At 41.3% G+C, this 134421-nt stretch overlaps 1 protein-coding gene across 3 annotated transcripts; it reads right to left on the bottom strand.

The window, feature by feature from the left end:
- Positions 1-38052: 38052 nt before the first annotated feature.
- On the bottom strand, positions 38053-127529 carry CPPED1 (calcineurin like phosphoesterase domain containing 1). 3 transcript variants are annotated; one of them, XM_054042718.1, is made up of 4 exons: positions 127352-127529; positions 109365-109583; positions 72796-73218; positions 38053-39898 (listed from the first exon to the last, which is right to left on the bottom strand). In XM_054042718.1, the coding sequence occupies exons 1-4, from the start codon at positions 127413-127415 to the stop codon at positions 39669-39671; spliced, it is 936 nt and encodes a 311-aa protein (XP_053898693.1). In that variant the 5' UTR covers positions 127416-127529; the 3' UTR covers positions 38053-39668. The 3 variants fall into 3 exon arrangements, with proteins under 3 accessions (XP_053898693.1, XP_053898695.1, XP_053898696.1); XM_054042720.1 differs by lacking the exon at positions 127352-127529 and adding an exon at positions 127157-127241; XM_054042721.1 differs by lacking the exon at positions 72796-73218.
- Between the last annotated feature and the right edge of the window lie 6892 nt (positions 127530-134421).

The raw sequence follows: 134421 nt of genomic DNA, 5'->3' as shown, positions 1-134421 counted from the left end.
TCCAGGCTTTCAAACATTTATGAGCTTTGAGACAATTCACATTCTCTTAAGGGCTTTTTTAAGATGAGGTAACAAAGTTTTTTTGCTTGGGAATTTCCTTAAGTTTAAAAAAAAAATTTATAATTATTTTTGGACAGAATCCCTGTAGAGGTTGCAGCAATCCCAACAGATCCACAAATCCCACAGGGACCCAAGCTGTGTATGCTCTTTGGATCTTGCAAGCTGTGCAGAGTCTCTAGTGGACCTTGCGAATTGTTCAACAGATAACATTTCTAAGGTAAAATGTATTTGAAAAATCTTGCTTTAAAAGAGATTTATTTTAGAAGCCCTCCATATTTGTGAGTACCTTAAACACATTTGATTGTAGCAGAATTGAATAGCTACACCAAAATAATTCTCTAGTGACCCTTTTTCTTTTTTAAAGTAAATTGTTTGTATAATCTGGCCTGGGATATTGAAGTCCTCTATTTACAGACAGCACACGCTTCCCCACAATGCCCTGTCTCAATATCGAGGAGGAGGGACTGCCTGAGGATGGTCATTGCATTCCAGTCCTTTATCTGTCTGTGGAGGCTTCACACTAACACCTGTTTACTATGGATTGGACAGAGACGATCAGCGAGGGTGACATGATGATAACATTTTTTGATCACTGCAGACAAGGTGAAAGGTTCCGTGTCCCATTACCAGTCTTCTGAGCCATCTAGTTCCCCACGTGATTAGCATTCAGACAGTCACTTTTGCTGAAGGTATTGTAACAAGTGACCCGGAGCCTCTCTGTTGTTGTTATTCCTCTTTGTAATCTAACAGGCAGAAACAATTGCTTTGATCAGTCATTCTTTCATTTCCCTCCTCCCCCCAAGGTGAGGCCTTTATCTTTTCCCAGAGATCCTGCATGCACACAACATAAACAGGTAGTAAAGTCTGGGTGCATTCCAGAAGAGAAGTCAGAGATTTTGGTTTTTGCAACTATTTCTGCTCTTAAATGTCTCTCTTAAAATTCTCTTATATCTATATGGCACCATTTATAGGGGGGAAATGAATTAGCAGATTAAGCAGGTCAGGGGAAATATAATATCTGGAGTCCTCTGATGAGTATTCTGATCTTGCTAAACAATTGCAGTCTGCTACCATCACTAATACATATCAGGAGACAAATATATAGATCTTCATGTTCAGAACCTATCAAGGGAATTCAGGAAGGCAGTAGGCAGTATATTACTATTGATTGTGTTGAAAATATCCTGACTCTTATCTCTGGTTTTCAACAGAGGACAGGGCATGAAATTTTGATAGGGAAGCACTGAGAAATAGCTTAATAATTTTCACATCATAATCAGATACATCTTTGGAAGTATGTTTTTCTGCTCCTGGGGTATCACTGGGATTGCCATTTTATTATGGTTTTTACATCAAGTGTCCAGGGTAAATATAAATTCTTCTTCAAGTGATTGCTCATCTGTATTCCACAATAGGTGTGCATGCTCGCCACATGCACAGATGCCAGAAGTTTTTCCCCTAGCAATACCCGTAGGGGAGCACCCCAGCGATCCTTGGAGTGGCGCCTTCATGGCGTGGTATAAGGGGCGCTGCATGCTCCCCCACCCTCAGTTCCTTCTTGTCGCCAGTGAAGGTGCTTCAGAACTGCTTTGCACCAGCTTTGCTGTAGCTTGTCCCCAAAACTGCTTGTTCGTTCAGTGTATGGTACCTGTAGTTAGTTAGTTGTTTAGTTAGTTTAGTTTTGTTAGAGCGCCGGGCCAGGGCATGCCCCGTGCCCCGGGTTTTACATTGTGCGACACTTGTAGGCGATCTATGTCACTGAGTGATCCGCATGCGGACTGTCTGCGCTGTTTGGGGGAAACCCATCTCAGCGATTGCTGTAAGATTTGCAAGTTGTTTAAGCCTCAGACCAAGAGAGAAAGGAACATTAGGCTCTGGGCTATTCTGATGGAGTCGGTGCTGACCCCAGCTCCGGTGCGCCGCTCCGAGTCGGCACCGGGCACCACGGTGCACGGCGACCCTTCGGCACCATCAACTAGTCAGCACCGCTCCCCGTCCATGGGGCATTCCAAGAATGCTAGAAAGAGGCCTTCTTTGCTGCGGCACCGGAGTAAACCCGGGACAGAGGCTAGACCCATGTTGGGAAGTCTTCGATCCCCACTGGCCACTAGGCCTCCGACTCAAGTTGAGCGGAGTAGCCCGGCCCATTCGGAGCAGGTCTCCCTGGATGTCCGGATGCCCTGCAGGTGACCCGGGATATTATGTCCATGCCGGTACCAGGAGCACTGCCCATGTTGGCCCCATGCTCCAGAGGCAAGCCGCCGCTGGGATCTCTGCAGTCGCCCCCAGCTCGGTACCAGTCTCAGTCAAGGGAATGTTCCCGACGCCATTCGCCACCCAGCGTCCGTTCAGGGCAAAGTCCACGTGGATCGCCCTTGACGCCCACCAGGCTGTCTGGTTGGGTTCCGTCTGACTGAGACTCTTGGCACCGCTCTGCCTTGAGGAGCGAACACTGACGGGACCGAGGCAGACGTTGCCAAAGGTTCTCGTCTCAGAGGGGTTATTGTAGCCAGTCACGGCACGGACGTTGACGTCATTCCCGTTCGGCATCCCGCTCCAGGACCCTGCCACGGCATCGCCTCTACAGCCCCGGGCGTCGATCGCTGGCGTCTCGCCATCGTGGGTCTGCTCCAGTTTACTGGAAATTGGTAGTGTTCCTGCCCCACCATGAAACGGAGGAAGCGTCTCCGCCCCTCGAATATATGAATGTTGAAGTACGCATCCTGCAGATAGAGGGCAGCGTACCAGTCCCCGGGATCCAGGGAGGGAATGATGGAGGCCAGGGAAACCATGTGGAACTTGAACATCATCATGTACTGGTTCAGGCCTCACGGGTCCAAGATGGACCTGAGCCCCCCTTTGGACTTTGGGATAAGGAAATAGCGGGAGTAGTACTCCTTGCCTTTGAACTCCCCGGGTACTGCTTCCACCGCTCCTAGGCCCAGGAGCCGCCCCACCTCCTGCTCGAGCAGAGCCTCGTGCGAGGGGTCCCCCAGAAGGGATGGGGCAGGCCGTAGTTGGGGGGGGGAAGTAAACTGGAGGGTGTAGCCCTGGGAGATGGTGTTAAGGACCCATCGGTCCGAGGTCAGCCGCGACCACTCTGGGAGGAAAGCACACAACCGATTGGAGAAAGGAAGCTTTATTGAGGGTGGATCCCTGATGAGAACTGTCTGGGCACCCCTGGGAAGTGGTTTTGATGGATGCCTCGTCAGCCAGAGCCTCCCTGCCACCGGACAGGTTCGAGACCCTGAAGGGGCTCATCGACACGGTCACAAGGTTTCCGGTGACAACAACCAGAGCGTGCCCCCAGCTCTTGGGTCATATGTCGGCGTGCACATATGTGGTCCATCATGCCAGACTCAGGATGAGGCCCCTCCAGCTCTGGTTGGCCTTGGAATTCTCCCAAGCCAGGGACAAAGTCCTCACGGTACCCGAATCAGTGATCACCTCCCTACGGTGGTGGTCCTCCCCAAGAAACATGCTCCAAGGGGTCCCGTTCAGAGGCAGAGCCCCATTGCTGGAGCAGGTGTCTGACGCGTCGGACCTGGGATGGGGGGCCCATGTGGGAAACGTTCAGACCCGAGGTCAGGGGTTGGCTCGGGATCTGACCCTACACATAAACGTCAAGGAGTTCAGGGCAGTACGGCTGACATGCATGGCCTTCCGCTTGCACCTGGAGGGCCGGGTGGTCAGGGTCTTCATGGACAACATGGCCTTCATGTGCTACATCAACAGGCAAGGTGGGGCCTGATCCTCTGCTGCGAAGCCCTCAGGCTGTGGGACTTTTGTATAGCCCACGACATCTGCCTCAGGCCTTCCATCTACCAGGCGCCCGGAACGCGTGGGCAGATCACTTGAGCAGGGACTTCTCCTCTCAGCATGAGTGGTCTCTCCACCCAGAGAGTGTGGGGAACTCCCCAGGTGGACCTGTTTGCGACTCGGCAGAACCGTCACTGTCCCCGGTCTGCTCCCGGGCTGGGACGAGGCGCTATCTCCGATGCCTTCCTCCTGTCCTGGTCACACCAGTTTCTCTATGCCTTTCCCCCATTCCTGCTGGTCGGCAAGGTCCTGGGAAAGAGAAAGATGGAGAAGGCCTGGGTCCTTCTGATTGCCCCGTCATGGTCCAGACAGCATTGGTACGGGACTCTCATGGGCCTGGCGGTTGCCCCGCCATGGCCGTTGCCGTCCTGCTCAACCTGCTCTCCCAGGACCAGGGCCACCTCCTCCATCCCAACCTAGCGGCGTGGCTGCTCAATGGTTAGGGAGGGAGGAAAGGACGTGCTCGGAAGGGGTTCAATGCATCCTCCTAGAAAGCAGGTGGCCCTCCATGCGCCGAGCCTACTTGGCAAAGTGGTCTCAGTTTTCCAGATGGGCGGACAAACGGGGCATTTCCCCGGTGGCCACCCCAATCCAGCTTATCCTGGACTACCTCCTTCACCTTAGCGCCCAGGGCCTGGCGCCCTCGTCAGTCAAGGTGCACCTGGCAGCCATATTGGCCTTCCATCCGCCGGTGCAGGGCCACACGGTATTCTTCCATGTGATGACTGGCCGATTCCTTAAGGGTTTGGATTGTCTCTTCCCGTATGTTAGGCCCCCAGTCCCGCAGTGGGACCTAAACTTGGTGTTGGCCCATCTCACGGGGCCTCCGTTTGAGCCGCTAGCCATGTTTTCCTGGTCTCTCGTGGAAAGTAGCCTTCCTGGTTGTGATCACATCGGCTAGGCGGGTCTCAGAGCTCAGGGCCCTGACCTCCGAGCCCCCGTACACGGTGTTTCATCAGGATAAGGTCCAGCTCCGCCCACACCCCTCGTTCCTCCCGAAGGTCGTCTCTGCCTGTCACGTGGGTCAGGACATTTTTCTGCCAGTCCACTGCCCCAAGCCCTATGCGTCCAGTGAGGAGCACCGCCTACACATGCTGGATGTGAGATGGGCTCAGGCTTTTTACCTGGAGCAGAGTAAGCCATTCAGAAACTGTTCGTTGCCTCGGCCAAGCGCATGAAAAGTCAGCCGATCCCCACTCAGCCGCTCTCCAACTGGATCACCTCGTGCATCCGTACCTGTTATGACCTGGCGGGAATCCCTTTGCCACCAATTATGAAGGCGCACTCGACTCAGGTGCAGGCCTCGTTGGCTGCCTTTTTGGCCCACGTCCCCATTCAGGACATTTGTAGGGCTGCCACATGGTCTTCAGTTCACATGTTCACCTCTCACTATGCGATCGTCTCCCAGACCAGGGATGACGCCAGGTTCGGCAGAGCTGTGCACCGTCTTGAGAATTTGTGAACTCACAGATATAGCTTGTAATCACCTATTGTGGAACATACATGAGCAATCACTCGAAGAAGAAAAGACAGTTACCTTTTCGTAACTGGTGTTCTTCGAGATGTGTTGCTCATGTCTATTCCACATCCCGCCCTCCTGCCCCTCTGTCAGAGTTGTCTGGCAAGAAGGAACTGAGGGTGGAGGGAGCATGCAGCACTCCTTATACAGCGCCATGGAGGCGCCACTCCAGGGGTTGCTGGGGCGCTCCCCTACGGGTATTGCTAGGGGAAAAACTTCTGGCACCGGTGCACATGGTGAGCAGACACACCTATTGTGGAATAGACATGAGCAACACATCTCGAAGAACACCAGTTACAGAAAAGGTAACTGTCTTTTCTGGTGTCCTGCACATTTTATAGCTGAAAGTACTGCACTATCTTTCCCATTGTATTTTAACAAAACAGCAGGTAACTACTGTAAGTGCTGGTGTCTGTTTAAACAAATCTGCCAATTAAAAACGGTTCTAATGAGGATGAGTACAGTCCTGCAAGCAAACTAACTTTAAAGCTGGTAAGGGATGTTTTCTTGCTGATGCACCACTTGCGATGTTATTGCTATATGCAATTTTTTTTTGAGACCCACCCAAACACTGGAAATTCAAATGGCTTCTTTCAGGGAAATATCCTTAGTGAGTGAATTTCCCCCATGGCCTGCATGCTCTTTCAACATCACAGAGTGCTGAGCACAGACATGAGCAAAGATCAGCTACCTTTCCCCATGAGTACAAGAGGCGTAATAATTGCAGTAGCTTATTCAAATTCAGTGTGAGTTGGTGAAATGTGGGAATATGTAGTTTAGTGTGCATAAAATAGATATTTTAATGAACAATGGCAGGAAAACCATGCTACAAACTTACAAGTAGTGCTGCACTTGTATTCTTCAGCTAATTACTCCTTTTATTAGAAGATTTTGTATTGACAATGATTTCCTTATTTACCCACCTAGCTTCCATTTTTAAACAACCGAGTTATCTCCCATATCAAGCAAAGGGAATGGTAGACAGTTTATACAGAAACCATATTACTGGAATTAAAAACAAAAGCAGGCGTATCACCAATTCTGTATGTTCATCGGAGTGCTGTGTGTGATAAAATGTTACTCCCCATGCAGGGACTGCTTTTCCTTGTGTGAAGAAGTTTGCAGAATCAGGGCCTTAAAGATCCTTTCTCTTTCTGTCTTGTGGTTTTGCCCTACTGCTAGTTGGCAGAAGCAGTTGGTCTGTTACAGGCAAGTGCTATGGCATTCAGAGACATAGCTTAGGGTGGGGGGAAATAAAAGACAGATATGAAAACATTATAACCAATACATCTTAACTGAGACTTGGATTTGCAAGAAAAAACAGCTTATGTCAGGAAGAGCAGTTTATTTCGGGTGCAGGTGTCACAAAGATGAGTTGGTTCTAATATTTTCCTTATTATAAATTATTCTGGAAATAGATTGGTCTCAGGCTGTCAAAGGGTATGGATGCTCTGTGGTTACTGCTCTGTGGTCACCATTGTACAGATAGTTTTCAGTTACTACAGTATGCAAATAACAGCACTTTGCTTTCAGAACTTCCCATCCACATGTCCCCAAGAAACATGTTCACTTAAACTTGTCATGTCATCCAGATCTCGTGAAACAAACCAAAAAACCCTCCAATCTATTTAAATCAGTTGCTTGTCAGAAATATTGTTCATTAGATATTTCAGTAATAACTGTATCCCAGGCTAATGTATCTCCATTTTGGACTTTATTTAGCCCATGATACCATTGTTACCTCAGTAACAGGAATCACTCAAGTTATTGTCTAAATACTTTTGCAGGTAGATATTGGAGGTCTGTAAATGCCTCTGAGACAAATAAGCCAGTTTTCTGCTGTGTACAAATCTGCTGGAACGCCATCCTGCTTTCTGACTCGCTTTAGCCCCACCAGAAATCAGTGGAAATGTTCCCAAATGCACAAACGATTTCATGGCTTGGTATCTGTGTGCAGTTCCCAGGCAACGAAGCATTTGTTTATATTGAAAAGTGCCACAAAATAATGTAATGTAACAATATCTCATTTACTAATTGAGAAACAAACTGTACGATAGTATAGAAAATAAAAAAAGCCTTTAACTGGAGAAAGGCAGACCATGCAGTTAGTAATGTTCTACTAATTAAAACTGTGAAGAGCCATTTTATTTTTTCTCCTCTAATAAGATGAAACTTGGGAAATGTAGTGTGTGTGTGTGTGTGTGTGTGAGAGAGAGAGAGAGAGAGAGAGAGAGAATAAAAAGTGCACTTCAGGCATGTAGAATCTGCAGCATTCACTGTCACTAATAAGTAGAGCTCTATGTTTGTCATGAAGGTCACAGAATCCGTGACTTTCCATGATTTCTGCAGGTGTGGCTGGGGCAGGAGCCACTTGCTGGGGAACTCTCAACCCCCAGTTCCCCAGCAGCAGGAGTTTGGGTGTGGGGAGCTCAGGGCTGGGGGTTGGTGTGCAGGGCAGTGCTTACCTCGGGGGAGCTCCCCGGAAGTGCGATAGGAATTCCCCTTCCTCAGCTCCTAGCTCCAGGTGCTTCCTCTGCCCGCAGCACCGCCCCCGCAACTCCCATTGGCTGTGGTTCCCAGGCAATGGGAGCTGCAGAACAAGGGCTTCAGGTGGAGCGGAGGCAGCATATGGAGCTAGGAGCTGGGGTCACAGTTTCCCAGGAACTGGGTAAGGAGCCTTCCCCAATCCGCCCTCCCCCCCCCCGAGCACCCGCAGTGCTTCCCCAGGCACCCACGGTGCCCCCCCCAGCATCCATGCACACCTGCAGCACCCCCAGGGCCGCCCACCCCAAGTTTTAGTCAGGGGTATATAATAAAAGTCATGGACAGGTCACAGGCCATGAATTTTGTTTACTGCCCGTGACCTGGCCATGACTGTTACTAAAAATACCTGTGACTAAAATGTAGCCTTAATAATAAGTATAAGCAGACAAATGTAGATTTTAACGTATAGAAGATGGGCCCAGTCCTTAGATAATGTAAAATAAAGTCAGTTGAACTACACAGATTTACACCAGCTGGGAATGTGGTTTGATATTGTAAGAGCATGCAGGTAGCACTATGAACATTACTATTGATTATGTTGAAAATATCACAACTCATCTCTCTTTATTTTCATCATAGGATAGGGCAAGAAATGTAGCTGAGAGAGCACTAAGAAGTATATTACTTTCTAACAATATGTAATTTATTATTACAAGGCAAAATTTAATGGGGGATGGTGGGAGGGCAGTAGCATGACTATATATAGAGATTATGCCTAAGCTTCCTAGTTTTAATTTTCCACAGTCTTGGCAGCAAGGAGAAATACATCTGAATAATATAGACAACCTGAATTTTAAAGTAATCTCTTATTGAAACAGAGAAGAAAATATGATGGATAAAAATGGGAAAAGATCAGAATTCTTTGATGCTAGCAGAGATAATCTAACCATTTTTAATGGCTACATATATATGTTGGTAATGAACTGATCAACAAACCCACTTATCATTTTTGAAAAATTTATATTATACCATCATGTGATCACATCTGACTTCAGTGGGGTAGAGCCTGCTTGTGTGGAGATATTAAACATACAGGATGTGCATTGCAGCTGAGTTGATACTGCTGCTGGAACCTTAACTTTTGCATTTCTTGACTCTGTGTGTATTTTTGTTGAGCAGGCCCTCACGGGATTTTTGCATTTTTTTTCTACCTTAGCTTTGTTAATAACTGGTTCCCAAGCACAGTGTTTTTGAGAAGGAACACAGAACTAGTGCTATATTGGAAACTGGATGATTTAGAGAGGACTTACAGGGCCAAGAGCAATTTTTCACCCCTGTACACTATAGCATAATCTGAATGATGTGAACCAATATTCCTCAGCTTCTAAGATTTGATATTTTTGAGAGGTCATCCATCCCCATTAACTCTGTCCTACAATATCCATCTGTTGTGCTGTCCAAAGAAAACCTGTCAATACAGTGATGACATCTTTCTTGTATTTATAATTTGGTAAGCTAGATACATTCGGTATACCGCCCATATCACACGTCAGAAATGACAAGTGAAAGGCAAATAGGAGAAGTAAAGAAATGCAGTTACTGTAAGCAATATCCAAACAAATTAAGCATGTCATATGTCTTGAGAGCCAATAAACCAGCAATGTCTGGCAAAAAGAGGTATTCAGAAAGATCCTCATTGCTTCAGCCAAGTCCAAGGCAGGGCCCTGTTTTAAACGGAGTATTCAGCATTTCCAACCCTAAATGTTCAGAAAAGGAGTCAGGCCCTGCAAAATCATGAGATTGACTTAAAAATAATGAGATTTTCAAAATATATTTTTTCCATTATTTTTCTTTGCATTTTGGTTTATGGGCCTTTAGGATGCATTTGGATTGCTTTCAAGTTGTCTCAGCAACCATAAGCACTTACCTTTTCTTTAAATGAAAGCTGAATTTTTTACCTAATTATTTGTCTTCAGGAACTGATACTTTCAGAAAAACACCAAATATCACAAGAGTTGGCAACACCAACTATTTCAGCAAACTGGTGCTTCTTTTCCATTTTCTCTTGTAAATATTGTGAGTTAGCTTATGGAAATACGTCCTCTTTTGGCAGGAATAATTTAATAATGCTGTAGTAAATATATTGAATTAAGTAACCATGACAGCATCCCAGCACCACAGTCGTCTGTGGGGATTGAACCTGCATCAAAAGCACAGGCCCGTCCCAGTTGAACTAAAGGAGCAACTACATTAAGAATTCCTAAGTAGCAGCACTAGAATTAATGCAGGTATTTCCAAAGACTCTGTTGTCCATTTTACCTTTATATTTTTCATTCCTCAAACTGATAGTAACAATAAAGTGCACTCATCTGTCCCCTTCTTTACTTCCAAAACACTGTCTAGAGCTCATAAGGAATATAGGGTATATACTGTATACAGGAGGACTCTGAGCATTGATACTTAGTTTTACAGCAGTAAGCTTGTGATATATCAGATTTGTGTAACTTGCTAGAAGATGTGGTTGGCAATCTCCTGGTAAAGGAGAGAGCTAATCTGCTATGGCTGACGTTTGTGCTTCCGCTTTCTTCTCATTTCATATGCAATACGTACCTGAGTATATTTGTTTAAAAAAAACCCTAAATAACAATTTAAAAAATTGATGGGAGCAGAGGACAATTCAGCATTTCCTAAGAGATACTCAGCGTTCTTCAGGATCTGGCCCACAGCTATAATTCTACATACCATCTTGGCAAAAATCTTGCTGAGCCATGAAAGTTGTCTAGACGAAGAGACCCATCTCTGTAAATGATTTAGCATCAGGAATGCCATGTGTCAGCAATATTAGGCTCAAGTACTATGAAGCAATAAAAAAGCACTTTCCCCTTTTTTTTAATGCCTAGATTTGTATTCCATATGAAATGAGAGAAAAATAGATACACAAAAGCTAGCTACAGTCATCAAGTGCTCAGACTGGCACTTTCCCCCAGGAAATAAAAATTACAAGTTTTCACAATATGGATTTAAAAAAAAATCAACGTACATTCAATGTATTCATGCAAAATAATCTTGTCCCATTGCTCCATTGCTACAAAGGAGTTATGGTTTTCTTTATCATGTAATGGGATTATATTGTGCTATAAGTATCATAGACACTTCACGTCATTGTAAACACCAAGGCCTGGTCTACACTGCGGGAGGGTGGTGGTGGGAAATTGATCTAAGTTACACAACTTCAGCTACGTGAATAACATAGCTGAAGTCGATGTACTTAGATCTACTCACCGCGGTGTCTTCTGCCTGTGCTTCTCGCAGCGGTGGAATACAGGAGTCGACGGGAGAGCGCTCGGGGATCGATTTATCGCGTCTAGACTAGACGCGATAAATTGACCCCCACTGGATTGATCGCTGCCCGCCGATCCGGTGGGTAGTGTAAACATACCCCAAGACTTCATGCACTTTGATTTCCAATTTGCTGACAGAAGAGAATGAGAGAGAGAAAAACAACAACCCTGAATACAAAGCCAATCAGAGTTGTTTTTTGAGTCCTTCAGTAACACTGCATTTTCTATCACATAATAAAATTGTGGGACATGGCAGAACTGTGAACATGTGACATCAAGATCTTTGTGCATATTTCATAAATATTTTGTGCTGAATGCCAAATGAGATTATAAAACTATTTCATCTTGGGTGCTCTTTTGACCTGTTAAGTTTTAAAACTTGCACGAAATGGAAAATAATACTGTTTCCTTAGCACACAACCTTGTACAAAAGGGCAAAGAATGAGCCTTTAGCAATGTAATAGTAGGGGAGTAGGGTGATGTTACAATTACCTTCAGAATATCACTACACATTCTTTATTAGCATTACACAACTCTTGTGTGCAGAGCTCCAACAGAGTGCACATAAAGGCCACTCTAAATGTTTGGTAATCATTTCCAAGGATTGTATTTGATCATGATGGCTCCGATTCAGTTACTTGGTTCACCTCTTTCTGTGTCTTTCTAGTCTGCAAAGAATATTACTGACATTTATTAATTTCAATATCAGTTATTCCCAGACCACTGGAAGGCCCAGACCTCTGCACTACTGCCTGTCACGCAGAAAGGCTTGATTAAAGTCTTATCCTGCTAGTTGGTAATATAGCCACTTGCTTACCTGAGACCTTACCACTGGTCATGTCAGAGACTATGAGTCTTCTGTGTTGTATTTCTAACTTTTATCATTATTTATCTTTGACTTCCAATTATGAACTAAATCCAGTGTCCCGATTCCTTTCTGCCTTTTGAGTTCTTTGGCATTAGCAAACCCTAACAATGGGAGTGCTAATGTAACCCACACACCTTCTGGATGTGGTGTTCCAGCCCATTTAGTAGCATTGAGGCCACTTAGAGAGAGATTAATGAGTCTGCTCTACAGCATTAACTAATAGTCAGTTGGTTTTTAGCTTATGAGGTAGAGACTCATGCATTAAGCTCCAGAGGTCCCCGGTTTGATTCTGCCCGCCGACAACCGGGGTCTGTCAGCGTTATACTGACATCAGTGTCTGGCCAAATTCATAGATTTTAAGTCCAGAAGGATATCTGTGGACATCTAGTCTGACCTAAATGTATTTAGTATTATTACTGTTTCATGTCCAATAGGGATGGTTGAACTAGAGCATATCTTTTAGAAAAACATCAAATCTTGATTTAAAATTTTTGAGTGATAGAGAATCCACCACAGACTTTGGTAAGTTGATCCAGTGGTTAGTTACTCTCATTGATAAAAATTTCCACCTTATTTCTAGTCTGAATATGGCTGGATTCAACTTCCAGTCATTGGGATCTTAGTATATCTTTACTAGATTGAAGAGCCCTGTTTTATTAAATTTCTGTTCCCCATGTAGGTAGTTATAGACTATGATTAAATCAAACCTTAATCTTCTCTTTGATAAGCTGAATAGATTGACTTTCTTGAGTCTTTCGCTATAAGGCATGTTTTCCAATCTTTAATCATTCTTGTGGCACTTCTCTAAACCCTCTACAATTTTTCAACACTTTTTCTTCTTGAAAATGTCAGAACTGGATTCCAGTAACTATTCCAGTAGCAACTGCACCAGTGCCAAATACAGAGGTAATATAACCTTCCTATTTGATAGTCCTCTGTTTATATATCCCAGGATCACATTAGCCCTTTTTGCCACTGCGTTGCACTGGGAGTCCATGCGGAGTCACTGCTTTCCTGGATAGAATACCCCATCTTGTAAGTGTGTCCTAAATTCTTTTTACCGAGATGTATGAACTTACTTTTGGCTGTATTGAACACATGGTTTGCTTGTGCCCAGCTTACCAAGAGATCCAGATTGCTCTATATTAGTGACGTATCCTCTTTATTATTTACCTTTTCCCCAATCTTTGTCATTTGCAGACTTTATCAGTAATGATTTTGTGTTTTCCGAAACACACATGTCATAATATCGCACCCTCCGGTGCCTCGGGCACTCCCCTGAGAATGACACTCCCATGTTCCCATGATCTACAACCCATCCTGGACAATGATCCCTCGCTTTCACAGACCTTGGGAGGCAGGCCAGTCCTCGTCCACAGACAACCCGCCAACCTTAAGCATATTCTCACCAGCAACCACACACCGCACCATAACAACTCTAACTCAGGAACCAATCCATGCAACAAACCTTGATGCCAACTCTGCCCACATATCTACACCAACAACACCATCACAGGACCTAGCCAGATCAGCTACAACATCACCGGCTCATTCACCTGCACCTCCACCAATGTTATATATGCCATCATATGCCAGCAATGCCCCTCTGCTATGTACATTGGCCAAACTGGACAGTCACTACGCAAGAGGATAAATGGACACAAGTCAGATATCAGGAATGGCAATACACAAAAACCTGTAGGAGAACACTTCAACCTCCCTGGCCACACAATAGCAGATGTAAAAGTAGCCATCTTACAGCAAAAAAACTTCAGGACCAGATTCCAAAGAGAAACTGCTGAGCTCCAGTTCATTTGCAAATTTGACACCATCAGATCAGGATTAAACAAAGACTGTGAATGGCTATCCAACTACAGAAACAGTTTCTCCTCCCTTGGTGTTCACACCTCAGCTGCTAGCAGAGCACCTCACCCTCACTGATTGAACTAACCTCGTTATGTCCATACTGATTTATACCTGCCTCTGGAAATTTCTATTACTTGCGTCTGATGAAGTGGGCATTCACCCACGAAAGCTTATGCTCCAATACTTCTGTTAATCTTAAAGGTGCCACAGGACCCTCTGTTGCTTTTTATAAATTGATTGATTAATAATTTGTGCCAGAATTTTTCCAAGTATAGAAGTTAGGCTGACTGGTCTATAATTCTCCTTTTTGTTTCCCTTTTTAAAGATAGTTACTGTGTTTGCCCCTTTCCAATTCTTTTGGACCTGACCTGTCCTCCACGAATTCTTGAAGATAATTGCTAACAGTTCTGAGATTGCTTCAGTTTGATCCCTAAGTACCCTCGGGGTACTTCATCAGGTCCTGCCACATCTAACTTACCTAAATACTTTTTAACCTGTTCTTTCCCTATTCTGATTTGCATTTCTCCCCCCTTGTTAATATTAATTGTGTTGAGTATCTGATCACTGTTAATCTTTTTAGTGAAAACTGAAGCAAAGTAGGGATTAGACACCTCACCTTTCTTGATGTCATCAGTTATCTCTTTTTCCCATCTTTCTCTTGCTCCTAATGTATTTATAGAACCTCTTTTCATTCCTTTTTATGTCTCCTGCTAGGTGTAATTCATTCCGTGCCTTTGCCTTTCCGATTTTGTCCCTACATGCTTGAGCTTTTTTGTACTCCTCCTTAGCAATTTGTCCATGTTCCGCTTTTTGTAAGTTTCCTTTTTTTAAAAAATTTGAGGTCATTAAAGAGCTCCTGATGGAGACAGTTTGGCCTCTTACTATTGTTGCTTTTTAGCCTTTGCAACCTAGGTGGTGGTGGTTTCAGAATAGATACAAAGAACTGAATAGAGAGACCAATCCTGTTGGCCCCAGCGACAGTACCTCCAACTTGGCGTTAGATTCTTTTGTTATTAATTCATATTTATAGAAGAGGTTTTTGAATTAATATAACAGTGCTGCAGCTTAGCTGTGCCAGTCTTCTGGATAGCAAATAGTTAGATTTAAGAGTTGTCAATGTGGTACCTTTCTGGAGCAATACATTAATGTATACAAACATTAACAGCAGCCAAAATCCCCTTTGTTGCTGGCGCTGCAAGGTGGGGATACTACCTCAACGCCATTATTCACTGCACCTGATTCTCCTCTCATTTACACTGGTGTCATTCTGTTGGTTTCAGTGCAATTGCTCCTTATTTTACCCTGCTGTAGGTAAAAGGAGAATCAGCCTCCCTATCCTGACTCAGCATGTGTAACTCACCATGCAGTCTACAGCTTGCTGGTGAGCAGGGTACTACTACTACTACTGAACTACCAAGGATGATTGAAACCACTGCCCCCTATGGCTGTGTATAATAAGTTGCTATCACAATTTGCACCTTTGCCGACAGCCTTAGAGAGAGGCCGTAAAGGTTGAAGTAACTGCTCACTCCTTGGTGATACTTTCATCGGGTTGAGGGATAAAGGGGAGCCTGCACTTCTGCTGCCTGTGCTGTTCCTACCATGTGGACAGACAAAATTTCAGCCTCTGGAGAGCTCAGTTTGGAACTTTGCATATGTGCAAAAATTTCACTTTAGGGAAAAGAGATGTCTTAAATAACCAGACAGAATACCTCTGTATATGTGGTAGGGAGGGAGGAGGGTGGGAATTGGAGGCTGTTTAAGATTTCTTTTAAAAGATTATGTGGTGGGAGATGTCCAAGGCCTTGCAGTTTGGCTTCCCACTGGAGGAGAAATCGGTGACACTGAGTACAGGGATATTCTAGAGTGCATGGGTGGTGGGTGAAGCTTTCCCCTTGGAGAGGCTAGCCCGCTACCCTTCCTCTTCCAGCCAAGGCCCCGCCCCTGCTTGTTGCTCTCAGCCCCTTTTTCCCGTGGCCCCAGCTGGGGTAGGGGAGGGGAGGCAGGCTGAGACCTCAGCCCCTCTCTCCTGTGGCCCCACCTGGGGCAGGGGAGGAGAGGCAGGCTGAGAGCTTGGCCCCAGCTGGGGCTGGAGGGGCGCAGGCTGAGAGCTCGGCCTCTCTCTCTCTCGTGACCCCAGCTGGGGCGGGGGAAGGGGTAGGCTGAGAGCTCTCTGCCCTGGCTGGAGCTCTGAGCCCAGAGCCCCTCCCATGTTCTGCTCCTCTCCCCTGTGCCCCCACCCTATTCCATCCCTTTCCCTGTGGCCCCGCCCTATTCCACACACGGCCCTGTCCCTGTTCTGCCCCTTCCCTCATGGCCCCACCCCTGTTCCGCCCCCCACTTCAAATTGTCTCCCCTGAGGCTCCGCCCCCCACTTGCTCCCTTCCCCAGCTGTGTTCCTGAGATCAGAAAAGGCTCTAGGACCACGTCAGGGAGCAAGAGTTCTTCCAGCCCTGGGGCCATGGCAGGGGGATATTTCAGGGACTCCCAAATCTGCCACAGACCTCACCCAATGGCATGAGGTTTGGGGAGGCTTAGCCTCCCCTAGCCTCCATTACACGCCACCCATGTCTAAGTGGAACTTATTTTAATTACATACATACATAAGTTCTGAAATGAGATGGTCAAACAGCATGCAGGACAGTTTTTCCTTTCAGCCTGACACCAAATGCCCAGTTCCCAGGTACTTCAAGAATTGACTCCAATCAGAGACCAAGGTAGAGAGCAAACTCTCTTGCTGCTTGCCCACCTCCCTCTGCTCAGAACCTTGCAGAACAAAAACTGCCATCACCACAAGATTTCTTCCCACATCTGAACATGGTGACCTGGTGACATGTTGCCAATAACAATATATTATTTTGTAAAAAGAGCAATTTTGAGTTTTTGACCAGGCCTGGGTGAATAATTGCTTAATTTTTTTTTGAATAAGCTATTAAATGTTATTTCAAAACTCACTGAATAAATGCTTGAAAACTATATTGTGTCATGCTAAAACTGCATGAATAATACAAAAATTATTGAATAATTTATTGAAAATATATTATGAAATTAATTGAATGAATTATTCAGCAAATATGTTTGACCGACCCTAGCTCTGACTAATAATATGGAATAATAAATTATAAGTAGGGCAAAGCAGCAACACCACTTCCATTGATTTTTTGGTTGCTGCTAGATACTATGTACTAAAATGTCCCAGTATCTTTGGTAGTTTTCCACTATGATTAGTAAATTCTGATATCCAGGAACAAAATACTTATGACACATTAGCATTGCTGAATATAGCCATTCCAGAACAGTTTAATACCAGGGTCAAGTCATCAAATCAGGATATTTTGGAGGATTATTAAGATTTTAATTTTTCTCCTTTGATGTTTCTCATAAAGTGGCAAACAATTCCAGCATATCAAATGTTTTTGAACCATGTTTCTGAAGCCTTTTAAAATCTTAATTTGAGTGAAACTCAGTTCTGCTTTGCAAAAACTGTAAGACTATACGAACTCTTTTTTTATTAAACTGATTTTTTTTATTAAAATGCTCTGTCTGATAAATGTTTTTTTACCAAGACTTCTTAGTGCATTAAAATGCATTAGTCACATGTCTTATTTGGTGCCCATCACTGTAACAATGGGTGCTCAGGCTGAGGTGATAAAAAGGCACAATGCATTTGAACAGTCAGTGATGCATTACTTGCAGTTATGGTGCAAGTTAGCAAGGAAAGTTCAACTGAACAAGAAAAACTACCCGTCTTTTGACTTCCTCTTTTCCCTTTTCTCCTTCTCCATTAAACATGCTGAAAATATAGAGCTAAATGAACAATTCCATTAGTCGGTTCTTGCCACAAATACAAATTTAAAACCATTTTGTCAAATTTAAGTTGACACAACTCTGTCTGATTTATCAAAATGAGAACCCACAGGAGTCTCATTGTATCTTTTTAACACATTCTGTCTCACTATAAAGAAGTGTGTGCACGGTTGGAGACAGCTTTTAAGTACCTCTTGTGGAAACACTGGGAACAAGACAATTCAATGAGAGAATTAAAGTAATGAGTGTGGAATCAATGTCAGAGTCAGAGAAGAGGTCCTCTAACTTCCCCTACTGAGAAACAAATGATAGCACAGGATGCACTTGACACCATTTTAGGCTCTTTATTACAGAAATAGTAAGGGGAAAAACACATTTGAGACTTGCTGCTGTACATCAGATGTCTTCACTGAGACTTCACAATGAGGTTGATTTTAAAATGTTACTTAGTTTTTTCTACCTCCGGCACATTGTGAAAGGAAATGGCTATGAGACTGAGGTACTTAGATACTTGCTCTCATAGGCCTGATCTACATCAGGAAATTAGGTTGGTATAACTACATTGCTCAGAGTGTGAAAAATCCACACCCTTGAATGATGCAGTTAAATGACCCAACCCCCAGTGTAGACAGCGGCAGGTTAATGGGAGAATTCTCCCGTCAATCTAGCTTCTGCCTCTCGGGGAAGTGGATTACTACACCAATGGCAGAAGCCCTCATGTCGGCATAGGTAGTGTCTTTACTGAGGTGCTACAGCAGTGCAGCTGCAGCAGTACATGTGCACTGCTGCAGCGTTTTAAGTGTAGACAAGTCCTTAGTATTCAAACACTTCTATAACTTTACATTGACTTCCATGGGCTTTGGATCGGGCCTTTATTATTTAACTATCACATTTTAAATCAAAAGTGACCCTTAAAGGAATATTATGTGTGTGTGTCTCTCTCGCATTTAATCTGTGAAAACATATTGGGTTTTATAAAACACGTTATTTTGCACAATATTAATTTAGGGCCCAACCTACTTGAAAGTGGGTAAAACTTTCAAAAGCACCTAAATCATGTTGTAACCTACATTCCATTGATTTTCTCTGGGCCTTAGGTGCCTATGTCACATTGGCACTTTTGTGGCTCTTATGTTTTGGGCACAATAATGAGTGAAAATAGTATTTTGTAATATTTTCACCTAAACAATATTGATGAATTGCAACTTCTTCCTAGGGATTCTGACTTCAATGGAGGCTGCTTATGTGCTTAAAATTAAGCTAAGTGCTTTGCTAGGTCGGGGCCAGAACATGCAGCACTTTACAGGCTCCAGCTCTGAACCAACATTTTACCTGGTTTAAAAACAAAGATGAAAGTTGTCAGATTGGCAGTGTAAACTTCCTCTAATCTTTCCTTTTCAACTTGGCCTTGGAGGAATTAGGACTAATGAACATACTGTAGTGAACCTGTTGGGTTGTTACTGGGTGCCATGTTAACCTCCAATAATCAAGAAATCCTCCTATCTTATTTGAAATGTGCAAGTGTTCTTGGGAGCACACCAAAAGCTTAAAGCCTACAGTTTGGAGTGCCTACAATGGTTGTCTCTCTGAGGTTGTGGTACAACCAGCATGCTACCACGTTTGGGGAACTGGTCTATCACAACATTTGGAGTGACACACCCTGCCATGGAGTCAGTTACGCTTTGTTAATTTAGTCTCCATTTCTGTTCTTGATCTCTCTGCAACTGATAATGAAGGTGCCAAACGGCGTGGTGGTGATATGTGATATGAATACTTCTCTATTAGAAATTGGTCTGAGACAATCCCAGGGGTGAAAGTAACTTAAAGGATTTACCAGTATGCCAGAGTCCTGAGCGGGGCGGGGCCTCAACCGGAAGAGGTGTGGCCTCAACCAGAAGAGGTGTGGCCTTTCAATATTCAAAGGCCCTGGGGCTATGGCTGTGGCTGGGAGCCCCAGGTCCTTTAAATCATCCTGGAGCTACCAGCTGCAGAGGTGGTAGCTGGGAGCCCCAGGGCCAGGGTGAAAGTGAGCTGGTATGGGCCGGTATTCCATACCAGTAAGAACCCAAACCCGGCCCATACCCAGCCCACATTAAAGCGCTCTGTGGCAGTGTTTTAATGTCCCTGCCCCTTTTGCCTCCCTGGTTGGCAGCCCTGCCGGTAGGGTCCATACTGGCAGGGCTGCCAATGGGGGGAGGGGGGATGGGCAGGGACGTTAAAGTGCTGCCACGGCAGTGCTTTAAGGACAGTCCTTTGCTACGGAGCCGCTTTAAGGATCCTCAAAGCACTGCCGTGGCAAAGGACCATCCTTAAACCGCTGCCGTGGCAAACGGCCCTGCAGTGCTTTAATGTCCCTGCCCCATTGCTCCCCCCTCCCCCGCAGCCTCCGACGGGTGGGGCAAAGGGAGCAGTTGCCCTGGAGCCGGCGATTTAAAAGGCCTCGGGGCACTGGATGCTGCTGCCACTAGCGCGGCAGCAGCGTCCGGCGCCTCGGGCCCTTTAAATCAACACGGGAGCCCCGGGCGGCGTGGGCCAGGTGGCCTGAAAGGGCTGGTTGGGGGATGCTGACCCCCAGCCCTGCCCCTTCTGTCAGAGGCCCCACCCCTTCCGGGGGCCGGAGCCCCCCCGCCCCTACCGGTAAGTGGCCCAGGGCTCAGGGGCAAATTAAAGGGCTTGGGGCTCCGGCCACCACGGAGCTCCAGGCCCTTTAAATCACCGCAGGAGCCCTGCCGCCACTGGGGTAGTGGCGGCAGGGCTCCGGCGGGGATTTAAAGAGCCCGGTGCTCCTGCCACTGCAGGGAGCCCTGGGCCCTTTAAGGTGCCGTTGGAGTCCTGCCGCCATTACCCCGGAGCAGTGGCGGCAGAGCTCTGGTGGTGATTTAAAGGGTCAGGGGCTCCGGCCACTGCAGGGAGCCCCGAGCTCCGGTGGCGCTTTAAAGTACCGGCTTACTTTTCACCTCTGGACAATCCACTTACTTTATTTAGGTTAGAAATCAACCCTGGTATTATGTTCTGTCACTACTAATGATAGATTTAAGAAAGTGACTTAGAGCTGAAGGCCAGTACCATTCATGTTGCGTCATGATTCCGTTGCACTGCAGCAAAGAATGATGTGTAGAATGGTGCTGCATTACAAGAGATTGTATTTATAGAGAAATGTTAATCTGCTTAGCTGTCATACAGAGTCATTTCTTTCCTTCCTTCCTTCCATTTGGAAGATTCCTTTGGAAATATAATGGGCAAGACTGAACTGCTCTAGAATTGCTATGTAGAGAAGACTGTTCTTATGTAAAGAAATAACTGGACTGATCAGTCAATGCAAACCGACAAGAATGCAGTAAGCTCCACAGAATGCACAATTTAATAAACTCTGTTTACTTTATCTATCTATCTATCCTTAACCATTTTATCGTGCTTTCCACAAATACATATGCTCTGTGCCAGTATGGACACTTTTTGCGATGGAATTTATTTATTTACAGCCAGCCATTAATCTTGAAATGAGGAGGGAAAAGATATAATCCTCTTTAGAAAAAACTATCAAATAGTGCACTGAGACAGCCTAGAAACAAAGTTATGTCAGATCAAAGTAAATTGCAACAATTCATCTTGTACTCTTTAAACCATCATGCTGAGTCTCAAAAGAAAAACTCAATCCTTTTCCGCTCAGCCCACCAGACTGCATGTGCAAAAGGTAAGCAGCTGTTCTCATTATGAATCAACTGTTAATTATATTTCAAAAATAAGGTGCTTAATAACATCGGCTGAATTTTTTAAAAAAATGTTATTCTCCTGATTGGGACTTGCTCATATATTTTTTCCAGGGTACATAATTTATTATCTGCATATTATAATAGATCATATGGAACATGAGACCTTGATCATTAAAATGAAATTTAGCCAAGTTTACCAACTTCTTCCTTTTAAATATGCAGCACAGTGTCTTTCATTAATGTCGCTTTAAATCCAAGGTTATTACAAAATTTTACTTAACCATCAGGCAATAAAAAAATAATATTCACAACCTAGTCCAGGAGTCGGCAACCTTTGGCACGCGGCTTGCCAGGGTAAGCACCTTGGCGGACCGGGCTGGTTTGTTTACCTGCTGCGTCCGCAGGTTTGGCTGATCACAGCTCCCACTGGCTAGGGTTTGCCGCGCCAGGCCAATGGGGGTGGCAGGAAGCAGCATGGGCCAAAGGATGTACTGGCTACTGCTTCCCGCAGCCCACATTGGCCTGAGACGGCAAACCGCGGCCAGTGGGAGCCGCGATTGGCCAAACCTGCGGATGCGGCAGGTAAACAAACTTTGATTTGATTGGATGCAGATGTGTATGCAAGGCAGAAAGCAAGAGATGCAGTTTTGAGCGCGACCCAAGAGGGAGCAGAGGCGCAGTACTCGCTGGAAGGGCAGGCTTGGATTTCTTAGCATGGAAACTGCCTGCCTCCTGTCTGTTTCTACTGTAAAAAGGGAAATAGGACTTAGGTGCAATCCTGTTTATATGCAAAGAAGGTATACAAGGAAATACCTGAGTCTTGTCTTATCAATTTCTTTCCCCAGTGGAAATATCCTGGAAATGCCCCAAATAGTGGCTAGCCACTTAGACCAAAAAAGGGGCAATTTATATATGTGCTGTGTACTGCACAATCCTGGCTTTATTGTGTCTTTCTGATAAATCCCTAATGGCACCATGTGCTATTGTGTTGATTATGCTCCCGGTCCCCTAATTATGGGGCATAGCCTCTGCTGGCTGACCAAAATATCTTCAATGTCTAGGGGTCTTCAAAACACCACCTCTATTCCAGAGCTGCTTAGTGTCGGAAAAGGTTTTCACCTCACTCGAGCCCCCAAAATGCAGTGTCTGAAGTAGGTACAACTAGCACTGGGAAAGTTAATCAGCTTGTCTTCATTAAGCTGTGGGTTCCCTCCACCCCAGATTGCAGTGTCTGCACCAAAGCTAGATAGCTCACCTAGCTCTAAGATTATGGGAGCCTTTGAAGTGTATACTCAAACCTGGTACGCTCGCTTTCGTTATTGTTGACATTCCCTATAGACTCAGGTTACTCCTGAAATCTCTGAATAACTTGGAGGGGGAGAGAGAGAGAGAGAGAGAGAGAGAGTGTGTGTGTGTGTGTGTGTGTGCTCTACATGAAAACTGTCCTTTCTTCTTTTGAAAAAAAGTAGACATGGAGTTTGATCCTGCATGGCCCTTCTCATCACCATTTAAACTTGCGCTCACCCATGTAGAACTCCACAGAGATGGAGTGAGCGCAAGTTTAAATGGTGATGAGAAGGGCCATGAATTTAGCAAGGTACTTTTAAGCATTTTTGCTGATATGCTTAAATATTTTGCTGAATAAGAGCCTCGGATTTGGAGCTCAGAGGAACGTAATCCTGCTCTGAGTGAGCTATATATTAGGCTGGGAAGGTTGGATTTGGCAAATCTACATTTTCAAGTAATTTTTTTCTTCTAGCTCCTAATATTGACCTAAATGTTGAGTTTATTGATGCTAATCTTGATCAGTTTGGGAATTAATACTTGAGGTTATTCTACCCCAGATGACCTTCTTTGCTGCTAATACAAAAAACATGGAGAAATAAAATATAATGAGCAGTAAATTGTAATGTATTTAATTGCCTTAAGTTATGATGCTTTTTAGGAGCCTAGAAACTTCATGGTTATACTTATCGTCAATACTAAGTTAATACAAGCACCAGTTGAATGTTCTCTACTTAAATGGGATTTCTAGGAACCCAAAGGCAAGGGCACATAATTAAAATGCTGAAGACTTAAAAATAAACTTGAGAGGATTTGAATGAAATACCATTGATCAGTCAAAGCCCTGGTCTACACTACAGGGTTAGGTCAGATTTAGCCGCGTTAGGTCGATTTTATAATGAATGCATCTACACAAGCAACCCCGTTCCGTTGACCTAAAGGGCTCTTAAAATCAATTTCTGTACTCCACCCCGGCAAGGGGAGTAGCGCTAAAATCAACCTTCCTGGGTCGAATTTGGGGTAGTGCGGACGCAAATCAATGTAATTGGCCTCTGGAAGCTATCCCAGAGTGCTCCATTGTGACCGCTCTGGACAGCACTTTCAACTCCGATGCACTAGCCAGATACACAGAAAAGCCCCGGGAACTTTTGAATTTTATTTCCTGTTTGGTCAGCGTGGTGAACTCAGCAGCACCGGTGACCATGCAGTCCCAGAATTGCAAACGAGCTCCAGCATGGACCGAACGGGAGACACTGGATCTGATTGCTGTATGGGGAGAAGAATCTGTGCAGGCAGAACTCCGATCAAAACAAAGAAATGCTGATATATATGCCAAAATCGCACAGGGCATGATGGACAGAGGCTACAACAGGGACACACAGCAGTGCTCCATGAAAGTCAAGGAGCTCAAGCAAGCCTACCAAAAGACAAAGGAGGCAAACGGTCGCTCCAGGTCAGAGTCTCAGACATGCTGCTTCTATGATCAGCTGCATGGCATTCTAGGGGGGGACCCTACCACTACTCCACCACTGTCCGTGGACACCTGCAAGGGGGGAGTCTCATGCAACACCGAGGAGGATTTTGTGGATGATGATGAAAATGTGTAGCAGGCAAGCGGTGAATCCATTCTCCCCAGCAGCCAGGACCTTTTCATCACCCTGGAGCCACTACCCTCCCAAGACGGGATCCCCGACCCTGAAGGCGGAGAAGGCCCCTCTGGGAGTGCACATTTGTAACTACAGTACAGGGTTTAAAAGCAATAGTGTTTAATGTTTGATTTGCCCTAAAGACTTGGCATGCATTTGAGGCCAGTACAGCTACTGGAAAAATCTGTTAACGTGTCTGGGGATGGAGCGGGAATCCTCCAGGGACATCTCCATGAAGTTTTTCTGGAGGTACTCTGACAGCCTTTGCAGAAGGTTTCTGGGGAGGGCTGTCTTATTTCGACCTCCATGGTAAGACGCTTTACCATGCCAAGCCAGTAGCAAGTAGTCTGGAATCATTGCAGCATAAAGCATGGCAGCGAATGGTCCTGGGTTTTGGTCGCATTCAAGCAACATTTGGTCTTTATCTTTCTGTATTAGCCTCAGGAGAGTGATATCATTCATGGTCACCTGGTTGAAGTAGGGGAATTTTTGTAAGGGAACAGTAAAAGGACCCCGTTCATGCTGGGCTGTTTGCGCTTGGCTAAAAGGGATCATCCCTGAGAATAGCCATGGGGTGGGGGGTGGGAGTGGTGAAGGGATCATCCCAAATAGCCACGTGGAGGGGTAGGGAGAGGTGTGTGCTGCACATCCACCTGAAAACTGCAGCCCCTCCTTTTAAATGGCAAACCCAACCGGCATAGCTCGCTATGGGAAAGGAGGGCGCTGCAGTTTGAAAACATTCCGACATGTTATCAAGGTGTTAGAAGCCAAACCCATGTACCCTTCGGCTTACCATGGCTGCCTGGAAACTGAATTCTGTTGCCCAGCCGTGTGTGATGTGTCACCATACCGGCAGGCGCTCAATATAAAAGGCAAAATGTGACCTTGTACCTAAAGCACATGTTCTGGATGCTGTGAATTGCTTGATTCACTGTGAAAGAGTCTCCCTTTTGTTCTCAGAAATATATCATCTTCAATTTTACTCTCCCTTTTTATCCGCCCCAGGTGCAAATGTTTCTATGCTCCCCCTATCATCTCCATCCCTGAGGTTAGTGCAGATTAGAAGGCAAAAAAACCCACACTCGCAATGGCATGTTTTCCGAGCTCCTGCAGTCCTCCCACACTGATAGGGCACAGCTTAATGCATGGAGGCATTCAGTGGCGGAGTCCAGGAAAGCATTAAGTGAGCGCGATGAGAAGAGGCAGGATGTAATGCTGAGGCTAATGGGGGAGCAAACGGACATGCTCAGGCATCTGGTGAGCTGCAGGAAAACCAACAAGAGCACAGACCGCCGCTGCATCCACTGTACAACTGCCTGCCCTCCTCCCCAAGTTCCATATCCTCCTCACCCAGATGCCCAAGAACATGGAGTGGAGGCTCCGGGCACCCAGCCATTGCACTCCAGAGAATGGCCCAAGCAACAGAAGGCTGTCATTCAAACAGTTTTGATTTGTAGTGTGGCTACAATAAGCAATGTGGCCTTGTCCTTCCCTCCTCTCCTCCCCCATCCCTCCCTCCCCCACCCGGAATACCTTATCAGTTATCTCCCTTTTTTTTTTAATTAATAAAGAATGAATGTATGGTTTCAAAACAATAGTGACTTTATTTCCTTTGCCAGCTGTGATTGAAAGAAGAGTGGGGTGGTTGGCTTACAGGGAGTTAAAATCAACAAAGAGGGCGGGTTTGCATCAAGGAGAAACACACACAACTGTCACACCATAGCCTGGCCAGTCATGAAACTGGTTTTCAAAGCCTCTCTGATGTGCAGCGCACCTACCTGTGCTCTTCTAATTACCCTGGTGTCTGGCTGTTCAAAATTGGCAGCCAGGCAATTTGCCTCAACCTCCCACCCCACCATAAATGTCTCCCTCTTACTCTCACAGATATTATGGCGCACAGAGCAAACAGTAATAACAATGGGAATATTGATTGCGCTGAGGTCTAACCTAGTCAGCAAACAGTGCCAGCGAGCTTTTAAACGTTCAAAGGCACATTCTACCACCATTCTGCACTTGCTCAGCCTATAGTTGAACTGCTCCTTACTACTGTCCAGGCTGCCTGTGTATGGCTTCATAAGCCATGGGAGCAAGGGGTAGGCTGGGTCTCCAAGGATAACTATTGGCATTTCAACATCCCCAACAGTCATTTTCTGGTCTGGGAAGTAAGTTCCTTCTTTCAGCTGCTCAAACAGCCCAGAGTTCCTAAAGATGCGAGCGCCATGCACCTTTCCCGGCCATCCTACATTGATGTTGGTGAAATATCCCTTGTGATCCACCAGTGCTTGCAGCACCATTGAGAAGTACTCCTTGCAGTTTACGTACTGGTTGGCAAGGTGGTCTGGTGCCAAGATAGGAATAATCGCCCAACCACAGTTAGTGAACCCATTGTAGCAAAGCCATCCACTATGACCTGCACATTTCCCAGAGTCACTACCCTTGATAGCAGAACGTCAGTGATTGCATTGGCTACTTGAATCACAGCAGTCCCCACAGTAGATTTGCCCACTTCAAATTGATTTCCGACTGACCAGTAGCAGTCAGGCATTGTAAGCTTCCACAGTGCTATTGCCACTCGCTTCTCAACAGTCAGGGCAGCTCTCATCTTGGTATGCCTGTGCTTCAGGGCGGGAGAAAGCAACTCACAGAGTTCCAGGAAAGTGGCCTTATGCATCCGAAAGTTTCACAGCCACACGGAATCATCCCATACCCGCAACACTATGCGGGCCCACCAGTCTGTGCTTGTTTGCCAGGCCCAGAATTGGTGTTCCACAGTATCAACCAGCCCCACTGCCACCATGATGGCCCAATTGCCACAGCCCGTGCTTTCAGGAATGCTGTGTCCATGTCCTCAGCACAGTTGTCCTCGTGCTGCTGTCTCTTAGCCAGGTTCTGCACATACTGCAGTACAATGCGCGAGGTGTTTACAATGCTCACAAGAGCAGTGGTGAGCTGAGCGGGCTCCAGGCTTGCCGTGCTATGGCGTCTGCATGGGTAACCCAGGCAAAAAGGTGGGAAATGATTGTCTGCCATTGCTTTCACGGAGGTAGGGAGGGGAGAGTGATGACGTAACCAAAACCATCTGCGAAAATGTTTTTGCCCCATCAGGCATTGGTTGCTTAACCCATAATTCCTATGGGCAGCGGAGTCTGTGGGAACTGTGGGATAGCTTCCCACAGTGCACTGCTCTGTGAGTCGAAGCTAGCCATGGTAGTGAGGATGCACTCCGCTGACTTAATGCGGACATACAATTGACTGTATAAAATTGATTTCTAAAAAACTGACTTCTATAAAATCGACTTAATTTCGTAGTGTAGACCTACCCAAAGATACAGCACGTCTCTGATGAGGAAACAAAATAACAATTTATATTGCTATTTCTTAGAGGCCAATGGGGAGAGGCATTAGGTATATGTATTGATTAAAAAAGAGGCATTAGATTTATTTTAAGATTATCATCAACAAACTGCTGCCCCAATTTTGGTTAAATAACAGCATTAAAATAAATACTTTGGTAAATACCAATTAGAGCCCTGACAAAAGGATCTATTACCAGGTAAAGTCTTACAGTAGTTGCTTTAGTGTAGTCCCTTCTCTCTTCCAATCCATGTGGCTCCCTCCACTCCATATGTATTACTATGCTTGTTTTGCTATTTTCTCAAATCTTACAGATACATTGATATTCTGATTTTTACTGCAGACTAATTCTACTAATGAATTTGGGCTGCAAAACTAATTCTAAATTTTAAACCAGTTGCACTGAAAATATTACTTGTATGGATTTTATTAAAATAAGGTTAGTTTGCCAAATATGTCCCAACAATTCCCTTATAATGGCAGACTTCCAAGATAAGAGGGAAGAAAAAGCATTCTTTGGGCAGAGAGTCTGGAGAAATTGACTTCTGATTATGCATTTAGCTCCTGGGCTAAACTGCTACATAGCAATAGCGGATACTGTTTTCTAAACTCTAATCAGTCTATTTCTTCTCTGTTCACATTAGGTCATGGTAACGGAGCCAGTTCTACTTTCTCCAGTGATTGAAACTCTGATCGTTATTGGGATGAGATAGACTGTTCATATAAAAAGCATATTACAGATCCTAGTCCCTGTCTCATTCTTTGGTGGAATCAGTAATCTTACTGATAATGTTTGAACATATTACAGCTAATGAAAACTTTTCTGCATTGGATTGTAGTATAAATGGAAATCAATCAGAATTATTAAACTAAATGCATCCACTAGCAAAGATTAAAAAAAAAAAAAACCCTATGCACACCCTATAAAGCCAATGTGCTGTATTAATGGTCACTATTAAATCCTGAGTATTTAAGTAAATTTTGATACACTTCTGTATATGGACATGTCCTCTTTTCATCCAAATATAAGTCACTGGTTTGGTAGTTGACATTTTGCATGGTGACAAGTAGTTAAATAATCTCTGTTGTCTAATCACTTCCTTTATAATACAGAAGTTGCCAGCTGCATGACTTTAAATGTCCCTTGCACAGTAGGAGAGTACAGAGCCGTCTTCCTCCTCTTCTATGCAGAAATTGTGGAGGAAGACCAATTCTTGTATGAAGGACTATGATTGGACTCTTATGCAGTGTTGGAAGGTCAAACTACTGGAGTTATCAGCTTGTTAGAAATTTCAGCCTCTTTTTGCAACCTTTGAGCCAAAGTCTTTCTTTGGTTTTACAATAAGCTTAGAGAAATATAAGGAGGAGACATTTAAAGCACTGAGCAATATTTATGTTCTGTCAGTTACTAGTCACCCGAAGTTTAGATAATAGCACTCTGTTTTTTAAATGGGAAGCATTTTCACAGGTCTTTTAGAGGTAAAAAGGTGTCCTTAGTCAGTCAACCTCCTGCAAGTGATAAAAGTTCTAATGGATAGAGTTACTTCTAGAAAACAGATGAAAATGTCATTTTAAAAAAAAAACCTGTCACCTTTTGCTCCCTCCTGTGAATGGAAGCATGGCTTTATTTTTCACCCGGGTGATTAAAGAGAGTGGTTTATCTCAGTCACTTTAAGCTTGCTTATTTTTCTTTGGTATTGGAGTTGGATTTTCTTTAGACAGGAGTTTAATCTAATGGTTATCGTGATCGTTGCCACACTGGTCTCGCTATACTAACCATCGATGGTGTTTGTACAATATCTTTTTAATGAAAATGTGTCCCAATAGCAGCATCTAACAGCTTTGACTTTCCTGACCTGAGGATGATTAATAAAATTGCTTTGTGGAGGGTTACGGGAGCTAACATGGAAGAAAACTGCTGCTAGTGTTCCAAAGGAACAATTTTTATTTAAAAAAATATTAACAAAAAAATGTACAAACCTGTAATTACCAGGCCACGTATATCCCTCGTATTATTCCATCGCTACCCATGGAGTTACAAGAGGTGTGCATCTGACCCAAATCTGTTGATACCAGAGGACTGCAGGGATGAATTCAACCTAATTGACAAAGTTTCTCTCTTTGTGTTCTTCATGTGCCCAGTAACCCTGCCAGGCTGACAGCAGAAGCCTGCCTTGCCTGTCCCAGGCCAATATAAACTGGCTTTGTACAGGAGCGGTAAGGTGTGAGAGATGGGAAAGGAATCCTTCCTCACAGCAGCTTGGCACTGAGCAGCCCTGTGGCTGTTACTGCTGTAGAGCAGGCGTTGTAATACAGTTGAGGGGTAGTTTGCAACGCTGTTATAGCTGGGTCTGTACAGTGACAGACTTTTGGGCCACTGACTGTCGCCTACATCACTTGCTCCTCTCTTGAGGTAGCACAGAGTAAGGTAACTGCATTCCCTCTTTGTGGATTCAGAACTACGCTGGGTTAGCCACATTCTGGGAGCGAAGGTTGCAGCATTTAGAAGCTATTTGTTTCTACAGTTTCTTAGCGGACTTCTTTCATCTGCTAGGGATAGCTGTCACTCCATAGGATTTCATTTGTCTGCTCTGCCTATGCCATCTTGGGGAAATATCCCTGTCAAAACATCAAGAGTTGTCTTTTTTTTTTTAAATAATGAGCCTCTGCTCATGAGAGCCCAGTACTGTTTGATGTTGTGACTTCTTAGGGCTCAGAACTGAGTTGGCAGAAAGATGTACCCTTGCAATGTTGAGATAACAGTTATGGTAGAATATTGATGTGGCATTGCCCTCATATCACTATGTCATTGTACAAGCTGGAATTCTGTGGCCGATGTGTGCATATCACAGTGCTAGGGAGCGTCTGCCAGAGTTCTGTGTGGCAGGGATTCTTGACAATAATTATCATACCTACAAGTGTCTCTTTCAAAGGACATTAGCGTATTAGTATTCAAACTGCAGTTGCAAAGGCGGCTTAGTGAGAACATTAACAAAAGAGGCTTATTGACAGCGTTAATATTAGTGGAAACAATACTGCGTTTGCCTTCAGTGGCTCGCACAAGGAAATACATGGATTGAGGGAGCATGGGTCTTTTAAGCACTGAAATGTTTTAATATGGTGAATATTTGCTTATTTGCTCATCCATAATTATTTTCCTAAGGCTCTAAAACCACCAACATGATAACAACCTCTTGAAATCAGCACCACTGAGCATTATATTTTTCGTTGTGATGTTGGTGTACAAAAGCAGGCAGAAGGAGCCCAATCTTGCCAGGGACAGAGTACCTCCTGCAAGGGGATCTGTGCCCTCAACTAGCACCATAGTGTGTGTTAAGTACTTGTCAGCCAACTGAGATAGAGAAAGAAACTCTGACTGTTGATGGCTTTATGGCATAAAGTTAGTTTGTGAATGTGTTTGGTAAAACCCACCCTATGGCAAAAACTGGATTTCTCTGTATTGAGGTGCTCTTTCTACACCATTGGTTGTATTTCCTCTATCTCAGGCCGTGTCTTCCACTAGGAAAAAGCAGTTTAGCTAAGGCCTCTGTTTCTATGCAGTGTGCCTGTTCCCTCTTGTGTCTAGACTTCCAGATCAAATTTCCTTAATTTGGTCCAAGAAAATATATTGTTTCTCATTGCTAGCTCTGAAATTGACACTGTGATCTAAAAATCCAGTTGGAGTTCTTCCTTTTGGGGGGCAAAATTCTGCCCTTCTTGATGGCTGTGCAATCCCAGTGCCTTCTTTTGGGTTGCAGAGGATTCCCTGAAGGTAGAAATGTGTCTTACCTGAGAAACTTAGTTAGTAATTCTGTTGATGCACAAGGAGCAGGATAACTCAGTTCATTCTCTCACGGTTGTGCTGGCTCTGCAAGTTTAGGAGTGGAAAATTTATTTGTTTTTCCTTTTTAAAGTAGAGCAGGTCTGTTGGCTTAGAAAGTGCCATTTTTTTCATTAGTAGTCACTTCCAGTTTAGAATCCCCCTCTGCCTGAGTCTTCTCCTCCCATACCTCCCTTTGTGCACTTTTAAATGGTACAGCCTTTCTGTACCCCGATCACCTTCCGTCTCTCCCTTCTTCAAAATCCACTTCTCGCGATTAGCTTTTCTTTTGGCATTCTCAGCTCTGTGCTCCTTCCCCTCATGCTCGGATTGTATTAAAACTGAAACACCTAAAAGTAATTAAGAACCACCACAAAACTATGTAATTAAATAACGAGAACAACCCCCCCAAAAACAAGTGACATCTTGCATAACTAACACCCTATCATCAGTTACAAAAAAACATGAGATCAGACGGTGTTGGACCAAGAAGGGTAAAAGGGGAGGAGGGAAGAGTCACTGCATTCAAACAACAAATACACAGTTTCAAGGGGTAAACTTTGGGGCGGGGGGGTTTCAGGGATAAAGAAAGGCGTTTACTTCTGAAACTAAAATGAAAAACAAATTGGCAGTTCTGTTTTGCCAAAGCTATTCTGAATGTCCTGTGAGCACCCTGATCACAGGTTTCTCCTTCAGATTGAATTTAATTATGAAGAATTAGATATCTTTCACAGATTGTTCTGGTGTTTTTAACCTGACATTTCTACACATGATTAAATTCTTCAGCGAGAACCTTAGACTTTTAGCTGCTTTCAGGAAACTAAGATGAATTGTGGTCATTTGATTATACATTTTTCCACCTAGAGTGAGTCCAGGGGCCATAGAAATGCACGAGAACTCAATTATTCTTTGTTTCATCAGCAGTTTGAGGTTTTCATGGCATCCCACTCTGAAGCCACTCATACACTGACAGGAGTTACAATTATCAGCCCTGTTGGAGAGAGAGAAATATCTCCACAACATCAAAAGCTTGTTTTCTTGAATGATAATTAGAGTGTCTCCATGGGTGGACTCTTTCATAAATTACCGCAGTATGAATTATTTTTCTGTACATAAACAAGATGAGACACTGTGACCATAAGGACCTTTGCCATTTCTAATTAGTTAAGACATCAGTATAAATACTAAATTAGCTAATTATGCCTGGCAAAGTAAATGAATCCAACAAACTTGTCATTTTTTGCTGGTAGAAATTGATTTTTTTAAAAACACTGGTGGTATTTGCCAAGCAATTCCATTGTGGTAAAGCACTTGGATTGAAAATTAGGTCACATTCTGCTCTCACTTGCACTGATACAAGTCCATTTAGGCCAATGGACCTGAAGCAGAAGTTGGCTCCTCGTTGTTTTAGGGGTATTGACTAGAGCTGGATGAACTTGTTTTTCAGCAAATAGTAAATGCACTGCAAGATATATTTTACAGGGCACTGAAACCTTTACACTAATTCTTGTCAAATCTGGCAAATAGTTTTGCCAAAAAGTGGAATTTTAAGTCAAAACAGTTCATTTTGAAATGACAGTGTTGCTGTGAAATATTGATAAAATGGACTTAAATATAAGTGCCAATTACACTATTACAGAAGTACTTTCAAATATGTTGTAGAAATAGTACTATGTATTTATAAGCATAAGTGCAAATACTTCTAGCTCCCCTATTCCCTGCAATTGTCTAGTCAATATACGGACAACTACCTAAATAATATAAGCACATCCTGGAAGAGAGAAGCGCAACAATGAAATTTTATTCATAGACACAAGCATGGAATAACCATGAAAAAATTTCTTAAATGTAAATTTATAAATTTACTTCCATTTTATTTATATATATGTATAAAATATGTACAGACAGCATCAATTCCATGAAATGGGCATTTCTCTTCAATAATCTCCAACACACCATCCTGAAGATGGTTCCTTCTTGGCAGTCTCCCATTCCCCACTGCTGTTGGGCTGGGGAGTGAGTCTTCCAACCGCCTGTTTGAATGACCAATCAGACAACACCAGGATCAACAGAAAGAAGCCTGAAAGCTGGAGCTCATGGTCTGAAGCGCCCAAGCTGGGATAGTGGGGTCTGGGGGCTTCCAGAATCTGGGACAGTTGGAAGTGATGTGATTGTTTCAAAAATGTATTTTGAAAAAGTACATGCAAATTAAAAAGAAGCTATATAAAATAACTTTAAAATGTACTTAAATACAGGTACTAAGTACAACATAATAAGTAGAGTGCTTCAAAGTACTTATGTATTTAAGTACATGGGAACACTGGAAATGAAACACCAAAAAACATAATGAAAACCTAGAAAAAATTGTTTTGAGTCAAACAAAACATTTAGTTCAAACTGAAGCAAAGCTTGTTGTTTGCTAGGTTAAAAAGGACAGTTTTCGTTTGACTGAACCATTTTTTATTTTTCTGGGTTTTTTTGTTTTTGTTTGGAAGCCAAATTAATAAGTCAATTATTTGCTCAGTTCTAGTGTTGATTACCTTCTGTTCAAAATGGGTCATTAAAGTTTCCTCCCTCCCCAACAAAAAGTCAATAAATTCAGCTTTAAAACCTCCCACAAAGTTTAAAAACTCTTACAGAAAAGAGGGTTTTCATTTTTTGTCAACACCTTATATGGGGTTTATGTTAAATATGCCTAGACACGCACTAACAAGAATCAGAGGGGTAGCCATGTTAGTCTGTATCAGCAACGAGGAGTCCTTGTGGCACCTTAGTAACTTTAGTCTTTAAGGTGCCACAAGGACTCCTCGTTGTTTTTACTAAGAATGTTGCCTCTGAGCACTTCTGAACGTAGCTAGTGTTGCTCTACTTATAACCTAGAAGATGAACCAAGTTTGAACGGATGGCAAATTATGTATCAGCTTGATCACCTCTAACATCTTGGCATTTCATTTAAAACTCCTGAAAAATTAGAATAAGTATGTTCGGTTTGAAAAATATTAGACCTTGCTTGTGTATCTAATTTCCCCCCCACTATTAGAGATAAGACTATACACGAGTCACTTCTGTAATCAGATCCTCACCAAGATCTGTATGTATATATTCCTGCTTTACTTTCATATTCAGGAGAAACTAATGGAAAGTAGATGGCTTAGTAATGTATATCAGTGTCCCCATTCTAGCAATGTGGTTCATCCAGGTTGATTAGGCTTGAATCAAACAATATTGAAGGGGCACTATCAACTTTTAAGTCACACGTCTGTCTGACATTTCTCTTACTTGCTGTTGTTACAAGCAGCAACTATAAAGACTAAGCGACTAGATTTCTTCTTCCAGTTTGCTTGCTTAGTGCATCTGACAGTATTTTGTCGTAGTCAGTTTCATTAACTATATGGGGGAAATGGTCTCCAATATAACAGGAGAGAGAGAGAGAAACATCTTAAAGGAAAATATGATTGTAAAAGAAAATTCAGAATGGGGCCTTGGGCATATGAAATAGCTTTTAACTTATTTTTTCCAAAGTGACTAGAGTAAATATAATTACTACAGATCCAAGCCTGCAGTCATTAGCTGGGTAGAACTTCCATTAATTCGATTTCCACCACCCTTTCCTGCCCCCTCTTTGCCCATTCTCCCCAAGATCTTCAGAATTGGGCCTTATTTTTAAAAAACCAGAAATATGTATTAATCATTGCTTTAATAAATGTGAATTGATCTAGAATTGAAAACTCATCTGATCAGTAAATGAGACACTGATAAGACTCCCCAAAAGATCTGCTGTCCAGGTTTGTAGCAACTTGTATTCTTTACCTTGCATCACGACTCCTCAACCTACCTTTTCTGTTGATTATCCACGATAAAGTTCCAGGTTACAAACATTTTTTTTATAATGTATTTTAATATGTGAGATACCCTTGCTTCAAATCTCTTAACCTTCAGGTTAAGAAATGTTTTAGACATTTGCTTGTATATTCTTGCAATAGCCAGCTGGGACACTACTGTACTTTGCTAAGCAATAAAAAAGGTGTCACATGACTAAAATCAGGAAAGTGACACCTGTTTTGTAATAAAGTATGGACACATGTTGCATCCTTCCTCTGGAAAAACAGGCGCACACAGCGAGTTCACACATGTCACTAGCACTAGCAGCTGCTGAATGGTATTGTTCCTGTCACCGTAACCAAGGTTCTAATTCCCAATTAAAATGTATTGGTCTTCTAATTATACAGACAATAAGGGGCTGACCCTGCAAGCCAGCAGGAAGCGTGTGCACATACACACTGCAGAGATTGTGCAAACGCTGTGCTGTGTGAAGTGGAGGATGAGTGGGGATGCCAGGGTAAACCTCCTGTTGCCCATAATGTCTGCCAAACTTGAGCACACATCAGACATTTGGGGATTTTTTTTTTTTAAAGTAGCGATAAATTCTCCTTAGCTGGAGGGCTAACTGGAGATTTGCTGCTGAGCCTGCTGCTGGTAAGCAGGATAGGCAGCCATCCGCTGTAGATGTCCTGCAGTCAGAGTATCCCCCACTTTTAGGTGATCAAAGTTTTATCCCTAAACGTCATTAAATGTGGGGGGTGATACTAAGCTCATCATGTTAGTTACATTTTTAAAAAATATACAGCTGCCTCGCAGCTTATATTCTTATAGGTCGAAGTGTGGGTCTTTAAGGAGGGATCTGAAGGAGCACAGGGTAGTCTGCTGGGTTTCAGCCTCAGGAGGACTTCTCAAGGATAGGAAGTGGCCTAGGAAAAAAGCAAACCCATGATAGAAGTGGGCCTATGGCAACAAGGCTGGCACCACTGGCTCAGTGAACCTTGTATTTATTTTATTCCAGCATAGCGTCATGAATGGATCTAAAAGATTTGTTATTAATAAGACTTGAAAGCCCTGATTTATACAATATATTTATTTCTCATGGTAGACTGTATGATTCATGTATAATTCCTGAAGCTTCTTATACTTCACTCAATCATGAAAATTAATATATATAAAATTAAACCAAAACTTCTGGAACATTAGTTCCATTCAAATAAAGTATAAGATTCAGTAAATCTAATATTTGAATTCAACAATGTGACACCAGAAGCTTCTGTATTTTATAAAGCTAGTATCTTTTTGTTTTTACAAAGGTTTGTAACAGTTAAAATAGTCTTAGAAATCACAAGGTACACAATATTTGGAATATAAATTTTTTTTAATTGGATTTAAAAAGATTTTACAGAGTAGTAACGCTCTTTAGTGAGAAGACAATGAAGAATTTATGGTAAAAAATCTCTTATAAAAAGCAAACTTGGAGCTATTTATACAATATGAATTAATGTTGAAATTTGAGTTATCAGTTTGTATAGTTCAAATGGTTCTGCATAAACACGTTCATGCTTTATCATTCCACTTGTGTATATATCATTTATAAAATCATAAATTCTAAAATTTTTAGAACCACTCATTCATACCCATTCTATTAATTTCTCATGTTTACAGAAAAATGTTCTTTTCAAATCTCTCTTGGCTCTTCCAAATATCACCCTCACAATTAAATGAACCACCTAATTTTTTTTTCCGCTCACTAATATATGGGGCAAAACCAACAGAACCATCCAGTGCTTATCATACTCTCCGCTCTTTCCGCTGAGCTACCATAACCTGAACTGACATACTTAAATGATATAAGTAACATTGGAATACCCTTCCTTCTGCAACAAACTGTAAGGGGAGCACCACTCTAAAGCATTAACTAGCAGTAAGGACAAAGAAATCTCAACACATTTGGGGCCAGATTTTTAAGTGTCTAAAGCTACATATAGGTACTTTTGAAAATTCTACTAGGTGCCTAACTACTATTGAAATCAATGGAAGTTAGGCACCTAGATGCTTTTGAAACTCAAGCCTAAATATCTTTATAAATCTGGTCCTTAGCCTTAGTGAAGGACATTAGCTGCCAAATCTGAGGTGGCGTTTTGAAAACCAGACTATTAAAACAATATCCAATTATGTAAGGCCACTTGGAGGCTCTATATCAGGGGTGGGCACACTTTTTGGCCCGAGGGTCACATCGGGGTTGCAAAACTGTATGGAGGGCCGGGTAAGGAAGGCTGTACCTCCCCAAACAGCCTGGCCCCCTTGATGCCCCCCCCTCAAACCCCTGACCTATCCAACGCCCCCCGCTCCTTGTCCCCTCCCAGACCCCACCCCCTATCCAACCCCTCCTGCTCCCCGTCCTGACTGCCCCGACTCTTATCCACCCCACCACCCCCGACAGGACCCCCAGGACTCCCACGCCAAGCCCCTGTTCCCCATCCCCTGACCCACCCCCGAACCTCCGCCCCATCCAACTGCCCCCTGTTCCCAGCCCCTGATTGCCCCAACCTCTATTCACACCCCCATCCCTAAACACTCTCCGGGACCCTGTCCCCTATCCAACCCCCTCTGCCCCCTGACTGCCCCCTGGTATCCCCTGCCCCTTATCCAACCTCCCCCCCCCACCCCCTTACCACGCTGCTCAGAGTAGCAGGAGATTGCAGCCCCGCTCCCCGGCTGGAGCCAGCCACACCGCCCGGTAGGAGTGGCACACTGAGGCTGCATGGGAGGGGCCGGGGGTAGCCTCCCCAGCCGGGAGCTCAGGGGCCAGGCAGGACAGGCCTGCAGGCCATAGTTTGCCCACCTCTGCTCTAAACCTTTCTTAAACCATGAAAGCTATATAATGGGTTGTTTGGATAAACTGATTCCTGCTGAGGCATCTATGGCTGTGTAAGAGGCAGCCTATACCTTGGTTTTCCTGTCTGCCTATTTATAAAAATATTTCCTTGTATTAAGCACAACTTAAAAATTTCACCCTAATTAATTATTCAATCTGTGTTGTCAGTAGCCAGAATAGTCCTGACAAATGTCAGAATCTCCTCAGCCTCCCTAACATGTAGTGTGGAGCATCTCCATGGAAAAGATGACAGTTAAAATTAAGTAATGAACTACCTGACAGGCTTTCGGAGACTTCACCGAAACTAACTCGGGGTACAGAGGGGCACGTCTCTCACATATCTAAATCTCTCTACTATCCTCTTATAGAAATGACATTTCTATATGTACAAGAGAGATGATGTATTCTGTCTCTACAATATTGTAAGTGTTTTTTATGGACATCCATAAATCTCCATTTGTCTAGGAGTCGGCTGTTTTCTAAAGAGGATATGCTCTTACAGGGAACTCTCAATAGCAAATTTAATTGTGATTAAATGCCAAAAGCAACGGTAAAATGATTCTTCTATATTTAGTTTCTCTTTATGACTTTCCTATTATATTTTCTTAGTTTACAGGCTTTTCTAACCTCCACTCCTGCAGACCCAAATTGTGAGTCTTGTCTCTCTTACAGCACCCACAATGGTGGTTTGCTAGGCAGAGAAGAATCCAGCTTGCTCTGATTGCTGGAGTGGTTCTGAAGATATTACAGAAGTAAAGGCTAGGGATGGGAGATGACATCAACTGGAAGGAAGCAGAAATAGGGTGAGATCCAAAACTCACTGAAGTCAATGAAAGTCTTCTCTCTGACTTCAAAGGGCTTTGGATTAGCCCATACTGAATACGAACATGCCACATTTACTTTGTCACTTTCTGGAGGATTATCAAGAACTTAATAGAGAACATTAAGTATAATGGTTTTGAGATGCATCTTGCTGGCCAAGCTAGAACAGAAGGGTGGACTAGAGTTGAGTTTGTCATCCAGAAGCCAGTGCTTCTACTCATGGATATGCTTACTTAACTATAAAAGTCTGATCCAGGAATAGAGCAGCTAATCCCCAGAATAGCTCTTTCCCATTACAAAATCAATAGTGATAGCATTACTTCTATTATTTTTCATATTATAATTGGTTTCATTTCCCCTCAAAGGTATAAATATTTCTGCATACCTTTCTGCTTTGTTATTTAGGATGGTAATGAGTTAAGACAACTATTTTAGTACATAATACACAACTGGGAATCATCTTCAGCCCGTGGTAGGCTTTTTTGTTTTTGCTGAGTTGGTGTTCCTATCTGTGAAATAAAACATGTGAATTAAAAAAACTGGAGACTTGTCAGTTAGAAAATGGCTAATTTTGCTTAATCAAATCCATCAGCTCTTTCTCTATTCCTTGGCTACTCAGATCATTTAAACTGCAGTATCTGTGAACAATCTTCTCAGCTGTGACAATGACCACTCTAAGCCCATGGGTATCTTCTCCCAGTTGACATCCAATTGCTGATGAAACCACCATCTCTAGATCCTTGTAGAACCCTCCAGCATTCCTATGGTAGTGTCCAGAAAATACAGCTTTAATGCCTGTTTAAAAATAATATAGATTATTATATTTATGATATATATTTAGTTAACACTTAACAGCCTACGAAGAAAATGAGCTTAAAAACAGTCTGATCTCCTTTTTAGGCTTATGCAGCCACTATAATTGAAGAGATGTTTATGACTAAGAACAGCTACAACTTGCTGTGCTTACCCTTATTTTCTTAATTGACATTTTTTATCTAATGGATTCAGAAATTGTGAAATTAGTAGGGAATCAGTTACATGATATTACATTTAAGAAGAAAATAAATATTAGCAACATATTGATATTCAGACCAACTAACCTCCCAATCCCTTTAAAAATATTGGAGCCCCATATCTTTAAACTCAGATTCAAGCCAGCTATTTTCCCAATACTCCTTTGATCAGAAACAGTAAAAATGTGAAAGCATGGTGTTGTTGAAAGTCCTTTTGTAATTCTAAATCAAGCAATTAACCAGAGGATGGTGCATGTAGATAGGAGCGGAAAGTCAATTGTTGGATCCACACATTACCTTCCAATTAACATTTGGAGAACTAAAGGTAACAGGACCCTCAAACCTGTTTACTCAAAGGGATAATGATTATAAGAGTGAATGACTTTAAAACATAGGTCAGACAGGATGAGAAGGAAGACAAAGTGGGGAAGGTAATAGCTTTTATTGGGCCAACCTCTGTTGGTGAAAGACAAAAGTTTTTGAGCCTTCACAGAGTTCTTCAGATCTGGAAAATGTCTCAGCTAAATACAAGGTGGAACAGAGTTGTATAGTACACTAGTTACTACATATTTCAAGGGACTATTCAAGTGAAAGTGGCCCACTAACACCTCTCCAGTAATGGGGTGGGGTGTGGCGTATTTAAGAGGGTTCTAAATTGGATTTATGGCTTAGCACAACAGTGTCGCTATTCAGTCCATTATTTTTAATGTCTAGCAAAGTTACGACTTTAAGCTCTTGTCTTTTTGAAGGTGTCATGCATGTTTTCTTTGAGGATGAGGACTGAGGTCATCTAAGAATGATCAGTTTGTGACAAGTATTCATCCACAAGTGATATGTTTTTTTCTGTGTGAATTCATTCAACAGTGTAGTGATTGCTGGGTTTAATCCACATTGTTGTTGTGGCCCTTAATGCATTCGATGGGGTGTACCACATGTTGTGATGGGCATGTGCAGTACCCCTGGATATTGGGAAGTGTGTTATGTGGGGTATTGCAAATCATAGCATTGGAGAGATGTCTACAGGTTTTTGCATCTGTTGTTCTGACAGGGTCTGGTGCTGCTTTGAGTCCTTGCTGATGATGAGGCTGGGGAGTTGTTTAAAAGCCAGAAAGGGGAGGGGGATTCAGGAAAGATTTCTTTTAGGCTGTGGCCCCATTGAATATGGGTTATCATGGTTTGTTACCCCATATGGTTGGTAGGTGACAACTTAGGGGTGTGCAGGCAAAAGGGGTTTCATTTTTTTATCAAAGCAGGTTCTCCTGGCAGTATTTGGGTGGCCTGCTCTATGATGCAATCTACTTCTCTGGTGGAGTGCCCTTGTTTGGTGAAGGCAGTTTTAAGTGTGTTAAGATGTATATCCCAGACGCTCTCCTCGGAGCATATTCTGTGGAATCTGAGTGCCTGGCTGTAGATAAGATTTCTTGGTGTGTTTGGGGTGGTTACTGGATCTGTGAAGGTAGGTGTGGCGATCCGTGGGTTTGTTGTCTGTCAGGTTCTATTGTTGAACCTGATCATGGTGTCCTGGAAGTTGATGCTAGTGTGAGAGTGTTCTAGCGAGAGTTTAATGGAGGGCTGGTAATTGAAATTGTGGTGAAAATCTTTGAGAGTCTGTAGGTTAGCTGCCAAAGGATAAAAATATCATCAATGTAGCTCAGGTATATGACTAGTTTCAGGGTGCATTTATCCAGAAATTCTTCCTCAAAGTGGTCCATGAAGAGGTTGGTATACTGGGGAGACATCCTAGTAGCCATGGCTGTTCCTATGCTGTGTATGTTTAATGTAAAATAGTTAGGGGTGAGGATGAAATGGACAAGTTTTGGGGTGGATATCTGAGTGTTGTACATTATCTTGTAAATGTTTGAGGCAGGCAGCCATCATTGTGCGGGATGTTGATGTATAGGCAGCTGACATCCATGGTAGCAAGGATGGTGTTTTGAGGGAACCTGATAATTTTGTGGAGTTTCTGGAGGAAGCTGGCCCTTTGTGTGGTGAATGGTTTGAGGATGATTTTTCTGAGTCCCAATATTCCTTCAGTAACACTGCTGTGGTCAGATATGATGGGTCTGCCTAGGTGGCTCCCTTATTTGTGTATTACAGGATGAGAAGACAGACCTCCTGTCCAGAGGTATTGGGAGATATCCTTCATAAAGGGCTGTGTCTGGAATATAAATAAGCAAGGCACATCAAAGAAACCTGAAACGTGTAAGAGGCCTCTAAGTTAGATGAGAGGGGAAGGAAGATGAAAACTACCTGGAGCGGAGAGGCTGACAAGCTGCAAAGAGAAAGAGGTACTATAATAAGATGAATTAACTCTTGCAGAGTATGTTACACAATGATTTTGTTTGTAATCTAATTTTTTTCTGTATACTTAATCTTGTTTTTAAATTACGCCATTTGTATTTTAAACCATATTGAGGTAACATCACTATGGCCTTGAAAAGAAGAAATACATTTGACTCAATCTCTTGCTAGAGACAACTGGGGAGAAAATTGTGCCTTATCCTCAAGAACTCTGTTCAGGTAATCCCCTAATGCAGGGATTGGCAACCCGTGGCCCGCCAGGGTAATCCCCCTGGCGGGCTGGTTTGTTTACCTGCAGCGTCCGCAGGTTCGGCCAATTGTGACTCCCACTGGCCGCGGTTCGCCGCTCCAGGCCAATGGGGCGGCGGGAAGCGGCGGCCAGCACATCCCTCGGCCCGTGCCACTTCCCACAGCCCCCATTGGCCTGGAGCGGCGAACCGCGGCCAGTGGGAGTCACGATTGGCCGAACCTGTGGATGCGGCAGGTAAACAAACCGGCCCGCCAGGGGGATTACCTTGGTGGGCCGCATGCCAAAAGTTGCCGATCCCTGCCCTAAAGTGTGACTCAAATACTAGCTCTAAGCAGCAGGGATTTGGGGAAAGCTCACGGACATAAATGGTGGCAGGAAGAGGAAGCAAACAAATATTTTATACTTCATAAAAATTACATGCTTTGAGATCTTGGGATGAAAAATGCTTTAACAGATTGTAGAGCTGATCAGAAAAATTCTAATAAGCAATTAAAAAAATTAATAGTGATTAACTGCACGGTTAAATAATAGAATGCAACTTATTTAAATATTTTTGGATGTTTTCTACATTTTCAAATATATTGATTTAAATTACAACACAGAATACAGTGTAGTGCACTTACTTTATATTTATTTTTATTACAAATATTTGCATTGTAAAAAGCAAAAGAAACAGTATATTTCAATTCACCTAATATAAGTACTGTAGTGCAATCTCTTTATCATGAAAGTTGAACTTACAAATGTAGAGTTATGTACAAAAAATAATTGCATTCAAAAATAAAACAATGTAAAACTTTAGAGTCTACAAGTCCACTCAGCCAATCGCTCAGACAATTAAGTTTATTTCCTGCAAATGTAATCAAGGCTGCCCGATTCTTGTTTATGTCATCTGAAAGTGAGAACAGGTGTTCGCATGGCACTGTTGTAACCAGCGTCACAAGATATTTACGTGGCAGATGCGCTAAAGATTCATATGTCCCTTCATGCTTCAATCACCATTCCAGAGGACATGCATCCATGCTGATTACGGGTTCTGCTCTATAACGATCCAAAGCAGAGCAGACTGACATGTTCATTTTCATCATCTGAGTCAGATGCCACCAGCAGAAGATTGATTTTCTTCTTTGGTGGTTCAGGTTCTGTAGTTTCTGCAGCGAAATGATGCTCTTTTAAGACCTCTGAAAGCATGCTCCACACTTCGTCCCTCTCAGATTTTGGAAGGCATTTCAGATTCTTAAACCTTGGGTCGAGTGCGGTAGCTATTTTTAGAAATCTCACATTGGTACCTTCTTTGCGTTTTGTCAAATCTGCAGTGCCAGTATTTGTATATCAAACAACATGGGCTGGGTCATCATCCGAGACTGCTATAACATGAAATATATGGCAGAATGCGGGTAAAACAGAACAGGAGATATACAATTCTCCCCCAAAGAGTTCAGTCACAAATTTAATTAACGCACTATTTTTTTAAATGATCATCATCAGCATGGAAGCATGTCCTCCGGAATGGTGGCTGATGCATGAAGGGGCATACGAATGTTTAGCATATCTGGCATGTAAATACTTTGCAATGCAGGCTACAAAAGTGCCATGTGAATGCCTGTTTGCACTTTCAGGTGACATAAGAAGCAGGCAGCATTATCTCCCGTAACTGTAAACAAACTTATTTGTCTTAGTGATTGGCTTACCAAGAAGTAGGACTGAATGGACTTGTAGACTCTAAAGCAGGGGTAGGCAACCTATGGCACGCATGCCAAAGGCAGCATGTGAGCTGATATTCAGTGGCACTCACACTGCCTGGGTCCTGGCCACTGGTCTGGGGGGCTCTGCTTTTAATTTAATTTTAAATGAAGCTTCTTAAACATTTTAAAAACCTTATTTACTTTACATACAATAATAGTTTAGTTATATATTATAGACTTATAGAAAGAGACCTAAAAACGTTAAATTGTAGTACTGGCACGCAAAACCTTAAATTAGAGTGAATAAAGAGACTCGGCACACCACTTCTGAAAAGTTGCCAACCCCTGCTCTAAAGTTTTACACTGTTTTGTATTTGAGTCCATGAAACAAAAAACAAACAAAAAAAAATAAATCTACATTTGTAAGTTACACTTTCACAATAGAGATTGTACTACAGTACTTGTATGAGGTGAATTGAAAAATACTATTTCTTTATCATTTTTACAGTGCAAATAAAAACTAATATAAAGTGCGTACTGTACACTCTGTTTTCTGTGTTAAAATAGAAATCAATATTTGAAAATGTAGAAAAACATCCAAAAATATTTAATACATTTCAACTGATATTCTATTGTTTAACAGTGAGATTAAACCAGATTAATTTTTTTAATTGCCGTTAACTCAGGCAATTTAACTCAAAAAAATTAACTGCGATTAATCGACAGCCCTAGTTTTCAAACTTTGCCGCTTCATCAGAATCAAACTGCTTCATGTAGACAGTCCAATTTTGAAGCAGTTCTGATAGAAGCTAGCCTGATTTCCTGACAGCCCATCCACCTGGTTCTAGAGCCAAGGACCCCAGGGGCTGTTGGACAGTCCACCACGCATGCTGCCTGAAGCAGGAACTCCATGCCATTTCTGGTACTTTAAAAAAATACTGCAAGAATAAAAATGGTCTCATAATTCCATCTGCAGGGACTAATTAAAGGAGCATGGTAATTCAAATATGAAATACTGACCATCATACATACCTAAATTGGCATTTTCATCTCTTTTTTTTCCGGTGAATGCCAATAGATGTAGCATGTAATTTAAACATAAATGTATTCTTACAGCTATTTATTGCTAATGTGCATTGCTTTCACACTTAATGCAAATCACTTCAGATACAATACAACTTAGAAATATGAATTAAGCATAAATAGCAAATTTCACAAACAGATTTAGAACCTCCAAAATGAACAAACAAGACCACGAAACCAGCAAAATTCTTTGCATGTCAGGCCATTACAAACTCCCTAAGGCCGCATCTAATCCTATTCCATCCCATTCTGCTTGAAAACACTACCGGACCAGATGGCTGAAAAATCTGAAAATTGTTTCATAATTTATTATCACATACAATGCATATGATTTAATTGTATATTTTAGGTTAGTATCACTATAGAAGGACTTTTATACCTGATGTTAGTTAAGAATACTATTCATGGTAATTTAAAAAGTGAATGGAAAGAAAGATTTCTCAAAAGCACCTAAGTTACTTAGAAGCATACCTTCCATTGAAAGTCAATAGAACTTGTGCTACTAAATCGCTTGGGGCCAAATTTACTAAGGTATGTAAGCACTCTTTAGGCATGTAAATGCAACATTTAGGTGCATGTAGCTCACTACACAGGTTGAGATACAGTTGTGCTATATTAAAAACTTTGCATACTACTTACCTATGGTAGCAAGACATGCAACCTATAATTCCCAGACTAGCCATTTTCTAATAAATTAACATTGTGTTTAAATAGGCCAAAATATAAAACAAAACAAGCTCTAAATCAAGCATCTTAAAGCTAAGAAATGTTAGCACAGAAATTCACTGTAAGGCGGAATGTAAGTTGTTTAATGTGTAGGCAAAGTGACTTTTTCCCGCCCCTCCATGAGGAATAACGCAGTATTTAAGTTTATTCATTTCTATGAGGTATTGGGAATAAGAAAGCAACCTAGTTTGGTTCCTTTTTTAAAAGATATAGATACAGATTTAAAAATAAATGGTTAGCTGCTTTCAGTGTCAGTGACACCACCAACAAAGTTGTTTGATCAGATACAGCAGTGTATCATCAAAGCCACAGTTTGAGTGGAATACTGAAATAGCCATCTCTGTGTGCATTACAGCTAAACCACAGTTTAAATAGCCTAAACAAAACAGTACTGACAGAGCTACTTTCATGCTAAGAGTATTTCCAGAATCAGCAACCAGATTCATCTTCAGCACTATGGAGGGAGTTCAGAGGCCCCCTTTAATTCAAGGCAAATTATTGTCCCAGGAAGCTCGGCAGAACAACTTGCTAGAGTCACCATCATTTCAAAAGGGTAGTGTTTCCTCTGTTCTTAGGATTTCCTTTGGATTTGTTGATCATTCATGTGACAAGCAACAATAGGACCTGCATGACTTACTGGTACTTTCAGGAGTGGAACAAGAAAGTACAAATTAAATTCTGAATGAAGCAAGGGAAGTTCTCTTGCTCCAAGAGCAGGAATTTTTTTGTTAAACTAGTGCCCACTGTGTGCTCGCCAAGCAGTTCACAACATAAGGCATCTAATGATTAAAACCAGGACAGGTAAAAACAGAATTTTTTAAAAAATTCAAATAAAATACAAGTTTATTTAAAAAAATAGAGCCTCTGTAATAATTTCAAATTTAATTAAGGCCTAAATTTAGAATAGTATATTACAATATTTAAGCAGTACAAGTTTGACAAAGTTTTAAAGTCTAATCACTAATCTGATGGAAGTCACTCTAACCATCTGTAACCACTGTTTGTGAAAATATTAAAACACCTTTTGACAGCAGCAGTGAGGACAGAGAGAATATTTTTTTTCATTTCAATTTATTTGGCAGCTCAGTTTAAAGTTTGAAAAAGAAGAAAAACTTGTTGTCCTCCAATCTGAATAAAAAATAAGGTGCGAGAGGGTAAGATCTACTACATCTGAAATCTTAAAGGAAGTAGTAGCCTGAAATAATCAGTCCATTTCACTAACTATAGATAATACTTCCTCTGTTTAATAAATCAGTTTTTAATACAAAATGTGTTTTGCATTAAAAACTAAAACTTGTGTATCTGCAATTTAAGGTAGTTTTCTTTAATTAAAACAATTTAAAATGCTAGTTTTTGTGCATTTTTAATTGAATTCCAATTTCCATCCAAATTCAGCTTGATACAAATTACAAGTAAAAAGTCAATCTAGTAAATAGAAAAGAGTGAATGATGCATTTTAACTAATAAATTAAGAAGCTGAAAGTGTTTTATATTCTTTAATAAATAGGTATAATGTATTCTCCTGGTTAGCAAACAGTACCAAATTTAGTGTAAAGGCTCTATTTAGGGCTCGTCTATACAAGAACTAACAGCATGCTGGGGTGTAAATATACAGCATTCCAGCAGAGTGCACACGCACTGGCTGTGGGGACCCTACTGCTGTGCACTGAAAACTCTCTAGTGAGTACTGTCTTACCCAATGTGCACTGGGGAACTTTCTGTCCACAGGCAGAGTGACTGTGTGGCACACTGACCCACTGCAGATTTACACCTCAGCTTGCTCCGCACTAATGGGTCATACATGCCCTGAGCTGCAAATCAACAGAGTTTAATGGTTACCAGCCACTGAGAATCAAGCTTTCTTTAAGAAAATAACTAAAAAGTACAAATGCAAAAGATTAAAACTGGTTTACAGTAAGCCACTCTGGTTAAAATCTGAACAAAAGAGCAGCCAGCTTAAGGGTCATCTGCCTAAGCAGATGGCAATTCACACATCATGTCAACTGAGATATTGAATCTTCAAGAAGTTAGCAGAAGGGTTGGCCCAGCCACCCATCATCTCTGATTCCTATAGATATCACTTCAGCATCTTTGAGCCTCCTAACTCCTGGATTTACAGTACCTGAAGCTGTGGGCTTGAAACATGATATTTTGCCTTCTAAAGCCTGAATATCAAAGGGCGTTCATGAACTTCCCGCTCAAATGCTTCACAAATCTACGTGTTTCAGGGAATTCTGAGAACGTGATCCTCATGGTGCTCTTGAATGGACAAGAAATCCAGTTTGTCTCCCAACCAGGGATACGCTGGAGTTCCTTCTAGATGAGCTCTTGATTGGGCCTGGGGATATGTCTCCACTTCAACTAGACGTCCGCAGCTGGCCTGTGTCAAGTTTAATTGTGGTGTAGATGTTTGGGCTTCGGCTGCAGCCTGAGCTCTCAGACTTTGCCAACTTGCAGGGTCCGTGGGAGGGCATGAACAGCCTCTAAATGCCTTGAAAGAGGATATAAAGTAGGCCAACAGTCTTCACTTGCTTGTGGGAAAAAATCAACTAGGCTTTCAAAGCCATTTGAACTTCTCTAAACAGAAAAGTATTCTGCTGCTGTGCACCCAATAGAACATACGTAATGACTAGTGAAATATCAGTTTGATTATCAGCTGTGGAGTCCTCCTCACTCACTTATAAAAAAAGTAGTCCAATTTCAGTTTTTGATCAAAATGAATATTCCAGTGCAACACACCAAATTTGAATCCGCCTAGGATAAAAGTGATATCTATAATTCACCATAATAAACGTAAAAAGACTACTTCCTTGACTTAGCTGTATGAATCTAACAAACTAGTTTTTTAAAAAAAACCCAGAAGATTTAGCAGATCTTTAAAAGGTTCTATGGAAAATGGGCTGGAGCCATCATGCTTTTAAAGACTTTTTTTTTTTTTTTTTAAACATAAGAATAGCAATACTGGGTCAGACCAGTATTCTGTCTTCTGATAGTGACCAATGCCGAGTGCCCCAGAGGGAATGAACAGAACAGGTAATCATCAAGTGATCCATCCCGTTGCCCATTCCCAGCTTCTGGCAAAGAGGCTAGGGACACCATCCCTGCCCATCCTGGCTAACAGCCAGTGATGGACCTATCCTCCATGAATTTATCTAGTTCTTTTTTTAACCCTGTTATAGTCTTGGCCATCACAACATCCTCAGGCAAGGAGTTACACAGCTTGACTGGGCGTTGTGTGAAAAAATACTACCTTTTGTTTTAAACCTGCTGTCTATTAATTTCATTTGGTGACCCCGAGTTCTTGTGTTATGAGGAGTAAATAACACTTCCTTATTTACTTTCTCCACACCAGTCATGATTTTACAGACCTCTATCATATCCCCCCTTCGTTGTCTCTTTTCCAAGCTGAAAACTCCCAGTATTCAAGATGTGGGTGTACCAAGGATTAAATAGCAGCAATATAATATTTTCTGTCTTGTTATCTATCCCTTTCTTAATGAGTCCCAACACTGTTCGCTTTTTTGACTGCCGCTGCACACTGAGTGGATGTTTTCAGAGCCACAATAATTCTAAGATCCTTTTCTTGAGTGGTGACAGTTAATTTAGACCCCCATCATTTTAAATATATAGTTGGGATTACATTTTCTAATGTGCATTACTTTGCATTTATCAACAGTGAATTTCATCTGCCATTTTGTCACCCAGTTTTATTTTATAAATGCCCACCCTAGTCTCAAGAGAGGGAGGAGTTCATCCTCCAGTCCCTAGTCAGGCAAGATTCTCACTGAAGTCAGTCAATGCCCCATGTGATAATCCTTGGAAGCTAGACAGCTTTTCTAAGGGAGATGAGGATAATAGCACTGCAGTGTACCAAAACTGGGCAGGGCTTGGGTGGAATATACAATCTCAGAGTGCAAGACTTGAAAAATAACCTTAACAGATTTTTGTTTGTTTTTGTTTCGGAGGTGTTATCAATCACTTTCTCCAAACCATGCGCATGCAAATTAAAGGAAAATAACCCTGTTCTGTACTGGAGCCCCTATGGTCCTGCTGCTGGCTTCATTCTACTCTTCTGCACTGAGTATGTGGTAATCCCTGTTTGTTCTCTCTGCTTTTACCCTCTTATCAGCCCCATCCCATATGTTTAAAAAAATTCTCTCTTTAGAGTCCTCCTCTCTAAACCTTACCAACATGAGCCTATTCAGTTATCCAGATGCTTACATTCACATAGCCAGAGTATCAATCATAGGTCAATTCACTACAGCAGGATTGAGTGATTAGTTTTAATGAATACCAGAGTTAAAAAAAAAAAAAAAAAAAAAAAAACTTTACTCAAGATTTCCTCATCATGCAGAGGTTAAGGAACTTCATAAACAAGATGAAACAAAAAAACTGCTTCTCCCTGAACTTTTATATTTATTAATCACATTATATGCAGGAGCAGTATTGTTTTTACTTTAAACAAGTGTCTCAATATTTATATGTAAAAGATGATTTCTGGAGTTTCCTGTTCCTTTATCCAGCTGCAGTGAAAAGCACTGCATTGTGAAGGCTATATGGTCATGATACTAGTGGAGGAATTTTTTTTATAAAAGGGAATATGGTTCTAAAAAAAGATATAAAATATGCTTCTGTAAAAAGTATAACATGCACCTGTTTCTCCTTTCATGTCTCCCCACTCTTTATACAACTTAATGTTCACTATATCAAATCCAGACTCATTTTTCTTCCATGCGCTGCTCGTATTTCCCTTTATTATTGCTAGGGCCTTTAGTGTACGATCAACGCTCGAGCTCCCATTGCACTAGGTGCTGCATAAACATGCAATAAGACGACAGCCCATGCCCCAAAAGCTTACAATCTGTTTACGAAAGACACAGCAGTTGTATGAAACAAACTAATGGATGGGGATAACAAGGTAACAGAAACCCAAGCATATTTTTGTACAATTTATTCCTTTCACATTACCTCCATCCTTCTTGCCTTCCTGATCACTTGATTGGCCTTTCCCCCACTATGATTCACCACTTACAGCAGTCATTCATGTAGCATGGATATATAATTGTTCCAGGTCTAGAGAGAGAATGCTCCAGGTCTAGAGAGAGAATGCTGCAGCTCCCCACCTCTCGTCCACCAACCTCACCCTCTCTCTTCCTTTAAATCCTTTCCTACCTACTTCTTCCAACCTACTCCACCCCAATAAACCCACCAACCTCCTGTATCTTGTTCCCCTCTGTTCTGACACTAATCTGCTTGTAGAGTACTATGTTGTAAGACTTTCTCCTATAGTAGAATGAAAGGCCTGCTCAGCTCCATCAAAACATTGCAATATAGTCATTCAGAAATACAATATGGCTACCTCTGGGTTAAAGCTGCAAGAATAAATTTATGTCCCATACCTTTCATTAAACCTTTAGTATTAGTGGCTATGTAAAACAACTTTCTAGGTGAAATGGGAACAGAGTTAGTGCTGTCAGTGTGAGGGGAAATTTTAAGTTTTTTCAAGAAAATATTGTCACTTTTACAGATGAAGAAAAACTGCTTAGAATTTAAGTTCCACTGCAACCTATTTTCCCCCCTTCTCCTGTTACTGTCACTTTTCTTGGCTCTTCTCTACAATTCCACAGAAGGCAGAAAATGTCATTTGAGAACTCAATTTCATCTCCTGGTCTTTTATGAAAAAGTTACAGTGATATAGCTGTAAGGAGACGTTAACCTGTGTGACTATTTTCCTTTCTAAGTTTAAAAAAAAAAATTCTCTCTCTTCAGCTGGAAGTTGTTTGGTGTGTTCCTAAAGTGACATGCTATTGCCTTCCCCAGAATCCTACTGGTCTGAAAGAAAACGGGCAGCAGTGACAAGCTGCCTCCCCCCAAACCAAACCCCTTACTGTTGTATTTTCTTTATAATTGGAAAAGCAGTAAGAGAGGATATAAAAGCACCATAAGTAGCACAGCAAGATGCAGTCTGATAGGTAACTTTAGTCTTGCCCTGATCTTAGTGCTGTACCTCCTTCTCGGACAACTCAAAACTTGTTTGCAATGCTGTAGTAGCCATGTTGGTCTCAGGGCTACGAGGGACAATGTTGGTAAGGTAATTGGACCAACTTCTGTTGGTGAAAGAGAGATAATACAGAAAAAGAACCCCCGCACTGACGGGGGAAGTAGGTGACATCTATGAGTGTGAAGAGTTGGAAACCATATGGGGTATTAACTACGTCTCTTCTGGCCTTCATACAACACTCCCTCTCTCTCCCCTCCCTGCAACCTCAACATCAGAAGCAAGTTTCCCACAGACCAGGACCCACCAATTCAAAGCTGCACCAGGCCCTGGCCTAACAACAGATGCAAAACTTTCAGATGTCCCGCCACTATTACAATGATAAATACCCACAACACAGTTTTTGAGAGCCATGGGTCCTACATATGCCTAGCACAACATGTGTTGTAACTCACCTAGTACACTAAATGCCCCAACAACTATGTGGGTGACACCAGATGATACTACACTCAACTCGCACAGAAAAACGATGAGAGACAAAAACACCCTATCACTTAACAGAATGAGTGCTTTGTGAAAAGCGTTCACCTTCATGTGACCTCTCACTCTTCATTGTCTGGCTATGCCAAAAGGAGGACGGGAGACAGTTGACATGGGTTTAATCAGGCCGCAACTTTATTATTAGATGTCTGGGACTACCTGGCAGATAACAGTGTGCAGTTTATTCCATAATTACCTGGGGGGCTTTTACCAGCTCCCCCCCTTTTTCCATCCAGGACACTCCATCAAATCCATTGCCAGGACCTTACCTGACCAGGGGTGAAAGGTTCCCACCAGCTCCCCCTCTTTTTCCCTCCCAGTCCCTCCAGCAAATCCATTGCCGGGACCTTACCATCCACCCCCCACCACTCATAGGAGGGTTAAGATGGGTTATAAGAATGGGGGGTTGGCTCCCTGCCGTACCAATCATAGGAGTCCCCAACCACCCCAGTTTATTCCTTTAATGAACACCTTTTTTAAGTCCTTTTCTAAGCCATTTATCTGGTCACTTTCCTATGGGGTTCCTGCACTGGACATCTGCCACCAGGAAGCATATTAGCTTGGCTGCCTCCTCCCCAAACCCAGTTGGGTTCCCAGACATCTCCTAATGCCATCTTTTATATCAGTTAAAACATGACAGTACTTAAGTTGGACAGGTGAACCCCATCCTCCCAAAACAACTCTGATGCCCCATATAGTAGGCCAGGTTGTGAAATTACTGTCCCTCCTGTGGTCCCAAGGAATTTGGCCACCTCCCTGTTCACATACCTCCTTGCCTTGTCCACCCTGCGGGGGCTCACGGCTCCCTGCCAGACCCCGCGCTGAAGCATGTCTGACCAAATAATGCTAACTCCTGGAAAAAGTTCAAAGATCAGCCCCAAGTCCCTCCTTGTTCTGAGCATTAATTCCACTCCTTCAAGCATTCCCAAATCATTTTCCCCAAGATGCACCACAATTATATCTGGGGGCCACTGATGGGACCGCACAGCATATAGCATCAGTATTAGTTGATCCCATAACATGCCCCTCCTTCCATGCCAACTATCACATCACTTCACCACTGAAGCCCAGCTGCAAATCCTTGGGCAACCTGGATGAGCACCTATGAGCCTAAAAGACAATACTGTGCCCGCAGAGCAACACCAACGTCTGCATGGCTGGTCATCCAATATAATGCTGAATTGCCATCTGAGGTCTTACATATGTTTGGTACGCATCCGAATGCCAAAGCCCGATAGCTAGGTATGGAAGCAGAGGCAGTGCTGCTGCTGTTGGCACCCCGATTCTGAATGAGTGGGAACCAAATTCATGGGCTGACAGCCCCAACCTCATCAGCCCCCATCTCAACATGGTAACAAGTTATTATGCTGTGAGGGGATTCCCATCACCATACATAAAAAGGAGCCCTTTCCTCTTTAGCTGTACAACTCTATAGACCTTTAAAGCCCGAACTGGGCAGACTCCAGACTCACCACCCGGAGGATAACAGATTCACCCCGGCCAACCTGACCCATCGTTGACTGTCATAAGTTTAACAATGACATACATCGCCAAGGATCTGCACGAGATCCCCGAGTATCTAAACCGTGATGGGACGACGGGAATCCACCCTGGGGCCACCGGAACGTGACCACCCAGCCAAAAACCTAAAACTAGAACTAAAAAAAACTACTGCAAGGATCAGGATAACCATTTAGCCTACTAACAAATGTAACAGCAGAAAGGCGATTCGAGATTGTGGAGGATGCCAGTTGACGGGTTGCCAACGACAGCATGTACCTCAGTACCTGTTCCTCTATAATGGGCCATATTACTGACTGGCTTTCCTGATCCTGAAATTGCATAAAATCATTAAAAACTTCTCTCGTAGCTCTGCCACATGCGTGGAGCAACTAATCTCCGCACCACACTGACAACCATTCTGCGCCAAGGTTCCATAGCACTAGTGGCATCTGTCTGGGTTCCCAGCTGGCTCCAGAAGTGCCAACTCCAGAAATCAGTGGACCTGAAAATGAGACAAGGCGTGTGCTATGCCATTGTTAACCCCAGAGAGGTTATGAAGCAATGTAATTCCCTGGAGCCTTTCCGGGAGCCAAGCCTCGAGGCAAAGCCCAAAAGTTGTACACAGGCAATTGGTTGGATGGCCCTGCCACTGTACCCTCAAATTCATACTTGTGGAATTATTGTCTTAACAACATGACCAAACCTCACCTGCCTTTCATTATCATTATTGTACATAAAGGGGATAAGAACCCCCATTAAACCCAGCCCACAAAATTTGATGCAACAACCTTGCTGGGGTAGTCCCACAGGAGGCCATAGCCCATTCCGTTGCTTCTTGAAGCTGGCCTTGGGGAAAACCCACAAGTTGTCTACCGGCAATTGGTTGGATGGACCTGCCACTATGGCTCAGAATTCATTCTTGTGGAATTATTGCCTTCACAACATGGCCAAACCCCACGCCTGACTTTCATTATTATTTTGCATAGAGGGGATAAGAACCCCCATTAAAAACCCAGCCCACAACTGTGACCCATTGGCTTTGCTGGGTTGTCCCACAGGAGGCCTTAGCACATTCCACTGCTTGAAGCTGGCCCCTTGCACCAACCTGCATTCTGTCACTCACACCCTGTTCAAACAGAGCTTATCTGCAGGTGGCATTTGTTCTACCCTGTGAAAAGGAAGGCTCCAGGCACCATGCTGCTCCTTTTCAAACCCTGCATTCCCAAGGGAGGAGTCAGCGACCACTCTCCCCCTTTTGCAGCAGTTTTCATCTCCCTCTCTTCCCCTCAGCCATAAAGCACTGTTTCTTTTACTCAGCCAGACCAACCAAATCGCCCTGCAAGCAGGGATGTCATTGTCAAGGAAACCCACACACCTTCAAAAGATGAGCATTGTAACTTAACGTCATAATGCTGCTAGACACTAAAATCATGGTAAGACACTGGTGTTTTATTGCTCATTACAACACTCTGTAACCTAGTAAGGCTTCTTTGTCCTATGACTGCAGGGTTGTTCAGTGCCCACTTCCTTTTAAGTGGTTTCTTGCAACACGTGTTAAACCCTTATGCGTAACAAGCTGTGCCACCTGGTATTTAGCTAGGACACGCTGGTTACCTTTTCCAGACCTGAGCCAGAGCTCCATGAAGCACAAAAGCTTGTCTCTTCCACCTAGGGTGACCAGATAGCAAGTGTCAAAAATCAGGTCAGGAGGTGTGTGGGCGCGTGTGTGTGGAAGGGGTGGGGAAGAGAGAATAGAAATCTATATAAGAAAAAGCCCCAAATACCAGGTCTGTCCCTATAAAATCGGGACATCTGGTCACCCTACTTCCACCAACCAAAGTTGGTCCAATAAAAAAAAAATATTATATTATATATATATATATATATAATATATAAAAATAACCCCACCCACCTTGTCAATCTCAAAACTTGTTTAGGGGGCCTGTTACCATACTACAACAAGTTCATACACCTTATGGGAAATTAAAATGTGGTTAGTTACATAAGGAGAAAAGGTATCACATGAAGCACTTTCAGCTTTGCAATTTAATGGGTCTGTTCCCCCTCCCCAGCATATTTAATGTTTATTGATGCTAATCTGATTTAGCTACACTTATCAAGGCAATCCCTTAATACAGCACTGAAATAGCATCAATGCCACTACCACTAGACCCACCCCTTTATAGCCAATGGCCCAGATGCCAAGACACGCTCCTTGAAGGTGGGAGACCTGTTTTCAAATCCCTATTCTGCCTCATCTGGAGCAGGGGCTTGAACCCAGGGTTCCCACCTTCCAAAAGGGGGTGGGTCTCAAACTGTCCCATTGAAGCAGTTTCACTTTGTATAAATCATTTAAATATTCACAAGACAGACTGACACTATAGCCAATGGCTATGGATGTACACAAGTCTTCTGCAAGTCCCGGCTCCGAGAAATAATTAATTATTTATACGAAGTAGAACAGCTTCAACGGGAGACACTGAGAAAGCCCCACCCCATAAAACCCAATAGCCTGGTTACTTGGGCTCTCTCCTGGAGTGTGCGACCTAGGTTCAGTCCCAGCTCCAATTCAGGCAGAGTCGAGATTCAAACCTGACTCTTCCACATCCCAGCTAAGTGCTCTAACAACTGGATGCATACAGTAAGTGCCAAAAAATCCCACCCTGCTTACCTTCAGCTGTCTTCTATGGCTCAGAGAAAGACTGGGCCCCACCCGCAAGACTGGCAGTGGAACAATTTGCTTGAGAATCCCAGAGATTAGTTATTAGCTAGGGTACTGAACAGCTTGGCAGTGGCAGGAGATAGGAAGTTTTGCACATGCCCACTGGAGGAAACTTAAGTGCCTGGGATTTAGGGGTTAGGTGGCAGCTCAGTGGGCATTTTCAGAATCTCAGGGCGGGCCCACATGTTGGACTTAGGTGCCTAAAGCTCTTTTATGGATCTGGTCCTTGGTGTCTAACTACAGGCACGTTCAGTTGAAAATGTTGGCCAAAAATGCATGTAACATCTTGAACAAAGAAACAGAAACAGGTCTCTGCTGTATTTTAACAGAAGTCTATTTGATGAAACCTCTTTCTTCACTAATGCACAGTTTGGGTTTTTATTTTTATTCACTCAACTACACTCAACTTATCACCATAAGAAGCCAGGGTGAACCACTCAATGCAATAATACTAAGATGACAAGCAGGCAATTTACTTTTCTCTTACTTTTGATCTTGAACATAAAAAGAATCTTATAAAATGTGTAATGCACTAAAATTTAATTTATTCACTTAGAATGTTTTGCTCAAGTAGTACTGTCAAATTATTATTTCAGAAATACATTCTATTAGAAAGAATGCTACATTTTGTCCAGGCAGGCATCATTTCATGTCCTGCTTCAGAATATGTTTGGATAAGTTAAATACAATTCTGTATAACTTGCTATGTTCAAAGAGCATGCTGCTGCCCGCTACGTTAGAGAAAGTATTGTGATTAAAGCAGTGGATGGCTGCTAATTCTTCATGTTGCAGGCATGATGTTGATTTCTGAACTAGCTGTTAGTAAAACCTCTGGTACCAAGAGAGGAAGTACAAAGCCATTATAAACCATTGTGCTAAGAAATGTCTAAGCATTAGCACCTTCACAAGCATACATTAGATCAGTTTTATGAAATATACTTTAAACCAAAATTATGCAACACAATGTTTTACAGAACCTGTTCACAAAACTAGGACCTGTTGCATCAATTACTATTCATACATAATAGACTACTCATTTAAAAAAAAAAGTACATAAAGTGCTCAGGAAAGCAAGAAATTAAATGCACTGGACAGAGCCAGGAACAGTGCAGGTAGGTACTCTATAAAATTTTAATACACTTATTTCTGCTGATGCTCCCCTAGTCCTGACCTGCAAAACTACTGTATCTAGATTTTATATTATATTACACCTATCATTATGATACCAGAATGTCTTACAAAATTTAAATAAACTGTGAGTGATCTACAAAGACACCCATTTACGATACTCTTTCACTCCAGAGGTAGGTAGAGAAGTTCTAACAAAAAACAAACTTGTCATTCCCATGTTCTTCTTTCCCCACTGTGAGAAGAAACAGAATTAGGAGGTTTTACTGTTTGGTCAGTTCTCTCTCACTCACAGAGAGTGTGCTCGGAAATGCATATTGAATGTTAAATCTAGCTACAGATGGCTTTGTACTGAAGGTGGTTGGATTCATTATTACCCTCAGCTATAGGTAGGTACTGTACATGGAGTGCAGCTGATGCTATAGGAAGCTCCAGAGTTGTGGGCTGGCTGTTGAAAAAGCTCTGTCATCTGCTTGAACTAGTCTTTCATGACCAATGAGAGTTTCATCATCCCAGAGAATCATAGCTGCCTGTTTTCTGTAACTCCTGCTGATCCAAGTCATGACCATCTCTCAAACAGAGACTAACGATCATGCAGAGATCTGTCAAGATTTATGATGCTGACAAAGTGTCTACTAGCACCAAACTCACTTTTGATTGAAATGCGATTTTATATCAGGTCTTCAAGACATGAATCAATCAGCTACATCACCATGCCTCTAGCAATCTGAACTGAAACTACACTCAGATTGTGCATAAATGCCTGAGAACATTGACATTCTTGTCCGTAGACCGAAGATGAACTTTCACAACCACCTGAACACAAATAAACAATTCAAAAATTCCTGAACTTCCTTTAAAATAGTGCCTAAATATAGGGCTTGATTCTGATCCCACTAACAGTGGGTAAATTGAGAGTAACTCTGCTGAAGTTAATAGTTATCCTAGTATAAAACCATGCCATTAAGAGGAGAATGGAACCATTAAAAATCGTCTCTAGTCAACAAAACAGTTCTCATTGACTTGATTTTGACAAGGCAACAAGATATGGTAGTTCCAAATAACTGAGTGTGGGTTTTTTCCCCCTAATCATGCTGTCCTAGTAATGGACTTTAAATGAGTTTCTGTGTATCAGTTCTGTGAGCACAGCGGCCCATTAGCAGCATCTGCTTCATAACACATTTAATCAATGGACAGTGTGTAGTTTATCTTCAAATGATATTTAACAGTTGTTGCAAAATTTTGATAACTCTGCATTTATTGAAAATCTTGACCACGAAATAAGTTTTAAAAGGTCCCTGTTTTTATTCTAACCAATATAAACATTAGATTACGTTGTTTTGGCTCAAACTTTCAAACTATATGTATTATCCAGTGGGACAGGTAAAGGAAGAATAAAATTCCTTCAGAGAGCAGCGGGTACTTTATGTAATTCAAAATGCTACCTTTTAAACACACTTTATATGGATGCTTGATCAAGCAAAAACAATAAATAAATCACATTTTGGAGAAATATTCAAGGGTATTACATGAATACTCTATTCATTTTTAATTTCTGTTAGCATTCGTAATAGTTTCTTGTATGGTACATATTTTCAAGGGGAATTAAAAATAATGCTTTTAAATATTTTTGCCTCCCCCATGAATACTAATGTATGAGAGCCTAGTATCTAAAAACCAAAAGTCATTGAGCAACATACCAAATAAGAAGTGATTATAGGGAGTGACAAGCTCTCTTTGGTTTGGATGTTTTTGAGCTGCAGTAGCTTTTTGTGAGAAGGATAATATTTATCAGCATTCCCCAGAGCCTCTTTTTTTTCTTAACTCTCTATTACCCAAAACAGCAGGCTAAATTAAAGGGGCCTTTCTGAAAGAGAAGGTCCAGTAGATCCTGCTAAACTATGTGCATAACTTACTGGGAAAGGATAGATGCAGGACACCTGCTGTAAGTGTGGGCTCCAGGGAGTTCCTACTGTACAAGATTCAGAAATATGTTCAAATGTGAAGAGTCAGGGTCTCATCCTGTGATGTTCAGTGTCCTCAACTCTCATTGACATCAATGGGAGTTGAGGGCAATCAGAACCTGTCTGGTTTTGGCTCTTGGATGCAGAAATTAAATAGGAAAATTATAAAGTTAAAGGTTTTTATCAGAGGTTTATTGAGCTTCCTATTACTTATCTGGAAGCAAATGCATTCATTCTAGCTATGCCATTCAGTGGTTTTAATACCACACCCATAATCACGCTATCAAATAAATGCTGATGTGTTGTCAAAAGCATTACATATGGTCTAGCTCAGTGGTTTTCAGCCTGTGGTCTGCAGATCCCTGAGGTTCTGCAGACTATGACTAGGATTTCTAAGATGGTCCACACCTCCCTTTGAAATTTTGTAGATGTTCGCAAGTGAAAAAAAGGTTGAAAACCACTAGATTCCAGAGTCTAGGTTACATTTTGACCTCTTTTCAATGGTGGAACTTTGCTGAAACTGGTTTTAAATTGAGTAAATACACAAATTACTCTGCAGGTTTTGGTTGTTCTATTATAAATACAATTGACATGTCCAATTATGCTGCAGGATTTCTGATGGGGAAATCATGTATCCTTTGTGGATATGAAAAAATAGTTTATGGTACTGGGTAATCCCAGTACAATCAGAAGCAACCTGCAGTGCACTGTTCTGACAAGAAATTATATACAAGCCTGGGCTTTTTGGTCCTGAGATATTCTGCCTCCTTCAGGGCCTAGCAGTCATGTTTAATTTCACAACTACAACATTGAGGAATGTAGAAGCGGCTAGACCAGAATTTTAAAGGATTAGAAACAATTACAGAACATCTAGGTAGCTAAAATTATTAGAAATTAAATCTTCACTACAGACGAGGAAAGGTTTCATCTTTGAGTAGAAGCCACATGCTGAACATCCTAAAGAAGTATATTCCTCTGTCAGCAAGAGTGCGGAGTGAAGTTATTTAGAACTTTAAAACTGCAGCGCCATCTTCTTCTAATGAAATATATTCTTACTTACAAATAAACCCATTAGAATATCAGTTTTGCAGCACCAGGGAAAAGGGGTCAGCGTGATTATGATATAATTGCACTGTAGTGGAACACAGGAAGTTAGTTGTGTGTAATGCATCATAAGCCCTGGAAGGGTAATTCTACCACAATAATTACACCCCAGTCCTGCCTTATTGTTTAATTACACTTTTGTGATTCCAAGCCCTTCCCCACCCCCTCAGTCAGTACTGCTCTACTCTCATTTTCCCTTAGTAATGGAATGAGTGCAAGAACTGTGTGATGCTAGTGCCTTTAGCCAGCCACAACAGCCTGGAAGAAAGAAGGGCTAGGTCTCCACATGGACCAACAGAATTGGCTGGCCATTAAGTGGAGCATTCACTATACCCTTTTATGGCTGGGGGTGGGGGGGTGGGGGAGAAGAGTGCATGCCACAGAGCACAAAGTCTGGAATCGCTCCCACCCCATACGTGGGTGAGTCTATAAGGAACAATCTTAACCTCAGACTGATTATCTTCATCTTTATACACACTGTAGCCTAATATAAAGGCTATTTGTCTACTTAACCTTAAAATGTCTATTTTTACAAGATAAATGTCAGGCTTTCCCCCTTTTTTAATTAAAAAGAAAACTGTCTGGTATTGTACATTTTGTGCAGCCAGTGCTATATTCATTGTGAAATTTGCATTTACATTTCTATAGGAACCATTTAAAATATTTGCATCTTATTCATGTTTTTCACCTGGTCCACTATGAGCTACCCAAGCATATACATGTAAATATTTTGGATAGGCAAAGGTCCTGGGAATGGGTATTCTCCCCAGATGGGCTAGAGGAGAAAATGGCAATACAATTCCCTCTCACAACCCAAGTGAATTTTTCTGTGAGCGCGCGAGCCAGGGGCTCTTCTCCTCATTCCCCCATGAAATCAGGAATAAGTAGGGGGTCAACTATCACTGGTCTTTTGGCATGGCAGGGAGCATCCTGACCAGCACTCCATTAGCTCCGTCCACTCTAGCAGATCTACTGGAACACTAGTCAACCTGCTCAGCAGCAGTCCTGAACACTATGTTCCTGGAGGCTCCTGGCAATAAATAATAAATAAATAAATAAAATGTCCCTGTGACATTCCCCAGGGTACAATCTGGACCAATGACCAGCTGTCCCCCCCCCCCTCAGTTCTCCAGCCTGGGGTGCCTTTTACACTGCTGGTCTGCTCATACACAGGTTCCAGCATGTAAATTACTCTGTTATACTGCAAGAGTGCTACAGCCAGACACCCTTGATTTACACTGCAGAGCAACACCGGCAAACTTCCAGTCCCAGACTTTCCTCCAGAAATATACGTCTTGTACTGCCCAGCCTCTCCTGGACAACACAAGTTCATATAAATTCTGTCATTTTATTAAATAGAAAATGATAGGCACAAATCCTGTTATCCCAAATGGAGCTTCCCAAACACTTTGGTCCAAATACACTGGGCTAGATAAAACAATAAAATAAAGTACATTAACTACAGAAAGATTGATTTTAAGGGATTACAAGTAATGAGGCATAGAAGTCAGAATTGGTTACAAGAAAATAAAAGTAAATCGCAACTAATGCCTAATTTAACAAGTTGAGTGAATTCAAAGCAAATGTTTTAGCAGTCATACTGGCTGAATCTTTCAGTCAGGATCCCCCCTCCAGTCCAAAGTGGTTTCTTTAGTTCTTCAGAAGTTGTGAATGCCATGGGTAGAGAGAAAGGAGGACCAATTTGGGCATCTCCTCTCTCCTTTTATAGTCCTTCAAATGATACCTCATAAGGCATACTATGTATTAAATGTATCATCGTTTAGTAAAAGGGTGAACATAGGGGTACAGGCTATCACAGTCCACAAGAAGCGTGCTCAAAAGGCTTGAACAGGTCAACGTGAGAGCACTACCCTCAGCATTAAATGTCTGACGACAGGTGTGTTACTTAAACAACAACCTGAAAGAGGAGAAGTTTTGACTGGCACTTTCATGCATCAAATTATGACTTCCACTGAAAGTCACCAGTGCTCTGGGTAGGAATAGCTCAGAGCTGCAGAGTTCTATAGTTTATAGGAAGCAAGAGCTATAACAGAACTTTACTAGACTAAATGCCTTAGATTTGAAATGATCAAATGAGATCCTTAAAATCAGTCTGGCCAAAAAAGTGATAGGAAAAAAAACCTGCAAAATGATGGTCAGATGTCATGAAAAATGTTTGTTTTTCTAATTTCACGAAATTATAAGATACATTATCGGACACCAATGGCATATTTTAAAACAATAAGTTAATTCAAGTAGTATAAAGAGAATTCCAATCACACAGGGAATCTAAATTGTAATAACTGAAAAGTGAGCTCTTAAGTTAAAATAGCATGAAAAATAAATGAGGCAATGTTATCTTGAAGGACTGACATTTGTTAAAAGTAATTCCACGTGGTAACTTGTACTTACAAAACAATCTGCTTAATGCAAACAGAAATGAGCCCATACTGGAGTCTAGATTCTGAACCCTCCCTCTCTTTATCTAGGAGTTAATTCAGAGCCTAGCCCCAATCTGGATCCAAATACTGCTCAGCCCAGCTATATGGGCAAAATTAGTGTGTGATGTTATGCAAGAAAAGAATTACCAATATCAAAATAAACTACAGAACTGTAAGTAGGGAGAGTATGCCTGGGATAATCAGCATAGGAGATGAAAGCAGCATTTTTTAGTAAGAATGAAGCTTCCATTACATAAACTCTTTCCTTTGCTAATGAGACTCTAGCAGAATGAGGAGGGCTTAGTCTGTGGAAATATGAATGACATAATAAATATGTAATAGGTAGAGTATTATTTCTCTTGAACTTTCCACTCACTCTCTGGAGAATGTAAGAAAAAATATTTTAAGGCTCCTTTAAGGTTCCAGTTCAGCAAAGTACTTAATCACATGGTCCTTGATTCTATTCCTATTCAGAATCAATAGGAAAAGTCCCATCAACTTCAATGGTGCAGGATTGAGATCATGTTTTCTTAGATTGGCGAGCTACTTAAAAAAAACAAAACAAAAAAACCTAAGGTATATATAAGCACCAACATCATCTTACCTTCAAACTCCAAATCACAGATTTATTATACTGTTTGAATAATTAGATAAGACTTATAATAAAATCAAGTTACATTTTAAAATGTAATATACATATAAAAAAATTACCAGCCTCACTCCCCTTACCCAATCAGCATTGGCTACGCTAGGTCAGGAACTGTGCCAACAGAAAGCGATGCAGATGTTGCACAGATTTGTGCCAAAGACTGTAGAAGCAAGAGGTGGGGCAGCAAGAGAATTGAAGTGTATGTAAAAATAAAAGGGTAGGAGTTTGGGAGTACTTATGTTAAGGTCAGAAATCTCACAGAGTACAAACAATAGTTTTATCTGCACTGTTTGTTAGTAGTAGCAGAGTTTAACAGGCATGCAAGCAAAACCAAAAAGCACCATGGCTCAGATAGATGTTACTCTAAAATATTTCTTTATTAGAAGAACTTAGAAGTTTCTGGCACATGCAATGGTGTAAGTCACAACTGACATTGTGACAAAGTGTTCTCAAGCATTTCCCCAGAAGCATTAGGCCCAAACAGATTTTCCTTTCACTACAGGCATGCAGTAATTTTTCTAAAATTCCAAGCATGCATTGTGGCCAGTACAGGAAAATCTCAAAATGATTTTGTACTTCAGAGTGTTCCTCTTACAGCACAAACACAACCCAGGAACTTCCACATCACTGCCTTTTTTCCTAGTCAGGTGCTCCACATCATTTTCAAGACTCCAGTGCTACAAAGCAAATGACAGTTTTTAGAAATCTTCCACACCGCACATATCTATCTCTTGTGGAATGAAATTGATTTCCCTCTCTCATTACAACTCAAAGAGCCAGAGTATTCACCTCATGCCATCTGCCAGCCATGTGCTATAGCACCAAGCACAGATGTGAATACAATAGTAGGGGTAATATTAGCAGGACTGCACAATGCTGAGACAATTTTCACGTTATTCTCTAAAAAGCAATCACTTCCTGTTCAGTGTGGTCTGACAGAAGGAGGTGTACACTGATAAAACTGTCAAGGAATTAAAATCATGCCTGTGTGTGAATGCCACCATCAGTTTCGTAATCGATAAAATCCAATCTAAGTGCCAGTATCATACGTGCATTTTATGTATTCTTTTTCGTAAGCCATATACTACTTCTGCCCCTTCATGCTAATATTAATCATGAAAATGCAGGTTGAGCTAGATTTACAAATACTGAATTCTAAGTATAAGAGAATGGATTTAGAAACCATTCCCTGTTGTCAGTAACCCAGTTCCCACAGACCTTACTTAGGAAAGCTCTCCCTTAGTTCGGCAAGTGGAGACTATGCTTTAAATAATAACAGAAGGATCAAAGGCCTGATCCAACACACATGACTTCAGTGGGTGAGGGATCAAGCTACAAAACCAGAATCTAATGGGGTACCATGTAAGGGTTTGCCTTTGCCTCATTAAAAGCTTATAACTTATTTGCAAAATAAACTCAGTAGGAATATTTAGCTTACAAGGCCTTGGTCGCGGATTTTTTTTTAAATTGAAGAATATCCATTACAAAGAAATTTTGAAGGCAAGTATTCCCCAATTTGGGTTAACTGCTTGGCATATTTGAAAGCAAAGCAACCAAAAAAAGTCATGGTTTAAATTATGCTCTGTTATAAAAATAAAGTCTTGAGCATCCAAAACTACAGTTCAGTGAGAACTTGTTACTAACCTGACGTGTTTTTTATAAAACAGAAAATATTGCAAATTTAGCTGGAGAACAAATATTGAGTTCAACTCTCAATCCTTAGGCTTTAAAAAAGTATAGTGTAATTTGGAGCAGTATTAAAAAGGTAAAATGGGGAGGGATTAGTAACAAATGCCTTTAAAGTTTTGATCAGAATTTACTGAAATATATTACTTAATAAATGCACTGATGCAGGACTCCTGTAGAATTTATGCAAAGAAAAAAAATATATCAACATGTTCTCTAATTAGGCAATCAGACTTATACCTGTTTGTCAGAAATGCGGAGTTGAGGAAAACCTCTTGTTTCTGGTAATGGAATCTACGTAGTACTTTTTTGGACACAAAATCATCTTTTCAAAATCTCTCACAAAGCACTGTTTGTAATCTTGGTGTCATCCCTGACCACAAACTCCTCTTCCCTAATCTCTTTGGTCTATAAATCTGACCACTAAACTAGTCCCCAATTCAACAAAACTCTTAAACGTCACATTAGTGTTCTGCTGAATTAGGGCTATCAGCAATCACTTTACTGGGTGAAGCACTTACTGATCTAAGCAGTACCATGGATGTCACTCATGTACTCAGAGTACTAAGTGTTGGCAGGATTGGGTACTTGAAAATGTAACTACAGTTCAATTTAAGTCACAGAAATGTATGTAATTTACTGACAAAACTATGCTAATTTAAATAAAATAGAGTCACAATTAATTATGCTTTGTATGAAATAAACATTGGTTCAGTTTTAAGAAACAATATATATTTGCCAAGTTTTCAGCTCAAGCTGCACCCAGCCTTCCACATACAAAACTGCGTACACATACACTTGAGCCTGCACTTTTCAGGTGCAAACACCTGTGTACGCACTATTAAAATGTGAACAGCTGAGCATGCATACAACTCCTTTAGAATCCATTGGCTCTAACTGATGTTGTAGGTGCAAATCCTAACATGCACAAGCGTTAGGGTAGGTCAAATATGTTTTCATTCCATAGGTTTCACATAGGTTTTCTGCACCTTCACATAGCAAGAGAACCTTATGTGCATACACATTCTGAGACCAGCCTTTTCAAACAGAGGCCTAAAACTCAGAAGTTATAGCATTATGGTTTCAGAAACAAATTTCTATTTGCTGATAAAAACTGCTTTGGATTGAGCTGATCTACTATTACACTCCAAACCAAAAATCTCTTTGACTATAGGAAGGAAAATGGATAATTTGTTAGATATATAGTTATCTGTATGGTTTAACTTCATAAAGTAATAGTACTCATTTACAAATGCCAGATTTTCAATTTATAAATATTTATCTTAAGGACATGATTTTATCTTTAATTAGCCCAACTGTTAAGGACACTTCTAATGTGAGAAATGTAATTCAGCATTTTGCACCAGATGTAGCTTCTGCCAGTTAGTCTTTTATCTTTGCTTGTAACGAATGAGATATTGAAATCAAATTAAAAACATTATGTTAACATGCAACTGATTATTAGAGTAACCACACCAAATCTGAGCTCTAAACTTGAAAAGGATATTGAAGTTTCTAAATCAAGTTAATTAATCTGAAGAAACTTTATGCAATATTTGAATGCTAAAACACCCTGTTTACTTCCTAAATATACCTCTATAGAACGCTGTTCTCAGGAGCCAAAAAAAAAAAATCTTACCACGTTATAGGTGAAACCGCGTTATATTGAACTTGCTTTGATCCGCCAGAGCGCGCAGCCCCACTCCCCAGAGCGCTGCTTTATCGTGTTATATCCAAATTAGCGTTATATCGGGGTAGAGGTGTATCTCCATGTGTTTTTTCTTCATTTATAGTACAACCCAGTTTACCTATTGCTATACAGCCCTTTATTAAGTGCAAATGTTTTCCCTATCTCACTTTCCCTGGCAATTTCTTCCCTGCCCTCCCCCAACATTAAAATTGCTTTTTGATATTAGAGAAACAGACAGAGAGACAGACTTTAAAAACAGGAACAATATTCCAATTTCAGACAAAAATATCTTGTTAACCTTTACAGAAGAAAATTCTTTACTAGAATTTTTCATCGTTACAAACCATTTTGTATAGCATTTCAAGTCATTCCCACTGAGGCAGAGAAAAGTACTAGAACATTGGCGGGGGAGGGTATGGAAGGGTGTTAAAAAACCTTTCATTAAAAAGACAGAATAATTTTCTCAGATTAGAGTCAGGAAATTAGAATAAATATTAAGGGATCAAAAGGTTAAACTCCTTAACCTGCAAGAGCCAGAGTGTCTTTTTTTTTTTTTTTTTTTTTTTTTAAAGAAAATAAGCAAACAGTACACTGGGACTTTGTTATCTATTGTCTCTCTCTTTCCTCCATGTATATATGAGGTGAATTATGGGGAAAACCAATTTCATAACCAAGGACGTGCTGAAATTGATTAATTCTTGGGAAAAGCATAAAAATAGAAAATAACTAGTGTCACTACACATCTGTGCTACCATGATAACTGTTTTTTATACTCCTACAAAGAAGGCTCTTCAAGAGAATAAAAAAAATGGAAGCAGAATGCATCTGTTACTAAGGAAACTCAGAGCCACAGAGAGCTCTCCATTTTTGATTCAGAGAATTTTTCACAGCTTATTTAGTTAGGCTGTTGTATTGCTAGCTTCCTAGTGTTTTATCCTCATGTCATTTGTTTAATTAATACAAATGTTTGATTGTTATTAGTTATTAAATCATTTACTTGTTCTGTAGAATAAGCCAGAATTATCCATTAAAATATCTGTAAGTGAACCAAACAGAATGTGCCTCTTATTATGTGGGGGTGGGTGATTTGTTCATTAGAGTGGTCTTTTATTACTGTCTTTTTCCCATAAATTAAAGCTATCTTGGTGCTCTGATAAAGTTTTAACATATTTAAGTATTGACTTTTTATTACTGCTACCAATATGTCTTAGACAAATGAATATGAAATATCACTGTGAGAAGAAAGACTATAAAAAAGCCAGGGATGCACCAAGTTAAAATACAACAGCCATGTACTATTTTACGTTATCTTTAAATTAATTAACTATGTAAAACATTATCTAAACAGATAGCTCTTTGAAGTGTTAACATGGTTGCGACGAGCCAGAAAATAGGAATGATTGACCTTTATATACTGATAAAAGTTTCAGTCAACCAAGTTTCAGTTTAATGGCAGGATAAGACTATGCAAGATGTAGTTCTGTGAAATATTCTGATAGGGAGAAGCACTGTACAACGTGAACTTTAAAAGGCAAGTGGAATGCTAGTTTTCAGTAACACTATTACTCCTGGGGGAATTCTGCACCAGTGCATGTGTACATAATTAATGAGCAGTGAATACTTTTAATATTTTGGGCAGAAAAAAGCTTCTGCAGGAAATTTGCTATAGTTCCGCCTTTTGCCCATCAGAGGGCATTGTGGTGCTAGAACACAGCAGCCGCTCCAAGCCAGCTGGGGAAGAGAAAGAGCCTGTCTTCTTCACAGCACCTGCTGCACCAGGTCAGGAGACAGGGGCTATGGGGAGACAGACAGCGTGGGCTGCTGGGGGGGGGTGTCAGATGGGGCTTATAAGGGGTAGTGGCGGAGGATAGACTGGGGCAGGGGCTGATGGGAGCAGAGGTGCGGAGCCACATGGGCAGAGGAAGAGGGAGGTGCAGAGCTACAGGGGGAGGGGGAGCAGGGCTTCATAGGAACAAGCGGGTTGCTGAGAGGGGGCACAAAGACACATAGGACAGGGGGTGCAGGGCCACATGGGGATGGGTGAGTGGGTGTCTCAATGGGGCTGGAAGGACACATGTGGATAGGGGGTGCAAGGACACTGTGTCCTTGCTGAATGGGAGAGGCTAGGGGTCAGCCAGGGTCTACCTGGGGGAAGCTCCCTAGCAGTCCCTCTCCACCCCCCCCCCCCCAAAACCTCATCCATACTTTTCCCACTCATATCCAACAACACTCAAAGTTCACACCCAGGCTCCTTCCCAGAAATTACTTCCCTCTCCTTCAGCTCCTTTGTTAACCCTGACTCCCTAAAGCCTTTCTGCTTCTGAGGGGTGCGGGAAATACAGTTCCGTATTGTAGTTTAAATTATTACTCAGAGTTCTGTATTAATATGCCTAATAAGGAATCTATTTGTCAAAAAACATTTTCTGAATCTTTTTTGTTGTCTGTATTGTTACAGACATACTTGCTGACAGGTATTTTGAAATAAATGACCAAAAATAATTGAAACTGGTGTGATTATATTGTGTTTTTTTGACAAATAAAATATGCAGAATTTTGTAGAATTTGAAAATTAATGCTACATTAATGCTTGTTTACCTACGGGAGACTTATGACACCCATTTAATTTTAGGCCTTGTCTACACTGCAGAGTTTTGTCGCTTTAATTAAAGCACTTTAAACTGCTATTGCCTGCCCACACTATGCTCCTTGTGTCAGCAGAGTAAATCCACGCTAGCAGCTCTCGCATTGGCATAGATCGCAATGCACTGTGGGTAGCTATTCCACTGTGCAACTGGCCGCAGGGTTCTTTGGGAAGGGTTTGCAATGCCTCATGGGACAGGTACAGCATCACATGATGTAGGTTGCACAATCCCATCGTTCCATGGGCATCCTGCTAGATTGCCAGTCACTTTTCAACTGAAGTTTGCGGGAGGACGGGGGGGAGAGGAGCATGTGATGGGGAGTGTGTGTGTGTGCGAAACACAGAGACAGAGTGTGTGTTGGGGGAGTAAGAGAGGGCGGGGAAGTGTGTATGTGAGAGAGACAGGGTGTGTGTCGGGGGAGAGGGAGTGTGTCGGCATGCTGTCTCTAAGTTCAGCCAACCACCAGAAGCAACCAGTCCTGAGGCGGTGGAGGGGGATACCCCCCAACATCAGCCCCCGCCTCCCTGCACAGCACAGCAGTCTCAGTCTCTCTCTCTCACCCCCCCCCCCCCCCACACCCCCTATGCCTCTGCCTGCCTGCCTCTGTCAAGTGTAGTACCGAGCTCTGGTCAGTGTAGGTAGTCTCTTGGTCTATCCAAGGCCGTGATCAAGTGTCTTGATGTTTTTGGTCTTTTGGCCTTGAGATGAAAACCTTGTCTCTGTTTGTGGGACCTTGAAGTGAAAAAAAAAAAAATTCTGTGTTCCATAGTGTGGACACAGCAGCATTCCCTGTTAATGATTTCCTCTTTGCTGTGGGAGCTGAGCGGCATGCTTAGCTGTCAGAACTTCACAGAGCTTTGGAAGGGGAGGGGTGCATTCCTGTGTAGCAGGAATGCAGGGCAGCCAAATTCAAAACAGTGAGCAGAGCAGTCATGGCAGGCATTGTGGAATACTGGGGGAAGCCAGTTATAGTGATATAATTAACGGCAGCATCTACACTAATTCTTTGTCGCAAAAAGCTCTGTCCCTCCCATCGAGGTGGTTTTATTCGCTGAAACGGAAGAGTTTTGTTACCAAAAGTAGCATTGCAGTGTGTACACCTCCATTGTTTCATCGCCAAAAGTTGCCGTTTGGTAATAAAACTCTGCAGTGTAGATAATGCCTATGTAAGAATATCTCACACATATATTGTTTTAAAGTGTTTAAAAATGTATAAGTATTTATCTTATTAAAGATATTTCCTATTAAACTAGTACTGATATGAACAGCTCTTTAAAACTCCATAAACAGATATGCATATTGTATTTTTCTTAAAAAATTCTAAACAATTTCATTCACAAAGATTAAAAGGATAAAATGGAAGGATTATATTTTGTACAAGAACCTCCACTATGATCTTCCAGGACAGTCTTGAAAGATGATACTTTTCCTTCTACCTCTTATATTATTTCCCATCCCCCTGGGACATTGTGTTTCATATTAGGGTCAGACTGGCAGCAGGGATCTAATAACGAAAATAAAATGTGGCAGAGTATGATTCTGTAATAATGCATCTGTGAGGTCTATTGCAATGTCAGAGAAGCTCTGTGATAGAAAAGGTTAAAATTTTAACAGTACCAAGGGATAGCTTTGTGTTGTTTTTGTTTTTGTTTTAAACGATAAAGGTATTTTAAAATGTTAACATTCAAAGATGCTTGCTGGACTACTGTGATAGTTTTTGAGCTTGGGAAATAAAATATTGACAATTATTTTTGGAGGGAACAGACACACACAGGCATAGACTTAAATACCCCCAAAAACCATGTATGTGAAATTCTAGGTCATTGTTTTAGAACAACCATACCTATTCTTTTTTGCTACTGGTTAACGCAGAGCACATTTTTTAAATGGACAACGAAGCTAAGGTGATCAAGGTAAAATACACTGTGATATGCAGCAATGACATTTTATTGTGACTGCAGCTCTTCTTTTTATGGGGACATGTCAAATGGGAGATGTCCTGCTGAGGCTGATAGCTCACAAAGTTGAGCTGAGCTGCCTAAAACTACTCTTTACCATAGGTAAACTTTTACACCTGTCAGATCAAACAGATTTGTCAATCACATCATTCTAAACAAGACTTTAATCAGTATTATCTGGTGCTTCACTTGTATGGGATACAGCCTATTCTCTGGATGTAATTTTTAAAAATATTATATACACACACAGAGCAGTGGGAGGCTTCAACCTGTGGAATACTGTCCATTCACACACAATCAAGCATCTTGGGACTCATCTCTCTCTTACACCCTTGTCAAATAGGCAGTCCAAACTAATGGCTGTCCATGAAGGATTAATTTGTTTCAGGAGGGGGGGAAAAAGTTTACCCACTGTATGTAATTCATTTACCTCTAACTGCTTTTCTTTTTAAAAAGGCTAAACATAAAAATTTCCCTTCCTATGCCAAACCCAAAACAAAGCTCTTAACCCAAACGCCACCAATGTCCACTTATTGTATCCCAGGATATGAGCTGTTCACATCACAGTGCTGAAAAGAAAAATCAGTCAAATGCAAAAAGTAACAATACCTGCTTTATGAAACTTTTCCATCAGCTCGTGCCGAACTGACTTCTCCAAGTTAAAATAGTCATGGTCTTCATCCGGGTTTTGTAGAAATAGAGGAATATGCTGAAATACTATTACATGTTTACACTTCCGTTTTTCAGCTACAGCCAGTTGTGCATTAAGCCACTCATCTTGGGCCTGCTTTAACTCAGAACATTTAGAGGAATCAAAGTATAACTGAGAGTTAAGCACAAGAAAGAAAACTCCTCCAACCCAAAAACTGAAGTAATCATCTCCCCAGTGCTTGCAATAATCATCTATTGTTTCAGGTGTTGGAACATTGCCGATATCATGATTTCCGCTGACAAATACCAATGGAATGTCTTGGTCAATGTTCTTCAGGACATTTTTCAAATCTTGTTCTTGGTCCTTTCGCCACTGAGTTCCTATAAAAAGAATTGTTGAGTTATTTTACCAGGATTTTACCTTTTTATGTTTATGCTACACTCTTCCACCACCACCACCACCACTTAATTTTGTTTATACAGACAGCATTGACAGTAAAAACCAAATGACACTGCTATGCAGATAAAGCAAATATGCAGCAGACAAAATGTACAATGTTATTCTTTAATTATATTTTTAATATATCCATCAGTCATCTAAGCTTGATGCCTTCGCTGCTGTCTGTTTCCTTCATGCCTCCCTCCCTCCTTCCTTCCTTCCATGGCCAGTATTCTCCCATTCTCTATACCTTTCAATGCACGAAGCTGCCGAAGATCATTTACAGATTGCCCAACAGTAGATGCCATAAGGATGCGTGGTCAGTATTTTGCATCAAACTGAATCTCTCTCCCCTTTTTTCCATCATAAGAACAGCCATACTGGGTCAGACCAAAGGTCCATCTAGCCCAGTATCCTGTCTTCTGACAGTGGCCAATGCCAGATGCCCCAGAGGGAATGAACAGAACAGGTAATCAAGTGATCCATCCCCTGTCACCCATTCCCAGCTTCTGGCAAACAGAGGCTAGGTACATCATACAGACTGATGATCCATTGAGGAAAAGGCAGAATCATTGGAAGGTTTAATTCAAGTTTGTGTACAAGGTAGCAACTGATGAAACACCTGGTTTATACTTTATGGCTACATAAAAGAATGGAGTTTTTGTTCTTTACTAGAACTGCTTCAGCAAAAACAATTAGTGTCCTGTAGAAATTCATTGAGATGTTAAAATAATCTTGTATTATCTCAATGAATTTCTACAGGACACTAATTGTTTTTGCTGAAGCAGTTCTAGTAATGAACAAAAACTCCATTCTTTTATGTAGCCATAAAGTATAAATCAGGTGTTTCATCAGTTGCTACCTTGTACACAAACTTGAATTAAACCTTCCAATTTTCAATTCCTTTTTTAAAAGTCACTAGTAATATTTATTTAAAGTCAAGGCTATATCAGCCTTGTTATGCATAGTTATGCATCCGAAGAAGTGAGGTTTTTACTCACGAAAGCTTATGCCCAAATAAATCTGTTAGTCTTTAAGGTGCCACCAGACTCCTTGTTGTTTTAACAAGTAATAGAACATGGGATTAATTTTAAGGAGGGGTAATTGTGCACTTTACCAATTTGTTTCCTCCCCCCCATGGCTAATTTATAATATGCTTGTCTAAAATATTTATCATTCTGCTGACAGGAAGTCCTATTACTCTTGGGACATGTATATTTAATCACTGGAGAAACATACACTAGGTCATGAAAAGTTAGGAAAAATGTGTTTTTGAAGAGTGTTTTTATTTATTTTACATTAAATAAAAATAGAAAAAGTTTGTTCTACATTTGAGAAAAGAACACTTTTTAAATATAGATACAGTTGCTATGTGTTTATTATAAACAAATTAAAGTATTACATTTCTAAAAAAATATATGTTGGATTTTAGAATCCAAGAAGACATTTTTATAAAACTGGGTTTGGATTATTTAAAAAAAAAAAAAAAAAGTCTTCATTTATCAGGAGATCTGAATTGAGACTCACATTGCAGTGGTGACCATAAATGTAACAACTATGAAAAACATGTTCACTTAAACAAATTTAAAATTCTCAACTACATAGATTTTATATAAAATCTATTACAAAAGTTTATTTTAATTGCACCCAACACTATAAGGTTTATACAATTTCTTTTTCATGCTTCTTCAAAGTTTCTAGGGTCTGAATGCTGATATAGCCTTGACTTTAAATAAATATTACTAGTGACTTTTAAAAAAGGAATTGAAAATTTAACAAAAACACAAGCTTAAAATAATCACCTTACCACTTTCATTTTGAATCTAACAAATGACAGAAGTTTACTCTAGTGTTTTACTACTACTACTACTTCAGAAGTGGCAAAAAGCTTGAAAAATGCAAATGGCTACATGAAGGAAAAAGCCCTGACACTTTGACAGCAATGCAGTGGTTTCCTCAATTAGTACAGTTTATTTATATAGCAACACAGGTGTACAGGCTGCCTTACAACAATAAAAATTAGCCATCAAAACAAAAAACAAGGTCTCTGCCCCCAAGAGCCTCGGTGGTTGTATTAAGTGGTCAAAAGAGTAATTTTAGGACAATTAAATAGTTGGTTTCGTATTTTTAGTAAAGGTCCAGACAACTTATATATATTTGTTTATTTTTTAAAAATGAGAACAAGGAAGAGTAGAGGTAGCAATGTGTGTGTATGCAACAGAAATGGAGAGCTAAGGACCTAGATGTTATTTATATTACAGTGGCATCTGGAGGCTTCACTGAGGTTGAGCATCAAGGCATAGTGCCCAGAACAAATAGAGAGTCCCTTAGCTAAGTGCTTACAATTTAACTAAACAAGATGGATAAAGAGTGAGAGGGGATACCAGGCGCACAGTGAAAAACAGAAACAACTTGTCCAGAGTCCAAGTCATACAATAGGGCACTGGCATAGCAGAGAACACAACCCAGGTCTTCCGAGGCCCTCTTCAATATCCAATTCAATGGACCACATTGCCTCTTAGTATACAAAATGAACAACATAGTGGTCACTATATAGTTCATGGATGCAGCTGAAGAGGACGACAAGGAAGAGTCAAAGATAGCTGCACCTTTGGATCAACTACCGGACAGCAGTTGCTGCATTGAACAAGTGTTTACTCTGGATGAAATCAGGAGAACGTTAACTACCTGTACATCTTGCTACTCCAAAAGTTGTGCATGCAGACAGACAGTAGAAAAATTAAATGGTATTAAAAAGCAGGTTGCTGTAACAGAGTTCTTTGGTGTATTGTAGCTGATTACTGTGACTGCTTATGTATTCAGTGTGCTTTGTGTAAGCTAGTATTTGCTGGCAACCTGATTTGTTTGTGCTTATCTACTTTTCAATAAATATGCACTCTTTTTCTAAATAAAGAAAGTGATAGCACTTTTGTTTTCCCCACTGCTTATTCAATGGCCTCTCCATTATCCAAACTCCCAATTATCTCAATACAATCCATGTCCCACATCCTACTTGGATGAACAGGAGTATACTGTATGTAATCTAATACACATATCAACAGTATTCACTGTGGGGAAGGTTAAATAAAAGTGAAGTGATATTTATTAGTCTTGTATTTTATTGTAGCTGTTTCTTGAAGCATGAAAATGGCAGAGAGAGGAGGACGACTGCTTGAAGGCATGGCAGGAAAACTTGACTTGGGAAGTGTCAGGGTGGATATAACTAAAAGTAATGAACAGTTCATTTTTGTTCAGTTTATCCTGGAGTTATAATGTCACAATGCCTTCAGTCACTAGCTACACCATACTATGTTGATGTTATATATTATGTTCTGTATGTACAGCTTTGCTCTAAGATAAATGACTTTAAAAATTAATAGCCCATGAAGGATAGTTTTGCTTTTAAGGAATATAAAGAAGCTAGAACTGTCACTAGAGTATAGCTATCTGCAATTTTCCTTTGAGCTTTCTGTTGTATCATTTTTTGAAAATTGAGTGACATGAGCAAAAGTATAAAGGAGAAATGCCAACATCTCTGTTGCAGAACATCTTTCTATTGTAAGTTATTTGTAAGTCTCTATTTCTCTAAACATTTCCAATAATGTATTGCTCAAAAAAGTCAAGACAACCTTTCTTCTCTCACTTAGAGCAGATTTCAAGAAAGGAAGAAGTCTATTTTGCAAATGTCTTTGCCAAAACTTGCTGTAGTCAGCAGGAGTCGTATTTGCAGTTTATTCTGCAAAGGTAATAATCCTTCTGCTAATAATCCAAATCTACAACTCACCTTGGTAGCAATGCAGAGGGAACCTACATATTAAAAAAAAAAAAAATGATGTTTTTCAAATGCATTAGCTACAAATATGCTTTAAAACACCACATAACTGGGGCCACAGATTTGTGGTTTTGTAAACATGTTTTATTGTGACTTTTGCATCAAAAAGACAACTCTTCATTTATGTTAGAGTTCACCCTCCTTTGCAGTTATTACAGAGAAATTATGCAATATAGATCTTCTTTCAAGCTGATACTATTTTTATAAGCCCTCACTACCAAGGTACTACCACCTGCTGTGGTGGATAGACTTTTCTGGGGCAGCTAGCACTACCAACTGCAAACTTGTGCAGGGAGTGATGGATCTATCGGGGGTCAATTTATCGCATCTAGTGTAGACGCGATAAAAATCGATCCCCGATTGCGCTCCCCGTTGACTCCGGAACTCCAGCTCACGAGAGGCAGAAGAGGAGTCGACGGGGGAGCGGCAGCGGTCGACTCGCCGCCGTCCTCACGGCCAGGTAAGTCGACCAAAGATGCGAATAGCATAGCTGAAATGGCGTATCTTAGGTCAAACCCTCCGCTAGTGTGGACATGGGCTAGGTATGCTGCATCTGGATATCTCCCACTGATATGCAGTAAGGATGGTGAGATGTGGTTCCCTTTGGGTTCTGGTGGCTGTCTAGTCAGGCACCATATAACAGGAGAGTTAATCATTGGATGAGTCCTATTATCCAGGTCAGTGGGGGTTGCAGTTCCCAGTTGTCCCTGCATCCTATAATTTGGGTGCCAAATAATCAGACTAGTCAACAATGGACGTGAACTCATACAACTCTACTGGCTATAGAGTTGACACAGCACAACATATAGACTCTCTATTCTGCGTGATTTCTCTATCTGACCTCCTCCAGGTCAGAAAGGGCTTTCTAATTAGCTTTGTCCTACTCAAATTTGGTTTTACAGGGGTAGACTGAAGACTGGGAAGAACTGCATTTTATGTAAGAATAATACAAAAATGGAATTCTCAGGCAGAAATAGTACCAAGTCTAAAAGAGTCAAAAGATGGCACAGCACCACTGATGGAGGAATGAATATTGGACCTGTTTCTTCTTTCATTTACAATGTCGTCAGTGGAGTTACATCACTGTAAAAAAGACAATTAGGCCCATTCAAAGAAATGCACGTGGTCACTACAAACAGCACTCTAAGACAAAGGTACATATACAGTATTCCATCTTAGAACCTCTTCCATCTGGCTTTCACCCCTTGCACTCCACTGAAACTGCTTTCACCAAAGTCTCTAAAGAATCCTTCCTCACCAAAGCTCAGAAGCAGTACTCCATCCTCATCCTCCTTGGCCCATCAGCTGCTCTTGCCACCACCTACCATGCTCTTCTTGAAATCTTGGCCTCTTTTGTCTTCTGTGCCTCTGTCCTCTCCTGGTTTTCCCTGTATCTCTCTGATTACTCATTGTATGTGTCCTTTGGAGAATCTTCCTCAAGCCCCCTACCTCTTTCTGTGCGTTCTTCAGGACTTTGCCATTGGTCCCCTTCTCTTCTCCCTCAACACCTTATCTGGGAGTAATCTCATCTGCGAACACAAATTCAATTACTAGCTCTACGTGGATGATTCCCAGGCCTACTTCTTTCTCCAGAGTTTCTCCTTCTGGGCCTGTGCTACACTGATGGAGGGGGTGGGGGTTTCGAACTAAGATACGCAACTTCAGCTACTATTCTTGTACCTGAAGTCGAAGTATCTTAGTTTGACTTACCTGGCCGTCCTCATGGCGGTGAGTCGACTGCTGCGGCTCCCCCGTCGACTCTGCTTACTCCTCCTGCTGAGGTGGAGTACAGGCGTCGATTCAGGGATCGATTTATCGCATCTAGACAAGACGTGATAAATCGATCACCGATACATCGAACACTACCCGCCGATTCGGCGAGCAGTATAGATGTACCCTAAACTAACATCATGGCCTGTGTCTCTGACATCTCCTTGTGGATCCAGCTGTCAGCTCAAGCTCAACATGGCTAAAACAGCTCTTAAAACTTCCCGTTTCTTCCAATCACTGTGATCATCCTGCTTGCCACTGAGGCCCATAATCTGAGTGGCATTTTTGACTCAGACTTCTCGCTGTATCCTTACATAAAGGCTATGTCTAAATCTTGCTAATTGTTTCTGCAGAACATCTCTACATCCTTACTTATCCATCCACACAGCTGAAACTCTCATCCATGGTCTTATCAACTCATGTCTCATTTACTGCAACATCTTTCTCTCTGGCCTTGACAAAAGCAGTCTTGTCCCACTTTCAGCCATTCAGAATGCTGCTACAAATATCATTTTCCTAACCAGTTTCTTTGACCACGTCATCCCTCTCTTTGCATTCCTCCTCTGGGTCCCCCTTCTTTATCATAAACATAAGCTATTTGTCTTCATTTCAAGGCCCTTCACAGCAGAACTCTACACACTCATCTACTATTGATGTGTCAACTCCCACCTCCCTTTAGTCCATGATGCCAACCTCCAACTTCCACTTGTTAAATTTTCAAATAAGCACCTTCGTGCTTTCTCCCATGATGCCCCTCACACTTAGAGGAGGTCCAGTTAATATCCACAAAGCTACCTCACTATCCTCCTTCAAAACTCTCCTTAGAATTCTCCTTTTCTGTGATGTGTACAAAGAATTTGACCATCATTGGTATACTGAGACCGCTGTCTATCATGCTGACCAATGCTGTCTGTTTCCTTGTACTCCCCCATCTGTCTGCATCCATCTGTTGGACCTCGTTTTATACTTAGGTTGTAAGATCTTTAGGGCAGGGTTCATCTTTTTTGTTAAGTTTATACAGTGCCTAGAACAATGGGATCCCGGTTCATGATTAGGGCTCCTAAGTTGTTACAGAAATACAACATATTGTAAATGTGTATGGGTTAACAATTCAAACTAATATATGCAAGCAGAGCACATTGGATACTCCACATTTTATAATCTCCATGTGGTCATGTTCTTAAAATATATTCCTTCTGGGTTAAAGTCTGTGCTGTGATAGGCAAAATGTTTCATGTCATCTTTTTAGTAAACACGACAGTATATGTGTTATTGATAAAACTAGAGACTGAAGTCCAAATATCACCCAGGAAATGTCTCTTATTTTTACTCCACGCAAAGACATATATACCTATTCATTGAGTGACTGAAACCATAGTTTAATAAGACAATACAAAAACAGGAAATGACTGCCTGGGAAGGAGTACTGTGGAAAGGGATCTGGGGATCATAGTAGACCACAAGCTAACTATGAGTCAACAATATAACATTGTTGCAAAAAAAAGAAGCGCAGCAAACATCCTTCTGGGATGTATTAGTAAGAGTGCTGTAAGCAAGACACGAGAAGTCATTTTTCCATTCTACTCTACACTGATTAGGCCTCAACTGGAGTATTGTGTGCCACATTTCAGGAAAGATGTGGACAAACTGAAGAAAGTCCAGAGAACAACAACAAAAATGATTAAAGGTCTAGAAAACATGACCTATGAGGGAAGATTGAAAAAATTGGGTTTGTTTAGTCTGGAAAAGAGAAGACTGAGAGGGGACATGATAACAGCTTTATAGTACATAAAAGGTTACAAGGAGGAGGGAGAAAAATTGTTCTTCTTAACCTCTAAGGATTGGACAAGAAGCAACGGGCATAAATTGCAGCAAGCGAGGTTTAGGCTGGACATTAGGAAAAGCTTCCTGTCAGGGTGGTTAAGCACTGGAATAAATTGCTTAGGGAAGTGGTGGAATCTCCATCATTGGAGATTTAAGAGCAGGTTAGACATATACCTGTCAGGAATGGTCTAGAAAATACTTAGTGCTGCCAGGAGTGCAGGGAACTGGACTAGATGACCTCTTGAGGTCCCTTCCAGTCCTATGATTCTATGAATATACCACTGGTACAAATTACCCATTGCTTTCTATCTTATAAAGAAACCTAAAAGAATCTTTTAATTGGGAATTAAAATAGCCATTTTACCACAGCTAAGATATGAGAGGCTGATTTAAACAGTATATTCGGGCATTCTATATGAAGTAAGCAATACAAAAGTTTTACTACAGTACGAGCTCATAATGGATTATTATATTTCTGAAATGACAGTGAAATAAAAAACAAATGGAGAAAAGAACCTTTCAGCAGCTTAACTATTCCTGGAGCTTCAATGCATTGCATTATACCGATGACTGTGAACTCAGGCTTTTTTCCTAGTTTTCAGCTGCACAGGTGTCCATTTAACTACCTAGTCCTTCAAATTATTGTTCCACCTTCTGCTGTGAAAATAATCACTATGCTTCATTTAATTACACTCCGCTTTTATCCACACACATACCTTAGCAATTTAGTCCTTGCATATCAAGTGCAGCCCAACACTGCCAATGCTTTGTTTCCGATTGTTACCATGACAAGACTAGCATAATTACACAAAAGTTACAAAAGTTACAAAAAAGTTAATAGAGCACCACTGAAGACACAAACTACTAGTTTCCAATTGCTATTTTTATTCAAGAGGCATCAGGTGAAGTTTAGCTACGCAAACTTTAAATATATTCTGAGAGTCGGTTACTGCCTTTTTTTTTTTTTTTTTTTTTTTTAGAAGACATTCACGAGGTCTGCATAATATTTTTCATCTCCTACTAAGGCATTATCAACATGTCTAATATCTACTGCTAATATTTTCACCAAACTATGGCTATAGTCCCATTACAAGATAAAAAACAAAAAACAAAAAACAACTATATTCAACCAGAAAACTAAAAAAGTTTTTTTGATGAAAGTGCAAAGATTGAAAGGGAAATTTCCCTATTCTGCTGTCTTAGGCCTTGTCTATACTTACTGTGTTTTGCCAGTATAGATATACTGATAAAATATACTGGCTACCCATCCTAGAGGAATGCAGCTTATATCTGCAAAAGAACTCTTAAACCAGTTCTCTTAACAGAATAACGTAGCAAACAGTCCCTGCACCAAAGAGTTTACAATTTAAATAGGTAAAACAGACTGATGGGACAGAATGGTGAAGTAGCTCATCCATGGTCTGTGGCAGACTCTGGAATAGAATCCCAGGACTCCCAGTTCAGTACCCAATAGATCATGTTGTCTCCTACTGACTCCATGAAAACTAGCACATTGAGGTCTCCCCATCTCATTCCAGCTTGATGAACTCAGAATCAAACTTGGTGCTGGTTGGACATGGATCATCATCATCCAAGGAGGAAGAAGTAGAAAACAATTTTCAGTTCAGATGGTCTGAAAAAAGGCCTGAAATACACCTTTTCAAAATTCACTGAATTTAAAACGAGACTGGAACCATTATGATCATCTAGTCTGACCGCCTAAATGATATAGGACATAGAATTTCACTTAATGATCTTTCCCTAAAACAAAGGACAGTTCTAAGAAGACAAATGAGGAAGCAAACACTATACAACAGTTTCTGTACTGTATAATGTGCCAGACAAATGGTTTGTTATGCAGAAAGCTCACAGCTACACCTCATTCATACCACAAACAAATGGGATTGTTACCTTTAAAACATGGCTGCCGATTATGTATAAATATATTTGTCGGTTCTTCGATACCACAGTGAGCATGCAGCCTAACAACCTGAGAGAATAATATATGGAATCAAACCTCTTTGGGCTGGGAATCATTGCCACTGGTTCAATAAATATTTGTAGCTAATCTATCTACACCTATACAGAAGAAAAAATAAAGATGTGGTAAAAAAAATAATTTTATTTTGATGGATGAAATCTTTGCTAGGATATGCGGGGGGGGGGGGGGGGGGGGAGGGGGAAATCAAACTAGCATCTTCAACACCTAATCTCAGTATATATCAAAACAAAACATTAAATAAATATTATTGGGAAGACTACCCAGTTAAATTAGCAGACTCTGCAAAGTAAATATATATCTAAGGTTTTAGAAGAAAGCTGATAGTATATTGTGTTATATGTTCATGTAGTTAAAGATTATAACAATGTCTGAGCATAGGAAGAGTGGTACGATTATGTTAAAGTCAACAAGGTTCATCCGGGGCACAAGATCCACGACAGCAGATCTCATTGAAGGATTGGGACATAGCACATGAATAAAATGAGAGCACACTTGCTCTACAGATACAATTCTTTTTCACTGCACTATGGCTCCTTTGTGCCCATAAGCCAAAAATATATTGTCATAGAGGTAAACCATGCATTGAGTATATTTCATACTTCCCTGCTCATGGGATGATTATAGCAAATACAATTTCATACTAAGTTGTCTGGAGGTCGTGAGCGCTCCATTAGCTTTTATTGAAATCAGATAATTTCACAAATAAATATTTTCATAGTAATGTACAAATATAATGAATTTTTATAGGGAATATAAAACCCCTCTGACAGTTTTTGCTGCATCTAGAAAGTCTTTGGACATGAAAAATTACCAATGGGCTGAGGGTTTGGAGAAAAAATAGTCAAATGTTCTTTGGATGTGGATTCCATTAGATCTAAACCATCAAAGTCTGTGATAGTTTTGGCTTCTTCCTAATTAACAACAAAATTTAAAAATAGCACACACACAGTCACATGAAAAAATTATTCAATTAGTTTAAGTTAACTTATTGGCAGGAGACTAGATCAAATCCAGAACACATGTGCACAGTCCATCAGCAGTAAATCAGTTCATGTTACTTGAGGCAATGTCAGACATGTTAATATTCCACAGTTATTCTCCCACGACTCATGTAGAACTTGAGCAGTTTAAACACCAGAGCAAAACATTTTTCTAAATATCATCTCTGAATTCTCAGCCTGGTATCTGAAAAATCAAGCTGTACTCTTCCTACTTCGCACTCCATGAACCACCACTGTGGAAGTGGAAGGTTTTCTTCCACACCACCCAACAAAGATCCTGGAATCAGGATTTAGCTACTGATTTTGCTGAAAATGCATGAGATGAAATAGAATACAGCTGGCTTCTGCACAGCTGTGCAATGGTGATGGTAGTTAAAAAACAAAACAAACTGTTTCTGTCAGTAAACTAAGCAGATCAGCTCCGAGAAGACAAAAAAGGAGTAAATGTGTGTTCTAATAAGGTGACATGTTTACAGTCACTTTTTAAAGTCATCACCATATTTTGAATATCATTGGAAGTATGATTTTTTTAAAAAACCAGTAACCACAGTAATATGGGCCATATAAGCAGACAAAACAAATACATTAGAATTTATGCTGTCAAATTTTGAATGGGGAAGGGAATTTTTTTTTTTTAATAAACTACAGTATTGTTAATTAAAATAAAATCCCTATTTATTAAAGCAGACCTTATAAAAGGTGTCCCCGCCCCTTTTGGGCAAGCTGTAATGCTTCAATTTTATATGAAAAGCTTTTATTTACAGTTACAAAGACAAAGGAGACCGTTATCACAAGATTAATAACAGTATAACAGCAGTAACAAAAGTGACTCTTGACCAAAGACGAGTGCTCAATAACTTATTATATACTATGGGGAAAGCACTTTGAAAAAAATATTTAAAAGTTTCAAGTATTTCTTTTCTTTGTAGATTTTGCTGATAATTCAATGCACACAACCTTAAAACTTTGTATGGGAGCCATCATTTCTCTGTGAATTGTTCAGTTCACCAGTGCATAAATTCTGCTTCTGCGCCTGAATACAGGTTGTCAGCATTATATCCATAGCACATATCGGGTGCCAAATTCCACTAGCAGCACCAAACCTTATTCAACTACCACAACTGCTAAAATGTGAACAGGATAATTCAGTATCCTTATGTAATAAAGTACAAGTACTGTAGGCTCTTGTTTGGAAAGCATGCCAATTAGACTAAATCAATTGTAAAACTATGCTAAAGTTTACCACTTTGTATACCTTCACAGTATAAGTGTTGCTGAGTTCTTTTGACCAAATGTCAACAGCTAGATAGAGCTTCTGCCTAATATTATCTCAGTCTCCCTTTTGAGAAAAACACTGAAGGATACTTAGAGCCTCTTGGGATGTGCTATGTAACCTCGACCCCATTGCAATCACGTGTTCAGTACCTTTTCAGGCTCAGAAATGCCTCATAAGTAAAATGGTTTAGAATATTTATAATTGTCATGCCCCTTTATGGCTAGGGAAAACACTGGATTTTAAAATATAGCCCTTTCGTTGGGAGAATTTTGAGTGGCGTATTTTTTTCCTCCGTCTGTTCCACACTGAATAAAATAGGCTTCTCAGACAACCCTATAAATGCCCCCCAAAATAATCCCTTTAGTAGGTCTCTCAGAATGGATTGAAAAATAATGGTTTTAAAACTTTAGTGATTATAAATTGAAATGAAACCTTAGCTCTACCTAGACAATAGCACTATCAACTTTGATGTTCCTTAATTCTAAAGCTCTCTCTTCTGAACAGAAATAACTTCACCCTCTACAGTGCACTAATCATGGTTTGTAAAGGCACCTTTATACAAGTATTGTATAGTTAAAAAAAAAAAAAAATCAATGTGCCTAATACATCTTGTGACCTGATCTTCAAAAGTTGCTGAGCAGTGAAGTCAGTGGGAGCAGCAATGCTTTGGAAATCAGGCCACTTATCTAGGTGCCTAAATATGAACTTAGAAGCCTAATATCTTGGCAAATATCATCACTATTACTTTTTTCACATGGAGAAATCCACCTATCTGAAATTACTGAAAGCCTTACCAAATTCGGGAATGCACTGAAATGTTATTTGCTGTGCAAACGTGTAGTGTAAAGGAATTGGGTAGTACTGCTTTAAATAGTTTGGGAGCTCTTCTGCAATAGAAGACAGGGAGGTCCACTAGTGGGATCCCAGACTATTAAAAGCAATACTACTCAAATTCCTATACACTACAGCATGGATATCTTGTCTTGACATGGACTAGTCACATAACATAGTTCTCTGTCTCCATCAAGATCAGCAGTTTTTCCTTCTTGTGGACAAAATGACTAAAATTCAGTTAGTCTTAAAACCGTCCATCTCCTGTATTACCTCAGCAAATCTTCTCTCTCCTGGATTAAAGCTCAGTGACTGCTACAAGGAAATCCAAATGTGCAAAAAAAGAATATTTGCTGCACACTACTCTGTGTAAAATCACATACTTCACTTGTACTCTATTTTTTCTGTGGCGAGATGAATTACTTGACAAGTTTCTTGAGAGACAATATATTAACTTTACTATATCCAGAATTTCAGTCTGATATGTTTTGCAATTTCTAGATCCCATGATCTTTTGTGCAGGGAGTTCATTGGGCTTATACAGAATTTGGTCCCTGTGTTTTTGAGGACTGTAGTACTTAGAGATTGAAAATAATTAACTATTAGTAGATCATTGAGTTCATCCCCAGAGAGGACATGGTTCGTGGATTGAAGATTTATTAGATTTAACTCTGCTTGATCTTATCCATCGGGCCAAAAATGACTAATTAAATTAAACACATTGCTCCTAAATAAATAAACTTTGTACCTTCTCTAGAGAGTGAGCAAATTGAATTGGAAGACTGTTAAACATATAAAGGATGGAGTACCACATATGCCCTGAGCTGTTTACATCTCTCAATACAATCTATGGACAAAAATCAAACACTTTGCTCTTATTTTGTTTGATCTAGAGCTAGGTCCCAGGAAGAGGAAGAATCAAGGTGGTTTGAAACCACCTTTAACCACTCCCCCCTCCTCAGCTTCATCAAATGCTGCTCAGGTGCAGTCTCTCTGGCCCCAGAACTATAAATCAAAATGATACACTGCATTCCAGAATCTCTCATATTCAATGCACATTAGAGGGCTCACTGGAGCTTATTCATTACAATAATGAAATGAATTATTTAACATAGCACTTGAAAAATAAAATCAAAAAGCTTTGAATATGACAGTCTGAAACATTATTTACTAGGGTCTTTTATTCTGTATCAATTGCTAAGTATACTAGTGTCTTCCACAAGAGTTTAGGAATGGTGGGTGAGGTCATAAATGCAAGTAAAGCACCAGTGACATAAGCAATTCACTAAGGGATACTAGGGGATCCCCATAATATTTTTTTAAAACTATTTTTCCTTATATGAAAAATGCATATTTGTGTAGTACTTGGTTAGTAGTAGGCAGGGGTAAGCAAATTTTTTTTATTGAACCCTAATTCACCTACCAAAATACTAGAATAATGGCATCTAAACTTCAGAGACCTGTTTCATATTCAGTGCATATTCAGTGATATTTTCTGCTCTTTACTAATCTTGATGCCCTTGCCAAATTCCAGCATTGGTGATTATGTTCCATCTGTAAATTTCAAAAGGACACATTTTTCTTTGCTGCACCTCTTAAAATGTATTGCCTTGCATTGATGGTACAGAATGATATTCCATCCCAGAGATGACTGCATTTCAGCAATAGGCAAAATAAAGTAGTATGAAAGATAGAGGGCCAAGTTTGGCTTTACCCCTAAAGGAATCTGTCCCTAATTACACCAGGCCTGAATAGGACCTAGACTTTTAAGAACTTAGAAATTCCTTCTAGAGGAAAGGTGCTATAGATGGATTCTGCCATTCATTATGCCATCATTAATTCTGATCACACAGATAACACTGGGACGTCTTCACATATGTTCCATAGCCAACACCTCATTTAATTAATGATTTCATAGAGACAGCATTATGCTGGATGTTTTACTCATTTCCAAACAAGTCAAGCTGCCTGATGCAACAATGTGGTATCAGAACTATTATGGCAAAACCATGGCAGTCAATCAAGCCAACTAGAGATCGTCTAGTTAAGACAATGAGGAGTTCTTGTGGCACCTTAAAGATTAACAACATTTATTTGGACATAAGCTTTCGTGGGCTAAAGCCCACTTAATCAGATGCATGGAGTGAAAAAAAAAAAAACAGTAAGCAGAATACATATTATAGCACATGAAAAGATGGGAGTTGCTTTACCAAGTGAGGGGTCAGTGCTAACGAGCCAATTCAATTAAGGTGGAAGTGGCCTATTCTCAACAGTTGACAAGAAGGGGTGAATACCAAGGGAGGGGAAATTACTTTTGTAGTGCTAACAAGGCCAATGAAATCAAGGTGGCCCATTTCCAACAGTTGACAAGAAGGTGTGAATATTAGCAGAGGGAAAATTACTTTTTGTAGTGACTCATCCACTCCCACTCTTTATTCAGTCCAGTTTGCAAATTAATTCCAGTTCTGCAGTTTCTCGTTGGAGTCTGTTTTTGAAGTTTTTTTTGTTAAGAATTGCCACTTTTAAGTCTGTTATTGAGTGCCCAGGGAGACTGAAGTGTTCTCCTACTGGTTTTTGAATGTTACAATTCTTGATGTCTGAGATTTGTGTACATTTATTCTTTTGCGTAGAGACTGCCCGGTTTGGCCAATGTACATGGCAGAGGGGCTTCCTGGGACATGATGGCATATATCACATTGGTAGATATGCAGGTGAATGATGGTGTGGCTGATATGCTTAGGTCCTATGATGGCGTCCCTTGAATAGATCTGCGGACAGAGTTGGCAACAGGGTTTGTTGCAGGGATCGGTTCCTGGGTTAGTGTTTTTGTTGTGTGGTGTGTAGTTGCTGGTGAGTATTTGCTTCAGGTTGGGGAGGTTGTCTGTAAGCGAGGACTTGCCTGTCTCCCAAGGTCTGTGAGAGTTAGGTATTGTCCTTCAGGATAGGTTGTAGATCCTTGATGTGCTGGAGAGGTTTTAGTTGGGGGCTGTAGGTGACTGCTAGTGGTGTTTTGTTACTTTTTTTTGTTGGGCAAGTCCTGTAGTAGGTGACTTCTGGGTACCCTTCTGGCTCTGTCAATCTGTTTCTTCACTTTACCAGGTGGGTATTATAGTTTTAAGAACGCTTGATAGAGATCCTGTAGGTGTTTGTCTCTGAGGGATTGGAGCAAATGCAGTTGTATCTTAGAGCTTGGCTGTAGACCAGTGGTTCCCAAACTGGGGTTCGCAGAACGTTACAGGGGGTTCGTCAGAAAAATTTCACTAATGGCGGACAGAGGACCCCAGGCATTGGAGACAGCAGGTGGGACCCGGCTGCAGGGCAGACATCCCAAGCCCCAGGGAGAGCGGGGCTGGCCAGTTGGGGCCGGCAGCCCAAGCCCTGCCTCCATCAGCAAAGGAGCCAGCAGCCCGAGCCCTGCCACTATCTGCGGGGGAGCCGGCAGCCTGAACCCCAGTGTTCCATGTGGGGCTGGCAGCCTGAGCCCCAGGGAGAGTGGGGCCGGGCAATTGGGGCTGGCAGCCCGAGCCCTGTCCCAGTCAGCGGGGGAGCCGGCAGCCCGAACCCCAGCCCAAGCCACAGGAAGTTGCCAAATCTCATCTAAAGCCAGAACCACGGCCCTCCATGTTACCACCAGCCACAACCTCACCCGAAACTAGAGATGGGTGAAAAACACCAAGCCTTTTTCACAGAAAGTTTTGAATTTTTTTTTTTTTCCCCACATTTTTCAAAATTCTGCAAGAAAATTTTACAAAAAACTGAAACGGAAAAATGGTCCATTGTCAAAAACTGTTTTCATGAAACATTTTCTGATTTTTGAAAACCAAAAATGAATTTATTTTTATTAGAAACCTTTTTTTTTTTAAACAAAAGCCAAAAAAACATTTTACAGAAACATTTTTGGTTTCTGGTTTTTCTATGTTAGTTAAAAAAAGTTTCAATTAAAAATATTTTTCAGAGGTTCATAGATTCCGGGGCCCGGCCGTTGGGGCATCCATCACACTGAGGAAACAAACTTTAAATCCCTGAAAATATTCATTTTTAGGAGGGGGTTCACGAGATTTCACAATTTAGTGGTCTGGCTAGAGAATCTTGCCCGCATGCTCGGGGTTCAGCTGATCGCCATATTTAGGGTCGGGAAGGAATTTTCCTCCAGGGTAGATTGGCAGAGGCCCTGGAGGTTTTTCGTCTTCCTCCGCAGCATGGGGCAGGGGTCGCTTGCTGGAGGATTCTCAGCAATTTGAAGTATTTAAATCATGATTTGGGGACTTCAACAGCTGAGTCAAGGGAGAGAGTTATTGCAGGAGTGGGTGGGTCAGCTTTTGGGGCCCGCATCATGCGGGAGGTCAGACTAGATGATCATAATGGTCCCTTCTGACCTTAGAGTCTATGAGTCTAGTGAAAGGGGTTCATGGGCTGTTAAAGTTTGGGAACCACTGCTGTAGACAATAGATCGTGTGATGTGATTTGGATGAAAGCTGGAGGCATGTTGGTAAGTACAGTGGTCAGTAGGTTTCCGGTATAAGGTGGTGTTTATGTGACCATTGCTTATTTGCACTGTAGTGTCCAGGAAGTGGATCTCTTGTGTGGACTGGTCCAAGCTGAGGTTAATGGTGGAATGGAAATTGTTGAAATCCTGGTGGAATTCCTCAAGGGCCTCCTTCACATGGGTCCAGATCATGAAGATGTCATCAATGTAGCGCCAGTAGAGTAGGGGCGCTAGGGGACGAGAGCTGAGGAAGTGTTGTTCTAAGTCAGCCATAAAAATGTTGGCATACTGTAGGGCCATGCGGGTCCCCACAGCAGTCCCGCTGACTTGAAGGTATAAATTGTCCCCAAATCTGAAATAGTTGTGGGTGAGGACAAAGTCACAAAGTTCAGCCACCAGGCTTGCCATGACATTGTCGTGAATACTGTTCCTGATGGCTTGCAGTCCACCTTGTGTGGAATGTTTGTTTACAGACCTTCTACATCCATAGCGGCTAGGATGGTGTTTTCTGGAAGATCACCAATGGACTGTAGTTCCCTCAGGAAGTCAGTGGTGTCTCGAAGATAGCTGTGAGTGCTGGTAGCATAGGGCCTGAGGAGAGAGTGTCCACATAGCCAGACAATCCTGCTGAGCAGTTAAAGTTTCAGTTTGAGGAAAGAGAGTAGTTTTTTTTACTAGCAATTCAACAAGTATTCAATTTAATAGAGAGTTTTCATTCCATTCTAGTGGGCATCTTACAATTTAGTGCAGTTGAAATATTAAACTACAATTGCTATGATACACATTTTCAAATTATTATTAAATTATTTATATTGTGCTAGCATCTAGGTGCTCCAGACACAGAATACGACCCCCCCGTGTTAGCTACTGTACAACCACATAAGATCTTACTGTCTAAGTACAAGACAAGAGAAGACAGGTGCATAAAGGCAGACAGAAAGGAGCACAAACAAACAAGGTCAACTGCGGTTTTCTTATTTAAAAAAAAAAAAAAAAAAAAATCAGGTGATTTAAATTGCTCCACTGGCAAATGGACAAATTATAAAGATAAATAAGTGAATTTTGGATACAGTAGAACCTCAGAGTTATGAACACCTCGGGATTGAAAGCTGTTCATAATTCTGAACAAAACATTATGTTTGTTCTTTTAAAAGTTTACAACTGAATATTGACTTAATACAGATTTGAAACCTTACTATGCAGAAGAAAAATGCTTTCCCTTTATTTTTGTAGTAGTTTATGTTTAACACAGTACCGTACTGTTGCTTTTTTTTTTGGTCTCTGCTGCTGCCTGATTGTGTACTTACGCTTCCAAATGAGGCGTGTGGTTGACCGGTCAGTTTGTAACTCTGGTGTTCGTAACTCCAAGGTTCTACTGTACTATATGCTTAATATACGGAGCCTATCAACATCGGCATACTGGCTGAACTGATTAAACAAATTCAGTCAATATAACATTTTACATCAATGTTCCTTTGAAGGTAGATGGTGCTCTATAGACAAGCTGGTAGGGGGAAAAGGTAGCTGTAGGCCTATACTAATGCTTAGGCTTGCACGTGAAGAATGCAAACAGGTGGTATTCTCTTCAATTCTTCCTGTCAAAGGTAGGGGCCCGGGCAGAGACAGATGCATCATGGAGGTGAATGCCTGGCTGCGAAGATGGTGTCGCCAGGAGGGCTTTGGCTTCCTAGACCACGGGATGCTATTCGAGGAAGGACTGCTAGGCAGAGATGGCGTTCACCTTTCGAGGCACAGACTGGCTAACCTAGTGAGGAGGGCTTTAAACTAGGTTCGACGGGGACAGGTGAGCAAAGCCCACAGGTAAGTGGGGAACATGGAGACGGGTCGGAAACGAGAGGGAGTGTGGGCTATATTGGCAGAGAGAAAGGAGAGTCAGGACAAAACTGGGAGGAAAGATCAAACCAGTATCTTAGATGCCTATATACAAATGCGAGAAGTATGGGGAATAAGCAGGAAGAACTGGAAGTGCTAATAAATAAATACAACTATGACATTGTTGGCATCACTGAAACTTGGTGGGATAATACACGATTGGAATGTTGGTGTGGATGGGTACAGCTTGCTCAGGAAGGATAGACAGGGGAAAAAGGGAGGAGGTGTTGCCTTATATATTAAAAATGTAAACACTTGGACTGAGGTAGAGATGGACATAGGAGACGGAAGTGTTGAGAGTCTCTGGGTTAGGCTAAAAGGGGCAAAAAACAAGGGAGATGTCATGCTAGGAGTCTACTACAGGCCACCTAACCAGGTGGAAGAGGTGGATGAGGCTTTTTTCAAGCAACTAACAAAATCATCCAAAGCCCAAGATTTGGTGGTGATGGGGAACTTCAACTATCCGGATATATGTTGGGAAAATAACACAGCGGGGCACAGACTATCCAACAAATTCTTGGACTGCATTGGAGACCACTTTTTATTTCAGAAGGTTGAAAAAGCTACTAGGGGGGGAAGCTGTTCTAGACTTGATTTTAACAAATAGGGAGGAACTCGTTGAGAATGTGAAAGTAGAAGGCAGCCTGGGTGAAAGTGATCATGAAATCATAGAGTTTGCAATTCTAAGGAAGGGTAGAAGGGAGAACAGCAAAATAGAGACAATGGATTTCAGGAAGGCAGATTTTGGGAAGCTCAGAGAGCTGATAGGTAAGGTCCCATGGGAATCAAGACTGAGGGGAAAAACAACTGAGGAGAGTTGGCAGTTTTTCAAAGGGACACTATTAAGGGCCCAAAAGCAAGCTATTCCGCTGGTTAGGAAAGATAGAAAATGTGGCAAGAGACCACCTTGGCTTAACCACGAGATCTTGCACGATCTAAAAAATAAAAAGGAGTCATATAAAAAATGGAAACTAGGACAGATTACAAAGGATGAATATAGGCAAACAACACAGGAATGCAGGGGCAAGATTAGAAAGGCAAAGGCACAAAATGAGCTCAAACTAGCTACGGGAATAAAAGGAAACAAGAAGAATTTTTATCAATACATTAGAAGCAAGAGGAAGACCAAAGACAGGGTAGGCCCACTGCTTAGTGAAGAGGGAGAAACAGTAACAGGAAACTTGGAAATGGCAGAGATGCTTAATGACTTCTTTGTTTCGGTCTTCACCGAGAAGTCTGAAGGAATGCCTAACATAGTGAATACTAATGGGAAGAGGGTAGGTTTAGCGGATAAAATAAAAAAAGAACAAGTTAAAAATCACTTAGAAAAGTTAGATGCCTGCAAGTCACCCGGGCCTGATGAAATTCATCCTAGAATACTCAAGGAGCTAATAGAGGAGGTATCTGAGCCTCTAGCTATTATCTTTGGAAAGTCATGGGAGATGGGAGAGATTCCAGAAGACTGGAAAAGGGCAAATATAGTGCCCATCTATAAAAAGGGAAATAAAAACAACCCAGGAAACTACAGACCAGTTAGTTTAACTTCTGTGCCAGGGAAGATAATGGAGCAAGTAATTAAGGAAATCATCTGCAAACACTTGGAAGGTGGTAAGGTGATAGGGAACAGCCAGCATGGATTTGTGAAGAACAAATCATGTCAAACCAATCTGATAGCTTTCTTTGATAGGATAACGAGCCTTGTGGATAAGGGTGAAGCGGTGGATGTGGTATACCTAGACTTTAGTAAGGCATTTGATACAGTCTCGCATGATATTCTTATCGATAAACTAGGCAAATACAATTTAGATGGGGCTACTATAAGGTGGGTGCATAACTGGCTGGATAACCGTACTCAGAAAGTTGTTATTAATGGTTCCCAATCCTGCTGGAAAGGCGTAACGAGTGGGGTACCGCAGGGGTCTGTTTTGGGACCGGCTCTGTTCAATATCTTCATCAACGACTTAGATATTGGCATAGAAAGTACGCTTATTAAGTTTGCGGATGATACCAAACTGGGAGGGGTTGCAACTACTTTGGAGGACAGGGTCATAATTCAAAATGATCTGGACAAATTGGAGAAATGGTCTGAGTTAAACAGGATGAAGTTTAACAAAGACAAATGCAAAGTGCTCCACTTAGGAAGGAAAAAATCAATTTCACACATACAGAATGGGAAAAGACTGTCTAGGTAGGAGTACGGCAGAAAGGGATCTAGGGGTTATAGTGGACCACAAGCTAAATATGAGTCAACAGTGTGATGCTGTTGCAAAAAAAGCAAACATGATTCTGGGATGTATTAACAGGTGTGTTGTGAGCAAGACACGAGAAGTCATTCTTCCGCTCTACTCTGCTCTGGTTAGGCCTCAGCTGGAGTATTGTGTCCAGTTCTGGGCGCCGCATTTTAAAAAAGATGTGGAGAAATTGGAAAGGGTCTAAAGAAGAGCAACAAGAATGATTAAAGGTCTTGAGAACATGACCTCTGAAGGAAGGCTGAAAGAATTGGGTTTGTTTAGTTTGGAAAAGAGAAGACTGAGAGGGGACATGATAGCAGTTTTCAGGTATCTAAAAGGGTGTCATAAGGAGGAGGGAGAAAACTTGTTCACCTTAGCCTCTAAGGATAGAACCAGAAACAATGGGTTTAAACTGCAGCAAGGGAGGTCTAGGTTGGACATTAGGAAAAAGTTCCTAACTGTCAGGGTGGTTAAACACTGGAACAAATTGCCTAGGGAGGTTGTGGAATCTCCGTCTCTGGAGATATTTAAGAATAGGTTAGATAAATGTCTATCAGGGGTGGTCTAGAAGTATTTGGTCCTGCCATGCGGGCAGGGGACTGGACTCGATGACCTCTCAAGGTCCCTTCCAGTCCTATAATCTATGAATCTATGAATTTTCAGATAACTAAAGGATTTTTTTCATTATACAGAACGCTGTACTAATCAGCGCTACTGGTACTTAAATACATTACAAAATGAATACCTAATAATTTTACAATTATGACAAGTAGCATACAGAATGATGAAAGGAGTGACCTGAGTTCAGGAACAGATTGCGTTGTCCTGAAATCCTGGGAGAGCTACACAAATGACAACCTCAGTACGCAGGAGCATGAGGAGGATTGCACATGCTGCCTTAGCAGCTAAGGAGAACTACAATAGGCTGCAAATCAGCAAGGGACTTCAGCACAGGCTTAACTTTAAGCATGTGAGTAGTTCCGTTGACTTCAATGGGAGTATTCACATATATAAAAAGTGACACTTGCTTAAGAACCATGCTGAGTTGGATCATCATTAAATAAACAAATGGATAAAAGAGAACCTCAGCATAGAAAGAATATGTGGTTGAAAACCAGAGTAACCCACTCATGACCAACCCTATGTCTTAAGTCCTTATCCCAAAATAGAGCAAGTCCCCATGGTATAGGCTTTGGATGGCATCAGTGGATTGAACAGAGTCCATGATGAGTTGTCTGGGACCAAACAGGGCAAAAATAAATTAAGAATAAAATGCTGACAGGTCAAGCAGAAGAATGGCGATATTTTAAAAGTGACAACATTGATAACTATTCAGAAAAATATTTTAAAATGTAGATTTTGCTTTGCTTTGTTGAAAAACATCCTTTCATAACTCAAATTCTAACTTGGTATCTAATTAGTGCAGAACATCCCACTGCACGTTTTAATAAGATGTCATGGTTGATAACAATCCCTCATGTTTTCTATTACTATCCTGTCCAGAATTCGGCAGCTTATTTAAACTTGACAGTTTCAGCTTAATTCTCCCCAGCTGCCCCTCTGTTCTCTAAAACTACAACTAGTTTTTATGTCTGAAGAAATATCAATTTCTGTCATTTTACTGGGCTGATCATACTCATTGCATTTAGCATGCTAAGGATCTGAAAGATATCTTGGCAGGTATGTAAACAGAACACAGAGAAAGCACACAATAGCAAATGAAAGCAAGCAAAATGTATATTCCACCAGAAAGTCAATTTACTTAATGCATATGGCAATTATCAAAGATATTTTCCTAACTTTTAGGCTTGAATAAAGGAAATCATACAGTAATTATGTGACCCTAACATATTTAAGCATAGTTAACCCCATACCCTTAATTTCATTTGAAATGTTAAAAATCTTACTGCAATGCTCTGCAAAGCTATGGTCTTTCCTTACAGTCCTCTCCTACTACACTATCTCAAACACTAAAATCTTGGAAAGGACATAAAAAGTCCCAATATCCTTTGGTAGGAGGGAGGGAATCTCTCCTTTAAAGATGATGGGCATCAGGCCCTTAATGAATAATACTTCAAAAGGATATAGCAATACATAAAACCATATGGGCTCTGGATCCACAGCTATAGCTGAGGCAGCAGGGCACAAAGGTGGCTTTAAGTCACCTCACCACTTCCTGATTCTGGGGTCATTTGGCCATCAGGTTTACCAACAGCAGCCTATCTAATCTGTGTCAGCTCTAACACCTGACCACTGCAAGAGCAATTCCAGACATCAGGGGTTGGTAGGATGCAGGGACACCCTGGCCACACCACCTCCACCACCACCTGGGAAGGTGGGAGTATGACACTTTCTCTGGGCATTCAGAACTGTAAGTCACCTTGTTATGCCGCTGCCTTAGCAAGAGAGATTTGCTGGTGCTAAACTGAGTGACAACTCCCTGCCACCCCAGTTTATTAGCCAAACCAGCCCTTACTTTGCATTGCACCCCAATATCCTGAGCCCCCCAGAAGAGAATTCTTCTGCAGCATCCATCCCATCACTGGACAACCTCAGAAAGTACCAAGTACACTGTCTCTAAAGAGATAGTATACAAACCAGCCTATCAGTTGAGGATTTATACTTTCCTATAATATTACAGCCCGAGATGAATTTATAGTAAAACCAAGAATAATTTTATTAAAAGTGAAAAGCAAAGGTAATAGAAACCGAAAATGGTAACAATAAAACAAAAGTATAACAATTTCTAGTAACTAAAATTCAACTTATCCAGCTACAGTCCTGTGTAAGGCAGTTTCTCACCTAAAGCCACCTCTATTACCAACTTCCATGGCTGTAGATCCACCTTTCAGAGATACAAGACAGACTGACCTCTTTGTTCCCTCAGTGATGTATAACCAAAAAAAGTCTTTTCTCCCTTCTCCTTTTAGTCCAGTAAATCTCTGAAAAGTATTGTTGTTTGTTCCCCAGAACGCTGGCACCCTGGCTCCTTTTTCCATCCTCTACATGATTTGCTTTTCCGGCTGACTTCAGATGCAAATATAATTCCCACAGACTTTGGCTTACCCTACTCCATTTACATTTGAGACCTAGGCAGACGGGCATATCAACATTTCTTTCTCTGGGACAATCTTGTTTACCAACTCTCCCTAGTTATATGGCTTGAGCATATTTTTAGTACATGCATACAACTTTTTAATTGTTACCCCTACATACATCACACAACGATTATGATGACCAATGTGATACAAGTTCTCATTTGATACCATACACTGCATTCTTTATAGATAAATACCATGACAACTATATGTTAGGTATAGTGTGTTTCTCAGGCCTGACAGAAGTTGCTGCTACATGACAGTGAACCCTTTTTGCCAGTCAGCACTCTTAGGGTCACAGGGAGAATGGTGTAGAATCAGCTCTATGGTGCCTGAGTATCCCCTAGTTGGGAGAAATTCTCCAGTAAACAGACCTGCTTAAGAGGCCTGAAATAGCACAAAGCAGCCCTATCCTAGAAGAGTAACATGGCCAGCTCTCGGGAGTTTCTTCTTCTGGCAATTATAAAACACAAGTGAAAAGAGCTAAAAAAGAAACTAGAAGTTAATTAAAAATTTTTAACAGAAGTTGATTAAATGTGGCTGAGATGAATAAGAACATTTTAAGAATTTATCAGCTATAAAAAGAAATGCAGTAACAGTCACGTACAGAGTCTTTCACTTAGCAGTTGCCAGTTCTAAGTCAGCTCAGATTGGTGCGGGCAGAGGTGATGCTAGAGATAGTAGTTTATCAACATGTGATTACTATTATTATTTGTATTACACCTATGCCCAAAGGACTGGAGACCCCCCCCCCCCCATCATGCTAAATGCTGTACAGAGACCATGACACAGGAATTGCCCCGAAGAGCTTACAATCTTTTATTAAAAAATTTTTTATTTTTTTTAAAAAGAAGACAAAGCATAGACAAAGCTTTGTGAAAGGAATTAAACATACAGGCAAAGTGACTAAGGTATCATTAGTTTTAAAAAAAAATTGTATATGCAGTCCTAAACACATGCACAAATATATAAATGACACACACAAACTATCTCAACTGCCTCTCTACTAAGCAGCTGTTGCAGGCTTTTCTCTCCTTTCCAATTTTAAGTTACCCATGTCTATTATTTTTCTAAGCACAACCTCCTACTCTGTTTACACATTTAGCATTTTTTAAAGTTTGAAAATGAAGAACTGCCCTTCTATGCCACAGTTTATTGCTCTTAGTGCAAACATCACCCAATGTCCATTAAATCTTTGGGGTTAGTCACATTTCCAGTGGACAGTGATCCACCTTATCAATTTCAGAAGAGAACTGAATTGACTGTGGAGAATGAGCTACTCTCTCACTAGTAGAGGTATTGCCTTCCAGGTCACAGTAGAGGTATGCTGGGGGGGAAAAGCATGGAGAAGCTTGCATACAAGCTTAGATTGTATCTCTTCTGTGGATAAACAGAAGATGTTAGCCTTCACAAAGATAAGAGGATAACCTAAATATAAAGCCAAAATAATAATAATATATAATTTGATACTATGCTATAACTCAGGGAAATTAGTGGATTTTGACAGGAGTGGAGATTTATGTTAAATACTCCTCACCATCAATGCCCACACACAACTGACAATTTTGTTTAGTTCTGAGAAAGAGAGCTAAAGAATTCTAATTAATGTTTTCTTGATCAAACTCACTCATCCAGATGTGGGCTAACCATTCCAGCAGTGCCCTCTGATGCGGTGCTTATAGTTTAATCTTTGACTGTGTTATTAACAGGAAAAAAAATGCAACCAGAATGTATCCACCAGATATACCAAGAGAGTAAGGCATGGAACTGTAACAGACTTCAATTTATTTCTAATTTAATAACTTAAAAGAAAACATGTGGCTGGATTGAATTGGCCTATGCAGGTAGATTTAAAAAGTGAAACACGTGTCTCGCTCAGAGAAACTTCTTTGAAGTCGAAAACCCCCACAGTGATGTGAACTCCTGGGAAGAAACTAGAGCCAAGAGTAGCTTAGGGTTTTTTCACCTTCCTCTGCAGCATGTGGGTGCAGGTCACTTGCCAGAATTATCTGGGTATATCTCATGACGGGGGCCTTTGCAACTGGTGCACCTCACACCCTCCTATTTTCTGCCTGTGTCAAATAATTAGTTTAGTCTCCTAAAGTAAGAGGAAACATTAAAAGGGATCATCTAAAGCAGACGTGGGCAAACTACAGCCCGTGGGCCACATCCGGCCTGCGGGACTGTTCTGCCTGGCCCCTGAGCTCCCAGCTGGGGAGCCTAGTCCCCAGCCCCTCCCCCGCTATCCCTCCCTCCCCCGCAGCCACGCCACCGCGCAGGCCACGCTCTGGCCTGCCGCTCTCGCTGGGCAGCGTGGGGAGCGCAGCTGGCTCTGGTCGGGTGTCGCGGCTGCGAGCTCCTGCTGCTAGTAAGGGGGCGGGGAGCGAGGGGGGCGGGTAAGGGAGCAGGAGGTCCTGGGGGATAGTCAGGGAGGAGGGGGCAGTTGGATGGGGCAGAGGTTTGGGGGAGGGGGCGGTCAGGTGATGGGGAACAGGGACGGTTGGGAGTGGGAGTCTCAGGGGGCCTGTCAGGGGGCAGGGATGTGGATAGGGGTTGGGAGGGCAGTCAGGAGACAGGAAGCGGGGAGGAGAGGGGGAGCAGATAAGGGGGTGGGATCCCGGGGGGGAAGTTAGGGGCAGGGGGTCCCGGGAGGGGGTGGTCAGGGGATGAGGAGCAGAGGGCAGTTGGATAGGTGGTGGGAATCCCGGAGGGGGCAGGGGGGGCTGTCAGGAGCGGGGGTGTGGACAGGGATCAGGGCCGTCAAGGGACAGGGAGCAGAGGGGTTGGATGGGGGCGGGGGTCCTGGGAGGGGCCAGTCAGGGGATGAGAAGCAGAGGGCAGTTGGATAGGGGGTGGGAGTCCTGGGGGGCTGTCGGGGGGCAGGGGTGGGGGTGTGGATGGGGGGAGGGCAGTCAGGGGACAGGGAGCAGAGGGGTTGGATGGGGGTGGGGGTCCTGGGAGGAGGCGGTCAGGGGACAAGGGGAGGGGGGGTTGGATGGGTCAGGGGTTTTGAGGGGGGCAGTCAGGGGGCAGGAAGTGGGAGGAGGCAGAAAGGGGGTGAGGGCCAGGATGTTTGGGGAGGCACAGCCTTCCCTACCCGGCCCTCCATACAGTTGAGCAACCCCAGTGTGGCCCTCTGGCCAAAAAGTTTGCCCATCCCTGATCTAAAGTCATTAGCAGAGCCAGGACTGGAATCCCGATCTCCCAGTTCCCAGACTCATGCTCTAACCCCAGACCACACAGGAACTCTATGGTAGGGATGGCAAAAGAACCTTGACTGCCCCATCACCACTCCTGTGCCCTAACCACAGGACCATACTCATTATGATCAATTCACCTCAGCCACAGCCAATTTTTTTTTTCCCAAAAGTGTTATAATAAGAAGCATGACCATTAGAAAGGGTTGAATTCAGCAACCTAGGGATACAAGACTAAAAATGAGAACAAATATGCAGAGAATGAAGAGTCTTACTACTAGGGCTTGCCTAACTAGATGCTAGTGTCAGATTACTTAGCACATTATGACCTGAGCAGCACTTTAGCAGACATTAAAGATGTGGAAGCAGAGAAAGAACTCACAGGAAGGGGATGCAATGCATGACAGTTCGTTAGCAAGAGTTAGGCTAACTGTAACCCTAATAACGCGAGATTTGTAGAAGTGAGGAATGTGTGAGGCGAGTGGGAAAGAACTGTATGAGAAGTTGTTGCGACCTTGTGTAGACAATGTGTAGATAATATGGAATGTAGACTAAGAGTCTACATTAGTGAGCAACACAAGATATCAGAATGACCTATGTATAAACAAAATGCAGCTGTTGCTCATTATTGTCTGTAACAAAAGGTATAAATGCTTGCTGTAATTGTTTACCTGTTGAGAGACCTGTTTAGCTCTCTCCCTCTATGCAATTGATAGAGAGAAAATAAAGTATCTGATTCGCTGTACCCAAACGAAAAAGTGAGAACTCTGTTATTCTCCGACAAAGATTAGGGATTTATTTATTCCTTCACTTAACCAGATCAATTAGCATATGTAATCACAATGAAGCTGAAGTACCATAATACTTTCCAGTTCTAGTGATTTTAATTTTTTCTAATTAACATATGAACACAAATGCATTGATCTAAAACAGTGAAAGCATAAACATTTGTTCATTGGTCCATTATCACATTGCTAACAGATCAAGTTAATCAGGTTCTACTTGTTTTTAGATTATAAACATTATTAGACAAGACTTGTTTCATTTAGTCTCTAACAGCTATATCTAATTTACAGTTGGAGATAATTGAAGCATGTAAGAGGTCACAGCATGTACTTACACTCACCATACAATTCATGAAAACACAATTAAACACCTGCCCTAATAGTCTATCATATAGTGGACTTTACAAGATTCAATTACTAGACAAGGTGTATATCAAGTTAATAACAAGCAGTAGTGTCATAAGGAAGTTACAGAATGTAAGCAAGTTTCCTCACGGCAACTCAGCTGTACAAAAGATTTGGGGTCAGATTCTCAGCTGGTGTAAATCAGTGTAAACCTCTCAGCTTCAATGGAATTATGATGATTTACCCCAGCAAAGAATCCAGCCCTTTGTATTTGACATATTAGTCTGTTGTAGCCATTTTCAATTGGCAAAATAAAACTACTATTATGAAATGAAGAGGGAAGCACTGTATCCTACGTTAAATCAAAATGCAGCACAAAGAACCATCACAGCCTGTCCATCGGTCGTCTCCCACAGAATGGCAAAGGGGATCAGAGTGCTAAAAGGAAATGTGTCCTTTCAGCTGTTTCAGCTTTTAAACAGTTCTGATTTTCAGATCATCCCCAATTTATTTATTAATTTACTTACTTCATCTTCCATCTCACCTTAGATGGCAATTCTAGTCCTCTTTGGGCCATTTAATAATGCAAACTAGACACATCAAAGAGAAGGTACTAGGTGTCCAGCAGCAGGGTTCAAGAAAAGACACCTTTGCTAGCTGATCCATGCAAAAAATTTATATTCCAGAACTGGGGTTTTTACAGTTTAGGGATTCAACCAAACCACCTTAGTGAAGGATGTAGGTTTGAGTGCAGACTAAGACATACATACCATGTCCACGTAACTGGAAAAGGGCAACATGATTGATATTCTGAAGCTGACAATGGATGCTGCAAGTCCATTAGTGGACAAAAAAAGTCAGCTCCTGACAAGGTTGCCCATTATATATTAACATTTGTTTATTAATTTTATAATAGAAATTAATAAATAATATCTAGATGTAATTTTAAAATTTCTACTCCCAGAGTAGAAATTAAACCTAAAGACATCAAATTCAAGAGTCCTATTTTTATTCACTTTGCGCTGGACGCTATGAGACAGATAGTCAAAGGTACTTAGGCACCTAAAGATGCAGGTCCAGTGGGATTTTCCAACAGAGGCACATAGATTTGAAAGAAGTGGAATTTAGCCTAAGCCAAATTTTCAGAACCTCTCATTGCACCTGGAGAATTTAAGAGTACATCATCCTTTGGCCTATGTCATTAAAGAGACTCAACATTTTGTCCTATATTATTTATTCCATTGCATTGTACAGGTTTTTCCATAATATGACCACCAGGATGGATAAAAATCAATTATTTTTTTAAAAATAAATAAAAAACAATTTTTAATGTAAGTTAAATACAGGGCTGTTGTATTTATTTTTTAAAATAAATTTAAAATTGACAACCTATGTTAAGGCTAAAATTATTATAATGTATTAAAATTTAGTTCATAAAAATAATGGAAATGCTATTTGGCAGAAACAACTTTCTAAGGCTATGTCTACACTACCGCTGTAAGTTGACCTATGCTATGCAACTCCAGCTACTTGAATAACATAGCTGGAGTCGATGTACCTTAGGTCGAGTTACCATGCGGTCTACACGAGAAACTCGCCCGTCGACTTACTCTTCTCATCAGGGGTAGAGTACAGGGATCGACTGGAGGGAGATGTGTTGTCGATTTGGCGGGTCTTCACTAGATCCGCTAAATCTACCGCCAGTGAATCGATCTCAGAGTGTCGACCCTAGCTGTAGTGTAGGCCTGCACTAGGGATTAAAAAAGATGAAAAATTATAATTTAAAGAGGAAGATTTAGAGAATTCAATATACGATCATTGGAAAGTTACAGCAAAGCAGTGAAACAAGCAAATTATCCAATCAATGGCATTTTTGTGCTTTGCAGGTTAACATTTTTGCTATACCAAATTATGCTGACTTAATATACACATGGAAGTCTTTAGGGGAAAAAAATCTTCAGTGATCACAATACATCTAGTTATAAATATCTAAGGAGCTTGTAGAAAAAGTTATTTTTAGTAATACCTTATACTGCAACTGTATTTTGTAAAATTCTTGATTTAGTACCACAATACTAGGTTAACTATTCTTGGTAACACTATTTCTGATTACATAATCAAGACGAACTTTTCAAAATAATGTTCTGAGTATAAATCACTTTTAATCAGCATCTACATACTGAGACATTGGCACTGATTACTTAGCTCCTTTAATAGCGAGTGTAATGGATAACAAGTGTTTTGCTTGATTGCTTCCTAGCTTAGTTGATCAGGATTCTATTCATCACTCTTAGCTGTTGGAATCCTGAGACTTCTTGGAGTCCCTGTTTAAAGGTCTTGACATCATTTTGACCAAAAATCTGTGGTGGTTTACAATTCAGTCAGTCAAAGTTCTACATACTTCATGTGTTCCTCCTAGTTAAAAATGTATTTAAGATGGGTAGGGTTTTTTGTTTTTTTAACTGATTGAGATGGAAGTTGAGCATAGAAAAATTTAAATACAATCCAAGAGAGCATAGATAATAATATGAAATCAATGGATGCTAAAAATGTATTCAAACTTTAATCTGACATTCTTAAGCAAAAACCATATTGGGAAAACAACTGTAGTACTCTTTGATTAACATTATTTTTGTCAGCTTAAGTGTAGTTTAAAACCACAACTGAACTAGAGAGCTTGTATCAATTTGATATATATCAATTAGAAATATTAATGAGTCAAATTCACTACTGTCAGACTGAAATCAAGGATTGCCTCCTCTTATGCCTTTGGTGATTTATGTCCATTGAGGAAACATTTTTTAGCCTTTCCTCCTAATACATGATGAAACTAAAACGATTAAACAAATTGACATAGATCAGTAGAAAAACTCCACTGCGGAAAAGCATGAAATGAAGTCAGTATCTCTTCACTACAAATGCATTAGTGTAGATCCAAATCTTGTGTTGAATGGTGATAAAAATAGTGAAATCAGAAAGAAGTAAAAGGAAAAGTAAAAAAACCTGACAAAAATAGTATTAGATACCAATACTCCAAACACTTGATGCATCTGAGTAACTTCACACACATGAGCAGTCCCGGGCCTGGTCTACACTTAAAGTTTAGGTCGACATATCTAAGTTGCTTAGGGCTATGAAAAATCCACATCTCAACATTTCCACTGACAGCACTACAGTTACTTGTGGAGGTGGTGTTCCTCACTGTTGGAAAAAGCCCTTCAAGTTGATGTCAACCCCACAGTGTAGACACAGCTGTGTCAACATAACTACAGTGCCATGGCTATGCGGGTATACTCCCCGTTGTTTAGATAGAAGTGTCTGTTGGATTGAATTTTAAAAGTTAAGTTTTAAGACCTCCGATTATTGCTGGTTATACATCGCAGAAATGTGTTACTTGGAAGGAGGTAATTTTTGAAACATCAAAAATCAATTAATTATTCATAACAAAAAATACTTAAATTCTCAAGCAGTTTGCCTTTTGCTCCTTAATGCCGCAGAAGGTTTTTCTACAACTTCAAATTCTTGACATAACAAAGTGAAAGCACTTACAGACCAATTTAAGTAGTCCTATGATGATTTCCATAATCAGGTCATTTTTTCACAGTAATCAGTTGCTGATTTAGCTTTGCTTCAGTCTAATTATGGCACCTCTGAATGACAAGAGAATGTCACTCTTTGATTTTTAATTGTGGTTAAAAAATATTAAATCCAAGCATAACAATAGCCATTGGAGTCAATGGACATGTGACAGGGTATTTTTTTTTTTTTGTAATCTTGACCCAAACCATGTGACTGCGGAAAGGTAACAAAGAACAGTGTGTTACAAACACTCGTGTGTATCAGAAGAGAAATTAGAGAGGATAATATCAGATAAAAATCTCTGTAGCAACTAATTCTAATGTCAGGGGATTGAAATTTTGGTGGAGAAAGCACAGCAAATGAGTTGTTAAGAAACCAAGAGCTTTATTCATTGCAAAATGCCTTGTATTTTTTAAAAAAAAAGAAATAAAATATCCATCAGCCATCCAGACTTGTTTTCACACACATTTCTCAAAACATTTTCAGTAAGTGTTTCATTATGACTTCTTTAGGATTTGGATTTGTTTTCAAAATTTTCTTCTCTTTTAGTTGATTTATTATTCCATTTATTCTCCTTTTGAAATAATTTTTATTTAAGATTATTCCAAAAGCTTACTGCAAATAAGTGAAAGAAAATGTTAGGGAAAAAAAATACAAAACCCCACCAAAAATTTCAGTTCCTCCAAGGCATCCATATTTTTATGTTCATTCATTTATGATTAAACCAGAATCCTTCTTTTTGTACTTATCTTCTATAGAATATTTTTCTGACTGTGTTTCCATTCCACTTGCTGCTTCAAGCAAGTCTCAATGACCTTTTGGGCAAACATCCAAAGAACACTGACGGAGTTTATGTCCGTGATGAGATTGCACACGCAGTCTCTTAGCCAAAGAATGATTTACTTTAGCATCTTTGTCTCTTTTCAGTTTAGACAGAAAGACAAATTACTGGCTATAAAATGTATTTATAAAAAGCGTCAGTAAATCGTTCGTATAAACTTAAACACATGTAAACAGAATGTAAAGCAATGAAAGCTGTTCTTGTAGGAGCTACACTTTCCTTTAATAGACTATTTCCTTAGCTCTCCATAAAGTGTCTAATAAGCATAAAGCAGATGTATAGAATATTGCTTCATTGATTTAAGATTACGTTTATATTTACATAGTATCAAAGCTAGATACTTTGTATACCTGTACTACCTATAGTTACTAGCTATCTTTACACCAGAAAGAAGAGATGAGACAAAGGTGAAAGGCCAAATGAAACTGCTCCCTCCTGCTACTACTTGGAAATTGCAATAGGCTGCTGCCAATATTTATACAATGCATAGCAAATACACTATACAGAACATAAGTAGTCTTAGCTCTACAATCTGTTCAGTTTAACATTCATATATTTTGTAACTAAGATGACTATTTGATAACAATTTGCCATATTCTGACAAATTTGTTTAAGTTTTACGATAAATGAGAGCCCTATGTTCATGAAAGTTGCCAGACCGGTGATACTTAGACCTCAGTGGTTCGGGAGTCAAATTAACGATCAACATTACCCAAAAGAGCCACAGTAGTGTGAATTCGTGGTTTCATTTACTATAGTATTATATATTCATATTTAAACAGTGTGACGGGGAAATATTTAGTTTTTTATATCTGTATATATTCTCACAGCAAAATGACCAAACAAGTATTATTTATCAACTACAATTGGGTAAGTAAAAAAAGTAATAGTAAAGGCATCCTGATTGGTTAATAACTTAGACTGGTTAATAATAAAAATCACATAGTGTTTTAATATCACATGCTACAGGAGACACATTAAAAAAGCCACTTGCAGTTCACAAGAGTCAGTCTCAGTATCACTGTGCTAGACAGATAATACTGGTTGGAAAAGTCCACTATCCAACTCCTACCCCACCAAAAAAAAAATTACAAGGGTGACAACATACATATTTCTGCAGTCTGTCCTGCCCGAACCTGATCTGTACAGACACTGTCTAGAAATGAGAGGATAGATCAGGCTCTACGCCCACTCAGTCCTTAGTCCCTCTGAAATTTTTAACAAGAGGACTACTTATGATGGAGCTTGTTATATGGACATGAGTCCTGAGTAGACAAAACTCTTTTCAGAGGCTTAAGAGCCATTTTATGTTAATGACTTTCAGGAAATACCCATGCAAGGTGAAATCCAACATACCAGTTTTATATTAGGTTACTGCATTATTTAATTTGGTGACTGGAAGTCCTCCAAACAGATGCAGCAGAAATATTATTGCTGGTTTCTGGAGTTTCCCCTGTGCGCTCTCTCTCCTCCCCCTGCCCCCCTCTACCTCCCCGGAGATACCGGAAGCAACAAATTTGGAATATTACTACAAACAAACAAACTGGGGATATTTGTTGAAAAATCTCATTACAATTTTGTACTGGGAAAGTCAGACTCTTTAAAAAAAAAAAATATGGCAATCCTTTATGCAATGGAGAGATTAGCAAGTTATCTGCTGCAGTACTGAAGTTCATGGGAGTTTTGCCTCCATTGATGTAGGATCATGACCCTTTAGTCATTCTCCCTCAGAAGGGAGAAAAAAGTTTTACAATTTTATATTGATTTTATGATGTTCAATTTAAAAAGTGAAGGGAAATCCTATACGACAACCTAAATACCAAACATACTGTATATTTTTACCACTGTGTAACTATAATTTTGTTTGAAATTAAGTATTTTATGATTACATCATATTCTCTTTATTTATGGAGCACCTTTAATCCAAAGCATTGGAGAAAGATAACAATAAAACACACAATCAACAATTCATAAAATGTTAACAACCAGTGATCCTGAGTGAGAGCAAAATACAAGAAAATGGAAGAGACAGCAAATTGTAAGCAGCAGCATCTTGAGTTAATACTTTAAATGATGCCTGCATTTAAATAAACCAGAGAAGTGACCTAGAAATGAAAGACCAGATCCTATGATCAATTGCTTGAACTATCCAATACTTTTATGTTATTTTGCTTAGTTTAACAGATTATTTCATTAGGAAGTTTAAATTTGGTGGTTTCCTATGCTTTTCTATTATCAAAACCATGTACAGATTTAAAAAAAAAAAAAAATTCTGTGGCCTATAACCCCCTAACGTCAATTAGGGCTTCTAATTAAAATTGCCAAGATGTTGAGGTTTTTAAATAAGAAAACCCCATGAAGTCTATGAAACTATTTATACACTTCCAGTAAAATTATTGTTCTTTTTAAACAAAAAGAACAGTTATGGTAAAGAAAATTTACTGGTCTAGTTGCAAAAGTAAGGAACAGCTGAATCTTGTAATCCATATTTGTATATGTTCTGTTGTAGCCTGCTTCAGTATATAACACTAGTCTGATCTCATGGTCCTGCAATAATGGATTAGAATTCTACTCTCTGAATTGTATTAGGGCATTTTAAGATCGAGTATATTACTTTTAAGATGAAGGTTCTATTAAGCATTAGAAATATCTCGCTGAAGATTTTCTATTAGGCCCCAAACTCAACTCCCTTTAGGTACTCAAATGTGTGTCTATTCTTTGGTTCTCTCCCAAGTATTGCTCTGTCACCTGGCTGGAGTCCCTATACTGTTTATGAAAGTAATACTTTTGGTGAAAGTACTTTTATATGTCCTCTTGAAAATTATATTTCATTCTAACAGCAAATTTCTCTAAGCTACAGGAAGAAGTTACTAACAGAGAGGCAGAGCTAGAATGCATGAATGGCACAGGGAATCAACTGGAGAGGTCAGAATACTACTTCAAGCATGGGCTTAGAAGTACACATCCATGAGAACACGATACTATATAGTATCTTATACTATGCCTGACTGTAAAGATAAGGTAATTGTATATCACATCGAAAATTAAAAAAGAAAATGGGAATATGACTACCAGTGTAGATTTTTAACAGTCTTACCTGGCATACCATGTATGAGGTCACCACACAGTACAAAGAACTTGGGCTTGGGGTTTAACTGGTTAATGGCTTGCACAGCTTGCTCTGTTAATTTGATCTCCTCTTCCCATTCATCACCTCCATTGTCACAGTCACCAATTGCCCAGGCTTTCATCAGTCCAAACTGGGGATCCGCTCCTTGGATGAAGTAGAAAGGGGCTTTCCATTGACATTCATCATCTTTAAAAAATATATATATATATATTAGTAAAATCTTAAAGGGAAAGGAAATTTTCCCTGTATTATCAAGGTGAAGAGTAACTTTCTTTAAATGAAGGCCACTTTAATACAGTAGACACAATACTTTAATAGAGTAAGCACAAGCATAATATTTCCCTATAACAGATTAGAGCATTTTTATTTATTGTAATTATGCAATGCTGACTTGTGGCTACAGGATGACTAGAGGAAAAAGCATACCAACAACAAAGCAAAAGGTGCTTAAAACTTTAGGACTACAACATAGCTCAATAGCATGGAACATAAGAGATTCATTTTCAATTATTGCCTTTTTAATTAAATTAAAAATGTACACTACATTTTATGGTGTCAGAAGGAATCCACTTAAATTATTACTATGATAAATGCTTTTTGCTCTTACCATACTAGAGAAAGCTTGAAACATTAATTTGCTAGCTAGAGACCCATCCCCTTTATAGGATGCAGGACAGCAACCCAGTAGGAATCGCAGCATTCTTTCCTCATTCCCAGCAGCTCTGGGCTGGCCCATGCCAGCTGAATTGCTTTTACGAGGCTTGGGCAGGAACCTTCCTAGGCTCGGGCTGGTACCCTCTCTCCTCACTAGGTCCTAGAGCCTGGGCTTCTAGCCTGAGCCTGGAAGCTACATTACAAATAAACAGCCCTGCAGTCCGAGCCCCATAAGGCCAAGTCAGCTGGCACAGGCCAGAGGCAGGAGTCTAACTGTGGTGTAGACATACCCATAAGGTCAATTGGCAGTGAGGTCCAGGCACATCACCTTCCTCCTTGACTTGAACTTTGGGCTGGTAGTTTTAATTCTCTGGCAAATTTTTCAAGCCTGCTCGCATACATTTTAGGTGTACTATTTAGACTTACAAAAGGCTCTCCCCACTCCCATAACACGGCATTATAGGGAGATCTCATATTACTATTACTGAACTGCTTTTCGGTCTCAAAGTGCTACAGAACATTTACTAATATACTATGAAATATTATAAATAATTTATTTTGTTTGTTTGTTTATTTGCTAGCTTCGATCATTTACATTGGGCCTCAAAGTCATTAGTGAGAATTGGAAGGGTCAAATGGAAACCTTAATTTAGGATGCTCATAATGGCTCCTGACTGAAACCTAGAATACAAATATATGAGCCTGGAGGCAAACTAAAATGTGTACAGCTTCCCCCTCGCTCCACTTAAGATCAGAAACTTATGGAAGAAAGAATAGGATTTTTGTAGTTTCAGTTAATTTTTTGTACTTTTGTGCTTCAGATATCTCAGTAATGGGTATTGAAAAAAAACCCTTAAATAATGTAGATAGCAAAGCAGGCTAAGAAAAAAATTCTCATTTCTTGTCCATAAATAGCTAAGACCATATTCTGCTAGAGATAAGAGAACGTGGGTGTCCCAACTTTTCTCTAAACCACAGTACAAACTTTTCAAAAGTATACTGTTGCTGCCCTGATTGTCTAAAGGCATTATCTTACATTCCAAGTGTTTGGTTTTGGACTACTGCAGCTGGGTTTCTCCCTTTTAAGCTCTTCTTTAAGGTATGTCTGACTCTCACTTTGAGCTAGTCTACACTAGAAACACTACCATGGCGCAGCTGCACCGAAGTTCGCCTGCCGACATAGCGCTGTACACACCGGCGTTTAGGTCAGTGTAACTTATTTACATCCCCGAGTGACATAAGTTGTACCAACTAACCTGTGGTGTAGACAAGCCCTTTGTCTTACCCCTTTTAGTTTTATCCTTGCTTTAATATCTACAATTAAAACATTCACTGGTAGCTGTCTGAAGTCCTGGAGCTTGTTTATTACATAAGTGGGTGGGTTTGTTTTTATTAAATTCATAATGAAAAACCCACAGTCTACCTATATAGTGCTTCAGAACAAGGAGAACTGTATTTCCACCAGAATTCTCTCTGACCAGGGTTACACAACATAATAGTTGGAATAGTGGCAACTGCAATAGTGGAATAAAAATATAAAAGGCCAGCATAGAAACACACTCAGCGCCCCTGGAACTACAGATTCAAATGTTATGAAGGTGAGCTCAGAACTTCATCCTTCCAAGGTAGCTACATTGATTTCTAGGCAACCTACAGCAAAAGTCAGTTTTTTTTCAGTTAAGCCCTTAAAAATCAAAAATAAATGTCAAAAAAATAGGCTCCTAAACCCATATTTAGCCAACTAAATAAGTAGCCTGATTTGGGGATCCTTTAGGAGGAAACACTTTTTAAAAAAATTGTTTAACATTGAAACTCAGCACACAGACTGGCAAAAGTAACTGCTATTCTTAACACACGCCATTCCACTTTCCTCTCCTTCAACAGCAAAAGATGTCAGGATCAGTTCTAAGTTATTAACTGCTGCCATTAGTGCCACATCTCTTTGCCAAATGTAGGTTCCTACATTTCACTTAATTTAAAATGTAATTGTTAAATAAAACAATTTATAGTCAGCTTACATCATCTATCAATTCATATAGTCATCGTCCTCTTGTACATTAATAATACCTCTAAATCTCACATTTTACAGGCTGAAAACCTTTATCCATCAGTTTTTAAATCTGAAATGCAACCTTTAACATTTTCAAATTAGAAAACTCATTCAGACAGGTTTTTATTCAGAGAAGTGAAATGATCCATCAATCCATCTGTTTTCTATAGAATCCTTTTGGAACTGGCTGAATGACACAACATAATTTAGGTTTTTATTTCATGTGTCTTGCATGGAAAATGAGAAATACGACTGTCATAAAAATCAGTTTATGTGCTGCATCGAAGACATTGTTTAGGCAGAGAAATCAACTTAGATTTTCTGAAGTGAAAAGCTATAAAGATGAGTTAAGGAAGCCTGCATCTCTGAGGGTTCTAACTCAGAAGACATGTTCTGTGACTTAGTAAGGAAAAGGAGGGTTTGAAACTCTGTAGGCAGCTGTGAAACTGATAAGAACCAAGTCAGTTTCACTGCTGCTCTGGAAAGCTCTGAGCAATACAGGAGGCAAGCACTACAGGAGAATACAAAAGTGGAGTCTCTAGGAAAAGTAGAGTATAAGGCACCCTATCAGAAATGCCCATGCAGCAGCACAGAGGAACAAGGAGAAAGTATTTCTCTCTTCCAGAAGCTAGAGAAGGCTGAGGGTTTCAATTTTATCAGACACATACTAAACAGAGGTTTACACAAAAATGAACCACCTGAACAGGGTCAAAGAAAGAATCCCAGCACCCACCCCTTTTTCAACAACTTGAGCTACACAGTTGGCTCATCACCAGATTACTGTCCCTGACAACAAGGGCATCTACTTTTTTCATACTAATTAGTTACTGACTAGTAAATTTAGTCTTCTACCTTATAGGTGTATGAAAGTTCCCATGACTTAAATGTACATGTATTGGTGTGAGTGATATGGGGACAGAGAGACTATTGGGATACATTAGAAAAGAGAAGTTCCGTATACAGAGAGATTCTATGAGGAGAAGTGGCAGAAGAACTTATAATGGAGAAAGGGAAAGAGACATGGGAATGGAAGGATTGCAAATAAACAGAGGAAAGAGAAACTGAAACGATGTAGGAAAAGTTACACCATCACCTATTATAATAGAAAAAAAGAAATTGAGTGAAGCCAGGAAGGGGAAGAAGATATATCAAAACTGAGAGTTGCAATAAGCAGGGATGGGCAAACAGTATTTGGTTAATATACTGTTTGATTAAATTAGTCAACAATGCCACGGAAATTAGTCAATAGCTATATTTTTGTAGTATTAGATCAGCTAGATAGTAAACAATAAAGAAGATCAATACATAATATAGTCAACAGTTTTTTCTGCTATTTGGTCAGTCCAAGTAGTAAGTTCCTTTTTAAAAAAAACAGGGCTTATTTACACAGAGCTCCACCAGTTTACTAATTCTTAATTAATACTTGGTGCAATTTTAAACCAATTTGGTTACAGTAATGCAAAAGTACACTCATGTATTTTGGTTTAAACCAGCCTTATTATACTGTATCTTAAATTGATTAGGAATAGATTTAAGATAATCCAAGATAAACCACTCTTTACACACAGTTTGCACTAGTTTAGTGTAAACCTCTGCAAAATCCTGTGTGAAGAAAGATTATTCATAAATAAAATGTTCATGGACAACATAACAATTAGATACTGCACAGCAGTTTTGAAGTACAAAACTGCAACAGGCAATGGCTTTTTTGAGAGTGTGCAGGTATCATTCTAGCTAGGTGTTTTAGTCCTCAGTGCTACTGGAGGTCAGGTACATTTTTCATACCCCGTTGGGTAGGTTATATAATCACAAACACGAGAGTTATTCAAAGGGAGAGCATCAAATGACTAGATATTCCACATTAGTGAGCATCCTTTCCATCTTAGTTGAAGTTGAAACAACATATAATTTAGCAGAGTCCAGAGAATTAAACACTGGCTCACCATCTCCATGGTGGCTGTAATGCTATAGTCTCAAATAAGGCCAATGTCTGAATAATGTACTGCAACATCACTAATTCCTAATTCCCACACATAGTCATGAGAAACAGATTAATAGCTTCTCCACAAACATGTGTCAGGTGCGGCAAAAGGTGTAAAAGTTTTTAACTGAGTTTTAATCAATAAGGAGGAGAAGGATACACTTCTGTTTCCAGAAGCTAGATTATTCTTGGTGTTCCATGTTTTCAATTTTTACCAATTTTCACCAATAAATTACTAGGTTTTTTTTGTTTGTTTGTTGTATTTTTAAATTAAAAGGAGTTCAGTTTTAACTGATTTACACCAGTTTAAATCAATCCACTATTTTTTTCAGGTATTTATTTTTGTTAAACACTGATGCTTTATGTGATTGCTGTTTCCTGCAGCTCTGAGGTTGAAACAGTTTCTCAGTGTAAAACACAGAACACACATGACGGAAGTCAGGGGGAAAAAAACAAAAACAAAAAAAACAATGTTAATATCGTAGTACGACTGGCTCACAAGGAGACACTGCCCGCTTATTTTTTTTGCATCTGTTTAGTGCGGCGCTGAATGTAATTAATTAATCCTCCATAGATAAAGAGAAGGTAAATATGGGACAAAAATGCAAATTTGTGCCTGAATACCAACAAGAAAATCAGTATTTAAAAATTTTCAAGAAAAGTAAAGACCAGAGTGAAGAGGATGCATTGTGCTGCAGTTACTGCAGCATTGAGGTCAGTGCTCATGCTGACAGAATAAAGGAACATGTCGAAAGCAAGCAACACAAGTAGCTTAAAGAAGAAAGTGAGCTTTGGGATAAGCACTCAATATCAGGAGCTTCACCAGGGTTTTAATGAAAGAGAGGACACAGCATAATTGTATCAATGAATTTGTGTGTGCTCTGTTTTGCCAGACAACCACTGTTAATTGCAAAGGAGCCTATTGGTGACTTTGTGCAACAATATTGTCCACCAACAAAAACCCTTCCGAATGCAGACAACCTCACTCACAAATATCTGAAAGAAAATAACGATACTTGTATCTAAACTGATAGAATGAACTGATGGAAATGTGATGTCTAGTCTGATCTTTGACGAGTCTCCTGATGCCTTGGACCATCCAATTCTTGGCCTTTTGTTTTAGTTTTTTTTTATTTCAAAGTGAATTATTTTGTGCTGATGTGACACAGTAGTAACTGACATGTTTGAGATGTACCAACTAACTTGGTACAATGTGGCCACAACTAACACAGATTTGACTTCCTCCATGGCTAAATTTGCACAGGAGATTAAACTCAATCAGAACCCGGAGTTTCTACTCATTACCTGTCCTGCTCATCCTATTAACATTGTGCTGTCAACAGCTACTGCTACAGAAGAAATGAAAGATGTGAAATCTTGCATCATTAGGTTTGGGGCCATTTTCAAGCATGCGAACAAGTTGAAGGCTTTGTTTTACACAGTGCGAGACGAGTGCAGAGTCGACTGCTGATTACCTACCCCTGTTGTGCCACATTGGCTGATGAGCTTGTACTTTTTGCTGACTATCATGTAAATAATGTGTGGACTGTGCTAATGCATCTCCTAGATCATCCTGAGTTTGTTGGTTCTAAAGCGGAAACACTGACGAGACTAGCAAATAACCAGAATGACCTCCAGATTCTGTGCACCAAGGTAATATTCATCGTTGAAAACTTGGAATCACTGTGTGACACACAGAAAACACTGGTGTTTTCTCCAGCTATTGCCAACACATTTGCAAATACAGATGTTTACTGGATCCTGACAACCAAAATCTCAGCTGCAAGAGAAACATACATCAAGAAAACCCAGCAGTTTCTGGAAATCCTTCTGACCCCAGAGCATGAGAAAACCAAAAAAGCATTCAAAACCTTCAACACAATGCTCAGCAAGAAATGGGAGATGACCATGACCTGTAATCTGAACTCTGAAGTGTTTGGTGCCAAAGATTCTTTTTGGAATGTCATTTAGGTATTTTACCCCTTTCTCAAGGTGAATTCTGCAGCAGACTATGACAGGTTTCTGGAAAAACTACGAGCTCTGAGAAAGACAAAACATACCTTTGTACATTTAAAAAAGTTTCAGTCACACTGTAGTAAAATGTGCATATTACAAAAGTTTTTTTGTTTTTCTTTTTCCCCCTCCCCATTTTGCTCTTTTAACCTGATTTCATTCCAGTTTTAATGTTTGGAAAATAAACACTGTAAATTTCCCAGATTTTTATTTTTTTTAAACAAATAAAAACTGAAAATGCAGAACACTAATTATTCTCTAAGCAACAGAAGTCGAAGGAACCACTAGAATTTCTTCACGTGCTGGGCGGGATATGCAGAGTGCCCTAAATTGTAAAGGTGTGCGTGCTGACTTTTGGTTTTACAGCTTTGAATGATCCTTTTATGGCATTGGTAATCACTCTAAAATGTATTTTTAAAAGATGCAAAATTCTGCAACAGCCGGTTCCCATTATTTTGACTGTTCAACCACCATTCTACGTACTTTTCAAACAGCTGTTGTTCCTTTGTTTCCCTAAAGTATTCCTGTATATACAGGTTTCAGAGTGGTAGCTGTGTTAGTCTGTATCAGCAAAAAGAACGAGTAGGGACTGGAGCAAATGCGGTTGTATGTTAGAGCTTGGCTGTAGACAATGGATCGTGTGATCTGGTCTGGATGAAAGCTGGAGGCATGTAGGTAAGTATAGCGGCAGGGCCGGTGCAAGGAAGTTTCGCCCTAGGCAAAACTTCCACCTTGTGTCCCCCCTCCCCCACCCTGCGGTAGCTCCCCGCCCCTCCCCCCCGAGCTGAGGCACCCCCCCCCCCAGCAGCAGCTCCCCACTCCAGCTCACCTCTGCTCCGCCTCCTCCCTGAGCACGCCGCTCCCGCTCTAATTCTCCTCCCCTCCCAGGCTTGCGGCGCCAAATAGCTGATTGGTGCCGCAAGCCTGGGAGGTGGGAGAAGTGGAGTGGTGACCTCACGTTCGGGGAGGGGGCGTAGGAACACTGTAAAAAAAAAAAAAAAGAATTGGGGGCACAGCTTTTTGGCGCCCCCAAATCTTGGCGCCCTAGGCAACCGCCTAGTCTGCCTAATTGGTAGCACCAGCCCTGTATAGCGGTAAGTAGGTTTCTGGTATAGAGTGGTGTTTATGTGACCATCAAAGCCCTTGAGGAATTCCACCATGATTTCAACAATTTCCATCCCACCATCAACCTCAGCCTGGACCAGTCCACACAAGAGATCCACTTCCTGGACACTACAGTGCTAATAAGCGATGGTCACATAAACACCACCCTATACCGGAAACCTACTGACCGTTACACTTACCTACATGCCTCCAACTTTCATCCATTGTCTACAGCCAAGCTCTAACGTACAACCGCATTTGCTCCAATCCCTCAGACAGAGGTAAACACCTACAAGATCTCTATCAAGCCTTCTTAAAACTACAATACCCACCTGCTGAAGTGAAGAAACAGATTGACATAGCCAGAATACCCAGAAGTCACCTACTGCAGGACAGCCCAACAAAGAAAGTAACAGAACGCCACTAGCCGTCACCTTCAGCCCCCAACTAAAACATCTCCAGCACATCAAGGATCTACATCCTATCCTGAAGGACGATCCCTCACTCTCACAGACCTGGGGAGACAGGCCAGTCCCCACTTACAGACAGCCCCCCAACCTGAAGCAAATACTCACCAGCAACTACACACCAAAAACACTAACCCAGGAACCTATCCTTGCAACAAAACCCGTTGCCAACTCTGTCCACATATCTATTCAAGGGACACCATCATAGGACCTAATCACATCAGCCACACCATCCGGGGCTCATTCACCTGCACATCTACCAACGTGATATATGCCATTATGTGCCAGCAATGCCCCTCTGCCATGTACATTGGCCAAACCGGGCAGTCTCTATGCAAAAGAATAAATGGATACGAATCAGACATCAAGAATTAGAACATTAAAAAAACCAGTTGGAGAACACTTCAACCTCCCTGGTCACTCAATTACAGACCTAAAAGTCGCAATTCTTCAACCAAAAAAAACTTCAAAAACAGACTCAAATGAGAAACTGCAGCAATAGAATTAATTTGCAAACTGGACACCATTAAATTAGGCTTGAATAAAGACTGGGAGTGGATGGGTCATTACACAAACTAAAAACTATTTCCCCATGCTAATTTTTCCCCTACAGTTACTCACACCTGCTTGTCAACTGTTTGAAATGGGCCACCCTGATTATCACTACAAAAGTTTTTTTCCTCCTGCTGATAATAGCCCACCTTAATTGATTAGTCTCCTTAGAGTTGGTATGGCAACCCCCATTTTTTCATGTTCTCTGTGTGTGTGTGTATTTTTTTATATATATACATACACATATATATATATATATATACACATATATATATATACACACACACACAAAAAATATCTTATTATATTTTCCTCTGCATGTATCTGACGAAGTGGGCTTCATTTAAAGAAAGTGCCCAAATAAATTTGTTAGTCTCTAAGGTGCCACAAGTACTCCCCATTCTTTTTCCTGTATATACAGGATTTCTTCCCCAATGCTTTTAGTTTAGCCTTTCTAAATCCACCACCACTTGGCATCAAGAAGTAAAATAAAATGACTTTCTATTGTCATTGGATTACAAGTTTGAGTAACTTCTTTGAAAAGCTATTAGCATCTCATCAATGACTAAACTATGGTGAATGTCTCACTACAAAGTGAGTTGTGTTTCCCATTACATACAAAGTCTTACTGTCAAATAACCTCTAGTCTTACTTTATGTTATCATAGTTTAAAGTTTTGCTGCCTAAATGAGTTACTGTGGAGGGACACTGCCCTCCTTCCCCACAAGGGGTCAAGGAAAAATCCCCTCAGCAACAGGCACCACACAGAGTTATCAAACGTGACTCAATGCTACACCCTCTGAAAACCTGGAATGAGGGGCATGCCAAGAGTGGATCTTGAGTCATGAAGGGACAGGGACATAGCACAGCGCTCTGGGGGATTCTGGGCTGTGGAATAGCCAGCTAACTGGCTGCTCCAATTTATGCTGGAGGTTGCACAAGGCCCCAAATGAGCTCAGAATCCTGAAAGCACAAAACGGCTTAAAGACATCTGCCTGGGTGGAGCTTTCTGGAATCTCAGCCGAGAAGTTTAGCTAGTCAACAAGGCTGAATTCTTGACTCCTTTTTCCAAGCTACAGAGGTGCTACATGCAGTGGTAAAAATTCACATTTCCTAGTTCAGGTTTCACTTTCTGAAGTTATGTGCATGGTTTCACATTTTAAAATTAAATTGATCTAGTGTCCCTATGACTCAATATCCACTCAAATGATCCCTAAACAAACAACAGAGATAGCCTGTGCCACAGCTCTCCCTACAGTAACACAAATCTCTTACTCTGGAAGAATTCTATGCCCCACAAATGCATACAGGAACTAGAATTGTCAAGAACCAGTCCCTCTGGGGACAGGGATATAACATTCACTTTGCTCTAAGCCTCTACCAGCTGAGAATTTATTTATTTACAAGGTCACTCAAAAAAACCCTTGGGTTTTCCCAATATGGTGGTGTGACACAACACTATTTAAGGAGTTATTAGACTAGTATATGAAATCACCACACAGGGAACATTTCTCCATACTGGTTCTAGCTTAATTTTTCATTTTCGGCTGAATGTATTGATCTTTGACTACAATTTGTTGTGAATATAACATCTCCTCTCCCTTCTACACCCCATTAAAGTTACACAATGGCAGCTTAGGGTTTTTTTAAAAGGGAAACACTACGCACAAATCAAAACAGTCCACCAGTGCCTCCAGTCCTGGTATGCATACCAAACAACTGCCAAAGAAGGTGGCCAGCTCCAGAATGTCATGTTGTTGTGCCCCTATTTCAGTAGCAGTTTCTGCTTCTTGTTCTACTCCAACCATGTCTACATGCACACACAGGAGATAGCTTCCTTGGGACTTAATAATGAGAACTTAGAAGAGGGAACCAATCTCAACGTAATCTCATTTTTTCTGTGACCTCTCAATGAATTAATCCTAACACACTAGTAGCAATGCACAGCAGGAGGAAAGCTCACTAGAAGAAAGACTGATCTGGCACAAGGAAAGGCATTTCAGTGACCTGTGTGGGTCTTAAGCCTTTACTCATGGTCTTCAGAAAGGAGCTCTTGATGTCTTGGTGTGACTTTTTGAAATCTTCTCTGCCATTCTTCGGTTCTCTCATATTTTCCCATGTTAGAGATGTGAATACACTTTTTATATAAGTTGGTCATATTACACTTTATATAAGTTAGTGTCTAACTATTTGGCTTGAGACACCAACCATGGCATTTTCAGACACCATGACACTTCGTGAAATAAAGACAGTCCATATAAAATTCATTTTTCTTGACAACAATATCTACATGGGCACTATGGCACTGAAATGCCAGGGGCATGAGCACAATATAAGGATTTAAACCAAACAGAACCAAGAAACAGCCATGCCTGTTGACAGACAAGTGTTCAAGGGATTTCAACTCACCACCCCACAACCCCACAAATTAACACTGAAATAACCTGTCTTGCGTGCTAACTATGGTTAAACAAGAACTGCAAAGCAAAAAAATATTTGTGGGTTGTCACTTACACTCATTTAAATAAAAATTACCCCAAGCTTGCCTTCTGTTTGTTTTTAAAACATGGAATGTCAAATATCGGGTTCCCAATTCCCTTCCTTTGTTGGTGGGTCCTGGCAAAATCTTGGAAGGTTTTAAGTGATATTACACTTGGTTGTAAGCTAAGCTATAGATCTCCCTCTGCGTGAAGTGGGAGAGAGGATGCTGACTCAGAGGGAGAGACGTGAGACCCTAATATTTTTAAAGAAACAAACAAGACAATCTTCATACATCAGAAAGAAGGTAAAGGGGCAAAACTTTTCCCTCCTGCTTTGCAGTTCTCCTCCAAGGAAATGTATTTTCACTCTTATCAGCCCAGAGCCAGCTTGTTTTTCAAAAATAAAGTGCTTCTACTAAATCAGTGGTCACCAACCAGTCGATCATGATTGACTGGTCAATCCTAGAGGATCTCCCAGTTGATCGCAATCTCCCATGGTGTAGTGGGGCTGCCATTAAGACAGCCTGCCCCGGCCCCATCCGCTCCCAGAAGTGGCCAGTGCAGCTTCGCGGCCAGGGGTCTCCTTCCACACACTGCTCCTGCCTGCAAGCACCACCCCCGCAGTTCCCATTGGCTGAGACCAGGGAACTGTGGCCAATGGGAGCTGCAGGGGCAGTGCTTGCAGAGAGCACCAGCGCATGGAGCCATGTGCCCCTGGGCTCCTCCCCAGGGGCCGCAGGAGCATGTTGGCCTCCGGCATGGGGCCGGAGTAGGTAGGAAGCCTGCCTTAGTGGCAGCCATGCTGCACCACCAACTGGGAGCGGCTGGAGGTAAGTGCTGCCCAGCGGGAGGCCGCATTCCAACCCTCAGCCCGCTCCCAGAGCCAGAACCCCATATCCCCTCCTGCACCCCAACCCACTGCCCCAGGCTCAGCCCAGAGCCCCCTCCCACACTGTGAACCCCTTGGACCTAGCCATGAGCCCTCACCTCCTCCCAAACCCCTACTCCAGCCTGGTGAAAGTGAGTGAGAGCAAGCGAAAGAGAAGGGGTGGGGATGGAGTGAGGGGGCCGGGGCTTTGGGGAAGAGGCGGGGCCTTGGGGAAGGGGCAGTAGAGCCTCAGTTGCCCTTAAATTCAAAAAGTGATCTTGGGCGTAAAAAGGTTGGAGAACACTTTAGTAAATAATTTATAATTTCCAGTTCAATACTCAAAAATACTCACTAATTGTGCCTTTAAAAAATGCTGCCATTATTGCTTCTATGAGCCGGTACAAAGACTGATTTCATCTATCAGGCAAACCACCAGAAGACAGAGGGTTATTTAATAAAGTCTTGCCTTAGCAACCACCATAGAATGTATGTAAGAGGCTTTTGCTTCTTGTCCAAGGTAAACTGTTCCATGACCTTCTGCTGAAAAAAGTTTCTTATATATATTTACAATATGCATTAGCAAAATACAAAGATTTAAATGATACTTAGACAATAAGTGTATGTGAGTGGCATCTATTAACCTGATTAAGAAAAATAGGTTTGCGTGCACTGAGTACTGTGAAAGGCTGACCTCTTGCCACTGGATTTTCTATTCCTTTTCATCTTCACCCCCAAATGTTAACATTTAATCCCATTATATAAAACATGGACTTTTTAGAGAAGTTTTTTAAAAGGCTTGGAGGGGAGTGGAATATGTTATGGCAACGTGAAATCATGGTGCATTAGTCAAAACCTGCCATAAGTTTGCCTAATTGTTGTGAAAATCTGAGTTGGCCCGAGAAGTGTGTATTTCCCTAGATGAGACATACAAATTTATTTTTATACAGCATCCATCACCCAAAGCATCACAAAACTTGCTAACAAGGTGGAAATAGTGGCTGGGACTCTAACAACTGTGATATTCCTATCTCACCTTTGGGAAGAGATAGGAAAAACAAGCTAGTTCTTAAATCATCTTTAAATAAGTTAGGGTGGTCTTAATGCTGTTAAAATTAAGTAAGGGGAGGGGAGGGATAGCTCATTGGTTTGACCATTGGTCTGCTAAGCCCAGGGTTGTGAGTTCAATCCTTGAGGGGGCCACTTAGGGATCTGGGGCAAAAATCAGTACTTGGTCCTGCTGGTGAAGGCAGGGGGCTGGACTCAATGACCTTTCAAGATCCCTTCCAGTTCTAGGAGATAGGATATCTCCATTAATTTATTTTTTATTTATTTTTTATTTTAAGTGTTTCTTATTTAACTAGCAATTATAAAATAGTGTATTCTAAACATAAAATAAGTTGAGGAATTTTTAAAGCCTCATTTAAAAAAATATATAGAAGGCTTTTCTCAAATGATTATCCACAATATATAGATTTTATTACATAAGCATAACGTGCATCTGGCAGAACTTTCCACAAAAGTCACTTGCAACAAAGAGTTCCAAGGTAGTAACAAAAAAATTCCTTTCCCTTAACATACTTCTTTCTACTCCACAAACTAGTGGCTGCTTGCCAGTACTGCCACTTATACAATCACTTTTCTCTATTTTGCCTGCTTCCTATAGGATAGTTGAAAACTATCTTGCCTATTCCTCCAAATCCTTTGCGCTTAGAAGTTCGCTGTGCTTCTACGGAGCCATGGCTAGGGCTCTACCAAATTCACAGCCATGAAAAACACGTCAGAGTATGAAATCTGGTCTCCCTGTGTGAAATCTGGTCTTGTGTGCTTTTACCCTATACTATACAGATTTCATGGGGGAGACCAACGTTTCTCAAACTGGTGGTCCTGATCCAAAAGGGAGTTGCCGAGGGGTGGGGGGGGGAAGAAACGCAAATTTATTTTAGGGGGGTTGCGTATTGCCACCCTTACTTCAGCCACCCAGCTCTGAAGGCAGCACAGAAGAGAAGCGGCTGTTGGCTAAACACTCAGCTCTGAAGGCAGCGGTCCACGAGCCACAGCACAGAAGTAAGGGTGGCAATACCGTACCATGTCACCCTTACTTCTGTGCTGCTGCCTTCAGAGCTGGGTGGGCAGAGAGTGGCAGCTGCTGACTGAAGGCTGACTGAAGCTTTGCAGGCAGCAGTGCAGAAGTAAAGGTGACAATACCATTATGACACTGCACCCCACTCTTCATAGTGATATTATTATGATATGGTTGTAGCAGAATTATGATGCATTTTATGCAAGGTAAGTCTCTGAGGGGTCATTGGGAAATTTAAAATGTGTTGAATAGGATTATCCTATTTGTATACATGTATCATTTTTGTATCTGAACTTATAAATATTGACTGTCTCTGTATTTCAAATGTAGTTACACCTAGGTAATGCCCACTAGACAAGATGCTTTCAGTCTAGAAAGTGGTTGGGAAGGGCCTATTCAGGGCAATGAGCTATTAGGGAGAACAATAGGCCTTAGGAGAAGCTTATCTTCCACCTGGTGAGCCTTCCTGAGAAGGCTTCCAACAGCCTGAGTGATGGCTGGTATGACTCTACGAGGACATGTGACCAGGCCACATGATGCTGGGCTCCATCTTGAGATGTCAGTATTTTTCCACAAACTGGTCTGGGAACCAAGTTTTGGAACAAAGGGTTCCTGCCATTCGTAAGAGTTATATAAGGCAGGTAGTGACATCATCTGTGGTTTTTCATTCCCCACACAAGAAGACTCCTGAAAACACCTGAGGAACAAAGACTGAACCGGAGGGAATGCTGGACCCAGGCTAAGGGGATTTCTAGCCTGTGTATAAAGACCTGAGAAGCCCAAGCTATAAAGCTAATGCAGCTTGTGCCTTAAGAATCTGCAGCCTGTTTGTATCCTCTCTTAGGGTGAGAATCTGCTAATTTGTATCCAATCTATCAAGTATATTAAGCTTAGTTTGCATTTATTTTTGTTTATTTGCTAGGTAATCTGCCTTAATCTGTTTGCTATCACTTAATCTATCTTTTGTAGTTAATAAACTTGTTTTTGTTTTAATCTAAACCAGTGAGCACCAGTGACTAGAGTGGTTGGGGAAAATCTCTCCTTGGTTATAAGTGTGCATTGTTCTCTTCACATTGAGGAAGAGGCAGACCGGGTATTAAACCCATATACGGGCCAGATTTGACGAGGGCAGGACAGTATTGCTCTGATGTCCCAGGCTGGGAAGCTGGTGGTTAGAGAGCCTGTGTGTAACTGCAGCTGGGTATGCCCCTACATGTATGAATGCTGGTGAAAGTGCAAGTTGGAAAGTTTTGCAGCTTGTCACAGCAGTAGTGTGAGTGGGAGCCCAGACTGGTTGGTCAGGGGCTCAGTGGTACACCAGTTCCAGGTGGCACCCCAAGGGGAACCCATGACAACCATACCATGCCATCGACTTCTGTGCTGCTGCTGGCGGTAGCTCTGCCTTCAGAGCTGGGCTCCCTGCCAGGAGCCACTGCTCTCCAGCTGGGAAGGCAGTGGCGCCACCAGCAGCAGCACAGAAGTAAGGGTAGCAGTACCGCGACCCCCCCACCCCTCCAAGACAACACTCCTTTTTGGGTCAGGATCCCTACACCATGAAATTTCAGATTTAAATTGATGAAATCATGAAATTTACAATTTTTAAAATCCTACGACCGTGAAATTGACAGGGCCCTAGCTATGGCATTAGATAAGTATGATCACATTTTCAAACTGCACTATACAATTCCAAAAAAATTGTTTACAATACACTATATTGGGCAAACCAAGCATTTTAAAATGTGTGATTTCTTTGGCAAAATTAGTTATCTAACCTACAGAGGGCCAAGCAGCTTAACTGAAACACTATAATTGTTCTAGACAATGAGGAATTTGGAGTAAAAAAAAAAAAAAAAAAAAAAAAAAAAGCCTAAAGTCAATACGGATCCATTTACAACTAGCAGTGTGAAAGCTGAGTACACAAATTCTGGGATAGAATGCAGGAGAGATTAGCAAAAGAAACAATAAGAAAAGGAAATGAGGCCCATGTGTAGCGTTTTCATGTTTTTTGAAAAAAATATTATGCCAGAATAACATTACAAGTGAGAGGCATCTCAAAGTAGGTGAGAGATTCGTGAATAGAATGATGTCTGTGGAACAGATTAACAAAGACATTTGGGAAACCCAGCCCAAAATGTGAACAAATATTTTTCATTTTCAGATGGAAGAATCTTGGGCCTATGGAGCCTGGGATCTGCATTTTCCAGCACTTTATTTATAATTTAAACATTTCTTCCGTTGAACTTTAGCCTTTTTCAAAAGAACAGACTAAATCTAGAACAAGGAAACATCTCAGCTAGAGGTGGCAGATAAACACTGAACACAAGTTTGTAAGTCCAAACCAATACTGGTTTGCAGAAAGATGATTTTATTGGAGGTATTTGAAGAATACCAAGTTACCAGATGATATGAGGCAAAAAGAAAACACTTGTAAAGAATGCGGTTTGGGACAAGTTTGTTTGTTGCTCTTCTCATACAACCATATTTCATTAAGTTTTTGGATCTAGTTTTGCTCAGCAATGTTTTCGCAGTTACTGGATATTCCTTCCTTGAGATTTCACTATGCAGCTGATGTAACCAGGGGGCTGGTCTATTACCTGTTCCAAGAATGCTAAGTGCTTTGTTCCAAACCACCAAGCCCATCAGTAACTAATAGGTTGCCAGAATGAGTGAACATGTATTTCACAGGCTCAAAATTGGTGATTTTGTTTTTTAAATTTGGCAGTAAGACCAAATATTTCCAATGAACACCAAGAAGGCAAGAAAATATGACAAAGTTGCCTGGTGCTTTGTGCCCTTAGCCCTCTAGCCACCTCAGCAAACCAATTCAAGGACAAATACAGAGATAAAATATACACCTTTTCTACATCTGACTTTCAAGATATCAATCTTTGTTAACCTAGCCATAAACTACCTGGGACTATGTGTAATTATGAAAGCTGACATAATGCTTAAACTCATACATCAAGACACAAACTGATCATCACCCAGACCACTTACAAAGAATTAAGCGTTACTAGGAGGTGGTATGAATGGGCCAGGGGCAGTCAATAGTCTCAAACACACCAGCCATGAACTACCGAGGGAGGCAGCCTACTCGACTTAGCGGCCAACTCTATGTCATATTTGGTATTTGATATTATGGATTGATGTTTGTGTCTAACAGAGTTAATCGCTCGCGCTGAGGGGCACTGCAGTAAGTGGAGCAGGGCAATGGGAACCGGAGTCATCTTATCGCTGGTAGTTCACAGGTGTAGGACACCTCAGACCGCGGAGTCCCGGCGCGGACGGGCGGGAGTGTACGTGGAGCGCCCTCCTGCTGCGCTGGGGCGGGCGGGGGCTACCCGTGACCCCCTCCACCGCGGCTTGGGAAGACAGTGACCCTTCCACCAGGCCCCACAGCAACGGCGCGGCCGGAGCCCCGCGGTTCCACAGGCCTTGCTAGAGTCGTGACCCTCCGCCACTCGGCGGCCCCGTTTCCTAGTGGCCAGCCGCACCCCGCAGCCAACGCACCTGCACGCTCTCCTAGACCCTCACCCGCGCCTCCCGCGCCCCGCCAGACGGGGCCTGCGCATCCGTCCCCCCAAAGCCTGGTAGCGCCCCGGTGACACGAGCCCGGCGGAAACCCGCGGCCCCCGCACAAACGTTCCGCCGGGCGCCGAGCGCCAGCCGCCTCCCTTCCCCGTGCTGGGCCGGGCGGCCGCGTACCTTGGCGAAAGGCGCTCAGCGTCCTGCCCCGGGCTCTCAGGAACACGTCCCGCTCCTCGGCCATAGCGTCCGCCTAACTGCAGCCGCGTCCCGAAACGCCAGGTGGCTGCTCCGCTTCGGGATAGGGAGACCCGGGAGCCAGCGCTGGGGCCGGGCCGGCTGGGAGGGGAGGGGAGGTGCCGCCTCCGCACGAGGGGCGGGGCCCGAGGGGTCAGCCGGGGGAAGCAAAGGGGAGACAGCGGGACAAGCCCTACCTGGCTCCTGGCCAGGAGGGCAAAGGGAGGAATCCAGCCCCGGGGGGGGGGCGAGGCAGCATCACTGGGGTGGGCAGTTTTGCACTTCGCCCAGGCGTTTTCAGCGCCATGTCACGGCACAGAGTGAAAACACCTGCGCCCTGAGCGGACGTCGCCGCTGCAAACCTTTGCACGGGGGCAGCCGGAGCGCTGGCCTGCGGTGCGCGTGCCCAGCTGGATGGCTCTTGTGTGAAAGCCAAAGCGTGGGCCCGTGAGACAGGAACTGAATCTGCCCCCAATATAGTCTGTCTTTTCAATTAAAATATAAGGGCACCTGGGAGTTTCTGGGGCTCAACTGTCTCCTTATTTGTAAAACACAGGGACTCTGTTTCTCCCTAAAAGCACTGGCAGGCAAAGTAACAACAATTGCCTCAGGCTTATGCTGTCTTTAAAGACTGGTTTTCAGTTCAGTTCACGGTTCCCTTTCCTCCTAACATTTTTTTTATTCAAGATGCTATACAACTCTACAAAGGATTTGTTTAAATTCTTTTTGTTTTTAAAACCAAAAACAACCTCTCTCTCTCTCTGACCCCCATGTTCACCTTCTGCTCTTCCTGACCCCTTTCCAGGATCAGAGTCCTCTGATAAGTTGTGCTTGTAATGGCTCCATTGTGCTGTCCTGGAGGCCTTAGGAACTGTACAGCACAGTGGACAGCAGCCCCAGCCGGCAATGCCACATTTTTCTTTGAACGCAGCAGCAGATTAAGTAGTCACACAAAGACTGGGAGAGAGAAGTTCTTTTTGTATGTGCTGTGTCCAAACTGGTGGTAGGTAGTGTATAAACACTCAATAAGACATTCCCTGCCCTGAAGAGCTTTAGAACCTAAATAGACAAGACAGACAAATGGGAAGGGAAACAAAGGTACAGAAAGGGGAAGTGACTTGTTCAAGGTCATCTAGCAGGATGGCAGTAAAGATGGGAATAGAATCCAGGTCTGCTAAGACTTGGTCTAATGCTATATACAGTAGACTACATTACAGCAGTGGCTCTCAACTTTTCCAGAGTACTGTACCCCTTTCAGGAGTCTGATTTGTCTTGCGTACCTGCCTCCCCAAGTTTCACCTCACTTAAAAACAACTTGCTTATAAAATCAGACAAATACAAAAGTGTCACAGCACACTTACTGAAAAATTGCTTTTTCATTTTTACCATACAATTATAAAATCCTCTGGAATATAAATATTGTACTTACATTTCAGTGTAACAAGTCAACGTCTGTATGAAATTTTAGTTTGTACTGACTTCCCTGGTGCTTTTTATGTAACCAGTTGTAAAACACGACAAATATCTAGATAAATTGGAAGTACCCCCTGGAAGACCTCTACATATCCCCAAGGGTACATGTACCGCAGGTTGAGAACCCCTGCTCTACAGTATGAATTCTTAACCATTAGAAAGTTGTGGAAAATTCAGTTTCTAATCTTTCCAATATCAATTGTTGCAATTTAAGGTATAATTCTATGCACTCCTGAGAGATTTAAATAAAGCACTATTACAACAAGTAATTAATTTTTAAATTCACCACCTTCTGATGAACAGTAGTTCAAAAATGTATTGAAAGAAAGAGCTACTTGCCTACTCTTAGTGAAGGAAGAAATCATATTGCAAGTATGGAGGAATACTAAAGGTGAAACGAGCAGGGCGGTCTAGACCAAGGAATTAAAGTTACAAAACAGACAGATGCACATTTGAAGCTAAACCCATTCTAATCTTATACATAGTCATTCTAGTCTATGTGCCATCTGGAATTCAGAGAATCCAGTGAATGCTGGGGGTGTAAACAACACACATAGGATTATCAACATCTGTTTCTGATGTGTCCTGATATATATACACACAAGTCCTTGAGGGAAGAGTTAGACAAAATAAGGGAAATAAAACTTGATATACAAAGGACCACATCTTTGTGTTTGTTAAGGGACAATACGGATTTAGAAGGATTAGCTAAATAAGGAATATAATGAATAAAATCTGATTTTAACACTATACTATTCAAAACACCATAAACTTGCAACAACCCTACAATAAGAGAATGGATTACAGCCCTAACAGTTATAACTAGAGGCCTACTTAGATCACCATTTCACAGAAATGTGAAATATGGGATCAACAACAAAATTAGCCTTCAAAATAAAAATATGTATTAATCATAAAATATGCTGCAAAACTTGTGATTGCCACAATGCAAAAACAGTTGTCTATAATCATGCAATATCATTCCAATCATCATAGTGGATAGTTGCATAACATAGACTAAAGTGAGCAGTCACTACAGTAGATGATTGAAAGTGTGTCAACATTTATGATAAGTGAGCACAAACAGGTTGAGTGAAAGGATTGTTGTATATAAAGATGGCTGACAAATTAAAAAAAGCAAAGAACATTTCAGCTTTGGTTAGTGTGAAGCAGTACCCATGGAGAATCTTATATGTAGTAAGGTTCAAGTGGTAAATTGTTTTGTTCATCTTGCAGTGTGACTCTGGATTTGTTCAGAAAAAATGTAATTGGTTGCCATTTTGAGTCTGAATTGCATATTAAACAAAAAGCACGTACAGAGGCTATATGTCAGAACAAAAAACAAGCGAAAGTGTCCATGATGTTTACAAGAATGATTGAAAGTAGTCTGGAAAAAAAAAAAAAGGCACTACAATGGAGCTAGTGGAGGCTTTCAAGGCTGCTAACGTACCTTTAGAAAAAAAATGAATCCAAAACTAAGAGACTACTTCAGAAAGCATGTAACAAATGCTGGCAGTTTCGAGTGTGCAAACAAATGTCACCAATATTATCTAACCGAAGTAATTGTGAAGCACCTTCAGTTTACAAAATCTGTGCTGGCAGAATAAGATTCCATTTCAATTGTTCCTGACGAAGCAACAGATGCATAGGATAAGTACATACTCCACATTTTATTCATCCTGCAGCTGGAAAGACAACTATGCTGTTTTCCTAACAGAGCCTGTTCAGCTCAAGTCAGTAAATTTTTCAGCTGTATCACAAGCTGTAGTAAAGGCTAGTGTAAACTAAGAGTTAGATTTCAACAAGGTCTCAGCATTTCTCTGACAACATGATGTACATGTGCAAAGCTCTCTCTGGTGTACTACAAGGAATAAAGCCGAATGCAATTCATGTTACCTGTAATGCACACATTCTTTCAATAGCCAGTGATATCTGGCATACACATTTTCCTGTTGTGGGTATACTAGTTTCTTCTTTTAAAAAGAATATTCAAGCATTGTCCAAGCTGTAAACTACAACTTAAGGAGTCCATGGGGCTAACCAAAGTGGTAACCAAGCAGTGTCACTTCCACATGAACCAGTGATTACAAGGTGGAATTCATGGTTCAATGCAGTTGCTTACTGTAACAGAACCTTGTGCTGCTCGTGCCAAAAATAAGCCGGACACCGCTTAGAGTGCAAGCACCAGTGCCCTTTTAGTCACAGAGTCACTTCCCATCACCATCTATATACAGTCTGTTCAACCCAGCACCGGGAGCGGGGACAGGCAGCTAGATTCCTCAGCCAGCAGGGCTCTACAGCCACAGGCTCCTCCCTTTCCTCTTCCCCCTTTGGCTTATTTTCCGCCAGATTTATATAGCCCTTTTGCTAATAAGGCCCGCAGGTGTTTCTCCTCGAGCCCCTAGGTGAGCCACACCCAGTCAGCGCCGATTAATTCCTCTTAATTGGAGCTGGACTAACTGGGGCCTGGCTCAGGCCGTCCTGGCCAGCACCCTGTTATCATAGAATCATAGAATATCAGGGTTGGAAGGGACCTCAGGAGGTCATCTTGTCCAACCCCTTGCTCAAAGCAGGACCAATTCCCAACTAAATCATCCCAGACAGGGCTTTGTCAAGCCTGACCTTAAAAACCTCTAAGGAAGGCGATTCCACCACCTCCCTAGGTAACCCATTCCAGTGCTTCACCACCCTCCTAGTGAAAAAGTTTTTCCTAATATCCAACCTAAACCTCCCCAACTGCAACTTCAGATCAGGTACCACTGAGAACAGTCTAGATCCATCCTCTTTGGAACCTCCTTTCAGGTAGTTGAAAGCAGCTATCAAATCCCCCCTCATTCTTCTCTTCTGCAGACTAAACAATCCCAGTTCCCTCAGCCTCTCCTCATAAGTCATGTGCTCCATCCCCTAATAATTTTTGTTGCCCTCCGCTGGACTCTTTCCAATTTTTCCACATCCTTCTTGTAGTGTGGGGCCCAAAACTGGACACAGTACTCCAGATGAGGCCACACCAATGTTGAATAGAGGGGAATGTTCACGTCCCTTGATCTGCTGGCAATGCCCCTACTTATACAGCCCAAAACGCCGTTAGCCTTCTTGGCAACAAGGGCATACTGTTGACTCATATCCAGCTTCTCGTCCACTGTGACCCCTGGGTCCTTTTCTGCAGAACTGCTTCCTAGCCATTTGGTCCCTAGTCTGTAAGAGTGCATGGGATTCTTCCGTCCTAAGTGCAGGACTCTGCACTTGTCCTTGTTGAACCTCATCAGGTTTCTTTTGGCCCAATCCTCTAATTTGTCTAGGTCCCTCTGTATCCTATCCCTACCCTCCAGCATATCTACCACTCCTCCCAGTTTAGTGTCATCTGCAAACTTGCTGAGACTGCAGTCCACGCCATCCTCCAGATCATTAATTAAGATATTGAACAAAACCGGCCCCAGGACCGACCCCTGAGGCACTCCACTTGAAACCGGCTGCCAACTAGACATGGAGCCATTGATCACTACCCGTTGAGCCCAACGATCTAGCCAGCTTTCTATCCACCTTATAGTCCATTCATCCAGCCCATACTTCTTTAACTTGCTGGCAAGAATACTGTGGGAGACTGTATCAAAAGCTTTGCTAAAGTCAAGGAATAAAACATCCACTGCTTTCCTCTCATCCACAGAGTCAGTTATCTCCTCATAGAAGGCAATTAGGTTAGTCAGGCATGACTTGCCCTTGGTGATTCCATGCTGACTGTTCCTGATCACTTTCCTCTCCTCTAAGTGCTTCAGAATGGATTCCTTGAGGACCTGCTCCATGATTTTTCCAGGGACTGAGGTGAGACTGACTGGCCTGTAGTTTCCCAGATCCTCTTTCTTCCCTTTTTTAAAGATGGGCACTACATTAGCCTTTTTTCAGTCATCTGGGACCTTCCCCGATTGCCAAGAGTTTTCAAAGATAATGGCCAATGGCTCTGCAATCACATCTGCCAACTCCTTTAGCACCCTTGGATGCAGCACATCCGGCCCCATGGACTTGTGCTCGTCCAGTTTTTCCTAAATAATCCTGAACCACTTCTTTCTCCACAGAGGGCTGGTCACCTTCTCCCCATACTGTGCTGCTCAGTGCAGCAGTCTGGGAGCTGACCTTGTTCGTGAAGACAGAGGCAAAAAAATCATTGAGTACATTAGCTTTTTCCACATCCTCTGTTACTAGGTTGCCTCCCTCATTCAGTAAGGGGCCCACACTTTCCTTGACTTTCTTCTTGTTGCTAACATACCTGAAGAAACCCTTCTTGTTACTCTTAATATCTCTTGCTAGCTGCAACTCCAAGTGTGATTTGGCCTTCCTGATTTCACTCCTGCATGCCTGAGCAATATTTTTATACTCCTCCCTGGTCATTTGTCCAATCTTCCACTGCTTGTAAGCTTCTTTTTTGTGTTTAAGATCAGCAAGGATTTCACTGTTAAGCCAAGCTGGTCACCTGCCATATTTACTGTTCTTTCTACACATCGGGATGGTTTGTTCCTGCAACCTCAATAAGGATTCTTTAAAATACAGCCAGCTCTCCTGGACTCCTTTCCTCCTCATGTTATTCTCCCAGGGGATCCTGCCCATCAGTTCCCTGAGGGAGTCAAAGTCTGCTTTTCTGAAGTCCAGGGTCCGTATTCTGCTGCTCTCCTTTCTTCCTTGTGTCAGGATCCTGAACTTGACCATCTCATGGTCACTGCCTCCCAGGTTCCCATCCACTTTTGCTTCCCCTACTAATTCTTCCCTGTTTGTGAGCAGCAGGTCAAGAAGAGCTCTGCCCCTAGTTGGTTCCTCCAGCACTTGCACCAGGAAATTGTCCCCTACACTTTCCAAAAGCTTCCTGGATTGTCTGTGCACCGCTGTATTGCTCTCCCAGCAGATATCAGGGTGATTAAAGTCTCCCATGAGAACCAGGGCCTGCCATCTAGTAACTTCTGCTAATTGCCAGAAGAAAGCATTGTCCACCTCATCCCCCTGGTCTGGTGGTCTATAGCAGACTCCCACCACATCACCCTTGTTGCTCACACTTCTAAACTTAATCCAGAGACTCTCAGGTTTTTCTGCAGTTTCATACCGGAGCTCTGAGCAGTCATACTCCTCTCTTACATACAATGCAACTCCCCCACCTTTTCTGCCCTGCCTGTCCTTCCTGAACAGTTTATATCCATCCATGACAGTACTCCAGTCATGTGAGTTATCCCACCAAGTCTCTGTTATTCCAATGACATCATAGTTCCTTGACTGTGCCAGGCTTCCAGTTCTCCCTGCTTGTTTCCCAGGCTTCTTGCATTTGTGTATAGGCACTTAAGATAACTCGCTGATTGTCCCGCTTTCTCAGTCTGAGACAGGAGTCCTCCCCTCTTGCACTCTCCTGCTCGTGCTTCCTCCCGGGATCCCATTTTCCCACTTACCTCAGGGCTCTGGTCTCCTTCCCCCGGTGAACCTAGTTTAAAGCCCTCCTCACTAGGTTAGCCAGCCTGCTTGCGAAGCTGTTCTTCCCTCTCTTTGTTAGGTGGAGCCCGTCTCTG

This window comes from Malaclemys terrapin, chromosome 10, assembly GCF_027887155.1.
Source record: "Malaclemys terrapin pileata isolate rMalTer1 chromosome 10, rMalTer1.hap1, whole genome shotgun sequence".
Taxonomy (NCBI): Eukaryota; Metazoa; Chordata; order Testudines; family Emydidae; genus Malaclemys; species Malaclemys terrapin.
The sequence above is the reverse complement of the archived record's forward strand: the minus strand, read 5'-3'. Positions and strand labels throughout refer to the sequence as shown.

Bases quoted from the DNA above. Each gene is read 5' to 3' on its own strand.
- CPPED1 (XM_054042718.1), bottom strand. From the start codon at position 127,415: ATGGCCGAGGAGCGGGACGTGTTCCTGAGAGCCCGGGGCAGGACGCTG. The intron at 109,584-127,351 runs GTACGCGGCCGC...TATTTTTTAAAG, and splicing joins GCTGAGCGCCTTTCGCCAAG to ATGATGAATGTCAATGGAAA. The intron at 73,219-109,364 runs GTAAGACTGTTA...TTCTTTTTATAG, and splicing joins CCTCATACATGGTATGCCAG to GAACTCAGTGGCGAAAGGAC.